At 33.9% G+C, this 140,909-nt stretch overlaps 16 protein-coding genes, 10 non-coding genes and 2 pseudogenes across 29 annotated transcripts in view; 10 read left to right on the top strand and 18 right to left on the bottom strand.

The window, feature by feature from the left end:
- Window positions 1-2,540: 2,540 nt before the first annotated feature.
- On the top strand, window positions 2,541-5,535 carry LOC105960178 (serine/threonine-protein kinase SRK2A). The gene is made up of 9 exons (XM_012984350.2): window positions 2,541-3,243; window positions 3,404-3,478; window positions 3,582-3,683; window positions 3,798-3,851; window positions 3,963-4,055; window positions 4,140-4,232; window positions 4,451-4,555; window positions 4,675-4,773; window positions 4,914-5,535. The coding sequence occupies exons 1-9, from the start codon at window positions 3,124-3,126 to the stop codon at window positions 5,244-5,246; spliced, it is 1,074 nt and encodes a 357-aa protein (XP_012839804.1). The 5' UTR covers window positions 2,541-3,123; the 3' UTR covers window positions 5,247-5,535.
- A 192-nt stretch (window positions 5,536-5,727) lies between these two features.
- LOC105960177 (T-complex protein 11) lies at window positions 5,728-11,963 on the bottom strand. Of its 2 annotated transcripts, XR_016029498.1 has the most exons (12): window positions 11,358-11,833; window positions 10,665-10,789; window positions 9,950-10,394; window positions 9,745-9,860; window positions 8,848-9,622; window positions 8,001-8,438; window positions 7,706-7,894; window positions 7,356-7,583; window positions 6,810-7,158; window positions 6,534-6,723; window positions 5,911-6,436; window positions 5,728-5,822 (listed from the first exon to the last, which is right to left on the bottom strand). XR_016029498.1 is itself a non-coding variant. In XM_012984349.2 (11 exons), exons 1-11 carry the CDS (start codon window positions 11,550-11,552, stop codon window positions 5,962-5,964), a joined length of 3,525 nt encoding a protein of 1,174 aa, XP_012839803.2. In that variant the 5' UTR covers window positions 11,553-11,963; the 3' UTR covers window positions 5,728-5,961. The 2 variants fall into 2 exon arrangements, 1 of the variants encoding a protein (XP_012839803.2); XM_012984349.2 differs by having other exon boundaries at window positions 5,728-6,436; window positions 11,358-11,963.
- A 7,240-nt stretch (window positions 11,964-19,203) lies between these two features.
- On the top strand, window positions 19,204-22,840 carry LOC105960176 (serine hydroxymethyltransferase 4). Its single transcript, XM_012984348.2, has 4 exons — window positions 19,204-20,678; window positions 21,340-21,745; window positions 21,891-21,992; window positions 22,119-22,840. Exons 1-4 carry the CDS (start codon window positions 19,623-19,625, stop codon window positions 22,340-22,342), a joined length of 1,788 nt encoding a protein of 595 aa, XP_012839802.2. The 5' UTR covers window positions 19,204-19,622; the 3' UTR covers window positions 22,343-22,840.
- A 164-nt stretch (window positions 22,841-23,004) lies between these two features.
- Window positions 23,005-23,107, bottom strand: LOC148765029 (U6 spliceosomal RNA). The gene has a single exon (XR_016029987.1). It is a non-coding gene; the product is annotated as a U6 spliceosomal RNA (small nuclear RNA).
- A 612-nt stretch (window positions 23,108-23,719) lies between these two features.
- LOC105960175 (uncharacterized) lies at window positions 23,720-25,181 on the bottom strand. The gene is made up of 2 exons (XM_012984347.2): window positions 24,742-25,181; window positions 23,720-24,427 (listed from the first exon to the last, which is right to left on the bottom strand). The coding sequence occupies exons 1-2, from the start codon at window positions 25,081-25,083 to the stop codon at window positions 23,849-23,851; spliced, it is 921 nt and encodes a 306-aa protein (XP_012839801.2). The 5' UTR covers window positions 25,084-25,181; the 3' UTR covers window positions 23,720-23,848.
- Window positions 25,182-28,165: 2,984 nt separating this feature from the next.
- On the bottom strand, window positions 28,166-30,348 carry LOC105960174 (putative receptor-like protein kinase At1g11050). The gene has a single exon (XM_012984346.2). The coding sequence runs from the start codon at window positions 30,182-30,184 to the stop codon at window positions 28,307-28,309; it is 1,878 nt and encodes a 625-aa protein (XP_012839800.2). The 5' UTR covers window positions 30,185-30,348; the 3' UTR covers window positions 28,166-28,306.
- A 2,295-nt stretch (window positions 30,349-32,643) lies between these two features.
- On the bottom strand, window positions 32,644-35,640 carry LOC105960135 (putative receptor-like protein kinase At1g11050 pseudogene; annotated as a pseudogene).
- A 69-nt stretch (window positions 35,641-35,709) lies between these two features.
- LOC105960134 (uncharacterized) lies at window positions 35,710-37,725 on the top strand. The gene is made up of 3 exons (XM_088814415.1): window positions 35,710-35,910; window positions 36,073-36,575; window positions 37,171-37,725. The coding sequence occupies exons 1-3, from the start codon at window positions 35,722-35,724 to the stop codon at window positions 37,622-37,624; spliced, it is 1,146 nt and encodes a 381-aa protein (XP_088670541.1). The 5' UTR covers window positions 35,710-35,721; the 3' UTR covers window positions 37,625-37,725.
- A 254-nt stretch (window positions 37,726-37,979) lies between these two features.
- Window positions 37,980-38,065, top strand: TRNAM-CAU (transfer RNA methionine (anticodon CAU)). Its single transcript is given in 2 exon segments — window positions 37,980-38,017; window positions 38,030-38,065. It is a non-coding gene; the product is annotated as a tRNA-Met (tRNA).
- A 12,268-nt stretch (window positions 38,066-50,333) lies between these two features.
- On the bottom strand, window positions 50,334-54,733 carry LOC105960173 (ankyrin repeat domain-containing protein 2B). Its single transcript, XM_088814416.1, has 9 exons — window positions 54,525-54,733; window positions 54,245-54,275; window positions 53,161-53,288; window positions 52,860-53,072; window positions 52,581-52,729; window positions 51,849-52,014; window positions 51,547-51,639; window positions 50,870-51,009; window positions 50,334-50,765 (listed from the first exon to the last, which is right to left on the bottom strand). The coding sequence occupies exons 1-9, from the start codon at window positions 54,531-54,533 to the stop codon at window positions 50,666-50,668; spliced, it is 1,029 nt and encodes a 342-aa protein (XP_088670542.1). The 5' UTR covers window positions 54,534-54,733; the 3' UTR covers window positions 50,334-50,665.
- Window positions 54,734-60,373: 5,640 nt separating this feature from the next.
- LOC105960141 (transmembrane emp24 domain-containing protein p24delta3) lies at window positions 60,374-62,255 on the top strand. The gene is made up of 4 exons (XM_012984313.2): window positions 60,374-60,759; window positions 61,395-61,610; window positions 61,717-61,793; window positions 61,875-62,255. The coding sequence occupies exons 1-4, from the start codon at window positions 60,550-60,552 to the stop codon at window positions 62,017-62,019; spliced, it is 648 nt and encodes a 215-aa protein (XP_012839767.2). The 5' UTR covers window positions 60,374-60,549; the 3' UTR covers window positions 62,020-62,255.
- A 760-nt stretch (window positions 62,256-63,015) lies between these two features.
- Window positions 63,016-65,385, bottom strand: LOC105960172 (F-box/RNI-like superfamily protein). 2 transcript variants are annotated; one of them, XM_088814414.1, is made up of 4 exons: window positions 65,110-65,385; window positions 63,914-64,653; window positions 63,512-63,792; window positions 63,016-63,423 (listed from the first exon to the last, which is right to left on the bottom strand). In XM_088814414.1, exons 2-4 carry the CDS (start codon window positions 64,647-64,649, stop codon window positions 63,187-63,189), a joined length of 1,254 nt encoding a protein of 417 aa, XP_088670540.1. In that variant the 5' UTR covers window positions 64,650-64,653; window positions 65,110-65,385; the 3' UTR covers window positions 63,016-63,186. The 2 variants fall into 2 exon arrangements, with proteins under 2 accessions (XP_088670540.1, XP_012839798.2); XM_012984344.2 differs by lacking the exon at window positions 65,110-65,385 and having other exon boundaries at window positions 63,914-64,700.
- A 1,961-nt stretch (window positions 65,386-67,346) lies between these two features.
- LOC105960171 (chromosome-partitioning protein, putative (DUF639)) lies at window positions 67,347-74,077 on the bottom strand. 2 transcript variants are annotated; one of them, XM_012984343.2, is made up of 11 exons: window positions 73,492-74,077; window positions 72,736-72,958; window positions 72,465-72,612; window positions 71,745-71,852; window positions 71,500-71,657; window positions 71,220-71,385; window positions 70,810-70,946; window positions 69,987-70,677; window positions 69,231-69,343; window positions 68,890-69,145; window positions 67,347-67,827 (listed from the first exon to the last, which is right to left on the bottom strand). In XM_012984343.2, the coding sequence occupies exons 1-11, from the start codon at window positions 73,733-73,735 to the stop codon at window positions 67,543-67,545; spliced, it is 2,529 nt and encodes an 842-aa protein (XP_012839797.2). In that variant the 5' UTR covers window positions 73,736-74,077; the 3' UTR covers window positions 67,347-67,542. The 2 variants fall into 2 exon arrangements, with proteins under 2 accessions (XP_012839797.2, XP_088670539.1); XM_088814413.1 differs by having other exon boundaries at window positions 72,465-72,620; window positions 73,492-74,038.
- Window positions 74,078-76,493: 2,416 nt separating this feature from the next.
- LOC105960169 (putative plastid-lipid-associated protein 4, chloroplastic) lies at window positions 76,494-81,633 on the top strand. Its single transcript, XM_012984341.2, has 6 exons — window positions 76,494-76,901; window positions 77,460-77,573; window positions 80,236-80,331; window positions 80,847-80,921; window positions 81,124-81,191; window positions 81,299-81,633. Exons 1-6 carry the CDS (start codon window positions 76,554-76,556, stop codon window positions 81,369-81,371), a joined length of 774 nt encoding a protein of 257 aa, XP_012839795.2. The 5' UTR covers window positions 76,494-76,553; the 3' UTR covers window positions 81,372-81,633.
- On the top strand, window positions 77,913-78,109 carry LOC148765031 (U2 spliceosomal RNA). Its single transcript, XR_016030018.1, has one exon. It is a non-coding gene; the product is annotated as a U2 spliceosomal RNA (small nuclear RNA).
- LOC148765032 (U2 spliceosomal RNA) lies at window positions 79,871-80,067 on the top strand. Its single transcript, XR_016030006.1, has one exon. It is a non-coding gene; the product is annotated as a U2 spliceosomal RNA (small nuclear RNA).
- Window positions 81,634-82,747: 1,114 nt separating the features above from the next.
- LOC148765033 (U2 spliceosomal RNA) lies at window positions 82,748-82,899 on the bottom strand (annotated as a pseudogene).
- Window positions 82,900-82,930: 31 nt separating this feature from the next.
- On the bottom strand, window positions 82,931-83,033 carry LOC148765034 (U6 spliceosomal RNA). Its single transcript, XR_016029990.1, has one exon. It is a non-coding gene; the product is annotated as a U6 spliceosomal RNA (small nuclear RNA).
- Window positions 83,034-104,070: 21,037 nt separating this feature from the next.
- On the bottom strand, window positions 104,071-104,267 carry LOC148765035 (U2 spliceosomal RNA). Its single transcript, XR_016030013.1, has one exon. It is a non-coding gene; the product is annotated as a U2 spliceosomal RNA (small nuclear RNA).
- Window positions 104,268-104,659: 392 nt separating this feature from the next.
- On the bottom strand, window positions 104,660-104,762 carry LOC148765036 (U6 spliceosomal RNA). The gene has a single exon (XR_016029988.1). It is a non-coding gene; the product is annotated as a U6 spliceosomal RNA (small nuclear RNA).
- An 831-nt stretch (window positions 104,763-105,593) lies between these two features.
- On the bottom strand, window positions 105,594-108,505 carry LOC148765037 (Acyl transferase/acyl hydrolase/lysophospholipase superfamily protein). Its single transcript, XM_088813274.1, has 7 exons — window positions 107,691-108,505; window positions 107,282-107,425; window positions 106,778-106,850; window positions 106,566-106,671; window positions 106,384-106,480; window positions 106,179-106,274; window positions 105,594-106,074 (listed from the first exon to the last, which is right to left on the bottom strand). The coding sequence occupies exons 1-7, from the start codon at window positions 108,270-108,272 to the stop codon at window positions 105,934-105,936; spliced, it is 1,239 nt and encodes a 412-aa protein (XP_088669400.1). The 5' UTR covers window positions 108,273-108,505; the 3' UTR covers window positions 105,594-105,933.
- Window positions 108,506-115,403: 6,898 nt separating this feature from the next.
- On the bottom strand, window positions 115,404-115,475 carry TRNAE-UUC (transfer RNA glutamic acid (anticodon UUC)). Its single transcript has one exon. It is a non-coding gene; the product is annotated as a tRNA-Glu (tRNA).
- A 67-nt stretch (window positions 115,476-115,542) lies between these two features.
- TRNAE-UUC (transfer RNA glutamic acid (anticodon UUC)) lies at window positions 115,543-115,614 on the bottom strand. The gene has a single exon. It is a non-coding gene; the product is annotated as a tRNA-Glu (tRNA).
- Window positions 115,615-115,678: 64 nt separating this feature from the next.
- On the bottom strand, window positions 115,679-115,750 carry TRNAE-UUC (transfer RNA glutamic acid (anticodon UUC)). The gene has a single exon. It is a non-coding gene; the product is annotated as a tRNA-Glu (tRNA).
- Window positions 115,751-124,523: 8,773 nt separating this feature from the next.
- Window positions 124,524-127,724, top strand: LOC148765041 (uncharacterized). The gene is made up of 3 exons (XM_088814422.1): window positions 124,524-125,216; window positions 125,789-126,154; window positions 127,122-127,724. The coding sequence occupies exons 1-3, from the start codon at window positions 125,177-125,179 to the stop codon at window positions 127,574-127,576; spliced, it is 861 nt and encodes a 286-aa protein (XP_088670548.1). The 5' UTR covers window positions 124,524-125,176; the 3' UTR covers window positions 127,577-127,724.
- Window positions 127,725-133,214: 5,490 nt separating this feature from the next.
- On the top strand, window positions 133,215-136,576 carry LOC105960168 (Lung seven transmembrane receptor family protein). Its single transcript, XM_012984340.2, has 5 exons — window positions 133,215-133,604; window positions 134,263-135,178; window positions 135,369-135,464; window positions 135,755-135,891; window positions 136,064-136,576. Exons 1-5 carry the CDS (start codon window positions 133,393-133,395, stop codon window positions 136,221-136,223), a joined length of 1,521 nt encoding a protein of 506 aa, XP_012839794.2. The 5' UTR covers window positions 133,215-133,392; the 3' UTR covers window positions 136,224-136,576.
- Window positions 136,577-137,030: 454 nt separating this feature from the next.
- On the bottom strand, window positions 137,031-139,375 carry LOC105960167 (uncharacterized). The gene is made up of 2 exons (XM_012984339.2): window positions 139,107-139,375; window positions 137,031-138,275 (listed from the first exon to the last, which is right to left on the bottom strand). Exon 2 carries the CDS (start codon window positions 138,268-138,270, stop codon window positions 137,332-137,334), a length of 939 nt encoding a protein of 312 aa, XP_012839793.2. The 5' UTR covers window positions 138,271-138,275; window positions 139,107-139,375; the 3' UTR covers window positions 137,031-137,331.
- A 1,369-nt stretch (window positions 139,376-140,744) lies between these two features.
- Window positions 140,745-140,909, bottom strand: part of LOC105960164 (histone-binding protein MSI1) — a 4,453-nt gene continuing 4,288 nt past the window's right edge. The window contains exon 6 of the mRNA XM_012984337.2: window positions 140,745-140,909. This exon is cut by the window's right edge and continues 274 nt beyond it. The gene's annotated coding sequence lies outside the window, so the exon portion shown is untranslated.

Consider the following 140,909-nt stretch of genomic DNA (forward strand, 5'->3'; position numbering starts at 1 on the left):
AGTTCAAACAAACCCTTATATTTATTGGCTTTAGTGCGGGTATTTTCGTCATATTTTGGAAAAAAATGTAATAGTAGAGGGGTTTTTGTATTTATGTGTAGTACAAGGAGGTATGTGATACAAAGTCCATAGTACATGAGTGTTTTTGTATTTAACCCTAAAACTAATTTACATAGTTTAGTTACATTAATGAGCAAAAATTTAGAAAATAACACGTACTTCATATAATTTTACTATGAAGTTAGACAACTTAGAAAACTCATTTGCACAAAGTAGTCACGCAACTTAATTAGTTAAAATAAACTGAAGGGAAAAAAACTTAAATCTCTGGTGCGTACATCACCACCAACATTACCATCTGCCATCAACAAACAATTCTTTATATTTTTTCTTTTTGTTTTCCATAATTATTAAATTACATCGAAGAGGAAGGGGAGCAACCAAAATCGTATGTCTGTGCATGTGTGTGGTTGTGTATGTGTGTGTAGGTGTATTTGTGATGGTGTGCATGTGTATAGAGTTTCGACGATGGCAGCGGTAGAGAGCAGGGATGAAACAGATTTGATGGAGTGAAGCGGGGTTGGACAGATCTAATGAAGTGAAACGGTGTTAAATGGAATTGACGGGATGAAGGCGAGATGAAGAACAAAGGACTTTTAGCAAATTGCCAAAATCCAAATGTCCTGATTTAAAAGAGAATTAGCATAGATAGGTATTTAGCAAATTGCCCATATTTTAAATTATGTAACTTGATTTTCCTTATTTAAATTAAGTGTAGAAATCATGTAAGATTACATTTCCTTACGTTCGATGTCTTTAGGTTCACTCTACGGTTTGCAGAGCTTATCTTGTGCCTATATAAGTCAAACATTGTAATGTTGAAACCTATGCGCTTCTATTGAAAACTTATTAAGTATTCGGATTTTGCTAGGGTATTATATAGAGTAGTATTGTGCCTTCGTTAGACGTTCGAGTTGTGTACAAAAACGGTATATGAATTTAAAGAGAAAGTTTTTAATATATTAATAAGTTTTTATTAATATACACTGTAAATCAGAACTACGAAATCTTATTTGCAGATTCTCGCGGATGTAAATCATTTTTATGTCCGAACTGCATTAACTGCTTATGTTATTTATTCTGGCTTTTAGTAATTATAATCTATTTTTATACAAGAATTATAGTTACAACTGGGTGCTAAAACAAATATTTATCTAAATTTTAATTGTGTATTGTCCTAAATACCCTTATTATATACAAATCTACACGTATATAAATCAACGGCATAAATTGAAAAGTTGACTTGAAAGAGCAAAATAAAGAAGTCAATCGATGCTAATATAATATCTATGGAGACAACGTTCATTAAACAGAACCAACCACGTATCAATTTTCTTCCTAAATCAATTAGACAAGTTGGCAATTCACCAACTAGACAAGTGTACAAAAAATATCAATTTTAATTTCTTTAACGCAGTTCGTACTTATTTAGAAAATTAAATATTATTATTTGTTTTGGGTTTTCTTCCACACTGTCGGTAATCCAGTATGCACAGAATAAAATAATAATAATTTATAATAACATTTATTATATAACATTAAAATTTACACTATGATCTTTAATTACATAATACAAAAAAATATAAATAATATAATTCAATTTTGATATATCGTGGCAGTATCTGTATATAGGTGCAGGTTTGCAAATGTTTTTACAAATAGAATATGAGCTTTTTTTTGCTTATAATATATTTTTGAGGTGGTGTTTGCAAAAGTTTATTTAAAATTAGAAGTTCGTGACTGTGAATTAAGTTAGAATTAAGTGATTATTTTTAAAAGTTGGGGGTGTTTGCAAATTAGGTGGATAATCAACTAAATTGAAACGCAAACAGGTACATGGATGCTTTGAAAATTATAGCTTAAAACGTCTTATTTTAAGAAAAGAAAAAAAAAATGTTTTGCAGACACCTAAAAACATAGTATGTGCAGAAAAAAAAACTCATAATCTATTTCTAAAAGCATTTGCAAACACAACCTAAGCGCCCCATGACTTTACTTTTTCTATATAAGTTAATTTTCCAGCAAATTTGCAAACGCCCATAACTTTTACAAAAAAACACTCAAAATCAACTTAATTCACAATCTATAACTTCTACTTTTAAATAAGTTTTTTTGCAAAAACGACCATAATTAATTATAGATGTACTATTTATTGTATATATAATTTTAGTTTTTTTTGTTGTAATTCGATAATTACCTCATAGAATCGTGCATTTCCGCTCGGTATCCTATTTAAAACTTCGGAGTACCAAAATTTTGATGTAGCCAAATATTCGGTACAGTTCGGTACGATTTTACGGAATTATTAATTTCTTTTATTCCGAAAAAGGAAAGAAATTAAGGAAAGGCTAGAACAACTAAAAGTTGGTTCTATAAATTTCATACTGGACTGGGCTTACCCTCTACACCGCCTCAACTGTGGGGCCCACAAACAAGTCCAAATAAATAAATAAAAATAAAAATAATTTAATTTCTTCATTTATATATATAAAATAAATAAATAAATAAAATAAATAAATAGATGCTCTGAGTTGTTCTTGAGAATATCTCTGATACACTTTGCATAACTCTCACTCGTGACTACAAATTCTTTGCTTTTTCTTCAAATCTCAGCAATAAATATCCACTTTTTTTCCCACTGCAAAATCCAATTTAAATTCTGTTAGCTAAAATCCCCTTTTCCCCCAAATCTGTGAGCTCAGCAAACCCTAATTATCCAGATCAAATTCGTATCTATTTCAGGAAATCTTTTGTTTCCCTTTTCGATTCCAGGCATATTCGTCGTTTTTTTTTTCGCTGGAATTTTGATTTCACCTGAGTAATTATTAGATTCCGTTTGGTTTCTGAGATTAGCGAAATCAAGCTCGAAATTTGGGGGGTTTTTTTAACCGAAATTTTCCTTACTTTCAGCTTGAGCTATTGAATCTTAAGCTTATGAATTTTAGTTTTTAGTTTTTGGAGCTGCGGATTCCGAGGTTGAGCTGTTTTGGCAGAGTTTGGTGATTTAGGGTTTGATTTGTAGAAGATTGTTGCAGCAGTTAGTGGAAATAGAAGAGCGAAAAAATGGAAAAATACGAACTTGTGAAGGATATAGGATCTGGAAATTTCGGTGTGGCGAGGCTTATGAGAAATAAGGAGACCAAAGAGCTTGTGGCTATGAAATACATTGAGAGAGGGCATAAGGTTTGTTTGCACTATGTTCATAATTTGTTTTCGTTTTTGGGATTCGAATTTTTAGCTTGATCGTTGCTGTTCTATCGGTTTCGTTTGTTGGGTATGGAATTGATTTGTGAACTATTTGTTAATGGTTGTAATTGCAAATGAATTTGTGATTTGGCTGTAGATTGACGAGAATGTGGCGCGAGAGATCATAAATCATAAATCACTTCGGCACCCGAACATAATTAGATTCAGGGAGGTGAGGAAAAGGACCCGATTTTTCTTTTCCGTGGTTTCTTTTAGAAGAGTGAGAATTTTTTTCATGCTGACGACTTCGATTTTGGGATTTTGTGATGTTACAGGTGGTATTGACTCCGACTCATCTAGCCATTGTCATGGAGTATGCTGCTGGTGGAGAGCTCTTTGAAAGAATCTGCAACGCTGGTCGATTCAGCGAAGATGAGGTATTATTATTATTATTAAAGCTTCGATTTTTATGCACTAAAGAGACGAGCATTAGTTTCTTCGTCTTGAATTTCATGGTCTATATATGTATATATTTCTTGTGTTTGTTTCAGGCGAGGTACTTTTTTCAGCAGCTCATTTCTGGAGTCCACTACTGCCACTCGATGGTGCGATAAACGTGTTATATAAGTTGCCTTTTTTTTAGGTTATTTCTGAAGCACGACTATCTTTCGGCATGTGGTTATTATGTTTGTTTGGATTACTTTTTTTTTTTGCAGCAAATATGTCATCGTGATTTGAAGCTGGAGAACACCCTTCTAGATGGTAGCCCTGCCCCACGCCTGAAAATCTGCGATTTCGGTTACTCAAAGGTAATAAATAATAAAGTTGCTTGAAGTTCAGGTTTATTGGATGCAGTATGTATTTAATGTATTGTTTTTTAATATGCTATATAGTCGTCTCTGCTTCACTCAAGACCCAAATCAACTGTTGGCACTCCTGCTTATATAGCTCCGGAGGTTCTCTCTAGAAGAGAATATGATGGCAAGGTGAGCACGTTGTTTTGCTGATTGATTCTACTAGTATAATTTGTTTCAGTGTGTTATTAAATTTTGCATATATGTATTTGTTTCTTAGTTACTTTAGTTTGATATTTATTTGTATTATCTATGTTAGTTCCCTAATTTGTGTAAGGTATTCTTCACTCATTCGAATTTCTTGCTTTGACTTCCCATTTTTTTGTTGACTCGGTTTGGCTCCTGTCCAGCTGGCTGATGTATGGTCATGTGGTGTGACACTTTATGTTATGCTCGTTGGAGCATATCCTTTTGAAGATCAAGAAGATCCAAAGAACTTCAGGAAAACAATCCAAGTAAGCCTTTTATAACTCGGGTTTTCTTCTGATGTAACTACTAGACTTTATTTCTTATTATTTTATATATAATCTAAATTGTTCGATTTGTCCCAAAATAAGTTGATATTCTTTTGCAGAGGATAATGGCTGTTCAATACAAGATCCCTGACTACGTCCATATATCTCAAGATTGTAGGCACCTTCTTTCTCGCATATTCGTTGCCAATTCATCTAGAGTAAGTATTCTCTTTTTTCGACACTCGAATTTTCGTCTAAGCTAGTTCGATTTTAACACAATCTGCTTTTATAATGCTTCCAAATTATGATAGCTTCAGATTGTTTGTATATTGAAATATGCTCATGTATCTTGTTGCAGAGGATCTCGATCAAAGACATCAAATCTCACCCATGGTTCTTGAAGAATCTACCAAGAGAGCTAACAGACGCCGCCCAAACCGTGTACTACCGTAGAGAAAACCCTACATTCTCCCTTCAATCTGTGGAGGAGATTATGAAAATCGTTGACGAGGCCAAAACACCTCCACCAGCATCGCGTTCGGTTCGTGCCTTCGGGTGGGCAGGTGTAGAGGATGAGGATAAAGACGAAGATATAGACGAGGACGACATAGAGGAGGAAGAAGATGAAGAAGACGAGTATGAAAAGCAAGTGAAGGCTGTTCATGCTAGTGGTGAAGTTCGTCTCACCTGATGATGATGATGATGTGGGGGCCTACCGAAAAAAATCGAGACGCTTTTGGTTGTTGTAAAAAAAATGGTTCGGCTGCTTTTGGGGAGTTCAAATAAAGTTCCTGTAAATTTGTTAGTGTCGAAATTTGCATTGTGAAGTTTTCGAGTATGTTTTGTTTGTTTGTGTGTGTGTGGATCGAATTGAACTTTGAGATTTTATTGCATGTTTGTGTGTTTTGCCAAATACATATTTATGTATCTTGATTATGGTTTATAAATCTTGTAAGAAATGAATCATTTCTGTTTATTTATTTTAGAAGCCCATTGAGAAATTAGATGCTATACCTGGTTATTTATATCGAATGAATTTAAACCGTAGATCTACACATAATCACACACACATATTTGTCTGTGTGCTTCGTGAATTCTACGGTTCAAATTCACCTCACAACATTAAATTGTCCAAATTACTACACAAGAACTGATAAGTTTACCCCACAGCATTAAATGGCTAGAAACAGAAGCTTCTTATTCATTCATTATATGCAATATTCCAACATTTTTCATTGTTTTCAAGCCAATCAGATAGATACAAAACCTAATATATATACAAACCACCCCACCACACCCCTACCCCTTAATTTATACATCATAGCAGCAAACAACAAATCAGGTAGATACCAGACCTAATATATATATACAAAACAAGACAACCAAACTGACTATAGAACCACTGTTCACTCTTTTGTCAAATTAGCATACCAAGGGCCATGAACAATAACGGACACCTTCGCCGCCACCACCACCGCCGAAGCAGCCTCCACCACCTCATCGACGAGCAGAGCCGCCCCGACTTTCTGCAGTGCCGCCTCAGCCAATTCTCTCCCTCGTTTCCCAGTTCCGCCAAGCACAACTCCTCTTACAGCCAAGTACACGGCTCGAGAAACTCGAGTGAAGACAGCATCTTCTTCTTGCAGGCTTTTGCTCAACATCCTCGACATTATTTCCTTCATCGGATGTAGCTTCGATGATGTCTTGTCTTCTTCCTCTAGAGCGGAGGTGAGTATTTCGATTATGTCTTGTAGACCAGCTTCTGCAACTGAATCGAGACACTCGGAAAGCCGTTTAACGCTGCCCATAAGAATACTGTCCATCTGTGCTTGACTGCTCACTATTTGCTGACTCAAAAGAGTTTGTCTCAGGACTAAAAGGCTGCAGTTGCATGAATTTTATTAGGTTAATATTTTAAAGAGAAATCGGCGATGGAATTGAATAAATATTTCATTGTCATTCCCTCGTAAAACCGTACCTTGTAGCTATCACAATAATCTTCTGAACTCGAGACTGCACACTTCTTAGCCTGGAGAGATTAAGGTTCATAGTTTCTGGAAGTTCACTCTCTCCCAAACCAGTTATCTTGCTTACCAACTTTAACAAGCCTAACCTTACCAACAAATCAATCTCCTCTCCCTTGCATTCCAAATGAGGATCAATTGTTTCTGTAGCCAAAACACAATGTGTTAAAAGAACGATTCGTGACAGTTTGCAGAGAAGGAAAAAGAATAAGAGGGTATATTTTTTATACCAATATAAGTTGTTGGATTTGAAGTTGAAGACATGTCAGCTTGATTTGCTCTCGTTTTAACTAATGAACTTCCTCCAGTACGGAGAGTGGAGGAAGGAAGAAAATTTGATGAATCGTACTGCCTCCTTGTCAACTCCAAGAGTAAGCTCGTGTGTTCACTCCATTGCTCGTCTTTACCTTCTCGTGCAGATGAAAGCCATTTGGCAGTCAAGGGTAATGCCGTCAGAGAATTAGAAGGATGCCCGTAGCGAATGGTGAATGCTTTTCCGAGAAAATATAATGCATCAGGTCCCTTCAGAAATGGTTCCAACATCCTGATACGTGCTTTGCTGATTTCTCGCTTGAGTTCCTAGTATAAAAAACTCCAATGCTTTAATTATCTCGACACAAAATCATAAAGGAAATAATTTAATTTGAGATACCAAATCCAAATTATTTACGCTAATAGTTACTAATCAACGCTCTAAAAATAGTTAAAATTCCGTGTCTGTTGTATGAGAAAAACATGTTATATAGAATGAAATCACACTGAAGCAGAATCGAAACCTGTATTTGCTCTAGGACAAAGCGCAAGCCCTTAATCAAAGCAACAACTTGTGCATTCTCTGAGTTCCCAGTGGCCCAACACGTCTCCGCCAGATCTTTCATAAATTGCTGGTGCTTCTCTTTCAATTCATCCTCATAAGCCGGAGCAGAGAGCTTCCTCAAAGTGGTTAATGCATATTCTAGGATCTTGCCAAGATAGTTGATGTCCAATTTCCCCGAATTCAGCACCTACAATTCGAAACAACCAAGCAAGTATTTTGATCAAATTCACTGAAATGTCATAGGAATTTGTATAGCAGAAGCTGGGAAAGGGAAGACAAACCAACTTTTCGAGCGTAAAAAATAGGTACCTGAGTTAGAATCTCCAGGTCAATAGCTTCAATAATTTCTTGTCTCCAGCTATAAGGTGCCATTCCACAAATCCCATCCCTGACCTCACCCATCAAATCCACAACACGACTGTAATTAGGTTCATCCTGTCTCACAGATTCAATGATGACATCCCAGAAAGCCTTCTCCATTGACTCCTTCAATTTTGCCTGGTCATGATATTAGAAATCAAATAAAAATTATTAAAATGCAGGTTCCAAAGTCATCCTATAAAAAAAATTATACATGGGTAATGCAGATTGAAAAGTTACAAACCATGACGTCAGTTTGATGATCAGCAGCTGGACTGGAGCTATCAGCAAAAGCAAGACGCGCCCCATGAACATATTCATTGACAATCCTCACATTTTCTATGTCCAAACTCTCCCTGGAAATTTGAGAATTGCTATGGCTTAACAATGAGGGACTAATCTCCTTGGTATCAACTTCATCCTTAAATAAAGACCGCACCACCGAGCTTTGCTTTTGAGAGGTCGTTGAGTTACTTGCTTTATCTGACGTAGCAAGAGAAGACGAGGATGTTGAACTTGGGGATAACATAATTGGGGTCAATGGAGTGATTGGGCTCCTTTTTTCTGCTGCTTCAAAAAATTTCTTTCGTGTATCAGAAAGTGCATTTTCCATACGCTGTAGACCAGAAATTCCACCAAGGTGTAGGACTTTTTCTCTCAAAAGTTCTTGATCTTCAGATACCTGCATTGCACGGTAGTGATATCAAAACCAAGCCGCGAGTGAGAAATTTACTCACCAACTGAATGAAGCCACAGGTACATTATTTGCATTTTTGCAAAATGAAACAGTCTAAATGACAGAATATCAGAAAGTTGTGTCCAAATTTGTCAGCATAATAACTTCATTCAAAACATTAAATTGGACACCTTCAAAATGAACATAATATTAAATTGGGTAAGATCAGAAAGACCAAAATATTAAATTGGATAACTTCAGAAAGGAAATTGATCTTTTTTATAGTCTTTTAACATTCATTTTTATCCCGCAAAGCGTTGGCCAATGAACAACTCATTCTTAAGTTCACAACAGAAAATCTTGAAGTTTGAATAAAATTACTCTCGTATTAAATAGGATAAAGCTAGGGAAGAACCTGTTTTCGGATAGCTTTCATATCATATGAGAGAGGAGCAACATTCCCTTGAGGAGTCATCTTACAGGTTTGAATCATAGAAAGCTCAAGGCGACAAGCAGCCCTGACCAAATCCTCCTCCAGCGACCTAGCATCCTTGGCCTTCCACACCACAAAGCTATTCAAAAAGGAGCACCACGCAGAATCAAATGCTGCAAGCTGAGTTCTGAAGGTGCGAAGAGTTGATGTTACTTGGTCAGATTCCTCATCAGAAATTGGCAACGGCCCATTTAGGAGTATCTTTATCAGCAAATCTAACTCCTTCACAAATTTCTCGGCAGATTTGACCAAGGCCTTCTCACGCTCTCCTTGACCACTGATTACAGCATCTGGATGGCTCAGTATCATATAAGCACATAGAACAATTCTCACTTGGTATCTTGACATGTTAATAGAAGTTCTTGAAGCTTGTCTGCTCGATGAAGTCTTCTTCTCAACTCTACCATAGACAGCTCTCTTCGGTGTTTCCTTCTTCCTCGGTGAGGCGACACGCTTGAGAAGATGATCAATGTCATCCCAGCCAGAAGTATTGGGAGTACATTTAGACAATCTGTACCGAGTTTCAAGCCGATCAAGCAATGCTTTAGCTGTGTGAAGAGTGCCACTCGACTGAATAAGAAATGCAAACTGATCAAATGGCATAGACTTCACGGATTTCTCGTTAATATTTAAGTCATTATAAGCTTTAGCAAGGTCTGCAGTTGTTTTGTTCAGCTTTGTGAAATTCCTCCAGGACCTGGAACAAATCAAGATATGATATAATACTTTGTTCATATTTGAGGACATTGTGCAGAAAAGAATTCATTGACGAAACATTGAAACCATAAGGTGAAATGAGAATAAGTATGAACAAACTACCTTGCTAATCTTCGGGCGAGGTTGTCAGCATGCTCATCCACAGTGTCCCAACTATCAAAAGCAATATCATATGGTCTTCCTCTCTGCTTTAAATATTCTGCTCTCTTTCTCCTTGCCTATCAGCAAAACAATCTCAGATTAATTTCTACAAAGAAATGCTACAATGGACAAGAAATCAAGGATTTCAAAATGTTACTAAGTATACCCTCTGCAGTTTATCTTCTATCTTGTTCTTCATTTCACTTCTCTCAATCTCTCGCTGGTGAGAAACAGAGCTAGCTACCTTTAGCACCTGCAAGACCCTTGCATGCGCCCGCTTCTTTTCTGCTTCCAGCAATCCCAGCCGCTTCTTCTCAGCAGCTGCACGCTTTTGGCACATGGCAGCACGAACTAGTTCTTTGTACTTGCTCTCTCGAGCCGTTCGCCGCATCAATGACTGAGATGTCCTCTCCTTCAGAGTTGCCCTCCTTTGCCGATAAGCACGAAGCATACGCTGTCTATTGGCTTCTGCTTGTTGAACCCGCATTTCGACCTTTGTACCTAACTCATCACGCTTCTTTTTTAAGCGCATTTCTGCTTGTGTTTTGGCAGCTTGCCGCAACTCGTCAAGCTTAGCCAATCGAGTCTGAGCATTAGTCAAAATGGTCAACCTACAAATTCAAATAACATAATTAATACAAACAAACAAAGACTAAACAAAAACCAAAGTAAGCCAAAGAAGCTTAGTACTAACATGAAAAACCAAATTCATCAAACCACCGCAGAAGGTGCATGGAACAAATATGTTTGTTATTCATCGCACGTCTTAAAAGGTTTGAAAATAGAAAGAGAGGATATGATTTGATTCAGAAATATGAATGCACTAGTTTGCTAACTAAAATAGTTTTGACGATTGACAGAGTCAGAGAACAAAAGTTAACCTTTTCTCTTCAGCAGCTTGGAGCTTAGCCTCGAGGCGTTGTCCCGGATCATCTTCATTAGAGGAAGATCGTGAAGGACTTCTCGGTTTCGGCCTAGCCTTGTTTGATAAATTCTCGTAGAATTTCTGCAGTTTATTTCGTGTAAATATCATATCAAAGATTCTCGGATAATAAAAATTATGTAATCAGAGGACCACATTCAAGCAAAAAGACACCAGAAGACAAAGAAAAAATAAATTGATATTATGATAGAGATGCGGCCAAACTATAATAATAATAACAGCAAGAAAATGACATGAGAGTTCACCAAAAAATCTGCTTATGCTAGAGGGGAGGTCGAGGACCAGAAGAATAAAAGGGGGTGGGGGTGTGGGGGGGTGAACCCGAACACAACTGTTACCCAACTTTTACCTAACACGAGGGGGGAAATAAATTTTTAGTAGAAAGGGATCCAATTTATTCTAGTTGAACTTTAAGGAACAAATGAATTACCTAATATATCATATTTCTTTCATCGTTATCATAAACTAAACTTAAACAATAAATCCTGATTTCCTGTATATTTGATAATCACAAAGTAACCGTGGAAAAAAAACAAAAGGCACAGAGTATTTTGATCAAAATTGAACCTAAAAAACAAAATTCCTGGAGCGATGGATACAGACAAAATAGAAATAAAGAGAAAATAAATACCTGACGGCGAAGATCGGCGTCACGAAGTTTGGCCTCAATTTCTTCAACAGTCGAAGGAGTCGGCGTCTTCGGCTCCGAGAGCCTCCGTCGCAGCCACGGCGGCATGGTCGGAGGTGAGCAGGATAAAACCCCATCGCTAGCCGGAAATTCCATGGCAATTCCGGCCACCGGACTCCCCCTCTCCGGCGACTCCATTTCCCCAACAATCAGAGGATCAAAAATCAGTATCCACCACCACTGCTATCAAAACAAAAACCACTGACACTACGGAATCAATCCCCCCCAAAACAGAAATTGACGACGGCACAATCAGACAATTACACACAAAATTACAAACAAAACCTCGCGCGTGCGTGTATTTATTTATATATAATATATATATATCTACAAATATTTATAGAGAGAGAAAGCGATGTCAGAGATGAGAGAGAGAGAGAGAGCAGAGAAGGGAGGGTTCAAGAGAGGTAACGACGATTGAAATGAAATGAGATGTTCTTTACTTCTTTTGTTGTTGAGTTAGAGAGAGAAAGAGGAGAGAGAGAGAGAGAGAGATGTTTTGCCTTTTGAATTGAAATCGTGTTAGGCCATAAAAATTAAAAACAGAGATTGCGTGAAGTAACGCGTGCCTTACTTTGGGAGCGGTGCCACGTCATCTTTGGAGTTGTTTGAACCTTGGACTTTCAATTTAAAGTGGCACGTTTCTATTTTGAGTATTTTTCACAGTTTTTTTTTATTTTTTTTAATTAATTATACATAGGTGATATGACGATTTTGCCCATCCCTAATTACCTTGGAGAAAAAATAAGATCCTTATATTACTTGTATATTGTTATGCAACGTTATTATTTTACTAGGGTTAAATACACTTTGCACTCCTCAAACATAGCATTAACATTTACACCCCTCAATATCAATTATTTTATATTTTAAAATTTAAAACATAAGAAACATTAACAATATAATAATTATTGAATAATATAAAAATAAAAAAATAACTAAAATTTAAGCGATGGAAATAAATTAAAAAGTAATTTATTTTGTATAATAATGAATGAAAGTATATTTTAAGAAATTAATGAACGATACTTAAGATTACTAGTAGTTACGTATTGATTTCTTCAAATTTATCGATAACAATATATTCGATTACCTGGTTCAACAACAACTAAATGTTATTTATTAAATATATACGCAACGAAAGATAATATTTTTTAATTTTATTTACTGCATTTTTTCAACAAATAATTTTAGTTGCATAATTAAATATTCTTTTAGTTATTCCTTTCAATTAAAGAGAAAATTATAAGGTATTAGAATTTAACATACAAATTAAATTTCTTTTTTCTATTGGAATGAAAAATTTCATAAATTCATTTTTCTTCTTTTACTATATCCTGACTTGAAACTTACTTACGCGCAAACATAAATACACAATTTTGACATTTAATTTCATTAATAATTTGCAATTGGACATGCATGCTAAGATATTATAGGTCATTAATGGATTACGATTGCCGTTAATTTATTTATTTTTAAGATATAAAGAAGAAATCAACATTATTTATTAGTTTATTCTCAAATTAAAAAAAAAATTACTAACTATATATATTGTATGTGTCCACATCCATATAAATCGTACGTAACAATTAAAAATAATATGAACATGTACTTGACTTATGATTAATCATTTAATTGCATGAATTAGTATAACTTATTTATAAATATGTAATACATGACCAAAACCAATTCTTCATTTATTTCGTTAGCTAATAACTTGATTCCAAATTTATTTCAGGCCAAAAATTAAATCAAACTACTTAAAAATATTTTAGTCCTCCACATATTTTTGTTTACTAAACTGTGAAATTAGATTTAGAAAATAATAGAATATATAAAGATCAATGCTCGAGTTCGATTCCCATCGATGCAATCAAAACTCGTTCGAACTAAACTTCATTGCTTGTCAAATCAAGCTCAAACACAATTTTGAAGACTCCTGAAAACTTGAACAACCGTGCATTCGTTCATCAACTCGATTTCCTTAAGTCCATGGTAATTGTTATCTTAATTAATTTGTAAATATTACTTTAATTCTTTTATCAAATGCAATCTAACAACTAATCAAAAATTGTTAAAAAGAAGAAAAAAAAAATATCATTACTTATTACATTAAAACAAAAATAGAGGGGCATAAGAGTAAATTCAACACCTCCAATTTGCTAAGCTACTCTATACCTCTATGAAGCGACGCGCCAGATGTGACGCGTGGGCCGTCGGCTTGACGGCTACAAGACGGAATTGACACGTAATCCATTCACACCACCACTCTCGCGCGTATGAAATGCCTCTCTACTCGCCCCGATAGATGATTACGTATCCGCTTATGTTTCCTTGGAGCGCCGACTCACCATATATACAGTAGTTCTCTCCACAGGTGAAGATACCTGTGGGGGCTTAATTCTAGTTTGCACCCTCAAATATAACATATTAGCACTTTGCATCATAAAAAATTACGTATAGTACTTTGCACCCTAAAAATATATTTAATTATTCAAAGTGCGTCATAGTTTATTTTTGTTGTTTATTTATTTTCTAATCGTCAACATGGTCATTTTTGTATATTCGATTGAATTTTTCTGCAAGGTGTGAACTGCTAATGTATTTTTGAGTAAAAATGACTCTGTTGACTGTCGGAAATTAGATTAACGACGGGAATTATAGCCGAAAAATAAACTAGGATGCAATTTAAAGGATTAAACATGTTAAAAGGATGAAAAGTGCCGTAAATTATGTTTTGGGGTGCAAAGTGGCAAATTGGTACATTCAGAGGGTGCAAAGTAAAATTAAGCCCCTCATGGGTCGTGAAAGTTAGCGGCTGCCACGACGTGTCTAGAATTCGGCCACGTGTTCAAAGTGACGGGAGGTGGAATCTTAACCATTGTAAGGAAAAGTTTGTCTACGGTGGGGCCTATGATTGAAAATAAAGCGAACGACTTTGTTTTATTTTTTTATTTTGATTTATTATTTAATTTGGAGCTTTGTGGATAAAATGATGATGACTAGTTAGTGGCAGAAAAAAAGGATTCCACCAAAATGTTTTATTTAAGAAAAAAAAGATTCCAATGGATAAATACATGTTTAGTTGTATTATTAATATTAATGTGACATTTTTGAAGCGTAGTGGAATTCACTAGCGCTCGTTCGGTTATCGATATTATGATTTATTCACTAAATATTAGAGGTTAGTAACATATTTGGTTGACACGATTTGTACTTGCTCAAAGTCATTACAAAATTAAAAGTCAACGGCTTTAGTATACAATACGTTTTAGTTACAAATAATAAAACTTAACACTCGATTATCTTCTTGTTTAAAAACATTTTTCTGTAAATTTTGGATGACATTGTTTTGTCAAAATGCCACATCATTAATCAACAACAAATCAATTTATCGGATTTGAAGCATAATAAGGTCGATAGCGTTAATCTTTTCCTATGGCTCAAATCTATTTTTTTCTCTCTCTGTTTTTGTATCTGAATTAGATACAAGATGCAATATAATAAGTGGCGGAATCAGTATAGGTTCACTTCATTCTCCTCACGATCCCATCCCATATTTATTTAGTGTATTTCGGCCTCCTCTCAAACTTAAAATTCTGACTTCGTTGATGCACATAATTGCGTATGTGACAACGTAGGAATTTTAAAGACACATCCTCATCTCCAATAATACATACATCTAATAAGGATATAGATTTACATATACGTAATTCGACAGCAAAAATGACACAAAAAAATATAATTAGCTTTATTTTGTGAAAGAAAGGTAGAGTAACATGTATGATGCATCGACTATATCGTGACAAAAGTAATGGGTATACCGAACTTCAGTATAACATATTTCTTAGTACAATAATAGTGAAAAAAATTTCGATACCGTATATTGCTGTTAGAACATAGTAATAATCCTAAATTTTAGTATTTGTGCCAAAGCCAGCCATACAATTACCAAGTTAAGCAATTGTGGTTCTGCAAGACCCGCAATGGATGATCTAGTGGTTGGAGCAAGCGGTCATGTAATAATTGACTCAGGCTCGAACTACATTATTAAAAGTCGTTAGGTAAAATTTATCACACATAATCAACATAGTGTGATTTACATTTCTCGTATTATTTACTCAATGCACCTATATAATTGGCTGTAGGTTTCTTTATTACCCGAAAGAAAAAGTAAAGCAATAGGGAACAACTACAAAGTTCAAATTGTTGATAAGGAAGAAGGGAAGAAAGAAGCGATAAGAACGATGAAGTATGTAATAGCGATTGCTTGTTCACATATTTGTTCTTGGCTTGTAATAATTAATATAAGTGGTCCTTTTAGAGGAATCCAGAATTTGTGCCAAAATTTATGGGTCTTTGTCTTGCTTCAAGCCCTTTTGAACGTAGCCCACTCCTTTTGTCTTAAAAATATTTTGAGTGAATTGCAAATTGACCACTGTATTATCTAATAATTACTAATTAAGCCATAAGTTATATATATATATATATATATATATATATATATATATATATATATATATATATATATATATATATATATATATATATTAAGGCTAAATTCCACTTTCCCACCTTGTACTTTGGCTCGATATCATTTTACCCCATTCTACTCTCGATTGCATCGATTTGCCCCCTTGTACTTGAAAAAGTGTTTCACTGTGGCCCTCGTCGTTAGTTTTCAGACCTTTGACCCTTACACCGTTTGATCTAATTCTGAAAATTATAAAAAAGTCACCCCTCCCAGTTTAAATTGTTATTAAAAAAATGAAAAAAAATAAAAAATAAATTGTTTTTGGCGTCGTGGACTATGTTTCATCATCTTCAATTTTTTATTATTTTATTTTTTGTTTATTTATTTATTTTTTTAATAATTATTTAAACTGGGAGAGGTGGTGTTTTTGTAATTTCAGAGCTTAGATCAAACGGTGTTAATGTCAAATGTCTGAAAACTAACAGCGATAGCTACATTGAGCGATTTTTCAAGTGCATAGGGCAAATCAATGTAATCAAGAGTAGAATGAGATAAAGTGATATCGAACCAAATTACAAGGGGAAAGTAGAATTTAGCCTATTTTTAATAGATGAACTTGAATTTAGATACAAGTCAAAAAATGAGCACATACAAATTCAGTTTGGATTGGGCTTGGGCCCGTGTTAGATTGAAATATGCTTATGAGATGTGAGAATATGTAAGCTTTTGCTAAAAATTAAAAAATCTATGAAGGCCTGAATAATATAAATAATTTTCTTTTGGTTTAATATCATTTTGCACCCTTGATATATAATATTTTGATACTTTGCATCCTTGAAAATAATTAATAACACTTTGCACCCTGAAAACACAATAAAATTATTCACATTGCACCCTGAATTGAATATTTAAAATTTATCGAGGGCACAATTTTTAATAACAAGTTCAATTATTATTTTCTTCTATCCTTCAACCTAATTTTGAGCGTACATGGAGTGAAAAAAAATCATACTGAATTACTGAAAAATTATATTTTCTCACAAAGAAAGAGGACATAAACGTTTATGACAAAATTATTCGTTTGGTGGATAGTTTATTGTAATTGGTGGAATTATTTGAAAGAAACCATAATTTTTACATAACTTGATAATAAAATAGCTGAAGATTTAATTTTTTTTTTGGTAATTTTTTTTTTGTGATAAAAAAATTTCGTTTTTTAGATATGTTGATGAAACGTATTTGTATTTTGCACTTTGTACTTTTTTCTAGGGATTGATTAAAATAAAGTAAATGATTTGACATTTCACATTCTAAAAAATAAATAAAATAACCTTCATTAGATTTAAAAATTCATACGGGATGCATTATGCACGATTTACTATTTTTTGAGATCGAGTACAAAATGCTATTAATTTTTTTTCGAGCGTGGAAAATACCAGAAAACGATATTTCAAGGATGTAACATGGGAGTAAATCATTTTTCTTTTCTTTTCTTTTCTAAAAGCGCCTAAATATAAAATTTCAATTAGGCATACACCGACTTCAAAAAAGAGATATTTGAACATTTGAAAAATGGTAAATTACAAAAAAAATTCTAAACTTAGACTAAGTTACTAAAATACTCTCACTTATCCGTAGTTACCAAAATCTTCCGACTTTTGTTTCCGTCCTACACCAACTCCCTAAAAATGTAATTTTCACATAATCTTTTTTAGTCGATGGAAAATTTTCACTTAATTTTAGTTTTGTAATGTAGTCCAAGTTTAGGGGCAAGTTGTTGACGTATACATAACTTTCACACTTTATATATACATATTTTGAAATTTGAATTAAAAGGCCGGTTTCTTGCACACTTGCCCAAGTACATACTCGAATAATCAATTATCAAAAATTCAATATTTATTCTTGGTGGATTCTTAATTTGATCCCATTTATCGTCCAAATTCATCAATGTAACAAGTCATACTTGCAATGGCATTTCCCCCTTAATGAATTTGGGTCCATTTATTGTCCAAGTTCATCCATGAAATACTTGGGACTTGTTATTTATTTTAGCACATGTGTAACCGATGAGTATTGAAAAGGTTTTTGAATAATTAAGAAAGTCAAAAAATGGACTATAAAAAGTGATTTAATTTAAATAATGTCATTATTATATGATATAAAATATTAGAGCAAATTAGAAATCACACCCTGGAAATCATGTCCAGTGTCAAGTAAATTATTGAATAGTCAGTGAATTAGATCCTCACAGAATATTGGACTTCTGATTTGACCCTAAATAGTTGACTGTAAAGTAAAATTAGATAAGTAGCTCGTGGAAATCTCGAGCTGGAAAGTTGACCTTAAATGCAACGGATCGTTTACGTGACGATTATGGATCACACGTCAAAAAAATAAAATAAAAATGCAACTAAAGATTATAAGAGTTTAAAAACATTTAACTCACATAATACTTACGGTCGAAAATTATGGATCAAATTGCTCTCCTCTGTGTTCGGGTAAACCTACACTCTCGTATGACACTTTACAAACTATGCGAGAGACGTAAACCAGCAAATCATATGAGAGACGTAAATCACACTATGCTAACCATGTGTCACAAGCTCGACCTAGTGACCGTTGGCACAAACGAAAATTCAAACTTGAATCAATTAACACAAGTTCACTTGCTTCAACCGTTAAATTAATTACCATAGTATTTTCTGAAAGAGGTAAAACTGAAAAATAACCTCCACTCAAGATAAGTTAGACCAGTTCTTCAATGTTGGGCTCTTTGGCAGCTCAATTTTCATCAAGTCCTATTTTTTTATTATATTGGGCCAGATCCAAATATCTATCTCTCAAAAAATATCTTTATATTAAATATTTCTCTTTTTTCTTGATCACGTCATTCATAGTTTCCAATCCCAAGTTAAATTATGAAAAATTCATCCTTGTTCGGATTATTACAAACATTCATCAACTATGAATCTTTTTATGGATACACTATTATAGTATTAAATTTTGTGGAATCTTCTTCAGTTTGTACCTATTTTACCTCTTTTCAACACTACATTTTGAAACAAGATGATCATAAAATGTATCGCTTAACTTGTAAATACCAGATTGTTGTGCATCAGAAACTGTATTTTTGCACAAAACGAGTACAAAACTGGAGAACATTCCATGAAATCTATAAAATTATGTTGAATTTGACACCATAAAAATGGACGTGTAAGAAGACTCATAGTCGGGGTGATTGTAATTACCAAAACAAGAAGAAAGTTTTCGTAATTTAACATTAAGTCGAAGGTATTAAGTAAGAATTTCGGAGCACACGGGTTCACAGTAGAACCCGCCGCAGGGAATTCCCCCTCATAAGGCATGTCCCATCTCAAACAACCATCACTGACAGACACTAAAATCACAGCACGGTGACCGGAATTTCCTCGTCACCCAAAACCGTCCAGATTCATCCCCCCTTCTTCTTTCTCGTCAAACCCACGCTTCTCCTCATATAAATCTTCTTCTTCTTTTTTCCCCAACCCCAATTCATAACCATATTTTACTTTGTCCATATCCCTATTTGCTCAAAAATTTATCAATTTTCTCGTGGCTGTGTTGCATTTTCATGGGAGTTTCGCCACTCTTCGCCGCCGTCACCATCACCGTCGCCGCCGCCCATTGTCGAATCTGTTGATTCTAATTTCATTTCCACTTTCATTATTTTATTTTTTTCTCGGTTGTTGATTATGGATTTGACTCAGTCTCCGGCGAGCAACGGCCTCTCGCTAGGGTTTCTATCACACGTCAACGCGGCGGCGCCGCCGCTGTCTCTGAAGAACAGCCGGTGCTTGAAGACCTCGAACGAAACCATGTCCTTTCAGATCGAGTCGCCGATTCGGGACCCCTCGCACCCGCCGCCGTCAATTCCACTCCAATTGATGGACAATCAGAAGGAGAATCGCAATCGCGCGCCGGACGACGAGGAGAAAGTGGAGGAGTTTCGCATATTGGGCCACTCCATGACTCTGACGAAGCGGAAACGAGACTCCGATTCAGAATCATCATCGACGACGACGTCGTCTTCAAAGGGAGCTAGGGTTTCGAGCAACGAGATGGAATCGCGCAGGAACACCGTCAAAGCGTGGGGGAATCAGAGTCTGCAGAACGCCGACCCTGATATCTTCGAGATAATGGAGAAGGAGAAGAAGAGGCAGTTCAAAGGAATTGAATTGATCGCATCGGAGAATTTCGTCTGCAAAGCTGTACTGGAGGCTTTGGGAAGCCACCTAACGAATAAATACTCCGAAGGAAAACCGGGTGCACGTTACTACGGTGGGAATCATTACATAGATGAGATCGAAACGCTCTGTTGTCAGCGAGCTTTGGCTGCCTTCGGGCTCGATTCAGAAAGTTGGGGTGTCAATGTGCAGCCGTACTCGTGTACGTCTGCTAATTTTGCAGTGTACACTGGTCTTTTGTTACCTGGTGATCGGATAATGGGATTGGACACTCCTTCTGGAGGGAATACCAGCCATGGATGCTATTTGCCGAATGGGAGGAAAGTATCTGGAGCGTCGATTTTTTTCGAGAGTTTGCCTTATAAGGTGAACCCACAGACAGGGTATGTAGATTATGATAAGCTTGAGGAGAGGGCACTGGATTTTCGCCCCAAGATACTGATTTGTGGTGGGAGTTCGTACCCTCGGGACTGGGATTACGCAAGGTTTAGGCAGATAGCTGATAAGTGCGGTGCGTTTTTGTTGTGTGATATGGCTCAGATTAGCGGTCTTATAGCTGCTAAGGTGAAAATCTCGGTTCCTCTTGCTAGTTGGACTTAATATTCTTGTGCTTTGTTTTTGTGTGTTTCTCAAACTTTGTAAATATACGTGCATTTAGTTTTAAGAACTTAACTTTTTTCTGCTCAATTGTGTGAAGTATTTGAATCTGCAGGATAGCGTGTGGATACAAAATAAAACGGATTTAAGCACATAGCATGTTTGACTCTGTTTCAAGATTACGGAACTTGATTTTTTTTTTACTTACGAGTTTCACTCACTTATTGTACAGTGTTTTCTAATCAGTACCCCGAGTTTCTGAGATTATTCTTTTCCGTATAATTTGGAGTTATTTATGTGTGCAACAACATAACATGGTATCATACTTTTCCCTTGCATGATAAGGTGTACGATAGTATGACGTGGTTTGCAATGTTAGCATATGTGGATTCTTAAGGGAGTTCGGATATAGCGACTTAAGTGGTTTGCCGTAGTCAGCTCATTTAGTTAACTCATTTTAAAATATTTTTTTTTCTGCATTTCGTGTTTGTTTATTTTTCTCGGTCAACGAAGCAACGTGCTGTCTTTCTAATATTCTTAAGAGTTATCTATTCTTATTATACTATTTTCTCCTCTTTGGAAAAATCGAATAACTTTATGACACTTTCAACCATTTGTGAATATGCAGGAATGCGCAAGCCCTTTTGAATACTGCGATATTGTTACCTCCACGACCCATAAAAGTCTTCGAGGTCCAAGGGGAGGAATAATCTTCTTTAGGAAGGGCCCAAAGCCGAGAAAGCGAGGCATGCTTTTGAATCAAGGTGATGGCAGCGATAAATACGATTTCGAGGAAAAGATAAACTTTGCAGTCTTCCCAGCTCTGCAAGGTGGACCGCACAACAATCATATTGCCGCCCTTGCTATAGCATTGAAACAAGTGGCTACCCCGGAGTACAAGATGTACATGCAACAAGTGAAGAAAAACGCTCAGGCTTTGGCATCGGCTCTATTGAGAAGGAACTGTCGACTTATAACTGGGGGCACTGATAACCATATGCTGCTTTGGGATCTAAGGAATTTTGGGCTGACAGGTACGGATTTGTTACATATTATACTGTACAAGGCTTAGTGCTTGTAAGAGATTGAATTTTGTCACGTGCTAGATTCTGCTATAACTCATGAGCATGTATTAATCTTTTCTTTTTTTTTTTGCCCCTGTATTTTGGTGGTGTGTAGGTAAAAATCTTGAGAAGGTCTGCGAGTTATGCTCAATCACTGTCAACAAAGTTACAATCTTTGATGACAATGGTAACATCACCCCAGGAGGCGTACGGATTGGTACGTCACATCACATCGAATTGCGTTTTATTTTTTCCGATATTTTTTTAGGTTTCAGAATGGTGTACGACTGTACGTAGTGTTTTTTTTTTTTTAAACAACTATTTACATGCATATTTATTGCAGGTACACCCGCAATGACATCGAGAGGGTGTCTCGAGTCTGATTTCGAGGTTATGGCTGAATATGTCCTTCGAGCTGCACAAATTGCAACTTCGGTGCAAAGAGAACACGGGAAACTGCCGAAATCTTTTCTAAAAGGGCTCGAGAATAACAAAGACATTATTGAGCTGCGAACACGAGTAGAAAGCTTTGCACATCAGTTTGCAATGCCAGGATTGGATGGATAACTTTTGTCTCTGTACATGGGGTAACAACATCATATATTATTACAGACACTCTCGATTCTTGTCTGATCACCTGATGCAGATTTATATGATTATTTGTCGATATTTTTTTTTCTTTGTTCTTTTTGCGCTTACGAAACATTGACCGAAACCTCTGAGCTTCAATTCAATCTCACACAACTTGGTGTTCCTGTCTTGGTGCAAAAAGGAATTGCTACTATTTTTTGGTGTTTATATGTGGAAACTTTGATATCCCCACGAATGATCTTGCCTTCTGTCCTCCGGCTATTGTTCGTCGACTGAGGGTGACTTGTGTCGATCACTTTGTTTAGGTCTCACTTAGTTTACTCCTTGTGCTATATGATAAGCATACTTTCTTTTTTTCTTTTATTATTTTTTATTTTATTTTAATTTTTACATAGTCATTGTATTTGTTGCTGAATTCTGGGGGTTTTACTTCTGATGTCAAAAGTTATATAGAGGAACACAGCTTTTTTACCATTTTGATTTGAAATATCAAATTCAGCACAAACAATTCAAAAATTAGTTGATTTTGAATTCATCAAAATCTGGCTTATGTAAACCACAACCTCAATTGCTCATTCAGTCAATCACTCACTCAAAGTATAAAGTTTTGCAGAAGAAATTATGTTTTCAATGGCAAAAAAAATTTGGACCATTTCTCGATTTATGCGTGTCATCCTTGCGCAGGGGCCATGCTAATCTTCTCTGTATCGTTCCAATTTTATCGGATGTCCCCGAAGGGACACTCTATACTTGTAGTGCTCATGTATTTCAAATATAAAAAACAACAGTGTTTCTCCGATGTGGGATAAATGAAAACAAAATTCTAGGATGGGCTCTTTAGAAAGCCCATTTGATAAAGTAATTGAAACTGGACGCCTGAAATAATTACCAGCTTTCATGTGTGTTTAATACTTTATTTTATTTACCACCCAAAAAATAAGAAATAATAATTGCTAAACATATCATTGGAAGAATCTTACTTTCTGTTCAAGATATCATTGTCTTGACATATTCTTATTTAAGTTTTGGTTCTTCCCTTAATTTAGTAATTCTACTTTTTCTATTTTAAAGCAACACACATTCTTTTCTTTTGAATATTTTCCTTCCTTCCTTCCTTATCGCGTACATGATACACTTGATGAAATATATCGGTTATTTTTTTGCTTTTGATTTACACATATACATGTGAAAACGATATAGATAAGATGAATCTATATACGTGTACATTATAATATAACTCTGATAGAGTATACTGAGTGGAGCACAGAATAAACCGTGTAATTATTTATAAGATTACTTCTCCTTGAAGCTTTTGAAAAAGAGATCAAGAAAAGGGACATCAAACAGAATAACTAACATCAAATATATCATCATAATTGGGATTTTCAAACTAATCCATCATCATATCTTTCTTTTTTTCTTTCCTTCTCTCTCTCTCTCTCTCTCCTCTTCAATTCTCTTTCTCTCTCTCTCTCTCTCTCTCTATCTATTAGAGCACATGTCAAAAACCATCTTTCTACCATCAACTATTTCATCAAAGAAATCATCAAGTTGCCCAATTATACCCTCAACCCCACACTTCAAATCATCAAAGCAATTCTTCAACTTCCCAACTTTTTCATCAATATCACTATAATTCTCCATCTCTACCTCCATTTTCACCTCATCAACTGCAAACCTCGCCTTTTGAAGCTCGAAAAGAAGAATACCGGGCCCCGATCCATTAAACCTAATCATCCCCTCCACCATTCTCCGGTGCAAGTTAGCACCAATTTGATATCCGCCGGTGCAAGTTAGCCCCTCTTGGCTAAAGCTCATTTTTTCGGGCAAAAAGTACACGAGCCCGCTAATTAAAATCTCGAGAAGCAATGTGCTTACACTCCTCATTGCACATAGGACTCCTCGAAAACCGTTATATTTGTTGAACTTTGATTCGTTTTCCTTATTGACCCCAAACCTAAGTGATGATAAAGTTTGGATGAGTTTTGTCTCCACTATGCTCTTGTTCTCCTCTTGCAGTGCTGTCATTTCCCTTTGACAACGGTCGATCGATCGAATAACCTATGTCACAAAAAAAAAAAGAACGATCGATCGTGTCTTTATGCAATATACACTTTTTTTTTGAGAAATTTAATAAAGATGGGTTTTATTGAATTCAGCACCCTGTGTTTACTCTAATTGTTATTAAAAAGTCATCGTATTATTAATATAAGCAAAAAAACCCTATAACGCAACTTTTTTTTAGCAAACTACCCCCTAAAACCTCACCGCATAGGGGGGCCGTGTGCTAAAAAGATGCATTATAGCGAGATTTTTGTTAATATTAATAACACAGGGGTACTGAATGCAATAAACTCTACTATAATTTAACGAACCTGGCTAGAAAGTTGTCGGTTTACGAGCAAAGAGGCTATATTAGCACCGGACGAAATATAGTTCTCCATGGAAGAAACTCCGGATTTCAACACGTGGCAAGATTCCCAAAGCATCGAGGTTTCGTCCATGTATTCGTCGAGCCATTTTTCTCCGATGGGTAGGTTTAGTTTTTGGACCAAAATCGTTAGCTCCGAATGGAAGTTCCGAAGAGACGAGAGGACTTGTTGGAGGAATTTTGCAGACAAGAAGTTGTTGTGAGAAAGAAAGAGGTTATCAAGATTGTCTACTTCTTTTGTGAGGAAGTTAAGGAAACTTGTCACTGATGAAGAATTATTCATCATCAAGATCAAGAATGAAGATTGCCCTTTACTTTTTTTCTTTTTTTTTTAATTCTCTTTGTTGTTATGGTGAAGAATAATTTTGAGCAAGTGAATATATGATCAAGAATCACTTATATATATATATATATATATATATATATGTATATATATATATATACATATATATATTTGTAAAGGCTAAGAAAAAGAATATGTTTGTTGGGAGCAATTATGTGTGCTTCCTTTTTAGAGTAGAGTGGAGGGCATGATGAGAGAGAGAGAGAGAGAGAGAGAGAGAGAGAGAGAGAGAGAGAGAGAGAGATTTTTGTGTGTTTGGGCTGCAAAAGTATGACTACTTTAACTGAGATTCTTCTTCTTCTTCTTCTTCTTATTATTATTGTTCCGTGTTGATTTTTTTTTCTACTATGTTAAATCTCCTTTATTATTTGATTATATCAGTTTGATTATTTTATGATCAAGATTTTTTTGGTTTATTTAAATAGTGAACGAAAGGAGCGAAAAAAGGGAAAACGAATAATTAATCTTTGGTTTATTTTCATACAAATTACAATCCATCTCCATTTTGGGAAGATATAAGATTTACAAATACGAATGATCTAATTCGAATGAGGATTCTCCACTAATGAATAGCAATTACTAGGGGTGGAAATCGAACGAATCGGAAAAAAAATGTTTTTTTTTTTTTTTTTTCTGAAGTGAAAATTAATTCCATTTTGGTTCCAGAAAAATCGAAAAAACCAGAAATCAAACTTATAATTAGAAAATTGTTCCAAAATCGGAATTTACATATCAAAGTTGGAAGAATTTGGAAAAATTCCAATTTACGTACAAAGTACATAATTTTATTTAGGGCAAATACGGCCACCCCTGAAGTATGTTGGAATTACGAAAAAACCTTTCATGTTTGCGTAATTACAACTACTCCTCAACTATGTATTGTCTTACATTTCTATTCTTACGATGTCAAATTTACCTATGAAAGATGGGTTTTTCATAAGACAATGCATAGTTGAGGGAGGTGGTTGTAATTATCCAAACACGATGGAGTTTTTTTTCGTAATCTAGAGTTAACTCACGGGTTACCGTAATTTGCCCTAATACTGTATTTGTAACATAAGGGTAATTTCTAGAGAAAAAACCCCGGAATTTTCGGATATTAAAAGTGGATCGAAAATCGGAATCATACATATATTCGTTAAAAAAGCAGAAAAATTGGAAATTGGAAATGAAATGAAAAATATTATTCTAAAGTCGAATACTTATTTGATCGCAATCGGCAGAAATCAGATATTTGAGCATTATTTGAGCATTGATGAGATTTTGACCGGTAACAATTATAAGGTACACTCGCGTGCACCAATTTGTGCATAGCCATGTTTTCATCACAACAATCATTGTCTAGCACTTAGGTACATCACAAACATGTTAGAAGAATCCTCCTCATTTTTCTTTTTTTGCTTTCTGAGTGTGTAATCAACTACAAAAAAACAAGAATAACATGAGCTTTCATAATTTATATACAACTTTTCAATTTAAAAAAAAAGAAAAAAAAAAAGAAAAAAAAAAATAGTGAGCGCCAATCACACGAGACTTGAAAAATGGCTGAATTTGCGTTTTTTTTGTCCACGTTTTCACGCTCTCGAATCTCAAAGTTAGATTATTTCAGTTCGTTAAATAGAAGCCTATTCAGTTGATCAAATCCGAAATCGGTAAAGTTAATCTTGAATTCAATTTTTTTTGGGTGATATCAATAACCACCTCTCTGAGGTAAAGTGCAATTACGAAACCTCCCCTCCTTATTTTTGAGAAATTACACCCAGCCCCCCTGAAGTTTGTAAATTTCTAACATCCACCACCTACAAAAGGGTGTTAATGTAAGAAATCTACAAATTGCAAGGGGTAGATGTAGTTATGAAAAAATGAAGGATTTTTTTCGTAAATAGATCTTACGTCAGGGGAGTGATTGTAATTTACCCTAAGTGGTGATTGCAAAAGCTTATTTAATAGCAAAAGTTGTGGATTGTGAGTTAAATTGGTGTTAAGTGCTTATTTCTAAAAGTTGAGGATGTTTGCAAATTTACCGAAAGATAAACATAAATAGAATAGCAGGGTCATGCGTACTTAACAAATTGTAGCTTACAGTTGTTTATTATAAGAGAAATAAAAGCAAAAATTCATTTGCAAACACTTAAAAATAGATTATGAGAAAAAAAAAAAAAAAAACAGCTCATAATTATTTTTGTAAAAGCTTTTGCAAATACCTTAAGTTATATTGAAGAATGTTTTAGTGCAATGCTAAAAAAAAAGTGATGTCTTTTCTCACTTCAAATTTCATCAAAATGGACTTACCAGGAATTCCAAGATCAACAGCCATGCCAACTAAAATAACTACCACCATTAAAGTCAACTTCCATGATGTCTTTCGGGCCACGTTTCATCGGTTTGATTATCGATCTCGATTAATTTACTAATCGATGCCAATTTTTTAAGTTGATAACTCGGTAGATTCGCGTCTTTCGTTACTGGCCAACAATATAATCAAACAATTTCCTTAATACGAGTTCTCGAAATGGTATGTATATGTGGATATCCATCATTTTTTATAACCTTCTGTTTTACAACATTGGTTATTGTTAAAAATTACTAGTAGTATATTTTAAATTTTTAATTATTTTCCAGCCCCCAAAATATTTAAAATTTCAATATTCGCCCCAAAATAGTGTTTTCCGGTACTTGCTAACGGATATGTAACAGTGGGGACCAAATGTATTTAAAATTGAACATTGAAGGTGAACTTTGTTCACTTTAGAACAACGGGGACCAAAAGTATAATTCTCCCGAAAAATAATAATCAGAACTTGTATGCATGTTATCAAACAAGCATAAGATAACAAATCACTCTTTAAGTACGGCAAAACTTGACTCAATAGTCTGTTATTTCTATGCTACACCCGGTGAAAACTATACCATTTGTAATTTTTTACCGTTGATCTACACACACCAAATGTGGGTGTGCATATGAATGGTAAAGATTTATCCACTGTATTTCACCCGGTGTAGTATTATAGACCCTCAATAGTTATTTCTCTCATACAAAATCATCTATTTCTTTTACATAAAACAATTTCACATACTCAAACATCAGCAAAGAGAGATAGATACACAAGAATCTATACATACATACACATACATACAAACATATATAGCTTCTTTTCTTGGTTCTTTACCTAAGCATGTCTCCCGAATTCAAGTGCAGCCCACTCAAAGCCGGCGAAATACTAAAATTATTATTATTACCTCCCCTCGAAAACGAAGGATGCCCGAGCGGCGTAGGCCTATCGGGAATCGGAGGAACCTCAATATCCCCTTCCAACATTTTCAACGCCTCGATAATAGTCGGCCTAAGCGCCACCATTACATGCGCACACAAAATGCCGACGAGCACAAATCTCTCCATCACCTCCTTTGGATTCTCGTCGTCTCTCAAAAGGGAAGCATCTAGAACCTTCTCCATCTTCCCTTCCTTGACCAAAGACCAAGCCCAATCCGTAATCAAGAACCCACGCGGCGACCCTCCGGAAAGTTCTAGAGCCTTCCTCCCGCACATAACCTCCAGAACAACAACCCCAAAGCTATACACATCGCTCTTCTCGGTCAACTGCCCGTAAAGCGCGTACTCGGGTGCTAGATACCCGTGGGTCCCGGCAACCCTAGTTGTCAAATGTGATTGCCCTTCTCGATTTTGCTTAGCCAATCCGAAATCCGCCACTCTAGCTTTCATATCGTCGTCCAATAGTATATTCGTCGCTTTGATATCTCGATGAAAAATTGCGGGCTTCACTCCGTAGTGGAGATATGCCAACCCTTTTGCCACGTCGACGACCACGCTCTTCCTTTGCCGCCACGTCAGCGGCGGCAAATCTCCGCCGTTGAACAAGCGGTCTTCGAGGTTGCCTTTGGGCATGTAGTCGTACACGAGGAATCTTTCGTTTTCGGACACACAACATCCTCTAAGTGGGACTAGGTTTCGGTGCTTCAATGTGCTGATGATCTCGACTTCGTTGCAAAAATCGTCATTTTGTTGAATGTCGGATTCGATCACTTTCTTGACGGCCACAATTGTACCGTCGGATAATGTGCCTTTGTAGACCATACCGAACCCTCCTCTACCGATAAAGTTTTTGGTTGAGAAGTTCTCGGTTGCTTGCTCGAGTTCTTCGATTTTGTACCATATAGACACGGTGGTCGGCCTTCTTCTCGGTCGAGTGGACCCCACTTCATCTTTCCTCTCTACATGATTTTTCCTATTCCACCACAAGTACAAAACACTAGATACGAAAATGGCGGCTAAAATTGAACCGATTAATCCGAAAAGGAGTGCAGAATGGCGTTTATTCGAAGAACCTTTTTTAGGGTTGATAACTGAGAGGCCGAAGATGCAAGTAACGGCGCCGATGCTCTGTGGGCCGTACTGGTTCACAATTCCGGCGGCGTAAAGAACGGTGAAGTAAAAGCAGTCAACGGAGTGGGATTTATTACCGTCGATGGCGATCAGATCTGCCTGAACGCGAAAGCCGGCGGCGACGCAGGCGTCGCAGGAGCTGAGATCGGTGAGGTCGGGTTTGCAAGAAGCGTCCACGGCGGTGGAGTTGCCGAGTTTCGCCGACCAGTCGGCGGTGGTTTGGATTGCGGCGCAGATGTTCGACGAAATGACGAACTGAAGAGGGTCGAAACAGAGGGATGTGAGGGCGGAGGGGAGAGAGAGGGAGGTGAGCTTCTGCTGGAAATTGTCGAGGCACGAAATCGAGGAGGGCAAATCGGGAAGTTGGAAAAGGGATGTGTTCTTGAGGTGGTGCGAGAGCGATACGCCGTAGAGGGAGAGTAGTGTTTGGCAGCAGCTGCTTCTGGCGCCGGCGGCGCCGCCACTGGAGCTGTTTGTTGGGTTCTGATTGTACCCTGTGCAATCGGAGGTGTTCCATGGGATTGTCAGAACGTAATCGAGATCCAGAGGGCAGATTGTGGTTGTGTTTGCTGAAGAAATTGGAGGGAAAAAGACGAAAAGGGTAAGAAGAAGAATGTAAATCAAGAAAATTGGCTTCATTTTGAAAAAACAATATCTGATTTTAGCAATTAATAATCAAGAAACTACCTTTCAACTCTCTCTCTCTCTTCTTTCTCTCTCTAGATTTATATGACTAGGAAAGAAGAAGGAAGAAGGGCCTGCTTGATTGATGATGCATGAACAAAATGGGTCAAAGCTTGCATTTTTACAAATGTCAAAATGGGTTTGCCGACTGCCGTCTTGAAAATACCTCCGACTGCAAAGTGTACAATCGGGACTTTTTTGTCAATTGGCTAATGTTTCCTTTTTGGGTAAATTACAACTACCCCTGAGCTATGATAAAATTACGAAAACTTCCCTCTTGTTTGAGTAATTACAACAACCCCTTAACTATAAATTTTCTTATACGCTCACCCTTGCGGTTTCGAAGTTAGTGGAATCTTCTTGATTATATGGAATATTATCATTTTTCACGCTTTTATCCCATTGGAGCTCCACATTTTGAAGCAAAATGATCATAAGATGTATTTTTTGGCTTGTATATATCAGATTGTGGTTCATCAGAAAATGTATTTTTACACAAAACGAGTACAAACTATAGCACATTCCACGGTATCTAGATGATTATGTTGAATTTGACACCATAAGGGTGGAGATGTAAGAAGATTCATAGTTGAGGGGTAAGATGCAATTATCCAAACAAGAGGGAGTTTTTCGTAATTTAACCATACCTCATGGGTGGTTGTAATTTATCCTTCCTTTTTTTAATTGAAATGGATTCAACAATTAAATTAAACAATATAAAGAATTTTAAAGAATGAATTAAATAAAAGGTGTTCAAAGATTAAATTTAAATAGAAGTTCAAGACGAAGGAAAGTTCGATTGAGAAAGAGTCCAAATGCTCTAGAAGATATGCAAAAAGGAGTGTCAAAGAAATTTTTTCCCGCATTAGCACTCCAACGGTCAAGTCAGTCGAGTAGAGCTGAGAACTATACATCTCTTAGATAAACAAAAAATGGTGTATTGAATATAATATAGGGAGAGAAGGAATATGTTGTTCTTTGTGTTATAGGGTTGTATTTATATCTGCCATAATAATGGGTCTCGTGGGACCCTGTTTTATCAAGCCACTATACATGTGCATGGTGACGTGACTTGTTGTGAGCTCCTTTTATCTACTAAAGGTGATCAGCAGTCTCTCTATACAACTTGGGTGACTCTGTCGTTGTTCCATGTGCGTTAACCGAGCTCGTTGTTGGTTGATAGGCAAACCTCTTTTCAGTTCACGTCATGGTCTAGGCTTTCTGCCATTGTTCTTGACATTTGGGTGAATATACTGTCACATCCGTCAGTTACACATGCCCTATATGGGGCTATTTGATACTTTAACAATTGTAGTGGGTGAGCCGACCTTGGGCCTGTACCGCCCTTGGACTTTGTGTATGAATTTTAATTTAATATTGGGTCTTTGAGCAATCAGACCCGCATCAATATAACTGGTTGTATTCGACTAGGATTAATTAAATTCGTGAACATAAAATGCGTGATAATACCTCCTGCAGCGAGCTTCACAAAATATGAAGTTAAATGATGTCATGTGTTGGTGTAAAATAACAATCTGCGTCATAGCTTATTTGCTTAAAAAGAGAAAATGGAAATACGGAATTTGTGAAAGGCAGAGAATTGACTGAGGCTTGTCGAAGCAATTTTCTTAATACAATACTTTCGGGCTGCCGATGGTGCAACAGTTTTCTCCCGAGATGTCGTTTGTAGCAGAAAGTTGTGTATGTTCTTTTTTCAAAACCTAGGAAACCTTAATTGGTCATGGGCCGATTAATTATTTATTTGGTTTGTGCCAAATATTTTATTATTTGAGTTTTGGGTAAAATAAATTGACTAAGTACTAAATACCCTAAAAAGTACCATTTATGGACACCTAAATCCAAATTAGTCCTATCACCCGATCGCATCGACCGTGCATCTTTTTCACTTTAACCGTTCAATCAAGACAATTTTCATTCAATGTACTTCCCGACTATAATCAAGTAAACAAAAATTCCATAAAAAGTAAATAAATGAAATAAATATTCACAAAATTTAATTAATATTAACTATTGAAAATGATGAAAATTTCCAACATCATGCTCATACATACTTATCTAATAAGATTTTTTTCTTATTCCAAATAATATACGCAACTCTTATTATTTTGTATTTATTAGAGCCATCAAAGAACCGGTCTCATAGATGCTATACTCGGTTCCCGAGGTAATTTTAGACTATAAATCTACACATAATAACACATATACCTATGTGTATATGTACTTAGTGGGTTGTTAAAGCTGATTTTTAACTTCCTATTGAATCATAAGAAAGGGTTTTAAGGCAAAACTTCTCTGATACAAAATCATATATATTTCTTTCACATACAAATGATGAAGCATGAGTACTATGTACTACATAAGAATCTATATGTATTTATCTTCTTTTTTTCCGGTTCTTTTCCGAAGCATATCTCGAGAATTCAATGGTCGGGAATCGAAGGAACCAAAATATCCCCATCCAACATTTTCAACGCCTCGACAATCGTCGGCCTCGAATCCGCCGCCATAACACGAGCACACAAAATACCAACACGCACAAATCTCTCCATCACCTTTCTCGAAGAATCTCCTTCGTTCAAAAGAGAATCATCTAGAACCTTCTCCACCTCCCCCTCCTTCACCAACGACCAAGCCCAATCCGCGATCGAACATCCCGAAAGTTCCGGAACCTTCCTCCCGCACATGACCTCCAACACAACAACCCCAAAGCTATACACGTCGCTCTTCTCGAAATTCGACTCCCCCTCTCGACTTTTCTTAGCCAGTCCAAAATCCATGATTCTTGCCTTCATATCATTATCCAATAATACATTCGTCGCTTTAAGATCTCCATGAAAAACCGCGGGCTTCACTCCGTAGTGGAGATACCCCAACCCTTTCGCCACGTCAGCAATTATGCTCTTCCTTTGTCGCCACATCAGCGGAGAATCTCCGGAGCTGAACAAACGGTCTTTTAGGTTTCCTTTCGGCATGTAGTCGTACACGAGGTATTTCTCGTTTTTTTCGGAGATGCAGCATCCTCTGATCGGGACTAGATTTCGGTGCTTTAGAGTGCCGATTACTTCGACTTCGTTTTCTTGAATATCGGATTCGGTTACTTTCTTGACGGCTACGATTGTACCGTCGGACAATGTGCCTTTATAGACTGTACTGAAGCCGACTCTATCGATGAGGTTTCTAGAGTCGAAATTATCGGTGGCTCGCTCGAGTTCTTCGATTTTGTACGATACGGAAATGGTGGTCGGCCTTCGTCTTGGCCTAGTGGACCCCACTTGATCTTCCCCCTCTGCGTGATTTTTCCTACGCCGCCGTACGTACAATGCCAAGAAACTGAATATCGAAAGGCCGGCGAAAATAGCGGCGGCAATTAATCCGAAAAGGATAGCAGAATAGCTTTATTGGAAGAACCCTTTTTAGGGCTGATAATTGAGAGGCCGAAGATGCAAGAAACGGCGCCGGTGCTGATTCACAATTCCGGCGGCGTAAAGAACGGTGAAGTAAAAGCAGTTGACGAAGTGGGATGTATCACCGTCGATGGCGATCAAATCGGCATGAACCCTGAAGCCGGCGGCGACGCAGGCGTCGCAGGAGGTGGGATCCGTGAGGTCGGGTTAGCAGGAGGCGTCCACGGCGGTGGAGTTGCCGTGTTTCGCCGACCAGTCGGCGGTGGACTGGATTGCGGCGCAGGTGTTCGATGAAATGACGAACTGAAGAGGGTCGAAACAGAGTGATGTGAGGGCGGAGGGGAGAGAGAGGGAGGTGAGCTTTTGCTGGAAATTATCGAGGCATGAAACCGAGGAGGGCAAATCGGGAAGTTGGAAAAGGGATGTGTTCTTGAGGCGCTGCGAGAGCGATACGCCGTAGAGGGAGAGGAGTGTTTGGCAGCAGCTGCTTGTGGCGGCGGCGGCGGCGGCGGCGTTGGGGCCGCCGGAACTGTTTGTTGGGTTGTGATTGTACCCTATGCAATCGGAGGTGTTCCATGGGATTGTTAGAACGTAATCGAGATCCAAAGGGCACTTTGCGATTGCGTTTGCCGAGGAAATTGGAGGGAAAAAGACGAAAAGGGTAAGAAGGGCAAGAATGCAAATCAAGAAAAAAATAGTATACAGTATTTTTGGCTTCAAGACGATCTTATCAAAATAATTTGTATTGTTAATAATGTCAAATTACGGAGAAAAAAAACCCTCTTATATTTGTCTACTTACCACCGATCCTGTCAACTATGAAATTTTTCTTACACATTTTTTCCTCGCGGTGCCAAATTTAATGGAATCCACTTAAATCATGTGGAATATTCTCCAATTTGTACCCATTTTATCTTATTTCAGCTCCACATTTTGAAACAAGATGATCATAAGATGTGTCTACTTTGTAATGCCAAATTGTGGTGCATCATAAACGGTATTTGTGCACAAAACGAGTATAAACTAGAAAATGTACATTCCTTAAAATCTAAAAGATTCTTCTAAATTTGACACCATACGGGTGGACGTGTAAGAAGATTCATAGTTGATGAGTGTGATTGTAATTACACAAACACGAGAGATTTTTTTTCATAATTTGACATTATCTCAAGGGAATAGCAACAATTTACCCTACTTTATTTTAATTTAGAATGTCATAATATATTAGTCACAACTAGGGGTGCAAGTTGGAACTAAAATTCCAATTGTTGTCATATCCGATCCGAAAAGTTTCGATTTTGGAACGAGTTTTTTAATTCCGACTTTTGAAATTCTGATTTTCGAATTTTTCCGATTTTTTTGTACTGGATGAATTATATAAAAAAATTGGAATTTTGAATTCCTAATCCAATTTAATTTCCCAAATTAATAAAAAAAAACCGATTATTTTCCCGAAAAATACACCTCTACATAATATATTATATAGAATACTTATGAATAGTGTTTTTTTTCTTTCTAAAACAATAATTTGATTTGAGTTTTGTTTTGGATTTTTGACATATTGATTGTTGTTAGAAGTTTTATTGGATATTATTATGTCGTTTGATTTTATTTATTTTTTAACTGAAATTTATTAGTTATTAGTTTTATTTTTATCGACGTGGATGTTCTTATTTTTGGAAAATTATAAAATTTTCAGAAAATTTCTACTAATTTTGAAATTTTAAAACTTATTATGTGAGTTCCGAAATTCCGACATTTCCCAACCTTTTGAAATTGAAATGAATTTTTAAATTCCGAAAATTATAGAATTAGAATTGAAATTGATTTTATACTTATATAAAAATTTTAGGCTAGTTCTATTCTAATCCATTCGACTTTCACCCTTGCTCACAACACAATACTATCCAACAATTAGTACATAATAAAATTTAAAAATAGATAATATCTAACCATAGAGGGCAAAAACTGATTTTTAACTTCCATTCAACTAACTTTCTTGTTGCATACCCTCTTTCTCTCTCATTACAAATTTCAACCTTCTCTCTCTCTCCTCCTCTCTCTCTCATGGGAGATCTTTCAGACACAGAAACAGCAAATACCCAAAGAAATCTTTGCATCAAAAAAACAGCATCCTTAAAAGATTTGTGCAAATTACACAAATCTCATATCATGAAATGGAATCACCATCATCATCATCAACCAAAGCCCCTAGACATCAAAAAGCCCACCAGTTTCATCAAAAAGACATTCCGGGTAATATATATATATATATATATATATATATATATATATATATATATATATATATATATATATATTTGTCACCATCTAACTTTTAATTATGAAACTTTGTAATTTAATTAGTTATATTGAATGAACAATGATTCAATACATCACATTACAATTTTCTTACAGGGTCTCAGCATCAAGAAGAGAGACGAATCGTACAACACGTGCGTAACTAACAATGGAGACGATATCGATAACCACCAAAACGAGCCGAAAACGCCGAAAAATAAAAAGAAATCATCGTCGAAACACGACGAAGATCATGAAGAAGAGCTGCACATTTCGAGCCCGAAGCTTCTCTCTCGTACCACGAGCTGGATCAGCCCGATCCCGTCGCCGAATTTATCCACGATTAACCCGTTGCCGCCGCCGGTGATAATATCCGATTTTCAAGAAAATCTGTCGGGAGGGAGCGCCCCCTCGAGCCCACAAACACCGAGGAAGCAACAAACGTTTCTTTCGAAAACGGCGAGCGGACGAAACATGACGACCCCGATTTTCTTTTCCCAATCAGCCGCTCGGAGGAAGCCTCCGCCCGTGGAGAGAAAGCTCGAATGCACCCTCGAGGATTTGTGCTTCGGATGCGTCAAGAAGATCGATATCACAAGGGATGCCATCTCATGCAGCGGGTACGAAATATATATATATAAGTCGAAACATAAAATATACTGAAATGTTAAATGTTGTTTCAATTTTACATTACGCACTTCGTTTTCAATCCAACCACCAATTTAGTTGACTCGAGTTGGGTTAGAAAGACGATTGAAAGAGCTACAATATAGCTTTTTATTCCTTCATGCATAACTTTCTCAGGCAATATCTAATTTAGCCGATTCATGCTAGATTAAAAAGTTAACTCTAAGGACTGCAAATTAGTTGCTTTGAGTTTTGCCAAATTCGAACTGAAGAGTCAAAATCACATTTGAAGTCAGAATACCAATAAAACTGAAATCATGACATTTAGCACTTCCACATTTATAATATAAAAAAATTAAATGATTCACGTGACTAACACCTTATTACTTTAAGATAACGTAAGGTGGTCATTCAGCATGATAAATAAACAACTTAACATTTCAGATGACGTGGTAATTCATTTCAACAAATGTACCGTAATGTTCATTCCGATCGAAACGACGTTCAGAACTGATTCACCTCACTAACAACTTAAACTTTTAGATGAGGCGCCGTAACATTTCCTTTTGTTTTGATCGACACGCGCAGGTTAATAGTGCAAGAAGAAGACACACTAATGATCAAAGTCAAGCCCGGGTGGAAAAACGGAACAAAGATCGTGTTCGAAGGGAAAGGAGACGAACGGCCGGGATCACTTCCTGCCGACATAATATTCGCCGTGGACGAGAAAATCCATCCGTTGTTCGAACGAAAAGAAGACGATTTGGAGGTGGGAGTCGAGGTACCACTGGTGCAAGCTCTCACGGGGTGCACGATTTCTGTGCCTTTATTAGGTGGAGAAGAGCTAGAAATTTGTATAGATGAAATAATATATCCTGGTTATGAAAAGATTATTCTAGGACAAGGAATGCCTAAGAATAAAGAAGAAGGATTGATGGTGAGAGGTGATCTTAGGCTTAAGTTCATGGTCGAGTTTCCGGAAGAATTGACCGATTGCCAACGGGACGAGGTTGTTAGCATTTTACGAGATCAATGTTCTTGAAATATTCATCGTTGGTTTTTTTTTTCTTTTCAAATTGTTGATTTTCTCAATTAATTTTTTTATATATATTTTAAGATTGGTTTATTACTTATTAGTAGATTTATCATTTATGTAATGAGAAATGCATCCCTGCAGATATATATGAGGCTTGGTGAGTTCAAAAGTATGAGCATTAATTAGTGGAGATGACAAATATATCTCACAGCAGAATAAACAAACACGCTTCTTCCCAAATTGAAGAATCGTTGATAAAATCTTGTAAATTTTAGCATTAACTCACAAAGGTAACAGTGAATCACTGCAGGATAAATTAATTTGAAAAGGTATATTATTGGAATAAATGTATTCACATCTAGGGGTGGTGGCGCAGTTGGCTAGCGCGTAGGTCTCATAGCTTGTTGAGTGATCCTGAGGTCGAGAGTTCGAGCCTCTCTCACCCCATTTTTTTTTAATAGAAGATTTTTTAATAGAAGAATGAAAAAGAATCGCAGAAATTTATAAAAAAAAAAAAATTTAATTAATTAATTGAATCAATTTTTTTTCTTCAAAAACAAGTGTTTGGTAATAAATCGAAATTGGCATTTTTTTTCAAACACAACTATTAATTACCTGAGGTTTAAAGTTGAGAAATTTCATTTCATCATTAGTTAATTAAATAATTTTGCTTGTTTTAAATATTATTTCATATATATATATATATATATATATATATATATATATATATATATATATATATTATTATTTTTTTTAAATAGAGTTTCAAAATAATAATATTATATAAAACAAAATTAAATATAGCAGCCAAAATGCTTGGGGAAAAACTGCTATGATATCTAATTTCAAAAAATTCAAAATTTGAATGTTGGTTTTTTTTTTTTTTTTTAAATAGGATATATATAAAAAAAAAAAAAAAAAGAAGTTAAAAAGGTGTACTACTTTCTCATGAGATGCACAAAAACATTGAATTTAGGGCACTACTCATTTAATACTCATTCACTGTCATACCTAACACACTGTTTGGCTTCTGCATCTCTGCATGTGCATGCCCTTTTATCAATATGTGTGTGTATCTATCTGTCTGTGCACACATACATATGTATGTCTACATATATATACAAATACATACAGAGTTAAAATCTGTATAAGCATCAGTCAAATACTGATGTGGCACACTTGATCAATTAAAGTTCCCAAGAAAAGAAAAACAATTAATTTGTATTTGTATGTATTAGTGCTGGGCATGAGTCGGTTTTATCACACAACTCACCCAATTTTTTCGACAGATAATTAATCGACTCATATATAAATGGATATGTCGGTAGTTTTCAGCCTACTCAAAAATCAGTTGGTTACTAGTTATCGACCAACCGACATTTGTAATAATAATAAAAAAAAATTGTAAATATTTAATTGTAAATTTTTATTTTCTTAATGTTCAATTATATATAAAGTAAGTCAGAATTCAAAAATTCAAAACACAAATCTATAAGCCTCTACGTACTATTTATATTTTATAATTCTTATTTCATATTAATCTATTCTTCGTTAATTATATATTTACTTATTTTAGAAGTTTAATAATTAAAAAAACGACTCTTAATTTTAAAGCTAAATTTTTTTTTTCACATTAGTTTTTCTAAAATGTTGAAAATTTTCTGAAAAAACATATAAAAACACTCTATTGTTGCAAAAAAAAAATCAGTAAATAGATGGCCGATAATTCCAATCAACCAACCAACCAACTCATTGTTTACTCGACAAAGTCGGTTGCCAACCATTATCTGACCTATAATGGTCAAATCGTCATGGTTTTCAATATTCGGCAAAATTAGTTGGTCGAATTGAATAAGTAATTGGTCCAAAATTGTCCGACCCGAACTATGTCCGGACCATAATGTGTGTGTGTGTGTTGAGATACAATTAAGGCAAAATTGGTTAATTGATGATTGCAGCAAAAAGTGGGGGTAAATCATATTCTATTTCCAATCAAGAGACAATGATTAAATTTCCTAGTTACAATACCGTTAACTTACTGCACATGTCACTTCATATATACCAAATTAAAAGTTCATGAAAAGTTTTTCAAATGTTTCTTTTTTCTTTTTCTTTTTTTTCTTTTTTGACTAATTTTCAAATGTATTAACTATATAATTAATAAATGCTCTTATATTTAATTTAACAAAGATGAGTATACGGTTAGTGTTTTTTTTCTTCTTTAGAAATATAATTCAACTCAATAAAATTAAGGGTTCTTGGTGTACACAATATTTTCTTGATATGAAATACTAATTAACCAATTTGTTAACATAAAATTTTGCCAAAGTCTTACATAGAAAAAAATTGGTTTGTTGTATTTATCCCTTTTTTCATAGTTATTGAACTAGAATTCAATAGGGGTGTTCATTCGGTAATACCATAATGGGATTAATTCAGTTTTTTCGTTTCGGTACCGATAAAATTGAAAATATATTTTAATATTTTAAAAAATGTAAATAAATATATATTAAAACTAATTAATTCTTGAATTTGACATTCAAATTTCAATTATGTTCCCTAAAATCAAAAGGTGATTACGGATAGACGCGGATTTGTAAATAATGAAAATAAATTATCAATCTAAAAGTATTTTTATAATATATTATAATCTTAAAGAATTTCAAATAAAAGAAAAAATATTAAATATTTTAGTATTTGGTTCGGTGTACCGCCGTCAATGCAGCATACAGTACCGGAAATTCCAAAAAATATTTACTGAATACCGAATCGAAATATTTACCACATTCAACATTTGTGATCTTCGTTCCCCAAAAATTTCAAACTCATTAGCTAATGTTTCTTTTTTATTACACTATTACAAACACCGTTCAAAACTTTGTATTTAGAAAAATGCAAATAGCTAAATTTTTTTTATTTTTTTTCTGTATATTCGGTTAAAAAAAATAATAAATAAATAGATAGTAAGTTAGATCCAGGCATAATTTTCCACTGGAAATTTGTGTTGTCTCGTTTACTTTATGTACACAGATTCAAATACAATTAATCTTTGAAACCAAACAAAACATAAATAAAATCCCAGATACAATTAATCTTTATCGTTGACTGACTGCGCACGTACGGTACACCAATGTTTTCTGTGTGCGTGTGTCTGTATGAGAGAGAGAGAGAGAGAGAGAGAGAGAGAGAGAGAGAGAGAGAGAGAGAGAGAGAGAGAGAGAGAGAGAGAGAGAGAGAGAGAGAGAGAGAGAGAGAGAGAGAGAGAGAGAGAATAAGGGGATGTTTGCTTATCTAACCCTACCCTATAAAGGATAGGCTGGGGAAGAAAAAAACACACAGCTATTCTTCAAAGTTCAAACACAGAAATTCATGTTCACAACTGAAACCCTAAATTGTTTTTCAATTACCAGATCAACTTCTCTGCAAATGGGATTAAACTTTTTAATTAGGGTTCACCCAAAAAAAAAAAAGAATCCTGCAAAGATTGTATGAAATCAAATCAACCCATGATAAAAAAAAAAAATCAAGAAATCAAGAAACAGCCATTACATATATACAATATAGATAATATATATAGTATAGAGATTGAGGTTCGGAATGAAAGTGGTTTTGAGAGGAATGAAGCCTGGTCCGATGCACCGAACATTTCACATATATTGTAAGAACAGCGAAAAAGTTCGATCGCATCGAGCCAGCCAACATCCCCCACAAACCTTTCATCTTCTTCCCCACACAGAGAGAAAAGAGAAACCCTAAGATCTTATTAGGGTAGTTTGAGGGGTGGGGGTGGGGGTGGGGGTGGGGGGCGGAAGATGGGGGGGCTTCAACCCCATATATAACTCATAGTGGTAAAACCTAAGCCAAAACTTGTTGATTTATAGGAGGAAGAATGAGTGATTTAGGTGAGGGTGGGGTTATTGTGACGAATATACCATAACAATTCATTTTCTATTTATTTATTATTATTATTATTTTATATATATATAGGGTTCATTGGCTCATGTAAAGACACTCTATTTTCCTAATCCAACCTTTTTTTTTTCTTTAAATAAGGAACTCGCTGCCAACCATATAGGTGCACTGGATAAACCTTCATTCTCGTATAATAGCTTGCAAATCATATTAGAGACGTAAAACTACACTAAACTAACCATGTGTGGCACATTCGACTTAACAATTGTTGGCAAGGAAATTCGAACTTTGGTCATTTGGCACAAGCTCACTCATTGATCTACGGATTTGCTTTTAAGGGCTGGGTTTGGGAACATATTTGTTGTAATCGAAATTAATGGAAAGTAAGCATTTGAAATCATTTCATCCAAACAAGTTTAATAATAATTCATTATTCTATTCACTTTTGAATCTTTTGTCTCCACTCTTTGGATCCATTGTCAAGTTGCTATAATTTATATCAATAATTTTATAAGATTTATTGAGTTTTGAAAACTTATTTAACTAATAATGTACTATTACGAAAACTATGAAGTTAGTGTAGATGATTATATGATTAGTAACACGGTTAAAGTTATCGAAGTTCCTTACGTATTAAAAAAAAATCCGAACGATGTAATAACACATCACATTATCTTGATAAATATTTCTGATATCTTCCTAAATAAAAAAGAAAAAAAAATCGACCATGCAATTTACAAAACTTCGAACTTGCAATAACATGGTAAAAAAAATGATTAAAACCATGATACACCTGGTGCAACACACCAGGTGGTTTTGAATTGTAGATCTATATACATAACTATCCACTAAGCACACATATACACATACTTGTGGTGTTTTTATATATAGATTAATGGTTCAAGATCACCCAGTGCAGCATCTACAAAACCCTATTTTTTTGTTGTTACCATCTAATTTAAAGTAATATATTAATCAATATAAGAACAATAATGCAAAAATAATAAAATAAATAGAGTGTTAATTTTTTTAAATTTTTTAAATTAAAAGAAGTATCTACATAAAAAAGCCCCACCCGATACATAACCCGGAAATGTCAGCGCCACCGGAGGATCCGGGATACAAGAACCCATTTACCCGAATAACGATAACATTTAACAAGCACAGATTCTCCGCCCTTACCAAACACGCTCTTTTCCGCGCGTGAAATCCAATTACCGAACTTGACAGTTCAGAAGAGCGGGGAAGTGCACACCACGCGCCTGTTATGAGAGTGAGATTGAATCCCACACCACAAACACCCAATAGTTACTGCCTGTCAGCGACAAAAGTAGTCAAAGCCAACTCAGATTGGTCCCTCAGCATCAGATGGTGACTGAATCGACGGCTCAGGATCAATCAGGGAAATCCAACGGTGGAGATTGAGTGGAGTAAATGCGAGTGTTGTGTACACACCAACAAACTCACCTGCTTACGTGGGACCCGTTTTCTTGAGGGAGATCCAGACAAGACAACCTCGATAACCACGGAGTGGGCCCCACTTTAATGTAATCATGTGTTAATGATGGAGGGGGGGTGTGTCAGATGTGTAGTTATGGTTATTATCTGTATACCGTTTGTATGTATAGGTTTGTGGTGTGTGTGTATGTATGAATATCGAATTCTGTCGATTTTGATTTGAAAATATCTTAATTTGGAACTTTTTTGAAATTACGATTTTTAAATTTTTCGATTTTTTTTTGAACGGAATCGAAATTGTGTACGAACTTAAGGAAAACTCTGATTTTTTATTCGATTTTAATTCGAAATATTGGATTGTTTTCAGAAATATATATATATATATATATATATATATATATATATATATATATATATATATATATATATAATGCAATTTTATTATATACTTGTAATTGTGTAATATAATCTATGACATCTTTTATATGAAAAAATATAAATAACCAAGAGCAAAGTAAACTAAAACCGAGATCGAATGAAATCAAACCGATAAAAAACCGACATGATTTTTTGTATGGAAACCTATAGTATTGGTACGTGTTCGATTGTAGCCGAAAATTGAACCATATTGCACGGTACACAACCTAGATTTTAAATCGATGATATACATATATATATGCATCTAGATATCTATAAACTGATATATTGTAGACTATTACAATCTTATTGGTTTAGCTAAATATTAAATAGTTATTATTAAAAATGTAAAAGTAAGATAAAAGCTGCAAATCTTATATAATAAACATTCAATTATCATAACAAATAAATATTGAATTTTTTTTCGAAGATGATAATATTAAATATATCTATAGGTTTTTGGGTTTCGGTTTCGGTTTCGGTTTCGGTTTGTATTAGGTTTCGGTCTCGGTTTTGGTTTTGGGCGGTATCGGTTCGCGTTTCGGTTTCGATTTTGTTTCAGTTCAGTTTCGGTTTGGTTTCGTAGTGTAACTATAATATTTTTCGTACCTCTTCTCCCATTGAGCATTTTTGCACCTCGAAGATCAAAATAAATGCCAATTTTAATGCCTCCATTATATTATAGTTTCACTACGAGCTTTATTCTTGCGACAAAAGTTCTTAAAACATCAATAAATCGATTTTTTTTTTTTTTTTTTTTTTGTGTTGTGTGAAAACAACACCAAAGAGTCATTACAATTTATGTTAGATAAATCAACGGTGGGATTATAAGTGCCTATCAATTTTGTATGAAGTCTTCATAAATTGGTTATAAATGTACTATGTGTTATGAAATTATTAAGGCTGCGGCTGTATGCAATACTCATTCCACTTGTGCAAGACCAAATTAAAAAAAGATTCTATTTTATTAAGATGGAATGACAAGTATGCCCATAAATTAAATTGGCTTTTTTTTCTTATGTAAGACCAAATACAAATAATGAGAGAAAAACAAAAATCGACACCAAGGTGTCGAAAAACTATGCTACAAATCGACACTTAAGCGTCGAATTTCATAGGTAAAAATCGACATTGACATGTCGAATTTATAGCACAAATTCAAATGTCGAATTTTATACCTCAAAATCGACATCTACATGTCGAATTTTATACCTCAAAATCAACATCTAAATGTCGATTTTTACATGTAAAATTCGACATGTACATGTCGAATTCGTTTGCGCGAGATTTTTTTGGAAAATCAATATTCTAGCTAAAAAACCCATAAATGCATACATTCTTGGGTTCTTCCATCGTAGAATCTTCTATTGTGATGTCTTATGACTCCATACTTGCCATCTTTGTAAGATTTGTTGAGTTTTGATGATTTTGAATTTCTAGGTTTTGTGGGTTAATGGAGGAGGAAGGAGAAAGGTCTTGTGGATTTTGGAAGATGGAGAAGATGAGAGTTGGTCTTGTGGTTTTGCGGTTTTGTGATAGGGTTTTTTGTGTTTTTGAATTTTTGGTCTTGCATATTTGGAATTTTTTATTTATTTAATAAATAAGGGTATTATAGTATTTATACATTGAAAATTTTAATTTGGTCTTGCGCAAGTGGTTTTAGTCTTGCATATAGCCGCGGCCAATTATTAATTTCCAAAAATGTATTATCTCATTAATTTAGCGATTTATTAATTTTTTATATTGTCTCCAAGCTAAGGTGGACTAAACACAAATATTATTTACGGAATAACTTTAATTGATCGAATATTAAATTAGTGAGCTTTTCACTATATATATATATATATATATATATATATATATATGAATGCGTGTAAAATAAAAATTCATCAATACACTAAAAATAAAATTTACAGATGTAGCATTGTTTTGTTAGTTTGTTTTTTTTTTTTTTTTTAATTTATCTGCTCAAAAAATAGAAAGAATTGACTCTCAATTTCAAACGATGAGTAAAACTTGTCTTTCTTGTTTGTGCATTTTGACTAAAGCACATTTTTTGCCAAGAAAAGGCAAAAAGTAAATTAAAAAAAAATAAATAAATAACTAAACAAATTGTTGGGCATAGTGTTTGGCTTATTGGCTGCATGTGTTTTCTGAACTGCAGCAGCATCAATGTCATAATATATATTGCTATAAATTCAAATTTTGGGAATTGTCAATTTGTTGTTTCTTTCTCTTCTCTTTTTTTCTTTTGTCTTCTTGGATTTTATATATATTTATTCAAAATTCAAAATATCTACATACCCGAAGAATCAACTAGACTATTTTTATTCGGGTAAATTAAGGTCACCTTTTAAGGTAAAGTCAAATTATGAAAATGTCTCTCATGTTTGGATAATTACAATAACCTTCTACAACTATGGAACTTCTTCTACGCCCATCCTAATAGTATCAAATTCCACAGAATCTCTACATTCTATTGAATATACTCTAATTGTACTCGGTTTATGCAATAGTGCAGTTTTTTCTGATACACTGCAATCTAATATTGTTGAGGTTGTGGCCCAATGTGTTTTGGGCCGCTAGCCCAAATACTCTTTTATTTCCTACACACACCACTATTGAGAAAGGCCCATCAGTTGATAGCTCATTTGTTGGAATGTGCTGGGAAGACTTAATCCTAGCCCTAGGATTAAGTCTTGTAATCTTGGCCTTTGATCTTGTTTGATTCTCCCTCTTCCTTGTACCCTTTTTTTTTCCTGTTTTGTGCCCTAAACGGTCTCTGTTCTCCCTATTTGTCCCATTCTGCTCTTTACTCCTTTTGCTCCAGCAGCCATGGGTCAAATGTCGCCGTCCTTGGTTGTGCTTGCCCAGTGGTGGTCCCTTCAACGGTTACCTTTGACTAGAGCTCCTATTTAATGCGGAGAGTGGAGTGGCATAAGGTAAGACCTAGAGAAAAATCCTAGTTTGTCATGCCTTGTCCCTCTCTTCTGTGAGTTGGGTCTGTGGTGAGTGGGTGGGTTGTTGAGTGTCTCGTTTTCTTGGTCTTACCTCTGATCTTGGTGGGCTAGAGTGGAGAGTGAGAGATATGTTCTCTGTTGGTGCAATCTCAGTGGTGTGTAAACAAATGAGACCTTAGTGGATCTCTGGTGTAAATAGGTTTGGAAGACTCAGCTGTGATTTTTCACTATTATTTTTTATCTCTCATTTTCTATTTACATCTGTTTATTTTTAGTTTGTAATTTGTGTACTAACATTTCTATGTGTGTTTATAAGATCATCTGTTTCTGTAAGATTTTTCGAGTGAAACACAACAGATACTTACAAGCCAAGACACATCTATGTTCGTTGCAGTTATTCGCTTCGGCTCAAATAGATCACAAATCTTATATATAAAAAGAAGATATTTTGAACTAAAACCTAAGACCTAAACCTAGGGACAATTTTGTCAATTAATAAATCTTTAATTTAAAATTTGGAATTCTTCTAATGCTCTATTATCCTTTTATATTTTTCTAATGCTCTAATTGTTCGGTACAAATTAATATTTTCCTATTTTTTTGGGTAGTGGTATTATTTCACCTCCAACTAATTCCTATATTCATGCAATTTTTAAATCTTCTATCATTTTTTCATTTTTTTTTTCTCATTTTTTTTCGATTTTTCTTTTTAACTCTAACTCCCCACTAACTAGAAGTTAGAACCCCATGATCCCAACCCACTACGAATTGTACTCTATTTAAACTGATGGAGAACTCCAGCGAAAAACAATTTTTTTTTTGTTCGTCTTCTTCTTGCTATTTTTTTTGTTCGTCATCTTCTTCCTCACCAAGAACCTAAGCAAAACTTAAGCAATTGTTTTCTACAGGTAAACAATATAATTATTTATTTAGATTTATTTTACATTTAAATTTCATAGCTCATAAGAGTTGCTAACAGTGTTGATTTTTTTGAACTCATGCATAATTTTCGTTCACAATGACTCCCCACGTGTCAACCATATATGTCTTCATTTCCTGTCATTATCAGAAGGTGATTTTAATTGCGATGATGATTGCTCTTCTGAACGAACCCGTAGAGATCGCAGCCGAATTCTGAATTTGAATTGATAAGACTGATTTAGTTTTCAAAGATAATTTCAGGGTTATGCAGTTTATGATCACACTGTCTTCTTCCCACCAACCCAAGTAAGATCATTTTTTTTCTTTTTTCTCATGTTTATTTGTTTGTTTTTACTAATGGGTTGCGTTAAATCTTTCAGTTTCTGCATCGAATGGCTGTATAATTTGCAAATTAGTGGATATGTTCAGTATTTCTTTATAATTGAACTACACTGTCATTATGGGAACCAGTTTTCCTAACGCTATAACATGATAGATATTTGTTGGTATGAAAAAAAAAACTTTTCTTTCTTTTCCGAAAAATATTTTTTTGCGAGTATGTAATAATACGAACTTCTTTTCTTTGTTGTTTTGCTTAGGTTTCTGTGTTTTTTAAAATGCAGAATGTTTTTCCAAAAAACTCCTTGGCGAATGTTATAGTACGGAAAAATAATCAGAGAAAATCTTGAAGCTCTGTGAAATGTATTCTGTTATTTCGCGTTAAACAAATTGCAGCTTTAATTTTTTTAAATTTTGGATTTTTCAGAGACGTTTGTTTTTACAAGATTTTTTTTTTCACCATAATACTTATACTGATTTTCGGTTAGTTAGCGTAAGCAATGTTGTTCGTGTTTTAACTGAGTGTTCACATGTCTGTCAAGTTCGTTGTTTTTTACTTCATTACTTAAGTAAAAATATAGATGTTTTGGCGAACAACTACTTTTCTCTTTTCCGAAAAATCTTTGGCATAGACATGGTTTTATCGTATTCTTTTACAATAAAAATATCTCTGCACCTCAAATTTTTTTTTCAGTTGTTTGCGTTATTTTGCTCTTTTCCGGAAAACTTGTAGCTGATTTTTGGAATTATGCAAAAATTTTGTTCGTTGTCTGTGTTAACAAAATTGCAGCTTTAATTCATAAATCTGTCTTTTTCACTTCACTCGAGACAATATTGGTAGCGAACAAGAATTTTACGTTTTCCTTCATACGAGGCAAAACAAAAATGGGGAGAACTTTGTTTCTAATTTTTTTAAAACAACCGTGACATGTAGTAGCATTACTTTCCACGATTTGTGTTGCATGTTTTTACGAAGTTTTTATTAAATTTTCAACTATCTTTGAAATTATGTCGCCTACCTTTTAATTTCTTTTCACACATGTTTTTTACTGGACCATCAGTATAAAGAGTTTTTTCAAATTTTCCAGTACCTTAACCAATCACGAGACTGTTGTTAACATTCAGTGTGCTCAATTGCAAATACTAGATCAGTTACGAGAACTTTTCAAAGGCAATCATTGACATTTTATTGAGAGGTCAACATTATTAGAATAAGTTATTAATTTTTTAACACTGTTTTAATATAAATTATAACCAATGACAATAGCGTTCTCTTTCTCTCTCGATCTCTTTATGTTGTGATCTTATTGATAGCTTTCATTTAAACTTTATGTTTGTAATTAGCAAGTGATTTTACATATTGTGCATACAGTGAGAGTGACCATAATAAAATGAAGGCCAAGTATATATTGAAGCTATTGTTGGGTTGAATTCAAGTACAATCCTATTGTATCCAGAAATTAAAAAAAAAATGTACCATCTCTTAGATTATCAGATTAACTTCAACTTAATGCAGAGTTTCTTAGAATTAGTTTTAGATTGATCTGTGTTGTATTATTGTTTTGTCTACAAAAAATTACTTGTCAAATTTAATTCATTCTACTATGATTTGAAATTAGAATTACAAATATTATATATTGTCATTATTTTACAATTTTTACAATTTGTTATAAATCTTTTAAGTTGTTTGCAGTATAAATTTTTCGATCGAAATTTGTGGTGTTTTTTTTCTTTATCATACAATGATGAAATAAAATTTGTGCTAGGGTGAGTTTATTTTCTTCTTAAACATTGTTTTTTTTTTTTTTTACATTTGCCGGATTTTGCATATGAAATAAAATTTGTGCTAGGGTGTTTTTTTTTTCTTTTGAACATATGAATCTTATATTACATACTCTTTTAAGTAAAATAATTATTTTCTTCTCTTTTGTAGTGGTTCCCGTGCAACGCACGGGCATGGTTACTAGTCATATATAATTTATTCTTAGGACTACTTCTTTCACCAACTTTACACCAAGACTTTTAGCGGTCGCTCTCGCCCAATCTATCAACTCATCTCTCGAGTTAAATAAGTTTCTTACTACAAAATATTCACTATGATCAACTACAAATGTATACGAATTTTGTTGTAAAATGAAACAAAGTTAATTAAAATTTTCTTCAAAAAAATAAATAAAATAAACTAAGTTTGTCCGCGCCCGATTTTGGTGTCCATAACCATGATCCACGTTCAAATTGGGCACCAAAGCATAGTGCACTCCCACATTGGCCGTAGATCTCACTTTGGGGCGACAAGTTTGGGCGTGAAAGTAGATTGTAGTTGCCCGTTTTGGTTGAGCCATATTTTTGAAATTCTACAACGAAAATAAATATTTTTTTACCTCATCGTGATATGTATCTTTATCCTCATCCAATGCACTCACTCATTTTTGTTTGTAAATTACTTTAATAAGACGAATTTTGGGACGATTGAAGATATAATAACATAAGATTTTTTTCTATAGAGAGATAAAGGAATAGTACAAAGTGAATTTCTACGAACAACTATGAATCCCATTTGGTCAATTATGACTTTCCCCCAAAATTCAATATTATTGAATAGCTTTCTTTTTGGTCAAACAGAAATTAGGTAAAACTCCAACAAGAAATTATAGCACATCAATAAAAAACTATATTCTTCTATTTTAAATGTTATAAATATAAAGTAATGAAGCAAAAAATATTTGAAATAAAAAAAAATGGTTGAGAAAGTAATTTTAAACTGCAAACAATGCTGCTGCCAAACAACCCCTTAACTAGAAAAAAAATCATAGCACACCACAAACGCAGCTTCTACAAATCTCACCACCTAAAAACCTAAGGAGCGTTTATTTAAGGTCAGATCTCGACGAAAACCACGTTCTTTTTTTTTACAAATATAAATAAAAACCATCTTGGAAGCCACACTTGTCCATTAATCAAATAAACGAATCCATAAATATCAATTTTCGGGGTATGCCGCAAATTTTCTCGTAGAAGAATTTCAAACGCATTACGATTTTTACAGAAATGCATCCTTCTCGAGCAAGGATAGCACCTCGTCTTGGTTGTTTAGCTTCGCAACCTCAATTGGTGTCTTTCCGTCCAAGTTCTGAAGCGTGCTGCATGCATGATATACGAAAAAAAAGACTCGGGATTAAAATTAATAATAATATTTATTACTTAACAAAAGAAAAAAGAAAAAAAAAATGGGAGGAGGGCTTACACAGCAGCACCGTTCTTCAATAGAAGCTCGACACAGTCCTTCCTGCCGTAGCCAGCAGCGTAGTGAAGGGGAGTGTTCTTGTTCTTATCCAAGGTGTCTACTTTGGCACCAGCTTCTAGAAGAATTTGGGCACACTTAATCTGTAATGAAATAACGTGTGATGTAAATAGCAATTAATAAGATAGGATTACGGTTGGATTACAGTTGTCCAATATACAAATTTTCAATTAAATAAAGCTATGGTTCTTTCCAACCAAACAAGGCCTAAGGAAACAAAACGGAAGAAGAGATGAAACATCAGAAAGCTGTCTCTCATTAGTCATTCCATATGGGGGTAATTTTTTGAAACTTTGAGAAAAGCCGATATAGTTGCTGAGAGGTCGAGTCACATTTAAGTAAAAATGTCATGAAAGCTCATTCTTTTTTTTGGCAAATTACAACCACATCCCTGAGGTAAAGTGTACTTACAAAAAAAACCCTTATTTTTTTAGAAATTACATATCCATCCCCTACAATTTGTAAATTTCTTATATCCAACCCCTATAAAAGGGTGTTAATGTGAGAAATCTACAAATTGCAGTGGGGTGAATGTAATTATGGAAAAATGAAGGGGGTTTCGTAAATAGACCTTAACTCAGGGGGCAGTTGTAATGTACTCTCTTTTAAATATACAATACCTCGCCATATCCACATGCAAAATGCAATGCGGTTCTTCCCTCAGAATCTTCCTCGTCTTTATCAGCACCATCAGCTAAAGCACTCTTCAAGCCCTAAATATTTTATTAAAAAAAAAAAAGGCAATTATTAATACGGCAATTATTAATACACGAGAATCTGAGTTGTTCGATAGCTGAAAAACTTTTACTACACTAATTTCAGCAAATTGCAAAATTTGGTAAGTGAAATAAAAGATATAATTTCACGAATACATTTACGAATTACTGAATTCCGGTTGCGTAATTTCCTATTTGAGACGTACCTCCACATCACCAACACTAGCGGAGTGGTGAACAATAGATTCCTCGTCGTTTACTTCCTCTGTTTCGTCTTCATCGGCACCGTCGCCAGCTGATGCGGCACTTTCTCCCACAGAAAATCCCATTGCTTCACCCAATTTCTGGAGAACCTCTTTATCATTCCAGTACCTGATCGTAAATAAAATTTGTCACTTACGGCAAAATCACTAACAAGAAATATGTACGAAATGCTGGTCAAGGACCCTTATTAAGTTTTAACCTAAATCCGGAAATTACAGAGCAACAGTCTACAATTTTATTTGTTTTAGGGGTAAATTACAGCCACCCCCCGAGGTAAGGTCAAATTACGAAAAAAAAAAAAAACCCCTCATGTTTGGGTAATTACAACTACCCCTCAACTATGAATCTTCTTACACGTCCACACTTGCAGCATACATTTGCAGTTGAGGAGGAATGGCGATGTATTTAATGAGTTTCCTAGCGTTCGCACAAGAACTCTATTAAATGAGTCGAGAAAGTCAAACAAGTATGCATAATCGTTTTTGAATTTGATCGTTATTCTATGTCATTAAGAAGAATATAGCATCTTAACGGTAACCAAAGATTCATGATTCCACGCGCGACTACGTGACAGCTACTATGACACGCATCTCACTATCTCATAAACTAAGAAAAGTCACCATTCTTGTAATTATTTCAAATTAACAGAGAAAACGAGGGGGGAAAAAAGAGACCTCATCATAGCAGCAGGACCACCATTCTCAATCTCATCCAAAATAGGCTTCAAAGACGGATCTTCTTTGACACGTGTCATTCGTTCTTCAAGTTGGTCTTTATTAGCTGGGTTCGTCAAATTTTCAAGCATGCCAGACATGGCTGGATCCTGTGGGACAATGAGTTCAGTGCAAATTTATGTATATATATATATATATATATATATATATATATATATATATATATATATATATATACATAATTTACGAGAAATGCAGGAATGCGAAACCAAGAAATACCTGCATCAATGCGTTACCCAATCTCTCGGCCATCGTCATGAACTGAGGATTTTGCATAACTTGTTGCATTGTCGAATAATATTGTTGTGTGTCAAAGTTGGGGATACTATCTTCAACTGGACCACCTTGAAAGGTTTTCTGGAGCTGTTCTGCCATCTGATTAAACGAAGGATCTTTTGCTATCTGTTCGGCTAATTCCTTAATGCTCGGGTCCTGCACAAACGAAACATTATAATTGTAAAGGAAAAAAATAAATTTAAGTACTCAGTATCAGTTCAGAAAACTGCAAACGTGTATGTACATTAAGCAGTCCAGTCATAGCTGAGAAATCGAACGGATTCGGCATTCCACCAACTGGAGGAGGTGTTGCTGCTCTTCTCTGTGCAGATGGTGTCTCCGCCGAAGCTGACGCACCAGAATCTGCCTTCTCTGAACAGCAAAAACGAGATTTCATTAGTTAAATAGTTACAACAAAAAACTCTACCACCACTTACGAGCACGTATATACAATTGATTACGTAAAATAAAGAGAAGAGCCGTATTTAAAAGAAAATAATCTTTATAATTTGGGTTTCCATCAGAAATGCATTACAAAAGACGAACGAAAAATGTTCGGGTAAAATATGAAGCATGTCTTTAACCTCAAAATTTGCTAATTGCTATGCTATATAATAAATACCACCATTCAGATTTCCGGAAATCCGCCACCAACCGAGAGGCTAATACTTTTTTAATTAAATAAGAATATGTTATTTAACGGAAACCCTCGAAGCAACGTAACAATATGAAGCATGTCTTTAACCTAAAAACTTGCTAATTGCTATACTTAATAGTAAATACCACCATTCGGATTTCCGGAAATCCGCCACCAACCGAGAGGCTAAATGCTCGATAATTAATAAGAATAAGTTATTTAGCTGAACCTCATAGCAACGTAACAATATGAAGCATGTTTTTAACCTCAAAACTTGATAATTGCTACACTTAATAGTAAATACCACCGTTCGGATTACCGGAAATCCACCACCAACCGAGAGGCTAATACTCGATAAATTAATAAGAATATGTTCTTTAACTGAAACGCTCAAAAGCAACGTAACAATATGAAGCATGCTTTAACTTCAAAACTTGCTAATTGCTATACTTAATAGTGAATAGTAAATAATAAATACCACAGTTCGGATTACCGGAAATCCGCCACCAACCGAGAGGCTAATATACTCGATAAATTAATAAGAATATTTTCTTTAACTGAAACCCTCAAAAGCAACCTAACACAATCCCAATCCTTAATCCCCAAAAAATTTAAAAAAAAAAAAAGAAAAAAAAATCATAAAATTAACATTACTTGACATAATTTTAAACTCAGAGAGAGATAATCTCACCATCTGTAGTAACCAGTGGAGTTTTTGCAGCCTGGACAACCACCAAAAAAAAACATTAAAACAAATCAGTATAACAACAGCTGCAAACATATGAATAATCGAAGTATACTCGAATTAATGGAACTGCACATAAATAAATTAAAATTAAAATTACAAAATTCGAAATACAGGCAATAACTGGTCAAAATCAAAGTCAACAAAGTCGAAGCAAACGATCTCTTATCCGTTAAGAACTCGAAAAATTGAACCATAGTAGAGACGAGGATTTCGCAATAGTTACCTCAGACATAGTTGCTGGCTGCAGATCCTTTGCTTGAAGAGAGAGAAACGTAGAGAGAGAAAGAGAGGATTTGGGGAGGAGAGAGGAAAGTAGTTTTAATACTGTGGGAGATGATGATGATAAAGTATAGTAGAGAGTATATTCTGAGATTAATAACCGGAGCGAGTGGGGTGGGCCAACTCAATCCTAATCGCTAACTCGAATGAATGGCTGATTATCGGCCTGTTTGGATTCTTTATTTTAGACTCGATTTTTGGGTTCTTTCGTAATTTGTCCGCCCGGAATTGAACGGGTTGTGTTATTAACGTGGTGTTTGCAAATGCTTTTGAAAGTGATTATGCGGTTTTTTTTTTGCTCATAATCTATTTTAAGGTGTTTGCAAAATCAACTTTTGCTTTTGCTTCTCTTAAAATAATCTGGTTTAAGCTATTTTTTTAAAAGCACCATTAACCCTGCTTTTTCAATTTTAATCCATTTTCCGAAATATTTGCAAACACCCCCAACTTTTAGAAATAAGCACTTAAAACTAACTTAAATCACAATCACTAACTTGTGCTTTTAAATAATCATTTGCAAACACCACCTAAATGGGTTACCAAAAGTCAAAACTCTTAACCTCCATTTGACTCGTCAATTTTAAAAATTCTTTCCTCCAAAGGGGTTATTAAAATAGAGTTATATTTTGATAACTCATACTTCGAGAAGTAAAAATACATCCCAAATAAATAGTTATCAAATATTCTCCTAAAAAATAGGAGCTCGTGAAAAAAAAAACCTCAACATAATTGAGTTTTCTTTTTTTCACGTAAAAATCTCAACAAAATAAAATTAAATTTTTCACGTCTTCAACAAATTTCCAATGGAAAAAAAATCTCAACAGAATAAAATTAAATTCTCTACGTCTATTTATATATAAATTTTTTTTCTATTGAAAAGGTAAAAACTTGATTAATATTGATTTTGAAGATATTTTGCCAGAAAAATTGGTTTGTGTGGTTATTTAAAATGAATTAAAAAATAAATAATATATAAATAATTATAAATTTGTTTGATAATTGCTTTTTGATACTTGTGGTTGGAGTTCACTAGTTGTATAGAGATATCAAAGTATAATTCTGGTTATCAAATGAGTATTTGATAACCCATTTGATAACAATGGGTTGGAGTTGAGCAACTCCAATGAAGTTATCAAACATGGTATTCAAACCATTAACCACTATTTATATACAAAAAAATAGAAATTGTTAACTCCATTCTCCAATGGGTTATCAAAATTAAGGTTCTATTTTGATGATTCAACTTTTGTGATGTAAAAATACTTGCTCGAAATTGAGTTATCAAAAGTGTACATATCTAAATTCCAATCAAAAGTGGACATGTGGCAATTACAAATAAAATCACCTATAAACTTCTAACTGGTAATTAATTTGATAACCATGGTTGGAGTAGATGAATTTTAATCAATATTAAAATATTATCTCAAATATCAAATAAATATTTGATAATTCAATTTTGGTATGTAGCATGACTACGTAATTAGGTCTTGTTTGGTTATTGAGATAAGATAAAATAATTTAATGAAAATTCAATTATTTTTTCTAAGTTCAGGACTTGGGATGTCCAATAAAAAATCTTCTTAACATGCAAGTTAACCCGTGATAATATAATATTTGTAGGTCGACCCGACAAGTTATTGCGGGTACTAAATATAAAAAAAATCCATTTATTTAGTTAATCATAGATTAGTTTGATTAACTAAATACTTGGACTTTGTTTGATGTTATCCGCAATAACTTGTCGGATCAATCCGCAAATATTATTTTATCATGAATTATCTTGCATTTTAGGCATGTTTTTTTATTGGATCGCCGGATGTCCAATAATATATTCAAGTTTTATTAGATTATTTAATTTTATCTTGACAACCAAACAAGACATGGTATTATTGGAATTAATAAAGTGAGATAGTAAGTAACAAAAAAAAATGTCAAAAGTAATAGATATTGCGAAATGAAGGTAGTAAATTTTTTTTGGTAGTTATGTTAATAACATACATATGATGTGAAAGTGTGGTATATACGTGGAAATTGGAACAAAGTTTTTCGAAGGGTAAACTTCATTTTACCTACATGAACTATACCCAATGTATAGAATACCCCCCTGAACTTTAAAATGAACCAAAACGGTCCCTCCCAATTATTGGTCAACGTTAAAAAGCGTTAAAAACTTAACGGACGTTAATTCTAAAGTGCAATTACATTTATAGCCTCTAGTGATACAGCTTTGGTCTTTCTTCATTTTTATTTTTTATTATTTTTAGAACTGTCAATCTTCTTCATTCTTCTATCTTCTTCCTTTCTTTTTCAATAATTTCTCTGAGATTCTTCAACCAAAACCCAGAAATTTTATCTTCACAAAGAATTTTGATTTTGCCAATGTTACTCAATAATCAATCTTTTCGTCCTCCCTCCTAATCGGTGCCAAGACCCACTCAGACCTCATTTGACCCCGACGGGAGGTCAAGCTTCTCACAACTTGGAGCACAAATTACGGGCTCCAACGGACACGGTGAACTTTTGATGAATCGCAACGGGATTCGATTTTGGAAACCCAAATACGGTTGTTCGGGTTTCTGCCGGTTCGACGGCCGGAAATTTGAAACCAATAAGAAAGCCGCCTTTTCTCCGCCACACACAACCAAGATCCTGGCGGAATCCGCCACTATCATTCCCAAAAACAGAATTATGTAATCTGCTATTCTCAATTTTCTGGGATGATTTTGGTTTTTTTGGGCTGTTGTTTTTATTGTTCCTTAAGATATAATTTTATTTACTTTTCCATTTTTTGTTAAATTGAGCGAGCTTTGTGTTATTCTACATCAATAAAGAAGTCTTTCTTCACAAAATTGGGTATTTTTTTTGCTGAACTTTCACATGTTCTGTTGTTGAATATGGATTTAGAAAATAAGGTTTAGTTATATATAAAATTGACCGAAAGTGATGGTGGTGTGGAGAAGGAGACGAAAGCGGAAATAGTAATAATGATAAGGGGTAAAATCGTCCAAAAGCTACTCCAGCTGTCATAGATATGAAAGTCAAAGTGCCACGTCAGCCAAGGTAGACGGAATTTAAACCGAGGGGCTACTTTGATTCATTTTGAAGTTTAGGGGGGTATTTTATACGTTGGGTATAGTTCAGGTGGTTAAAATGAAGTTTACCCTTTTTCGAATTCGGATATTTTAATTTTTGGAACAATATTTTCTAATATGAATTTCGAAAGTTTTGATTTCTGATTTTTTCTTCAATGGAGTTGAAATATAGATAATATTCGGACTTTCGATTCAATTTTAATTTCTAACATTTTCATTTATATTTTTGGAAAGGATACTTACGATATCAACATTATTATTTAATTTATATTATACATTATTAAAGATGTAAATTATAAATTCTGTCAATTCCAATCTGAAAATTTTCAATTGCGAAACAAGTTTTTTTCATTTCAATTTCAAAAATTCTGGTTTTTCTGATTTTAATTGTATGTAAAAGTACTTTCTGAAAATTAAGTTATCAAATAATATAACCACCTAAATTTTCAATTACAAAATGACATGTGACAAATAAAAATAAAATCACAAGAAAACTTCTGATTATCACCATGGGTAGAATAAATGAATTTTAAATAAATATTAAAATATTATCTCAAATATCAAATGACTATTTGATAACTCAATTTTTAAATTTACCATCGGAGTTGTTCTACCTGCAATTATTCCAAGTACATTGTTCTCTAGAATACTATAGTACTTTTGTCACACATACAAGACTCGACACCAGCATGTGAACTACCTACCTCCGAGCTTATGTTACTATGAATTTTTTTTCTTTAGTAACGAAAAAACTCGCAGTCAATCATATAGATGTATTGGATAAATTTACACTGTTATATAATAGCTTACAAATCATATGGGATAGTTATGCTATCAACTGACTAATGATTATATAGTATATAAATATTGTTGCCCATATTTGGCTCAACAAATTTATTTTGATTGGTAAATTTTAATTTATTTCAAGTTAAGTTGTTGGATCAAATATTATTTATTGATATCAAAAGTTACAAATAAGAGGTGATAGAAGAGACCAGGCAAATAAGTGTGAGACAACAATCAATACTATAAAGAAACCATAAAATCATCCACTTTTAATAAACCTAAAAAAAAAATTAAAAAGGATACATGAGTTCAAAAGAATACTTACAATATTTATAGATAAACTATAGGAAAAATTACAATTTGCATCCATCAAATTTGCAACGATTTCATATTGGTCTACCATGTTTACAAAAAACATATTTGGTACCTCGTGTGTCAATAATTTTACATTTTTGGTTATGATGATGCTAAAAATAGATCACCTTAAGTAGTTGAGATCGAGGGAGCTGGGAGAGCAAAGTGGATCACTGCTCACGTGCTAGATGGCTCTGAGATACCTGTGAATAAAGAACACGTGAACTAGGCCGGGGTTGATCCGGCGGAAACCCCTCCGACGCTCAAGTCAGACGTGCGGATTGTGGAAATAGTTGAGAGAATACAAATTATAGTATTACTCAAATAATAGGGCGTACTTTTAATAAACGAATTATGTCGTTATTTATACCTTGTCGATTGGGCTGTGGTAAATTTATTGGGCCAAACCTTATTTGAAGATAATTAGGCTTTCGTAATAGTATGCTTCTCGATTGGGCTCGTGGCCCAGTACGTAGAGAAATAATAGGCTAATTGGGCTGGCCCAATTAGGCATATCAGGTTATTTTCGTCAATTTATCATTAGTCCGTCCGTTAAGGCAGCGATGGAGAGATGCTTGATTCTGTTAAAAGACTAAAGGTGTTGATTTTTTTAATCATGAGGGACCAAATGTGTTTTTGTGAACATGAGAACCAAATATGAAATCGGTGCAAACTTAAAGGACAAAAATTGTATTTTTCCTAAATGTATCTATAAGCTAATTTAAATAAATCACCAAAAAACGTAAGTTTTTAAAGTTTCGTGTGGAAATGGATGTATCAAGTCGAAATTAGTACTTTTGAATTTATTTATTTTTATTTTTTTTCAAAGTGAAAAACAAGTTTCGATTCCATTAAAAAAATTGAAAAAACCAAAAATTGAATGATATTATAAATTTAATTTTGGCAACAAAAAAAAAATAGAATGTTTGGATTAAATTTTTTTAAATTTAAAATCGGATTGGAAATTTGAATCCCGGTTCCAATTTCGATAATAAATAGGGTAAATTGCAACCACCCCTGAGGTATGGTCAATTTACGCAAAAACTCCTCTTGTTTGGATAATTACATCTACCCTCCTCAACTACATTTTTTTTCTTGCACCTCCACCCTTATGGTGTCAAATTCAACATAATCATCTCGATTTCGTGAAATGTGCTCTAGTTTGTACTCATTTTGTGTAAAAATACAGTTTATAAGGCACCACAATCTGATATATACAAGCCAACAAACACATACTATGATCATCTTGCTTCAAAATGTGGAATTCGAATGGGATAAAACGGGTACAAAAGCGATAATATTCCAAATAATCTCGAAAATTCCACTAAATTTGAAACCGCAAGAGTGGATGTGTAAGAAGATTTATAGTTGAGGGGTGGCTGTAATTACCCAAACAAGAGGAGATTTTCGTAATTTAACCATACTTCAGTGGTGGTTGTAATTTACCCTAATAATAATTTAAAAAAAAATATTAGAAAAAACAAAATCGAAATTGAGAAGTAGACTAAGCCCATTGAACAACTCAATATTTGAATATTGTAGGCCCATACATTTGTAAATGTATACATGAAAACCTGAAACCACCATTTTCCAATTTCCGAACCCTCGTTCTCGGATCCGATTACCCGTTTACGAGCGATTTCTTGCTTCGTGATCGATTAATTTGATTTACAGATACATACAATAAAAAAAAAAGGAGATTCGAATTGATTTTTGCAGATTAATTTATTAATAACGATGGTGGTGGTCGGTGCTCACGTGCTGGCGGAGCTGGTGTTAGTTTTGCTGTGTGTTTCGCGGCGGAGCGAGGCAATATGGTTGAATTTGCCGGCGACTGGAACCAAATGCATCTCCGAGGAAATCCACAACAACGTCGTCGTTTTGGCAGACTACGTCGTCATTTCCGACGATCATCAAGCCCACTCCACCTCCCCCATTACCACCAAGGTTAGCGATTCTTCCGATTTTTTGACGGCTAAGGCCTCGTTTGGTTGCGGAGATTATCCATGATTAACTAAATAATAGAACTGTGTTTGATGTTTTGTTTGGTATCCACGATAACTTACCCGCAAATATTATGTTATCGTGACTATGCATGTTTTTTATTGGATGATCGAAGGTACAATGATATAATTGGATTTTATCTTAGCTGATCTTATCTTGGCAACCAAACGAGGCCTAAGGCTTTCTATTTTTCTCTGAGAAAATAGATATTTCTCGATATTTTGATTTGAATGATACGGAAAAAAAATGCATGTTCTTTTAATATTCTAACATCAATGTTGCAATTCGCTTCTAATCTATTAGGCCTTGTTTGGGAATTAGGATAGAACTTGATACAATATAATCAAGGTTTGCCAAATGTTTAGTGTTTCGGTTTCAAGGCCAAATTTTAATCAATCATATGAAGGATATTGAGTTCGAACTCACCGATACAAAGATTGTACAATCATAAATTTCAAACATACGAAAATCAATTTTTTTCTTGCATGATGATTGATAATGTAATCCTAATCAATCTTATCAATCCTACGTGATATGGCCCGACCTCTGTTTATCTGAGCATATTGTGTCTGCTGTAGGTGACTTCGCCATACGGAAATACGCTGTATCACAAGGAAAATGTCACGCACGGTCAAATAGCATTTACAACTAACGAGGGCGGAAGCTATCGTGCTTGTTTCACAGCCGATGGATATCAATCGGGAGGCGGTGGTGGTTTAAGTATTAACGTGGAGTGGAAAACGGGTATTGCAGCAAGAGATTGGGATTCCGTTGCAAGAAAAGAGAAAATTGAGGTTACTTACATGCATTTTATGTCATTATAATGTGAAAACTAAAACTGGAAAAAAAGTAGGAAATCGGATGATATTTTTATGATTTTTCTTTTTTAATATCTAGTAGGGTGTTGAGCTTGAGCTGAGAAAACTCGAAGGTGCAGTTGAGGCCATTCATGAAAATCTTTTGTATCTGAGGAGCAGGTATACCGTATACGTATAATGTTCGAATTCAGTGTTCATCCTTAAAAGTTTGTAATACTTCTTATGTTTTGTCGCCTGCAGAGAAGCGGAGATGAGAACTTTGAGCGAAGTAACAAATACTCGGGTTGCTTCGTACAGCATTATGTCGTTGAGTGTCTGCATTTTGGTTTCGGTAGCCCAGATATTGCATTTAAAGAGATATTTCCAAAAGAAAAAGCTGATTTAGATAGGAAAAAAAAAATAGATTATCGACATCTGTTTAATCTAGTTTCTCTTGTTTTCATTATTTTAGAAGAAAATTCTTTGATACGAAAGTAATAGCCATTTTTTTCTTTATTGTTCGAGATGCGAATTGTGTAGTCTTGTTTCTTTGAATTACTACGTGTGTCGTAAATTATTCATGGTTGTTGATAAACTATGAAGCTGAAAATGAAGAGAAAAAATTGTATTAAAGTTAAGCTACTCTAATTCGATTTGTGTCGCCTCGATCGAAACTCGTTCAAACTCAATACAATTGACCCGATTCATTTACACTCGTATTGTGTCCTAATTATTGGTTTCACCCGGTCATTGCTAATGTTTGTTCGCTTCACTCCATAAAAGGCTGATCTATGTTTATGAAAATCTCTTGCTCTAATTACTCAATTCATTTAGAATATGGTAGGTTACGGTCACCTCCCTGAGATAAAGTCAAATTACGAAAAAACCCTCTCACGTTTGAATGATTACAACCACCCATCAGCTATGAATCTTCTTACACGTTCATCCTTGCGGTGTAAAATTTAGTGGAATTTTCTAGATTATATAGAATATTATCCAGATTGTACTCGTTTAACCCCATTCGAGCTCCACATTTTGAAATAAGATGATCATAAGATATGTCTCTTGGCTTGTAAATATCAGATTGTAGTGCATTACAAACTAAATTTTGAAAAACGAGTACAAACTAGAGAGCATTCCACGGAATCTAGAAGATTCTGTTGAATTTAACACCATAAAGGTAGACATGTAAGAAGATTCATAATTGAGAGCAATAATTGTAATTATCCAAACAGGAGGGAGTTTTCGTAACTTGACATTATCTCAAGGAGTGACTATAATTTACCCTTTAGAATATATATGTTCAGTTTCACTATGGCTTGAAAAATGAAGTTGTGTAAAAGCATAAGCCATGAATAAAGCTGGTTAAAAAAAAAAAATCTTTCACTACAAAACACAAATCTTGATAAGGTTTGTCATTGTTCAACTATGAAGAAAAATTGATGTAAGAAACATCAAGAAATAATAATTAGTTCCCTCTAAAGGATGAGCCCTAGCAATCAATAAATTATTCCAAATGGGAGAAAGAAGTGAAAGGGAAAAGCAAAAAAAAAAAAAAAAAAATTAAAAATCTCTATTCTATAGAAACAATCTTGTAGTTCCTGTGTCTAAACTTGCAAATGTCTTCGAAGAAATCATCCGCGCTGCTATGGTTACTCTTCATCTGAAGAATCCTTATCGACATCTTCTTTAAACTCTTTGCGTACTTTATCAACGATTTCAATGTAGTCATTTTCTGTTCAGCATTTAACGGTGATCTTACTGTCACAACGACGTTTTCAAGACACGGAATCGAAAATTTCGAATCCACCTACCCAAAAAAAAAACCCTTCATTAAAAACAAGAGCATAAACTAAATAGAATATTTTTTTATATATTTTTTCAATTTATGGACTCACGTTTTTTAGGCTGTTCTTTTGACAAAGAGCAGCAAAAATGGCACCGTGCATCTCAAAGGTTTGCAGCTTCGGGTGGCTGTTAAAGAAGTCGACGAAATCAACTTCGGGAAAGGGTAAAAGAGTATCCCAATCACCGGTGAATTCCACCTTCATTACGAGTTGCTTCACTTCACTCGCCATTCGAAGCATCTTGCTTATTGCATCCCAACACCACTGCACTCCTCTGATATCCAATTTCTCCAACGCCACAAGTTTCCCGAAATCCACCATTTGAACTCGTCCTATTATCGATCATTTAAAAAAAAAAAAGAAGCTAAGTAACTCAAAAGGAACATTGTATAGCGGAAAGAAAGAAAAAAAAAAAAACTAAATTGGACTGATTCATCAGAAAACAAGGTAAACCTGCAGTATTGGCAATGGATAGATTTTTCAAGAACTGAGTTTCAAGAACCCTGATCAACCTACAACCCTGTATTTCAAGAGATTCAAGACGCGTCGAATTTATCGTAAGCAGGCAGTCACCGTAAAAATCGAGCTTACAATCCTCAAGAAGAGGATTCTCAATCGTAATGGACCTAAGCCCATCACAACCGCGAAGCAAAAGGTGGGTCAAATTAGGACAAGCACGAAGTGCGTCGTGAAGGGCACGGTCCTCCAATCTAGCACCAACTATTTCAAGATTCTTGAGTCTATGAAAACCATTCCATTTCGGAGAATAGATCATTAAAACACCCCACAATCTAAGTGACTCCAAATTCCAAGCAGCACGAATACAATCCAACTTTGAGGGTATTTCGGTAAATGTGTTGTCATCGGTTATGTTATCCAATCGAAGCTCGAGGTTTTTCAACGTGGGCCCTGCTATGGATAGCCACGAGGCAAGACCGGCGCTCGAAAACGGGCAGTAAACAACAAGCTCCTCTAGCTTGACAATTGACAGAAGGATCCGGGTGATGATTGCATCGGGTGTGTCTCCATTTGTTAGGTTGTCGAAAAGATTTCGAGAAAAGAATAGGCTCCGCAAATACGGTAATGAATCCTTCCATCTCTTGGAAACACATTTGCAAGATGCTACATCTTTAGCATTGCTCAGTAGGGATAAAATGGATTGGACTAGAGCATCTGGCAGTGATTCCATTTCTCTGAGGAAAATAATCAAACACTTAGCGTTCATTCTACAGAATTAGAACAAGATACAAAAGAGGGGAAAAGGTGAGATTCTTTACATAAAAAAACAAATTGTTACACTTAATTTGCTTGTTTTAATCTGTAAAAAATTCTGAAGGCGTTAAATTAAGCAGATTTAGCTGAATCTAGCTACTAGCATTAGGGGAAAATCTGGGTAACATGCAATTGACCTAATTTGAATCGGGATCCAATTGAAATTTCCTGGCTACTAATTACAGAACTGGAATCTGAAAATTGAATTATCTTGAATTCAGTGAAGAAGAACACAGATTTAAATTGAAAAGAAAAAAATTGAATTCACATACAAAAAAAAAAAATACTAGCTGAAGAAAAAATGCATTAATCAAAACATGATTCTGATTTTCGGAACATGCCCAAGAACAAGGATATACATAAACAAGCTGACTTACAAGAAAGATCGGATTTTTAAAGCTTCAATTTCAGAATCCTCTCATACAATTTGTGCGTCAGAAGATATGTAGAGAGAGAAAGAGGGGGGAGAGAGAGAGAGAGAGAGAGAGAGAGAGAATATATATACAGAAAATCCGTGAATGAAAATGTAAGGCGCGGGTGTAGAAATAGAGTCTGGGGGGAGCTTTTCAAATTTTGAAAAAGGGGGTAGAGAGAGAGAGAATTTTTTATTATTATTTTATTATTTTTTCCAATTTGATATTACGGAAGGTGTCAGTAAATCCAGTAAGCCCGCCCTATTTTTTAACAATTGTTTTTAAAAATTTCAGACCGTTTAACAGTCAAATTTTTAAATTTCAAACTCACAAACATGCTTTTCTCCTTTCAATTTTTTGAATAATACTCTTTTTTTTTTTTTCTTTTTTTTACTTAGGATGAAACGTTTTATAAAGTAGATAAACAATTGATTTTATATGATAATTAATGGTATTATTATTTTATTTTTTTTGAACATTTTTAATATTTGACTAGTGTTTTAACATTAATTAGGAAATTACTTGAAGATTGTCTAAATAAAGATTAATAAAATTTTGTAATTACCAATTATTGTTATATAATTGTTGCTAAGTAGCATTTCTTTTTGGGTTAATATACTAGAGGCGTGTAGACGTGCAATACAACTTTAATATTATTTTTTTAACTAATTTTTTTTATTATAAATATGACTCACATTCTCAAAAAAAAAAAAATCATAATTTGCTCTTAACCTAAATTTATATTATTTTCTTTATTCTCTTTTTCTTGCTCTATGAATCGCTCTCTCTCACGTGCGCTCTATCTCTCTACCATTCCACTCCATTGCTAAGGGGGGAGTGGATATGGCGCAATTATGGTGGTGGAAGCGCTGGCAATATGGTAGATGGCAACGAGGTTGTGACTATGGTGGTGTGAGCTTATATCTATGGTGGGAGGCGACAACTGTTGTTTAATTTGGTGGGCGTTTAGGTTTTGGTAGATAGGGTTTGGGGGTGGCAAGGAAGTTGTTGGTTGCTAGAGTTTGGTGGTGGCTGAAATTTGTCGGTTGTTATTGTTTGAAGGTAAGGTTTGGCAGTTGTTGTGAGTTGTTTGATGATAGGATTCAATACACCATAATTTTTTTATAATTTGCTGTAATATTTAACAAAAATGAAAAAATATGTTTTTTTTTCCTGTAGTTTTTCAATATAATGTAAAGAATAAGGAAAAAATAAGTTGTTTATAACAAGGTAAAAAATGTTAGAACCAAAAAAGAAAAAAATGAAGATATTAAATGCATAATAAAAAATGATAAATGCAGTTTTGAATTTTGCTTGATGCAGATTTCGGAGTAGGACATTTTTTGATTGAATTTAATAAAAAAACGTGAAATAAAGGTTTAGTCGAGCTTGTGATACGGACAGTCAAATTTGATTATAATTGCAAAATAACTATTAAATTCAGAGAATGATTATTAATGAGCATTGGTGGAAATACCGAAAGAATTTATGGAAATATTAAGGGTTTTCTACGAACCGATCAAATTGTATCTGAGTACGAAACGAACTCTCTCTCAAGTGAAACGGCGCAAGGAACAAAACTCACGAGCAAAAGTCATGAATCACGTCAAATTTTAGCGATCCTACGTCGTTTAGACTCCTACAAGTTATTTTTGCTATTTTAGGCAAGTTTTAGAAAATTAATATCAAATTATAGAAAAATTGGATTAAGATTCCGTTAATTGGGTTGTTCCCAAAATGACGACATCTACTAGAATCAGGCTCAAACCAGTTTTTGTTGTTTTTGGTAATTTTTAGTATTTTTCTAGTTTAATTAGGATTTTCAGTTTTATTAGTATAAATAGGTGCCTTAGAACTTTATTTTCAGAAGAATTTCGAATTTTAAAAATATATTTAGACATTTCTCTATTCGCTGGTGGATTTCATAGTTTTCAGTGGATTTCGAATATTATTTTGTTCCATAGGATTAATTCGTTGCAATTAATTCTTTACCGTGCTTCTATTTTGCGTCAGCTTGTAGTCGTAATAAGTTTTATCACTACGGACATATATCCAAAGGTCCCTTTCTTTTTTGGGTAAATTTCGCATTTTTTCTTGCAATATTTGTGGTTACAGAAAATTTATGGTACATTCAATAGCATTTGATTTTGGTTTAATTTCACTTTGCACCCTGAAAATATAGCTTTTGACGGTTTACATTCTTGAAACAAAAATTATACCACTTTGCACCCGCGAAACACAATGAATTGTTTTCTACAACATATACAAACATACAAACCTCGAAAAATATAATGGCCACAGTTCGGACAACTGATGAAATCTTTAGGACTTCATCATATGATATATGTAAAGATCCAATCCGATTAATTATACAAGCCAACCAACCATGGTTAATTATTAACTAGTGTTCTGAGTCGTTCTTTCAGGTTTTACCTTATCGACTCGTTTCTTCTGCAAAGTCTTCGATTCCTCCTCCACCAATGGCAGCACGACAACTGGTGCCGCAGGCACAGCGTCCCATCGCTCCTTGAGAAAAGTCGTGAATGCTTCAACCATTTGCCTTCGGAACTCGAGCTCTCTCGTGAAGAGATCGAATATTAAAAAGGCAAGAATGTATTTGAACGGAACAAGTAGAAGTGTAGTTGATCCCAATAGTAGCACTAGAGCAACCTCTGTAGTTACCTGCAAAAAAAAAAATAATAAAAAAATAGGCAAGCAAAAATATAAAAATTAATACAGGTCGGGACTAGCAAAATTCTATTAATTTAGTGAAATGTTAAACTGTCGAACTAATAATTTAGTAGAATTTTACCGAACCAGGACCGGAAGATATTATTATTTAAACGAGGTTATTAATTTGTCGAGTATTAGTTTATCGGGGTTCTACACATCGAAAAAGTTTACACCGGGGTATGCACTTAATGTATAAATCTATGGTATAAAGTTACCCCATGTATTTCACCCAATTGTAGCATATAGAATAGAATAAAACGGGGAATTAAATGTAATTTACCCAATATATATATATAAATACATTTTTCCTAATCTCCAAACTTGTACCGTAAACATTAAAATCATTACCTCTACCGCTCTACGTATAGGGCTCGTTATCATCATCATTGCATTTAGCGGTGGAAATTGGAACAAAATTTTCGAATTTAGCCGATTTAGATCCGGGTATTTTATGATTTTGGAACAATATTTTTCATTCTCAATTCTGAAAGTTCCAATTTCTTGATTTTTCCCAAAAAAAAAAAAAAATTGGAACGGTGACTAAAGAATTGAAAATTCTAATTTCCGCCATATTCGGGAATACATATTAGATTCTAATTTTTTGGTGGATTTTAATTTCAGAAAATTCCAATTTATTTTCGAAAATTACAGTTATAATATATCATAGGTGACTAAAGAATTGAAAATTCTAATTTCCGCCGATTCCGATTCGAAAATCTCCAATTTCGGAACAAGTTTTTTCACCCATCTCCGTAATTTCAATTTCCCGTTTCTTGTTAACAAAATTGGAATTAATTTTTCACTTCCGAAAAAAAAAACGATTTTTTTTCTTCCCAAAACTGCTAATTCTGATCCGATCTATCCAATTTCATAACCACATTGTAAACATGGCTTTCCTAGAAAGAGAAATTGCAAGTATTAAACGACCGAACCACAAGAAATCAAAATGACAAAAATACCCCTCCAATGAAAATCCATAACTAAGCATAACTACAGACAAAAAGTACATACCTGAGGGTGGCCCGCAAGAATGATCGAACGTATCTTAAGCAGCACAACATTCATATTCTGCAACATTTTCTCCACTTCGCGTATCGCTTCTTTCACAGCCATAATTTTCTGTATAGTATTCGACGGAGGCTGATCGTATATCGTAATTTTGCCGAAGAATCTTCCGAGCCTGCCTTGCTCCTTAAGCCCCTTCAGTAGTAACATGCCGGCAGACAAGATCATCAAAGTCACCGGAAATGCATACCACAGCAAATTCCTGGATAAAAACTCAATTTTTGTTACATTTATTTTTTAATGTCTGAAAAAAAAATTTTAAAAAAAATTAAAAATAAAAATATTACCTGAAAATGAGTGTGTATACAAATGCAAGAAAAGATCCCGTCACAAGTGGGTCGTCCCATTGCCTAAGTTTATCGAAATTTTTAGCGGTGAGAGTTAACGGTAGTACGAGTTCCTGTAAATATAAAAAGAATGACAAATTAAGAATTTAAAAAAAAAAAAAAACATGGACTACCTTCGTTCCATATTATTTGTCACTATAGAGTTCTAATAATGTTTATCTTTTTTTTCCTGTTTTACCCTTATTAACAACTGTATTAAGCATTCACTATCTTATCGCCTCATTAAATGGTAAAAGGCTATTTTAGTCTTTTTTACATGTCTTTCCTAATTTTCTTAATATGTGTGGAAAAGTCTTTAAATGATTAGATATTACGGAACGGAGGGAGTACTAAATTTCAGCACATAAAGCATAATTGTCTAGAGTTTATTGCATTCAGCACCTCTATATTTAATCTAATTGCTCAAAAACCCCCGGTGTTGTAACTATTAGTGAAAAAACCCCGCAATGCAATTTTTTTTAGCAAATTACTACCTACAAACACACCATTTTGAGAGGCTCCGTGCTAAAAATATGCATCGTAGGGGTTTTTTTTTACTATATTTATAACATGGGTACTAGATGCAATAAACTCCAATTGTCTACAATTATGAATTGGCACGAGTTACACGAGGAGAAACAAATAAATTAAACATTAACGAAAAAAAAAACCCCCGCAAAAGAATCCCAAGACAAGAAAGATAGACGAATTTCTAACCTTAAAAAGATCAATGTTACTAGGAATCCCTTCAATCATCGCATCATCGATCGTGGCTTGCGTTTTCTCGGCCACCCTATACTTCTCTCTACATATATTCGCGGCCCTTTCCACTAAATTCACTCCCGCCACGACGAGGTTTTTGCTAAGCACAACGCCATTTTTCACCGAAGCGTTATTCTTCCAAAAAACCAACGAGGCATTCGAACCCCACGAGCTCGACTTCATCCATTTCCTCAAGTACGCACTCCCATCCACATCATAAACATGGTTGCTATATTCAAGACCCTCTCCCACGGGCCCCACGCGCGGGCCCATTTCATAGTCAACTTCGGTCCATTTCTTGGTAATGGGCCCACCCCAAAAGTTGACCGCGAGCGTTTGAAGCACAACGTCGCCGAACGGAGCATTCGTTAAGTACGAAAACGGAACGAGTTTCGTAGGCTCGTCTAAAGTCCTCCTCATGAATTGGAGGGCTTGAAGCCGCGCAATAGCGTTTACTGCGTGAGTCGCCGCTCGATCGCTCCCCTTTTGAGCTCCGTATATTTCGTAAATTGATTTATCCCCTTCTTTCGGTCCATATTCGTTCCTGAATTTGTATAGAGATATAACTTCGTTAATGAATGCATACCATACATCTCGTCTCATTTCGCCTCCCAAGTCGATGAATTCAAGCACCAACGACTTAGACCTGCATAAAAATCGATTTACACGGATAATTAATCATTTAATACATGGAAAAAAAATATTTGATGACGTTAGGTAAATTAATTGTGACGTATTTTTATTGATATGCGAAGATAGGTCGGAGAAGCTTACTCACTCCGAACCAGATGTGACGGATATAGCAGAGTCGAAAAGATTCGACCCGAGGGGTCCCACTCTCGTTTTCTCTATTTTTGTGTCTTTATGAGTAAGATCGAGCCTTATCGACTCTCGATCTCCCCTTAGGCCAACTGTCTGAAAATTACGCATTACAAAAAAAAAAAAAAAGAATCTTATTTGGTGAAAATACTATGAAACCAAATATTAAACAATAACAACATGAAAATCGTTCAACTAGTATTCTAGCGAAAAAAAATAGTCAACTCGTTATTAGTTGAATTTTTTGTTCTTGTTAATTGCGAACACTATTATTCGACTAGTTCAAAAACCATTTATAAGGGCATTAAATAAAAATAAATATACTATTATTAATAAATAAATAAATAAATAAAAGAAGGGAAACACGACCTCGAAATATAGTGCCTTGTCGGTCAACGTAAGCTTCCCTGGCCATGCAATGTTTTTTTCCCATTTTATTACAGGCTGCTTTCTGCTCGAACCGAGACAGAGGATTTTCTCCTTTGAAATTTCGGAAAATTCTTGAGATTGATACGACTTTCGACCTTCATGCACCCTACGTATCGTAGCAGTATTACGAATATATAAGATTCATAATAATAACAATAATCATAAAATAACAAAATTCGTCGGTACCATAATCAAAAAGTCGCAAAAAAAAAATGCTCACTTGATAAGTTCGTTAATATAAGTTGACCATATGCTAAACGAGATTCCCTTATCATCACCCGCAAGAGCTTTGAAAAGATTATGAGCAGTGGCGCAATCCGCCACACCAGAAACGGCAGGGGCGATACGGACAAATGCCTTTTCTCCCACATGCTTCCTCTTCAAGCAAACAAAAAAAAACATATTTTAGATACGGTTTTTATCGAATCGTAGGAAAAAAAAAAATCATTTTCAGACAGGAAGTACCTGGATAGTATTTCTCTCGGGCAGCTTAGAGCGGTTCCCGTTTCCTTCTCTGCATGGATTCTCCCATGCAAGCATAGTTATGAAAATCAGTCTCTGAAATGCTGGTTCCTAATATCATACGTAAAAATAAAAAAAATAAAAAATAAAAAGTAAGTATAGTTTCGAATATATTCAAAACCCGAATAGAAAGATTCATCATACCATAAATTAAATCACACATAAAAATGGTAATTTTGTACGGCTAGACCTTCGTTTCGGAAATTACTCAAACCTCCATTGATATTTGCTTTAGGTTGAAAAAAGATGAAAGGCAGATTCGATAAATGACGTGTTTACCCTCAATGGCATACTTACCTCTAAGTTAGGTCTAATTACACTGGACCCCCTGAAGTTTGGAAAACTACTCAAACCTCCCCGAAAGATTTAATGTAATCCATATTCGGTCAAGGCTAAAAATGGAATTTCAACAAGCCAATGGTCAGATGAAGTTGGATGTTGGTCGGAATCAAATCTCGAGGGAGGTTTCTGCGAGTTTTCAAATCTTAGAGGGTCTAGCTGTAGTTACGTATAATCTCAAGGGAGGTACGTGTAATTTACAAAAACGAAGAAAAAAAACAGTGTGGAGTGTGTTTATCCAAAGCAATGTAAAACTAATGAAAAAATAAACTCGTATACAAAAGATAGCCGAAAGCAAAATTAATGCACCAACTCTACACACACCTTGAGGCCAGGATGAACTTCAACGCTATTCCTCGATAAAAAACGGAAGCAGCAATACTCCACCAAATTACGCGGATCGTTATAAACGGACTCGGAAACGAGCGCTTTGAATATTTTCTGCATTTTCAGTCCCGTCAACCCGTTCATCCTGCATATCTTACATGTCCAAAATGTTAAAAATTAATACCTCCACATATATACATATATGTATATATTAGAAAATCGAGCCCATAATTTAAAAAAAAAAAGGTAGGAAAAAAGTGATCTTTACCGGCTAAATTGCTCAATGGAAATAACGGAAGCATCGGAAAGGTCTCCTTGAGGAGTTCGAATATTGACTGTTTGTTCGGTAATCAACATATCCTCCATATCTTCACTGTCGTTTTGAACATTCGGTCTTCTTTCATTAACGGATTTCACGAGCGGAGAAGTCAGTTCGGTGAAGAAGCTTTGCGTCTTCGACAGCAACTTGTTTACCGATTCTTGCATTGCGTCTGCCGATAATGGAAGTTCAATATATATATACTGAGCAATATAGATTCATTACTTTCTAACGATTATAATATAAGCCCGATACGAAGAAAGTAAACCGTTTTAGTCGACATAAACGGTTATTTCTATGCTACACCCGGTGAAGACTACACCGGGTGACTTTTTTTACCGTTGATCTACACACACCAATGTGGGTGTGTGTGTGTGTGTGTGTGTGTGTGGTAACGATCTACCCGGTGTAGCATAGAATAGACCGACAAAAGCATATGAACTACACCTTTCTTTCAATTTTGTAATTCAACAGGTACATAATCATTATTCATAGTACACGAAACCCGATCGGTGCACTACGGCGTGTTCGGCAGTCGAATGTTGTAGAACCTCGCACTTTTCTTACGGACAACCGATCGTAACGAAGTTACACAACACCCCACAAGCAGTAATATCAATAACAACGATTAATAATTAATAATTAAAAAAAAAAAACGTGAATACCAAAAGGGTAAATATTAGATACAGAATTTTGACTACTCACTTGTATCAAGATCGTTGAATTTCCAATTCTTGTCTCCAAGAGACTGCACGACAACCTTAAAATCAAACTTGTTGCTGCTCGGAGGAGAATCCGAGGAAGAAGAAGAAAGATTCTTTTCGCAGCAAACAACCTTAAAAAAGAGTTGCTTCTGCTGAAAACGGTGTCGTATTGCAGAAAATCTAGGTGGCGGTGGCGGCGGCGGCGGCTTTATTTGGGGCATTCTAACTGGAAACTTGGACAGCATTTTTTTCCAAGAAAAAATCCTCACTTTTTCAAGATTTCTTCTTCATAACAAAGATCAAGAATTACAGAATATATAACAGTAGTACCCCAAGAAAATCAAGAATTGAGTTTCTTGATTGAGGAATTCAATTCAACAGATGAACGAGCAGACGCAGTAGTAAAGATGAGGGGTTCGAGTTGGGAAAGGAGACAAACGGCATTTCTAGAAAGTGGCCGGTGGCCGGGGCTTGGATTAGTACAATTAGGCCAACATACACGCCACCATTTTTTCTGCGGCTCATATTTTTTCTAAGGTAAAAAAAATTATATTTAAGTGTTTCTTCCCTTAGATTTTTGCTGCAATGATGGATTTTTCATGTTTTAGTCAACCGTTTGATGTTTTACATTAACTGTCTCAAATGTGTTTACCACAAGTGATTTAGGGGTTAAAAGTCGGGGTTTTAGCTCGTAAATCTCTTTTTGCCTAGTCTATACACTAGTCGGTCGGTCCTTAGCATGAACTATCCTTTTCTTTTTTAATTTAATTTGTCCTTGGTCTTTTGGTGTTTTTTTCGTTGTCGGTTTCTCTTGTGGGAATTTAGAACGTTGTGACGTATAGTAATTTTGAATATAAAGTTGTTGCTTAACATGTGTTTTGTAAAACGTGTTTTGGTGAAATAAACAATATTGCAAAATGTTTTAAGGGAAATAAATAAATGTTATTGAGAACGTGTTCGGCCAGAATACGACTTTATGAGCAACAACGTCTTTTTAGACATTCTAGACATTTTGCATTAGTTAAGGAGCTAACTGTAAGTGCAACTTAAAAGGGGAGGGAAGTTAAATGTCCAAAGTATAGTACCGGTGACTATTTAGTATTTAGTAATAAAACTAGCCAAAATAAATACCCCTTAAAAGTGAGGTTTTTACTTGATAAATATAAAATATGTAGATCTGCAAAAGAACTTTAATATTTTAATTCGGGTAAATAGAACTTACCCTCCTTTGTTTACATGATACTCTTGTACTTTCAATATAACACATGACCCCCTTGTATTTTATATAAACACATAATGCCCTTGTACTTTGAGAAATTTCCTTTTCGCCTAATGAGCATGATTATTTACCAAGTCAAATACCATAGAGAGGTTATGTGCTTAGATTAAAAGTACAAAGGAGTCATGTGCACAAAGTTCAAACTACATGGAGGTCATGTGCTTATATTAAAAGTACGAGAAGGTCATGTGCACAGAACTCAAACCACAAGCGGTTAAGTGTAATTTACCCTTTTAATTCAATTAGTAAATACTCCAATTAATTTCATCTTACTCCCCTGAAAAATGGTGTTTTTGTCTTGAAACCCAAAAATATTTTAAAAACATTCTACGCCCGTAAAATATAATAAATTATTCACATGGCACCCCCATATGTGTAAATTTACGCTGCACCCGGTGAACTTCACGAGCAGGGTTCTTTTCTATCTTCGATTTAGACATAATCATTCTATGTTCGATTTAGACACAATCATATACATATTCTGATATACATTTTGGATGCATGTTAAAATATGTACGGACATGTGTGTATAGTATTCTATACAATATGAAAGAAACAAAATATCTCATCAAACGACAAGAAAGTAATATATTCTAAAACAAAATAAAGTTTTACCAAATTCCTATCACCATATTATGAGAGAGGTTGGTATTTTACAACAGTTGGTAAAATGAAATCATGTAGCAATAATTTGTAGTATTAGATTTAATACCTTAATAATTAATTAATTATTTAGCCACTATAAAATAAAATTATTAATACAATCAAAACCGACCGAAGTTAATCAAACCGGATCTAAGGTGGTGTTTGCAAACGCTTTTCCAAATAGCTTATGAGTTTTTTAATGTTTAAAAAACTGATTTTAAAACAAAAAAATTTCATAATCACTTTGGAAAAGCGTTTTCAAACACCACCTAAGTATCATATTGCAACAACTTTAATAATGTATTGGGCAAATTGCATTTTTCACCCCCTACAAATTTAAAAAACTCGCACTTTCCCCTGTAAAATTAAAATTCATAAAAGAGACGACCCCTTACAAAATATGTTTATATTGCACTTTGTACCAAAGTCAAACTTCCGGTTTATTTTTAATTGGAATTGACAAAACTCGGTCCACTCAAAGGGTATTACCGTCATTTGATCTTCCCACCGAATCCAAACCTTAACATCATTCTCTTTTTCACAACAATCGTCAAACACTCCACTCTCATGTCACCAAACAATTTAAGAACACAAAATTAGGGATTATAATTTACTTCGAAAATTGCGAGAATCTTTCATCGTTTGTTCAATTAGAAAGCTATCCTGATGTTCCCGTCACAAGGGTTCAAATATTCAAATATCATGAGAGAAGGAACACAAAATAGGACACAAGTAATGTATAGTTTCAATTCGAACAATTTGTAATTTGGGAGAGAAGTACCCTAATTTTCAATCCTATCGTGTAATTCGTGGATTATATGAATGGAGATTTTGGTTGGGCATGACAAAATTGCACATATACCCTAAAATGACCACAATCTCCTTTGAGTGGACGGAGTTTTGTCAATTCCAGTAATAAATACGCCGAAAGTTTCACTTTGGACTAAAATGCAATATAAATATATTTTGCAAGTGGATGTCTTTTTTTTTTTTTTTTTTTAATTTCTAAGGGGGAAAGAGCAAATTTTTGAAATTTTTAGAGGCGAAATGCAATTTGTCAAACTTCCAACGGCGGTACCAAAATTGAATAAAATCTATCTTCTCATAAGAATTTAGAACCACCACAAACCACCACTCCCATGGCCTTATCCACACTCTCTCCGCCATCACTACCGTCTTTCACCTCTCAATCCGCCGCCGCCTCCTCCTCCTTACTCCCCAAGCTCCACAACCCCACCGCCGCCGCCGCCCCTTCACGGGCGGACTCCCGTAACAACTGTACTCTATCAATTACCAACACCAATTATCACGCGCCTGCAATTAATAATTTGCAGAAATGGCGAACACGCGTCTCCTTCTTCACTGGTTTTCTGAACAAAAACAAGAGCAAGAGCGCAGACGCCATTAAAGAAGAGCTCCTCGAAGCCATTGCCCCACTTGATCGCGGCGCCGAGGCCACCCCTCAAGACCAGCTAACAATTGATCAGGTTAACAATTATTAATATCTATTTATATGAGTTTTTCCCCCAATTAATTTGAATGTGTTTTTTTTCAATTATCTTTTGCCATTAATCAGATTTTTTTTCTTTTTCTAGAGGTGTTTTTGGGCCGGGCCGGGCCGTATCTAGCTACGTTGTGCCTTAAGCGAATAATAATTTGAGATCATATCTATTAATTTTCATAAATATATATGACATGAAATTAAGTTGTATTTAAATAAATAAAAAAAAATATTGCAGAATTGGACTTTCTTTATTTAATATGCATTTGGAGTCATAAATATCAAATTATTTATGTCACTAATAGAGGTTAAGCTGTTAGATGAAGTGATCATTCAACACGGTATCAAAGTCGAAATGAAATGATGTTATGTGTTCGATTTTCGAAATCATTCAACAATATGTGGCAAGAAGTGGCTACAAGAACTAAATTGCAAATATACTATATATATATATTATCTGTAAATAGTGATTTCATAGTGAGCTTTATAATCAAGTAAATCAATTTCTCTCCTTTTTTAATTTTTATAAATTTATAATCCTTAGATAGCTCGAAAGCTAGAAGCGATTAATCCGACGAAAGAGCCGTTGAAGTCTAGTTTGCTAAATGGGAAGTGGGAGCTCATCTACACAACTTCACAATCCATTTTGCAGATCAAGGTACCACTTCTTGACAAGTCTTTGTACAACAGAACTTCGATAAATTAATAACCTCACTTAAATAATAGTTTTTTTTCTGGTCCCGACTCGGTATAAACCCATTAAATTATTAGTTTAATAATTTAATATTTTGCTAAAGTAATACAATTTTGTCAGTCCCGATTGTATTAGTTTATAGATATTTAACTGTATATCTAGTTTTTTTTAGTATGAAATAGGAATTGAAGCTTGAATCAACTAAAAAAAAAACTGATTTTCTTATCCCACATCGGTTATACAAGAAACAATCTCCAAAGAAGATGTGCTATAAAAAGACAAGGCTGAACTTTGTGAAAGTTCATACCTTTCTCGGCCTTTTGGCTAAGATCAAGTGTAGTATCTGTTCTTATCAGTTTAATATCTGATATGTGGGCCATGGGCCCACACGATATTAAATTCATTTTTTAAGGGGGAGGGCCCACAAATGCAGCTTGCTGCTTCGGGCTTTCAAGCGTCGCCTGTGTGTTGCACTACTGCACGGGCCTGGCGAACCCCACCAATTCTAGTGATGAATTTTTGATTTTTGATGTTATGATTTTGTTTGAGTCTTGTTAATAAGGATAGTTTGCTTCTAGCTCTAGTAAAGTTTGGAATGAAATTTCTGATTTCCGCCTATTTCGATATGAAATTTTCTGAATAGATATGACTAAAATTTTGGAAATTTTCGAATTCTAATTTTCCGAAATTCCAGTATCTCTGATTTGTTTAATGGAACTGAAATTAGTATTTCAGTTCTGGAAAAAAAAATTGGAATTTTTTCAAAAGTGCTAATTCTGATCTGATCTGTCCGATTTCCATCCCCAACCAAAAGAACGTAGTTCCTAACACTTCGACTTAGACATTTGCTCACCCATATGTATATGTATAAGTGCTAGGCCTTCAAATACGTCGTCCACCGAAGTGATAATAGAGTGTCTTCCGCTAATAGTACCTTACACCCAAGTAACAGATTGAAAGAGTAGCTACCTTCAAATACGTTTGGATTGAAAGATTTAAAATGAATCCAAATAGGGCGGATTTGAAATGACTCCAACTGAGAAGGAATTTAGAATCCACCCAAAAAAAAAAAAAAAATCAACTTTATAAATAGGCATAAATTCAACTCTACCCCTCATACTCTACCTCGGTCTTCCTTTAGTTGCAAATATGAATAGTCAAAAATGTCATTACCATTTCTGTTGATGCATATACATTATGTAATGCTTGTATCTCTAGATTTACATTTATATTGATGGCTCAAAAATTTTCAATACAAATCACAAGTCGGTACAGAGGTAATGATTTTGTTTTGAAGATTTTGTTTGTGTCCACCAAATTAATTGCATCAAATTAGTTGTAAGAAACGAGCACAAAATATACTAAAATAATGCTCGTTTAAAAGATTGAATCAGCCGAAAATTGCAAAAACAAAACGAAGATTCGACTCTTTCTTTTGTGGGGTTTTTTTTTTTACCTTTTCACTGGAATTGGAAAATAATCCATAAACCTTTTTCTTTCGATTTTTTGGCTGGTCATTTATATCGAGTGCAATGCTAAATTGAGTATTGTGGGTCGGTTTCGGGAAGAAAATGAGGTTTCGTTTTTCTCCGCTTTTTCTAGAAGTCTTGAAATCAGGTAAATAGTTGCTTGATTGCTTGAATGGGTGGATGGTGTAGAGTTTTAATTGAAAAATAGGTTTTACGTAAAATTATTTCGGAAAAAAAACATATGATATATGAAATAGAAGGTGATAAATTGAGATTCCTTCTGCAAATTCTGATATACATTGTATTTGCATCAATATAAATCGTAAGGTAATTGCGACTATTCATATTTGCAAGTAACAGACTGATTTTTTTTATAATGGAATAAAAATTAACTGACGTCATCAATTGAAGAATAAATACAAGAGGGTATAGTGACCGAGGTAGAGTACTAGGGGGTGAAGAAATTTACCCCAAAAATAATTTTAAAATTCACGAATTCCTAATGGGAATTAGGTGTCACACCTCATTATTTACACTGGGTGGATTTGAATCATAAATCTTCATATAATCGCACACACTCATGTGTATGTGTGCTTAGTGGGTAGTTATTTAATCAAATCTACAGTTCAAATCCACCCGGTGTAAATAACCGGGTGGTAATCTTTATTCGAATATCGAACTTCCCGTATTGTCAGTCTATCATCCTGGTGTTTTATCCCACATCGGTTATACAAGAAAAATATCCAAAGAAGATGTGTTATAAAATGAGAAGGCTGTTCATTGTGAAAGTTCATACCTTTCTCGGCCTTTTGGCTAAGATCAAGTGTAGTATCTGTTCTTATCAGTTTAATATCTGATATGTGGGCCATTGGCCCACACGATATTAAATTCATTTTTTCAGGGGGAGGGCCCACTTAGGCAGCTTGCTGCTTCGGGCCTTCAAGCGTCGCCCATGCGTTGCACTACTGCACGGGCCTGGCGCACCCCACCAATTCTATTGATAAATTTTCTTGTTGAATTAAAATAAAAATTAAATAATTTAGAGTCTCTTAGATATTTGAAATAAATTGATTTTAATATAATGCAGTTAATTTTCTTGGTATTTTTGATGTTATATATTTAATGAATATTTACGATTAAGTTAATATTGTGAACAGAGGCCCAAGTTCTTAAGATCAAGAACAAACTATCAAGCAATTAATGCTGATACCCTTCGAGCTCAAAATATGGAATCGGGTCCGTTCTTCAATCAGGTTAGTTCAAAACTAATTTCACTAGTTCCGGTTTTTCTCTTTTGTTTATGGTGTGAGTGTATATATATATATTTAGATCAACGGGTGATATTTTGAAAACACGTCAACATTTGTTCATAAAGCATTGAGAAATTGGTTTAAATTTGAAAACCCGAGTTACGTGGACGTATATATAGATTAAGGCATTGTTTAGTTTCAAGATAAAGATTATGCAAGTCTTGTGAGAATCCAATTGTGTAATTAGGCCTCGCACGAAAAGTTATTGCACTAATCAAACACGAAATAAGACCTAATTATTTAATTAATCCCCGACTTATATTACCAGATGAGAGCTTTATGTACACTTCTTTAGATGGTTTAACGATCTTTTTTTTTTAGTTTTTTTTTTTTTAAATCTCGTGTTTCCCCACAAGCTTTCAAGAAAAAACTATGTGCATTGTCGAGGAAATAATTTATAATCATTTATTTTAATCCCTCTTGTCTGAAAATGGTAAACCTCGTTCGTATTTTTGCAGGTCACTGCAGATTTGACGCCTCTAAACACGAAAAAGGTGGCCGTAAAATTCGACTATTTCAAGCTTGGTGGTGTGGTAAGTCATAACCATCCCTTTGTCTGTGCCACATATATATTATATGTCTGAAAAGGAACACACATGAATATGTGTAATAACATGTTTTTGCGTAAAATATTAATTGCTAAACTAGAGACAATTCGTGTAAAAGTTTACGAAAAGGGCGATCACTAGTTGCTATGTCGATTTATATTTATCGTATAATTTATTGTGTGAGCAGATACCTGTAAAAGCTCCCGACACAGCTCGAGGTGAACTGGAAATTACCTACCTGGATGAAGAGTTAAGGTAAATCATCTCTAAGTCTTTTGTGTTCGTTCGATCCAATTAAAAGTAACATTTTTTTTTTTTTTATTTTGTTAATATAACTAAAAAACGTGTTTTTTTGGTGGCAGAGTATCGAGAGGCGATAAAGGCAATCTCTTCATCTTGAAAATGATCGATCCCTCCTATCGAATCCCTGCTTGATGTTCGTATACATACAAAGGAAAAACAAAGATAATTTTTTTTTCACATAATATTTGTTTTATAAGTTTCTAAGTACACAAGAACCAATTGATATATCTTATAGGGGAAATTTGAGAGCAAGTCTCTGAAATTCGGTATTATTTGACGTAGAAACAACATATTTTCTGGTTTCGATTTCTACGCGCTTTTTTTTTTTTGTAATACAAATATTTGTACCTCGTAATTTTGTTAATTAAAAGTTCATCAACTTCTCAGACATAAATTTTGGTTCAAGCGCTTCCATCTCACTTCGACTCAATTGTAAATCACTTGAAGTAACTGATTTAAATTAGTTGACTCGTATTAGAAAGGACTTTTGAAATTAATACAGCTTTATCAATTTTTTTTACGAAAAGTTACAGTTTTCATCCCTCAAGTTTGCATCTATTTGACATTTGACCCCTCATGTTCCAAAAAAATATATTTGGTCCCTCATGTTTTGATAATTTAACATTTTTGGTTTTCTCCGTTAATTTACCGTTAGTACGTCAGTTAAGATAGTGGGGGCACATGCTTGATTTCGTTAGTTTTTAACAGAAATTTGATGGAAAAGACTAAAAATGTTGAATTTTTCAAGGACCGAAGGTATTTTTCGTGAATGTTGGAGAGTGGGGACCAAATGTGGAATTAGTGCAAACTTGAGGGATGAAGACTGTATTTTCCACCCTTTTATCTGTTACTGAAACTTCTATATACAAGACCCAAAAGTACTTTTTACAACACCATACTGCTAATTACTAAGTTACCCTTAAAATAGATTAGAAACCGGGAAAAATACATTTTTCGTTCCCTCAAGTTTGAACCATTTTCATATTTGGCCTCCCGTATTTACGAAAAACACATTTGATCCCTTATGTTTCAAAAATTCAACACGTTTCGTCATTTTCGTCAATTTTCCATTCGTACTAACGGAATCAAGCATATGTCCGTCACTTTCTTAACTGAAGAACTAATGCTAAATGGGAAGATTATATTTTTGATCCCTCAAGTTTACACTGATTTCATATTTGGTCCCCCATGTTTACAAAAAACACATTTGGTCCCTCATGTTTCAATAATCTAACAGTTTTGATAATTTTTGTCAATTTACCATTACTCTCTCAGTTAATGCAGTGATGGGCATACGCTTGAATCCGTTAGTACTAATGAAAATGACTAAAAATGTTGAATTTTTGAAACATGAGGGATTAAATGTATTTTTTGTGAACATAGGGGACACAATATGAAATTGGTTCAAACTTGAAGGAACAATAACTGTATTTTTACCATTTTTTTTTACTATTTACTATGATCTTCAATGATATTTTACAATTAATTCAAACTTCATACTAGAATTGGTGGGGTGCGCCAAGCCCATACAGTAGTGCAACGCACGGGCGACGCTTGAAGGCCCAAAGCAGCAAGCTGCCCATGTGGGCCCTCCCCCTACAAAAATGAATTTAATATCGTGTGAGCCGAAAAAAATTTGGACCATTTCTCGAAAAGTTATTTGTTGAAGAAATTATGTTTTATATGGCAAAAAAAATTTGGACCATTACTCGATTTATGCGTGTCATCCTTGCGCAGGGGCCATGCTAATCTTCTCTGTATCGTTCCAATTTTATCGGATGTCCCCGAAGGGACACTCTATACTGAGGATGCTGTAGTATATGAACTGTAAGAAAAGATATTATTTTTTCGATGTGGGATAGAAAATGGTGAAGTTCAACTGGGCCATAGTATAGTGGATTTAGCCTGTATGAACTTTATTTTATTATTTACCATTTTTTTTTTTTTTTTTTTTTGTTTATTGTCGACATGATTGAATTTATATGGGTGGTGGATTTAGAGTTCTAATTGAATTGCATGTTTTGTGATTAGTGATTATTAATTTAAGAAAGGGTAATATTGGAATATAAGGTGGTAAATTAAGATATTTTTATTTAAAATTAATTGTAAATCGAGTAGGTAATGCAATGAGAGAAAAATGAGAGGAAATATTTACGAGTCTAACAACAAATTAATCAATTCTAACATTATTTTCATTTTCATAATTTAGACTTTATTTTTTCAAATATGAACAAATTCACATTAGGCTCGTGCTCAACCACCTCAAAGTGCAATGTGGTTCGCTAGCGTAGGCTATAGGCCTTACTGATGACCAGTTCCTAAGTAAGAACGCAATTCCAATGCTAAATATTAAAATTGAATTATCAAATATTTATTTGATATTTAAGATAATATTTTCATATTGATTAAAATTCATCTACTCTAATCATAGTTATCAAATTAATTATCAATTGGAAGTTTATGAGTAATTTTATTTGTAATTACCGCATGTCAACTTGTGATTGGATGTTTAGATAGTTACATTTTTTATAACTCAATTTTCGTCAAGTATATTTACATCCCAAGAGGTGAACTATCAAAATAGCACCCTCATTTGATAACCCCGTTGGAGTTAAAAAGTTTGAATACCATGTTTGATAACTTCATTAGAGTTGCATTAAGTACGTTCTTAATTAGATTTATTAACTTTATCTACCTGCTTTAGCCCACCATTTAATGTTTTATATATCGGTTGGATAATCTTAGGGTGGTGATAAATGCAGGACGTGGTTTAGTAAATATGAGATATTTTATTTTAAAAAATTAAAAGCTAATATTATATCCCATCGTACTTTGTCAAATTCCTTTCTTTTAGAAGTTTTTAACGACATTATTTTGGCAGAAAATCACATGAAAAACTTCAGTAAAAAACGTAGACACTTTATTTAAAAATTCAAAACCTAATATATCTCATCTTATTCTTTCAAACTTTTTTTTATAAGAATCCATCGACATTGGTTTGGAAGAATATCACACAATTAATTTATCAATAATTTCCAAGAACATGAATTTATTGGTTTTGGAGGATGCTACGGCTGAAAGTGAGGTAAAAAATTCATTTCAGTGCGAAAAAAGTTTCATGTTTTATGTGCTAAAGTTCCCCCTTTTTTTATTTGCCAGATTTTATAATATATATTAATTTTGTTACTAATTTGGACCAGGATCATCTCGAGACGTTTAAAGAAGTTGATTATAGTGAATATTTTCCATCAGACAAAATATTTTGCAGTTTAAACAAATTTAAATAGTTTCTTCAGATGTGTTAGAGATTGGAAATTGTAGAGAATAAAATGTAGTTATGTAAACAATTAATGATAAATATTGGACGAGAATTTATTTTTATATTAAAATGTCTATAGCTACTAAATTATGTTCTAAAATACAGATAAAAATTCAAAAAAAAAAATGTCCTACATGTACTAAAAGTCGTCATGTATTCACCATTTTCGATAGTCTTATCATACATTGCTTGGCATACTAGGTTTATAGTATTGTTTTTGTAGAAACTTGTGCGATTTTTTAGAGATTCCTACAAACATTTTCATTCTACTTAGTTTCCAAAGTATACTCGAACTGTTGGCGGAGTAGTCTAGAGAGTCGCTCCACAATGTAGGATAAACTAAGGCAGTGTTTGATAGAATTGAGAGTTGAATAAATATCTAAATGAATAACAACATTCACTGAATGAATATCGAACAATTAAATATGTTTGATAACTATATATCTGAATGATGAGATGTTATCATATTAACCCGACTAATAAAAATTGTAAATAAAATTAAAGAGGTGGAACCATATATTTATTCACTTTAAATTTTTTTAGGGGAAAGTACAATTTGCACCTTGAACATAGAATTTGTTTCAAACACCCCCTTAAACTACAAAACGTACTAGAATAGCCCCTGTTATTTATGGTCAACATTTGAAAAAACTAACTCTGTCAGGGATCTTGTGCATTTACCTATTTATCTTTAAAATTATATAAAAATATGGGAAAATGTGGGATAACCCCCTACTTTTGAAAATATATATGAGGAGGCCCAATGTTTTTTTTCTTTCTAAGGCAAAAACCCAAATTCTGAACTTAATTAGGTAGACCCCCTGAGGACAGAGGATATGACTATTTTACCCTTATATTTTGTTTTATTGGGCAAGGAAATTTCCTAACGGTATAGAAGGAAGCATCTTCTTTCTCTCCCTCTCTCTCGGCCCTCTTTCTCACGGCGCTTTCTCTCTCTCGCTTTCTCCATCTCAATCGCTTCCTTATACGATTGGGTAGGGTTTCCGATTTTGGTGTTTTAGCGTGATTTGCGTCGATCGAGGTTCAACTTTCTCCATCTCAATTGCTTACTTAAGGTTCGTTTTTTTATTTTTTTACGGAGATTTCATGGCTCATTTTTGTTTATGATCATGATGCGCGGCTGGGTGTTTGTTGATTTTACAATTGTGATTTTACATTTTCGTGTGTTTTTGTACAGTTTGGGGTTTTTATTGGTCAATTGTGTTTGTGTTGATGCATTTTATATCGTTTTTTTTTTTTTTTTTTTAATTTTTTCAGAGATTTGTAGTTATATATACGAGAGTAGTCATGTTTAGCATCATAGACCTGTTGCATATACAGAATTGTGTCGTTTTGATTTTTTCAGAGATTTGTATTTGATATATACCAGAGTAGTCATGTTTAGCATCATAGACCTATTATATATCAGAGTAGTTAAATATATGTAACAGTAGTCATATACAGAATTGCCTTTTTGAATTTTTTGTGTATATTTTTTGATTTGTATTGATATACACCAGGGTAGTCATGTTTAGCATCATAGATCTGTTGCATATCAGGGTAGTTAAATATATGTTACAATAGTCATATACAGTACTTATTTATTCTGTTTCACCTTTTTGTTTACAGATCCAGAATGTCTACAAATATTGTACTAATAATGAGGGTTGGAGAATTATTTGGTGTGAGAAAATGTGTTAATTCCTTTGGATTTGACGAGTTGGTTGGATTCGTAAGGGCCAAATGGGGCTCATTGCACCGGAACACCATGTCTATAACGTATACGGTTGTTGATCATGGGGAGGGTGTGTTGTGTGATGATGACGATGTATTTTACATGCTTTCGTTAGCGCGCCACATGTCTCTTGATCGTGTTGAAGTGAATGCTAAACAAAGAGAGGGAGTTGTTCCTGATGTGGTATCAAGTGTAGCATTTTTGTCTAATCGGGCACAGCTGCATGATGAGGTGCGTTCGAAATTGGTCAAGGTAGTGGAAACAATTACTTGCAAAATGCTGGAATGTGTGCTCAAACTCAGTTGATGAGTGCTAACTGGGCTGATCTGATCAAGGATGTTGGTCAAGTTTTTCGTGGAGGTGTTGTGGGGTTTAGGAAAGCTTTATGCATGTATTCGGTGGAAACTGGATTTGAGTTTACACACGTTAAGAATGAGCGTGTACGTGTCACAGCTGAATGCATACACAAGACAATAAAAAACTGTATGTGGAGGATACAAGCATCAATTGAGAAGGCCAATGGGTATTTTTATATAAGAAATTTGAGAAGCATCACACTTGTGGATCTTCTTTTGGGTCATCAAGGCAGAATAAAATGACGTCTGACATTATTGCTGGTATGATAGTTAATTTGGTACGAGCGAAGTCGGACATGGTTGCTAATGATGTTATTGTGGAAATGAAGCTGAATTATGGAGTCGACATTAGCTATTATGTGGCTTGGAGGTCTGTCACGGCAGGGAAGCAACATGTTTTTGGTGATGATACTAGTTCATACTCACACCAATCCGGATAGCGTTTATAATCTTGACATCGATGCCGATACGATGAAGTTTCGACGTTGTTTTTTTGCTTTTGGTGTATGCTTGTCGGGTTTTAAGTCATGTCGATCGACACTCTCCCTGGATGGAATATTTCTGCACAACAAACACAAGGGCATTTTGTTAACTGCAATTGGGCAAGATGGTCATAACAGTAAGTTTATGTACCTTTATTGTGATTTAAGACTATATATGGCTATATGTTACTAAGGCTGTTGTTGTTACTTTGTCCACAGAATTGTTCCCGGTTGCATTTGCTGTAGTTACTTTCTTACTCATTTGAGGGTTTCCATTGACACGGATCGTGTGGTGACGTTTTTCTCGGATCGCAATCACGGTATTTTGGATGGGGTGAAAAATATATTCCCTGATTGTCTTCATATATATTGCTTGTATCACTTGCATTTAAATTTGTCAAGTAAATGTAGAGGTTGTCCATCTGGTTTTCGAAAGAACATGGCTCATTTGTTAGACGCTTGTGCCTATGCTTCTACGAAATCTGAATTTGATGTGCATATAAAGGAGTTTATAGAAACTGGCGGTACAAGGATTAAAAATTTTCTAGCAGACCTTCCGTATAACAACTGGACTTGTGCACATTTTGAGGGGAAGGGATACGGGCAGATGGCATCTAGTGTTGCAAAATCGTGGAATATGAAGATTGGCGGCATTCGTGGCCGGCCTTTAACAAATGTGGTTGATGGTTGAAAGAATTTATGGTCCCGAATTCGTTTAATACAGAGGTGTTGTCTTAAGTGTTATGACACTTGAATACACAAGCAGCGGAAATAAAAAGAACAATACTCAGAATTGAAAAATGTTCACAAGTAAATACTTGTGAACTTGCCCTTTACATGACGGAAAAAGAATATATTAAAATCAGTATTCTAAGAATACAAATGGAAGAGGTGCGAAAACTTCTTCCTTACAAATGAATCATTCTCATGATCATTCTTACAACCAAATCTAGATACTAAAAGAAAAATATTAAAAATTCTAGATTTCAAAGAATGTACTCATAAGGAGTACGTACAACAGATCCTAGAAACACACTAAAATTCTCGAGATTAAACTTCAGCACACTTTTTGTTTCTTCGAAATCTGTACATTATTGAGTCTTGAGTTTGGTATTTATAGACTTGCCAAGCTTCCACTCCTCAGCCCATGATCTGCAAGAAAATCAACCACAAGAGCACTCAAGAAAATGGGTTAGTGGGTTAGTTTGGAAGTTAAGAAAAATTCCATAATTAAATCCACTAAGCACTACTTAACCCACTAACTAAAATTTAGTTTAGAGAGTAAGAAAGTTAAAAACACAATGTGGAATTAATCCACGTGCTTCAAACTCCCCCTTTTTAACTTTCTGATCAAAACTATATCTTAGTCAAAGACTCCCCCTGAGATATTGCTTGAACTCCCCCTGAATTTGATAACAGTAGAAAAATATAGAAAAATAAATTCAAACCAAATTCAGCAAGATAGTCCAACAAAAGAAATAACCAAAGTGCAGACCTAAACAAAAGTTCAGAGGGAAAATAAACAAAAAAAAAACAAAAACATAGTATTGTTCATGAAAACAATCTAAAGTAAAATATCTAAAGTCTCCTCAGTATCAGCTGTTGCTCCTCCATCACTAGATCCACTGCTTTCTTCTGCTCCTTGAGCTTCACCCTCATTCTTTGCTTCCTCTTCATTAACTCCTTGCTCTCTGCCTCTAGCATCCAAAGGGTGAGATGTTCCTGCTTCAGCTTCATGACCTTTTTCTCCCCCTTTTTGATCAGAAAGAGCCTTCTGAATCATCTCCACCATGGACTGGTGGTAGGTAAGCTGAGCTAGAGAGTGAGTAAGCTGTTGCAACAGAAGATCTCTAGGAACAGACACAAGAATGTTAGAAGTGTTGTCAACATGAGGAGCAACACCTTCAGTACCAAGATTATTTTGACCTGATTCAGTTGAGAGAAAATTATCTCCATTCCAGGGAAGATCTTGGACATGAGGAGCTCTTAGAAAATTTTGAGAAACAGTGATCATGCCTTGTGGAGTGTGAAGATATTCTGAGTCATCTTGGCCCAAGTTTTGAGAGAGTAAGATGGAATAGATGAGAGAAGGATAGGGGAGATGAGTAGAGGGTGAAATTTTCTGGGCAAGATGACCAATAGTATCAAAGAACAGTTTGCCAAAATCCACTGGTAATCCCATCCCCAATTTGTACATGAGTACAGCATGAGGTTTAGTGACTACAGAGACATTTTTGGATGGAATCCAATTCATCACTGTGAGTCTAAACAAGACAGAGTAAAAGGCAGTGAGTTGAGAAACTCTGAATTTTCTTGGGTGTGCAGGCCAACTTCTTAAACGGTTTCCAGAAATAACTTTGCAAATCTCAGTAAAATCACCATAATTATCCTCATCAATCACAGTAGGAGTTTGTAACTGAGAGTTGATAATTTTGGGAGAAAAGGAAAAAATGGAATTTCGCACAAAAACTTTGCCAAAGTTTGGAGAGTTTTTCTTTGAAAAAAAAGTTTGCAAATTGGCATAAAATTCCTTCACAACCATGGGATCATAAGAGCAGGCAATCTCAACTAGGGTAAGGATTTTTCTTTGGTGAAGAAAAACAGTTATCCTATGCCTATCAAATTCTTCCTTAGAAATTTTCTTTTCCTCAATGAATTGACAATTCATGACTTGAGGACTCAAAATCGAATCAGATTCAAAATAAAAATTAGGACTGAAGGCATTGTTTACCTCAAAAGGGGTTGACAAATTCTTCCCATCCAAGTCTGGTTCTTCTTCTTCTGAGGAGTCCTCATCTTCTGAATCTTCAAGCTCATCAGGGACGTATGCTGGTTCAGGTGATGCAACAGGTGGGGCAACATCTTCTTCCTGCTGAGAAGAGTCTTCAGAGGATTCACTGTCTGAATCTGAGGAGGGCAGATTTTTGCGAAAAGTAGCTAGAGGAACCTCCCAGCTGTCATCACTTTGCTCCGGTTTTTCAGCCTGAGGAGGAGATGCATCTGCTTGAACTGCTGCTTCTGCAAGAGTTTCCAGAGGGTCTGCATGAGGTGCTGATGGTGTTTCTTCAGTAGTGGTGAAATCCTGAGCATCAACAGTGGGAATGTCAACATGCTCTGCAGATGACATCCCAGAAAAATCAGGCATTTCTTCATCCTGATAAGGAGCAGCATCCTCAGCAGCATGTTGAGGAACATTTGCTGAGACAGTGGGTGCAGCAGCATCTTCTGGAGCATGTGCAGCAACACCTTCAGAAACAGGATGTTGAGAGGCTGCTGCTGCCATGCTAGGCTGAGATGTCTCCCCCTGAGTTGATGCTGGGGGAGGTGAGTCCTTTGATGATGACTCAGAGGAGTTGGAGGATAGAGCTTGAGCCTCCGGTGCTGCAAAGGTAGGGTCTCCCTCTTCATCATCAGTTTCTTCGTCCACCAAATGAAGACCTCTTGGTGGATTTGGCCTAACTGGAGTACGGCCACCTCTGCCTCCTCTTCTTCCACCTCTGCTTCCTCTTCGGGGAGAGTTTTCTCCTCTCCGGCGTTGTGGCACCGCAGTATTCAGATCTGGGAAAGGGTTCATGCGCTTGGACCGGCGCGTTGGAAACCTTCCGGCGGTGGAAGAGGGACCCACAAAATCAAAATTGTCTGGGTCAATCGGGTTCAGCTCATCTCCGGGCTCAATGTAGCTGATTGGTACAGCTTCAAAGTTGATTGGATGAACGATGATGGCCAGATTTGGGTCTGCTGGTTCAGGTGCTGCAGCATCGTTGTGGACATCACCATCGGCGGCTGGAGGGGGATTTCTAGGTGGGGATGCCATGATACAGTAGATAAAGGAAAATAGCTTCTTTGTGCTTTTGATTTTTGAGTGTGAATTTTTGAGAGAAGAAGCACGAAATTTATAAGCCCTAATTTTGCTGAAGAAAGAAAGAAAAAATTGAAGTGGAGAAGGTGAAGAAGTGGTGTGCGTTTTTCTTGGGGAGAGTGTGATTAAGGAGAATAAAAGTTTTCCTTGGCAGTTTAAAGAAAAACGTGACACATGGCACATTAAGGAGTGGACTTAGTGGAAAATAAAGAATTAACCCATGTACCCATGACCCATATAAATAGGGATAATTCAATAAAAATAAAAACCGTAGCACTCATGAAATATTCACATAAATGAAAACAATATATTTATTAATGATTAATAGTGAGAAAAAAAATTTGCTGACAGGCATAATATTATATATATATATATATATATATATATATATATATATATATATATATATATATATATATATATATATATATATATATATATATATATAATTTTTTTTTTTTTGTTTTGTTTTGTTTTTTTTTTAATAATATATATAAACTCTTATTTTCAAGTCAAACAATTCACATGGAACATGATCAAGTGTTCAGTTTGAAGGTTCCTCAGTTACTAAGATATGACTATCAAAATAGAGGAGTTTGACTTGTGTGAGTGTAATTATTGTCTAAATGTTTACATGAAGCATGATCACGTTTCAAGGTGAAAGACTTCCAGTTACTGATTTAGAAAATAATACATTACAGTGAAGTCATTATTTAATGAAGCTAATGCTTCAATAAATTATGTTGCAGCTTAAGATATTTGATGAGGTGCTGCAACACATTTCAGGACATGTTTATTGAGTACACATCCCGAGAGATTTTCTGAGTTTAGAAAACCTCTCATAATCTAATGCCTTTGTAAAGATGTCAGCCAACTGATCTTCTGTAGGAATGTACGTTAAGCACACTATATTTTTCTCAACTATATCACGAATAAAATGATGTTTAATATCTATGTGTTTAGTTCGTGAGTGTTGAACAGGATTTTTTGAAATGTCAATAGCACTTGAATTATCACAATATATGGTCAGGGTATCACTGGTTAACCCATAATCCCCCAACATTTGTTTCATCCAAATTAGTTGACCACAACACCCTCCAGCAGCAACATATTCTGATTCAGCTGTTGAAAGAGATACACAATTTTGCTTTCTACTAAACCAAGAAACTAGATTATTCCCCAAAAAGAAACATGCACCTGATGTGCTTTTTCTGTCACTAATATCCCCAGCCCAATCAGAATCACTAAAACCTATCAAATTTGTATTAGTGTCTTTGAAAAACTGAATCCCTAAGTCTACTGTACCTGCAACATACCTAATAATCCTATTCACGGCTTTAAGATGAGTGACTTTGGGATTAGCTTGATACCTGGCACACACACAAACACTACATAATGTCAGGTCTGCTTGCTGTTAGATACAGAAGGCTTCCAATCATGCTTCTGTAGAGAGTGCTGTCGACATCTTCTGCAACATCATCCTTAGACAGTTTTTGGCTGGAACCCATTGGAGTTTTCATGTGCTTGGCTGATTCCAACTCAAACCTTTTGACCAGATTAAGAGCATACTTCTTTTGATTCACAAAGATTCCTTCACCTGTCTGTTTGATTTGGAGTCCTAAGAAGTAATTCAACTCCCCTACCATGCTCATTTCAAAAGTGTGAGACATAGAATCTACAAAAGACTGCAAAAGGTTAGCACAAGTAGAGCCAAAAACAATGTCATCAACATATATCTGAACAATAATGATATGATTATTGGTTCTTCTAACAAACAAGGTTATGTCTGCCTCCCCTCTATTGAACTGTATTTCAAGTAAGAAGTCAGTGAGTCTTTGATACCAAGCTCTAGGAGCTTGTTTAAGACCATACAGTGCCTTCTTAAGCTTGAAAACATGATTAGGTTTGGCAGAATCTTCAAAACCCTTTGGCTGTTCTACATATGCTTCTTCATTTAAAACCCCATTCAGAAATGCACTTTTGATATCCATCTGATACAGTTTGATTTTAAGAAAGCAGGCTATAGCAAGAAGTAATCTAATAGATTCAATTCTAGCTACTGGAGCAAAAGTCTCATCAAAGTCTATACCCTTAATTTGAGTGTATCCTTGTGCTACTAACCTAGCCTTATTTCTAACAACTGTACCTTTTTCATCAGTTTTGTTTTTGAAGATCCACTTAGTTCCTATCACATTTACATGGCTTGGTCTGGGAACTAAGTACCAAACATCATTTCTGATGAATTGATTCAATTCTTCATGCATTGCATTTACCCAGAATTCATCCTTCAGAGCTTCTGCAATATTCCTGGGTTCCACTGAAGACACAAAACAAGTGGTTCCAGTTAGTGCACATTCAGAAGATAGATTTGCAAATCTTACCATATATCTGTAGTTCACTCTCTCTTTTCTTCTGGTTCTTATTCCATCAAAGACATCTCCCACTACTTGAGTAGATGGGTGATTTTTCTGGATTCTACTTGATGGTTCCTTTCTGCAGACATCAAAAGTTGGCTGCAATTCAGTCTCTGAATTCTCTGTAGGATGTACTGAGTCAGATGTGGTGACACTTGGCTCAGCACCTTCTTCTCTTGAATCTGGACTGTTTATATCTGGGCCTTCTGTGGCAGAAGTGTTTTCCTCTGTTGTTTCTCTTTCAGCAATTAAGTCATCCACTTCATCTTCAGCTGTTTTACTGCGGAGATCAGCAAAGTCATCAAATACCACATTTACAGATTCAATAATGGTTCGAGTTCTTAGATTATATACTCTATAAGCATGACTGTTATTAGAGTATCCCATAAATAAACTCAAATCACTTTTTGAATCAAATTTAGCTAGATGATCTCTATCATTTAGAACATAGCAGACACATCCAAACACATGCATGTATTCTAGATTAGGTTTCTTACCATAAAGAATTTCATACGAAGTCATCATAGACCCTAATCTTAGATACACACGGTTTGAGATGTGACAGGCTGTGTTGACAACCTCAGCCCAAAACCTTTTAGACAGATTTTTTGCACTCATCATCACCCTAGCCATTTCCTGGATGGTTCTGTTTTTTCTTTCAGCAATGCCATTTTGCTGAGGAGTTTTTGGAGCAGAAAATTCATGCTTTATACCCTTTTTATTACAAAATGCAAGAAATAAAGCATTCTCAAATTCTTTTCCATGATCAGATCTTATCCTACGAACAGAAACTTGAAATTGGGTTCTAACAAACCTGTACAAATTTTTGAATACTTCAAAAGTGTCTGATTTTTCTCTTAAAAAATACACCCAAGTATATCTAGAAAAATCATCAACACATACAAAGACATATTTTTTACCACCTAGACTTTCTACCTCTATAGGACCCATAAGATCCATATGTACAAGTTCAAAACAAATAGTGGTACCAACGTGTTGCAACACTTTGTGTGGTACTCTGGTTTGCTTTCCCTTCTGGCACATTCCACATATAGAAATATCCTTGATCTTGAGATCTGGTACTCCTCTTATGGCATTGTACTTGTTGAGCAGCTTCAGATTCTTGAAGTTTGTGTGTCCTAGTTTTTGGTGCCACAGCTCTACTTCACTTACTCTTGAGCTCTTGCATGAGATGGTGTCACCTGTTTGATAACAATTATCCATTGATCTGGAACCTGTCAATACACAATGGTTTTGATTATCAAACACAGAACAACAGTATTTATCAAATTCTACACGTAGATCATCATCACACAATTGACTGATACTGATGAGATTTGATCCCAATCCTTCAACATGTAGGACATTTGACAGTTTTGGAAGTCCCTCAATACTGAGTATTCCACGTCCAACCACTTTGCCTTTAGCTCCTCCTCCATAGGTTACACGTCCTGCTGAACCTTTCTGGAAGAGTTCTTAATACCTTATTCACCAGTGTCTCATTGCTCAAGGGACCACCTAAGGATTGAAATTCATTAGCTAAATCAATCAATTTCTCATTGTACTGAGAAATTGTTTCAGTTTCCTCCATTCTCAGTCTCTCAAATTTGGAAGAGAGTAATCTGAGCTTAGTTCTTCTGACACTGTCTGATCCCTCACAATGTAGCTGAAGAACCTCCCAAGCATCCTTCGCAGAAGTGCACACTGAGATCAATTTAAACATTGTTAAATCTACTGAATTAAAAATCGCATTTAACGCCTTTGAGTTTTGGTTAGCATTTGATAGATCGTCTGGTGTCCACCGTAATTCTGGTGTTGGAAACACATCCCCATCCGCATCTGTGATAGTTGGTGGCTTCCATCCAGTGAGAATGGATCTCCAGGCTCTCTCATCAATGGCTTTGATGTACGCCCTCATCTTGACTTTCCAGTAGGTGTAGTTTGTGCCGTCGAGTACAGGAGGTCGCATAGAAGCAGTCATCTGAGTATCCATCACGAATTCGTTTCTGAAAAAAATAGGAACAAACACTTAGTATATGTCAAGTGTTGGCTCTGATACCAATTGAAAGAATTTATGGTCCCGAATTCGTTTAATACAGAGGTGTTGTCTTAAGTGTTATGACACTTGAATAAACAAGCAGCGGAAATAAAAAGAACAATACTCAGAATTGAAAAATGTTCACAAGTAAATACTTGTGAACTTGCCCTTTACAGGACGGAAAAAGAATATATTAAAATGAGTATTCTAAGAATACAAATGGAAGAGGTGCGAAAACTTCTTCCTTACAAATGAATCATTCTCATGATCATTCTTACAACCAAATCTAGATACTAAAAGAAAAATATTAAAAATTCTAGATTTCAAAGAATGTACTCATAAGGAGTACGTACAACAGATCCTAGAAACACACTAAAATTCTCGAGATTAAACTTCAGCACACTTTTTGTTTCTTCGAAATCTGTACATTCTTGAGTCTTGAGTTTGGTATTTATAGACTTGCCAAGCTTCCACTCCTCAACCCATGATCTGCAAGAAAACCAACCACAAGAGCACTCAAGAAAATGGGTTAGTGGGTTAGTTTGGAAGTTAAGAAAAATTCCATAATTAAATCCACTAAGCACTACTTAACCCACTAACTAAAATTTAGTTTAGAGAGTAAGAAAGTTAAAAACACAATGTGGAATTAATCCACGTGCTTCAATGGTCTTAGGAGTATTATGATGGTGCAAATGTGTATAAGGGCAGAGGAGGCGGTGGTTATGTCAACTGTACTTTGCACTCCCATTCAGGGCGTTGTTGATTAACTAGTACATGACAGTAGAGTTTTGATAGCGAAGAGGGCATCGCAGTACATTTACGAGGTGCTTAGTACTCCAACAGCTGTTGTTGACATTCGCAACAGGTCGTGCACGTGTAGAGTGTGGCAAGTCAATGGTCTGCCGTGTATACATGTTGCGTGTGTTCTGTTCCATAACAATAATGATGGTTATGCATATGTTGACTATCATTACACTGTTGAGTGTTATAAAACCACGTATTCGCACAGTATTTATCCATTTTTCAAGCCAGATTTTGATGGTGATTTGCCTTTGGTTGGACCTCCAGATTATCATATTCGGCGTGGCAGGCCGAAGGTGGAGAGAATTCCTTCGAGATGTGAGAAGATTAAGATGAAGATAAAATGCAGTTCATGCAACCGTATGGGTAATCACAACAAGAAAACGTGCAAGAGGTCTGTATGAGATTTGAGTGGAACAAAAATGTATTTCAGTTTTTTTTTCCTACTCCCTTGAATTTGTGTGGAACATAGTTTTGTGAATTTTTTTTCTTGAATTTCCAAGTACATGATTTGCTTTTTTAAGTATTGAATTTTGCTATTACAGATACATGTAAGTACAGTTTTCAGTGTTTATAACAACTGCAGTCACTTGGTCATATGAGTATTTACAACTACGGAGTATTAAATAATCATATGACTTTGTGACTATAGGTGACTATGTAGTCACGGGTAGTCATATTTTCATCTGACCAAAAAATGTATATCATAAATAAGTAGTCATTGATAGTCATATGGATTTGTGACTATAGCTGAGTACGTAGTCACGGATAGTCATATTGTAATCTGACCAAAATATGTAGATCATAGATAAGTAGTCATCGATAGTCATATGACTACGTGACTAAATGTGACTATGTAGTCACGGGTAGTCACATTGTCATCTGAATATATATGACTTTATGTAGTATTCATAGCTGTATGTAGTAGTGTCATACAAAAGTACTACAAAATAACATTGAAGAATGGTAATGCATATAATAGCCATAAGAAAAAAAAATTTAAGTACTGCAAAAATAGTCATACAAAAGTACTACAAAATAGTCATATAAAAGTACAACTACATAAGATTCTGTTTTGATGCAAATAGATTACTGAAATAAAAGCTTCACTTAATAGGAATAATAATTGTCTAATATCAAGTAATCTTGTAGTGGAGCAGTGATTCAACAATGGACCTCCTCATACAATCAACATCGGTCTCTGCGTCGTTGGTAACCAGTGGAATTTGGTGGAATGTGTTCCTTATAAGAAACAGGTCAAAAATACCACAATCGCTTGAATCATCTGTTTGTTGGGGTGAGTCATTTACCTCATGCAGCGGTGCGTTTATGGGAATGGCGGAGATGTTAAACTTCCTTGTTGTGTTTTCGACATACGTTTTCCGTGTACATGAATGAATTAGATATTTGTTTATTAAATAGGTAGGTGCTGGAAATAAATAGTCAGTAGTTTTGTACCATGTCGGTGGCGTCAATCAGGTATGGGTCCTTAAGACCTTTGCAAGGATGTAATGAGTTGTAGAAACGCCACTCATTTGAATTTATGTCCAATATTAACAGTGCCCAGTGGTTAGCCCTGGTTTGAGGATTACCGTTGGAGTGTAATGGGAAGATGAGGTATCTATGTTTGCTTACTTCTGCCGGTATGCTGAATGTTTTATTTTTGGCTGGCCTCAACGATGTCTGTTAGAACTAATGATTAGTTACCACGGGAAAACATATACTTCTTTTCAAAAAAATAATTGCAAATATATTATCGACTTTAAGCGACTCATTAGCGCTACCTTCAAACAACCCTGCAGCTTGCTGATGTCCCAATATCTCGCAGTAAGCATCTATAACCTGTCATTGTACAGTGTTATTAAATTTGTGTACAGAATGTGGGTAGGATAGTTTGTATCATAATTTTACCTCGCCCGAAACATCTTCCTTTCTGAGGATGATAAAGATGTCAGCCATCCGAACATGAATATTGCCATCTGAATTCTTCCACACTGTTCTACGGCATTTATAAATATTTTTGAAGTATGAATAAGACATGTGATTATGCAGTCATGGGTAGTTATGGGTAGTCATATGACTACTCTTGACTACATATATGAATAGTCATAAAAAACTAGTCAGAGGTAGTCATGTAGTCATATGACTATATACGACTGTATGAAGTAGTATAATATTCATATAGATGACTGGATATTGGACTATAGATAGAGTTTACTTACTTCCCATGCACTATTTCATCTGCCATTGTGTTTATTATTGCCTTGTCTCTCGCACTCATGCCGATGAATGGGTTGTATTTTTTGTATCTGAGATCTCTACGTGCTTTTTTGGTGCTACGTGGTGTTACTTCATGTTTTTTTGACCTAGTACGTTTTTCCACTGCAGATTTTGGGTCGTTTAGCTTGGCCTCGATATCTTCCTCACATATCTCAAAGTCGCTGTTCGAATGATGAACTGGTGCGCGCTCATCAAGTGCCTTTGCATATTCTTCACAATTAGCTTCCAACTCGGCTATATTTTCTTCCCTTTTCTCTAATTTTCTCAAGATGAGTCTTCTCAGCTGATTTTAGGAGGGTGATTTCAACTTCCAAGAAGATCTGTTTTGTTGTGTGCTCAGACATGTTTGTCAGTGAGATATCGTCTGCTTCAAACTCTTGTGTCAACGACAGAGGTTTTTCGGTGTGCACAGTTGTTGTAGCATTTGTCACCTCTTCAAGACGTTTGATGAGGGATTCGTTCGTTGCTTTCAGTTCTGCATTCTCTTTGATTTTTTCTTCAAGCTCACTCTGGTTGGTCTGTGTTTGGCTCAAGATATCGAAAGACGGCCCATCAGCTTTGCTAAGCGTGACCTCGTCCTGTAGTTTTGAAAGTTGAAGAGCGACATGTGCCTTTTCGTCAACAAGTATCTGCTAGTCGTTTTTTAGCATGACTATCTCCATCTGAAGTTCTTCTACGGCAGCTTGCAGTTGCAACACTTGGGCTCATGTTCTGTCCTTTGTTTTGTTTCTACCTCCAATAGCCTCTTTGTTTCATTCGTCTCGGTAGTGATCTTGAGTTCATCTGACTACTACCGCTTTTTGTACCAGTTTTTGATTGGGACATCCTCGTCAGAATCTGAAGCACTGTCAGAATGAACACTAGCATTGTTGTTGTTGTTGTTGTTATCGTTGTTATGTTCATTGGTTGCATCATCGCTGATATCGTCCAGGATCAAAATTCCATCAAAGATTTGTTGTTCTTGCTCTGTTGGGATCAATGGATTCTCGTTGACGAGTTGTGGATCGATATCGTTCATGTCCTTACTGCTCAGCTTAGATGCAAGCTCGGATATATCCCACCGCCGAAATCTTGGAAAAACGAAATCAGCCAGTGGAGGCACGATTGCTACACGCTCACACATCCAATACTGCGTAAATAAGCATAAACAATCAGTCATATTTTGTGAATGTATATGACTCCAAGTGACTATAAGTGAATGTACATGACACCAAGTGACTATAAGTGAATATTCGTACTTACCAGCACAAGTGGTATGCAACCATGGACTTTGTCGTATTTTTTTGTTGTGTGGATTTGTTTAACCAAAAAATCAGTTATCCCCCTGGCCCAGTTGAAGTCATTTGTTTGATCTATATCATCGTAGTACTTGAACATCCACCAAGCTACGATTTCAGATGAAGTATTGAAAAGGACAGTTGACATAAGGTGTAGACTTATCAATCTGACCACATCTTCAATGTCTTCATTGTTATCGCTATCTAGGCACTGAAGTAGCTGGTATTTCAAAGTTTTTTGGTGGAGCGATGGGTGTGCGGCAAATCTTCGTGCTGCGAGTCCTTGTTGCGGCTTTCTTGACTAGTCAAAAGTCATTCGTGTGTTGCCAGATTGGATGCCAAAGATTAATTTGCACCCTTGTGGTGTGATTGTAATATTTTTGCCTCATATATGGAATGCCCTGTCTGTTTTGTTGTATGACGTCATTATTTTGAAAGTTCCATTATGTGTGCCTGCGACGTCATCTCTGCTTTGTGTTTTGCGAATGGTTGAACGAGATGGTAGAATGGAGTACGGCGAAGACATGCATAGTGGGGTGGTCGCATGTTTATATCTTCGAAGAAGGTCACGATTGATGGTATGTTGGCTCGGTATTGTGTCAATTTTCCCTTCTTACGTGTGTCTGTTTGTTCATTTGTTTCAGTATCTGCATAAAGATGTACATATATATATTAGGGTATGAACATGACTACTAATAAGTACTCTTGAAAACAACACTCACACACAAAACACACATGAGGTAGTAAGCAGGATGTAGTAAGAATGAATGTGACTACGTATGCAAATATGACTATGTAGTACTACCCATGACAACAACACCTAGACATATGTTGTAGCAAGTATTAATGTGACTAAATATGCAAATATGACTATGAAGAACTAGCCATGACAACAACACCCACACACACAAAAAACACACAAAAGCTGAAGCAAGTATATATGTGACTACATATATGAATATGAATATCCAGAACTACCCATGACAACAACACCCACATCAACAAAAAATAGCACAAATGCTGCAGCAAAGGATGGATGTCACTACAAATGACAATATAACTATGCAGCAGTACAATGACAGCAACACCCACACACAGAAACAATACAAATGCTGAAGCAGAGGATGGATGAGACTATATATGAAAACATGACTATGCATTACTACCAGTGACAACAACACCTACACACAAAAACAGCACAAACAAAACAACATGCATGAATGTGACCACATATGACAATATGACTACGAAGTACTACCCACGAAAACAACACCCATACACAAAAAAACACAAAATCCGCGGCATGCATGAATGTAACAACATATGCAAATATAACTACGAATTACTACTAATGGCAACAACAGTCAGACACCAAAATTGGATACATGACTACGGGTTTTTCACAAATTTGAGTATTTGAAGTAGTGAAATGGTTGAATTAGGGTAGTACATGTTTCTAGGTTTGCGTTCTATACCATTTTTTCCTTTCGATTACGGCCTGGAAATGAATGTTTGAAGGGAGTTTTAGGTGCCAACGGAGGGGGGAAACAAAGTATATTGTAATGTAGCCATAAACTTACGTTTTGCCTGTGTCTTCTTCGCCATTGGTGGAATGTGACTACTGTTGATGGCATATGAAATTGATGAGCGGAAGTTGACTACACTGTGGTTGTTTGGGTTGCCGTTGACGAAGATGCCTAGCCCTTCCTCGTTTGGGTTGCCGTTTCCGGTGAATCTCCGTAGCGAGAAGATGGATGCGATTTTTGCGGAGAGAAGTTTGATTTTTCGAGTGGTTTTTTGGTAGGTTTTGATAGTGGAGGGACTGTTTATTTGGGAATTGATTTTGAATTTTGTATAAATCCGTATATGGGCTGGGTTTGGGGTGCAGGGGTAATTTCGGATTTTTTTGGGCCAGGGATGTAATTCAAAAATAGATTTTTAAGGGTGAACTTATGCCTATATATTTTCCATTCTAGGGGTGTATATCAAATGAACCCTTAAAAATATATACCATTTGAATTTTAAGTTTATTTTTTGTAAGAAATCACACGGACACACCCATGGATTCCCAAGTCCCAACGTTATCATTGATCTAATTTCATTAAGTGAAAATACTATTTTGTTGAAACTTTGCTTTCGGTTCCTTCAAATTCTTCTCTCATTTATCGATTTTTTTTATAAGAAATTTTAAAAGAATCATGAACTCGAGCTATGGAAAATCATACAACAAACCAGGATTGACAATTTTCGTATTCTATTATAATTTAATGCATAAAAATATGTATATGAATTCTTGCAATAATTAAAGGTGAGGAGGAAATGTGAAAACAAAGTTGCCAAAGAAAGATTGAGCACACAAATATATATATATATATATATATATATATATATATATATATATATATATATATATATATATATATATATACATATATATATATATATATATATATATATATATATATATATATATATATATATATATATATATATATATATATATATTTCATTTCAAAGGTAAAACAGTCTAGAAAAATGCTATGGTAAAAAAATTGAATGTAAACCATAACGTCAACATGTCATGTCATCTTTCACTAACAAATTGAAAATGAAGGGGCCATTTTGTTACGTTTTGTAATTTAGGGTTGTGTGTGACAAATCCACTACAACATTTTAACCTTTACACGACACACGTTTTACCCGACGGTTTGAAAACCATCGTATAAAAGACCGTTCTTGACGCTTTTTGAATCGATTTTGACACATAAAAACCATCGTATAAAATAATATTATTGAGTTTTTAAAACCAATTTCGACACATAAAAACCGTCAAGAAAAAAACTAATTTGATTTAAAAATAATCTTAAAAATGAACCTGATTTATAAATAATTAAATAAGCAAAAAGTTTCCTGAATCAACTTTATTACTTTTTCTCTTCCCGTCGATACATCTGATTTATTATAATAATTTTTGGCATGCGGTTACATTTTTTAATAGGTTTCAGTATTAATTTCAAGAAAATATTGAAAAATATATACCAGTATTTATGACGGTTTTCAACTGTCGAGAAATGTATTCTTGACGGTTTTCAAAATATGTATGAGTATTTACGACGGTTCTCAAAGCATTGAGAAACATTATTCCCGACGGTTTTTTTACACGTTGAAGTATATACGACGGCCTTTTTCTTGACGGTTTCGCGACGGTTGAAAACCGTCAAGAATAATGCTCCCGACGGTTTTTCTACTTTTCCCGACGGTTTTTTACCATCGCATAAAGCCATAAATGTTCTAGTGGATATCCTATAGTTCGGGGCTGCAAATTATACTTTCCCCTAATCTTTATATAAAATCAAGATTTTACAAAATTCAAAATGGCGATTTGGTAGCCATAAAAACGTTCAATAATATACTCTTCTCTTCTCGCACATCACAAAATGTAAAATGTGTATCTTATAAAAAAACAATTCACTCATTATTTCTCCTCCTCGCATTCCGGTGTGTATTATTATAAATAGTTTTTTGCTGAATCGATAAGCGATAGATGGTAGAATTCTGAGGTCCGTACGGACCGTACCAAGCAAACAAACGGAGATTGAATGATGTTTCGTAAGCTTTAGTTGTCTCGCAAAAAATCGAATGGTGTCATTTGTGGAAACTTTTAGCAGTTTTTTGTTATTGAAATTCAGTAGTGCCACATAAATTTCTTACATCCAACAGTTAATGTCTCAATTGGTAAAACCAGAAAGGGGGAAGAATCATGTGGATATGCAATTTTTTTAAAATTAATATTTTAGTTCTATACTATTCATAATCATAAATCATAATATCGGAAAAATAGTTAATGACTGGCATTTTCATATTTTAGCTCAGCTCATTTGATTTTTCTTTACTGGTATTAAATTCGAAAAATGTATAAGCGTTTCACTTTTGAGGTAAAATAATAAAAATATGATCCATCCAACCTTAATAAGAATAACGAGTTAAAAATATTTAGTAGACTTGTAATAAATATATCTTAACACTTCTAATTCAAGCACGAATAAGGAGTTTCTTTCACAACTTACAACTATTTTTCATAATTGTTATTACCTATTGTGTGATTAAATATGCAAACATATTAATATTTCTAGTATTTTTCGGGAAAAAATAAAATAAAACAACTCCTATGATTTATCAATTCAAAAGTGAAATAATTTTAAAATTTAATTCAATAAGAATATGTAAATTGTAAAGCAAGAAAAAACAAAAAAGATTAATGTTAGAATTGGTGGGGTGCGCCAGACCCATGCAGTAGTGCAACACACAGGCAACGCTTGAAGGCCCGAAGCAGCAAGCTGCCTAAGTGGGCCCTCTCCCTAAAAAAATGAATTTAATATCGTGTGAGCCGATGGCCCACATATCAGATATTAAACTGATAAGAACAGATACTACACTTGATCTTAGCCAAAAGGCCGAGAAAGGTATGAACTTTTGAAATGTCGAGCCTCTCTCTTTTGTATCACATCTTAAATGAGGGCTTCTAAATCTCCAACCGATGTGGGATATCAAAACACTAATTTCAACTTTCAACTACTATTTGATCCATTTGTATTGTATATAGTAGATTAATGGAATATACTCTCATTCATTGTATACATTGTTTTCTCCATAGAAGTATGCTAATATAGGCAAAATCATAATGGCAGAAAATCATACCTTTGGTTTTTTTTTTTGCAACATATTTGAATGTAAAATAATGTTTATAAATGCAAATACTTGGGTAGTCGAATCAAGCTATAACTCGATACTTAACGGCAAAATATTTGGTCAAAAGAGTTTCGGAAATTTATTCTCAAAAAGAAAAAATTGGGTCGAAAAAAAATTTGGACCATTTCTCGATTTATGCGTGTCATCCTTGCGCAGGGGCCATGCTAATCTTCTCTGTATCGTTCCAATTTTATCGGATGTCCCCGAAGGGACAATCCATATTTGCAATAATGCCGTATTTAAATTATCAAAAACAACAGTATGTTTCCGATGTGGGAAGGTGGATTGGCCTCAAGATTAGATTTCAGTATGGGCTTTTTAGAAGCCCATTTGTTAATTAAAACGAACCTGTTTTTCGTTGTGTTAAAGTTGGGCTTAATTACACTTTGCACCAATGAAATGTAGTATTTTTGCACTTTATACTCTTGATAAAAATTATTAGCACTTTGCACTCTCGAAACACAATAAATCATTCAAAATATATCATGAATTGAATATTTAAAAGATAATGATGGTACTTTCATTTTTTATTGGTCAACGCAGTCCACACCCTCTATTTAGAAATTGAAATTAGGATAAATAGCACTTTGCCCTGAACTTTGGTTCATTTTGCGCTTGCCAACTTAACAAAAAAAAAAGGTTGCACGATCACACATGAACTCGTTTTTGTGAACGACATTGCCACATGTACTCTATTTCAGGTCATTTTGGCCGGAATTCGAATTCGCAACACGTGCACATGAACTTTCTAGGGGTTTAAAGTTTAAACGTCGTTTCAAATTAAAATACCGCAAGAGGCAACATGGTCCTACTTTCAGACCATATCCACCGCTACATATTCTGGTGGTGGCAACTTATCCAAACCGTCTATGCCCACCCATCGCCGCCTTCGTTGTCTTTGTTCGCCACAAATTGATTGAAAATTAAAAAAAAAAAATCGAATTTATAATCGCAAAATTCATCACTAGAATTGGTGGGGTGCGCCAAGCCCGTGCAGTAGTGCAACGCAGGAGCAACACATGAAAGCCCAGGTAGATCCACACATTTTACTATATAACCATTTCTCCTATGGAATAACTTGTAAGAATTTGAAAACTCTCACCAACAAATTGGAGAAGAGTATTATATGTTTTTCTCCACAAAAATATGCATTTTATAAAAAAAAAATTAAAAAAAAAATTAACAAAAACTAGTAAATTGCCATTGGACCTGCTCCTGAATTTCGACATTTCTTGATTCCTCCTAATCGTAACAACGTTTATTCACAACTTTTGCCCCCTTCGTCTTTTGTCCATATTGCACAAGAAATCGCAATATATTTCCCACCAACCAAAATCAACTTTTCAAGAATCACTACAATTCTTTTTCTTGTTTTCTATAATTGCTATTTTATCTGGCCATTTTCTTCTCGAACTATTTCTTGAACGGGATTCTCGTCAGCCCAAACAGCTGCGTCTCGATACCCATACTCGAAAAGCCTGTCCAGAATATCATCCGCTGCTGGCTCAAGTGCCCATTTGAATAGCTGCATTTTATATAACAACAAGTATTAAAATAAAATAATAAATAAATAAATAAGTCATTTTTTTTATATCACGAAATAAATCGCAGTGATGCTGCAAAATATACCTCTCGTGGAGTAGCCCTATTTTCCGGGTTGCAATCCGGGCTAATTCCAATCCCTTGTAATCCCAAACGACTCGCAGGAAAAGCGCACACGCGTATCTGAAACGCAGCAAACATCATATTATCATTTAATTAAAAATTCAATTTTTTTAATTAATCATGACATATCTGCACAACCAAACGAGGCCTAAATTACTCAAGATTGTACCGTTTGTGCAGCGGAAGTTGGGGGCATAAACAATGTGAGACCACCATCAATACATAATCGATTACGAAACATTGTAGCTGGCCTTGGAGCAAGATATCTGCATTACATTTTAATTTTTTTAATTGGAAAAATATAATAAAAAATCGAACTTATTAGCCGGTTTTTTTAAGGGAAATATTTACCCCGGAATGAAAGAGGAAGTAATCACTGCATTAATAAGGTCTTCTTTAGAATCAAATTTGTCAACAAGTAAACCCCTCGGCCTCCAAAGAATCTCCGTTACAGCAACTGAAATTAAATGAAATCATAAACCCAAATCTTGAAATGAAAAAAAAAAAAAAAATATATATATATTTATATATATATATATATATATATATGAGAAATTACCCACCACGAACTCTTCCATTGGACCGAATATGGGCATCGTCGGGCAAAAACTGGACAAGAATATCTCTAAGAACAGCCTAGCCCAAAAGAAAACCTCGATTATTTAAGTGCCAAAAAAATTCCATGTAAGGAAAAAAAGTAGGACCGAGAGTTATTTGATGCTCGATTATTTCAGATTCGAGTAAGCATATACCCGATACACATAATAAGCAAAAAAAACTCGAAATCGAAGCAAAAAAAAAAAAAAATCAAGCATACAACAAATAGTCTAGATAATTGCACCGGAATTTTTCGGTTTTTTCTCGTTACTTCCCAAAAAGTTGAAAGAGAAGTATGCAATTCAACAACTTATTTCATTTTCAACTAAAAAAACTCATCTCATATTTCCTATTAAAGCTTTATGTTTTGCTATCATATTCAAGAATCACTACATGTCTCGAATGAATTTCATTAAATTAACTCAAACGAATTTAATTTTGTTTAATCGAGATTCTTTATGTAATAATACCCCAAGGCGAAAAGCAGTTCCTCGAAGCCTACAATCCTCAGCCAATATCTTTGTAGCTTCGAGCGCTTCTTTCATGCTCGCTCCCGATGCTATCACCGCACACACTATCGCACCCGCCGATGAACCAGCCAATGGTGTCGTTTCCTATCCCGGAAAAATAAATTAAAATTAAAATATATAAAATTGTGATCGGAACTCGTTGGTGGATGTAAAAAGATTGAATCTTTTATCTTACTTTTTACAATCTACGAACTTAACGAAACTGTTACAAGCTCAAACGATTAACTCGATTCTATTACTAATTTACTTGGGAAATGATGAGTTAAATTTTATAATGATTAATTATCCAGAAAATAAGAACTTAATTGCAAATTCAAGAAATTCATATCAAATTTAGGATTTGATTTACCTTGATATAGCCCTTTTCAATTAGGAGCTGAGCCACCCCAAGATGATAAGGAAACAAAAGGCCGGCGGCGGAGAAGCTAAACCCTGGGCTGGTGACGGCCGTGCGCCGCCGCTCGGCCTCCACATCTTCCACCCTTTGCTCCCACACAACATCCGGCTGAACCGGGTCCTCCACCACGGCGGCAATCCTCTCCTTCCCTTCCCCACGCCGTCGCCGGCGCCTCCACCACCAATCCCGGCCCTCCTTCTCCTCCTCCGCCACGAACATTTCCACCGCCGGCGGCATCTCGCCCTCCTCTCCCCCGTTCGAAATTCCCCCACTCTTCTTCAAAATCCGCGCCGCGATGCCGAGGAAGAGCTCCCCGGTGGCCCCCGCGAAGGACTTCCTCTCCTGCGGCGGCGGAGGCGGTGGGGGCGTGACGCTCTGTTGCGGCGGAGGGGTGGCTCTGGTGGAGAAAGCGAGGCTGCGGAGTGGAATTTTGTTTGTGGTGGTGGGGTGGAGGAAAAGGGAGGGCACGGTGGCGGTGGCAGAAGAGGGGATCGTCAAAAACATCATCGTAATCGACGTTCTTTTCATTTGCATAACTCTGTAGAATTTGAGATTAAGGGATCTTTTACATTCATGTTTTCTTCCCTTTTTTCTCTCTCTCTTCTTTCTCTCTCTTGAATTTCTAGTTTATAAATTGGACTTGATTGTGTGTTGCAGGGGTTTCTGATTTATAATTTCTTTTTTTTCTTTTTTTTTTTTGAGCGCTTCTCAGTATCTGAATTGGGGAAGATCTTTATGAGTTAGATTTTAATGATCCCAACCAACTACGGGCGTTGAATGAGTTGGGCCGGTTCGCGAGTTCAGTGAATCGAGTTTGAGTTTGTTGATGAAACTAGACATGACCACGGTTGCGGTTCTAATCGCAACCAAATCCGAACCGGACCGTGGTTAATGGTTAAAAACTGGAACCGGAACCAGTTTGAACAAAATCGTAATCGAAAAAACCGGTTCAGATACGGTTCCCCAATTTTAGAACCAAGAACCGGCGGTTCTAACCGCCGAACTGCTTATTTAATAATAATAATAATAATAATAATAATAATAATAATAATAATAATAATAATAATGATAATAATAATAAATTACTAATACTAAAATATTTCTTTTTAACTTTTCTAGTTTTTAAAAGTACAAAAATATTCTTTTTTAAGTATTTTTAAAATTTCACTTCAAGAATAAGCATTTTTTGTCGAGTGTACAATATTTTTTTTCAATAATTTTTGCAAGTATTTAAAAGTTACCAAGTATTTACAAAAAAAAAAAAAAAAAAAAAAAAAAAAAAATCGGAACTGGTCGAACTGCTGGTTAGAATCGGAACGGGTCAGAACCGACGGTTTTGGAACCGTTTAAAACCGGCTACATACGGTTTGGTTATGATTCCTCCAAAATCGGAACTGGAACCGAACCGGACTGTAGCCATGTCTAGATGAATCCAACTCGAGTTTATTTTTAGTTGTTCATGAGCTCACGAATCTTTTTTTTTTCTTTTTTCTTTTTTATTTTTTATATATTCTTTTTTATTTTAAATAATATAAAATATTATAATAACAGTCAGACTCGGCTCATTTACGCCCCTAATCTCGAGCAGTCTTAGCATAATTCCAGGTTTGACAAATAAGACATTTAATATTTCAGAAATAAAGTTAAAAAGATATAACATTGGCTAGAAATGATATTCATGAAAAGGAAAGAGTGAAATTATAGTATATATACACACACACACACATATTAATTGTTATCATGGTTATCGTATCGTTTTCTTCCGTGTATCGTATCGTATCGTACGATATTTAACCAACTATTAAAAATAATAAAATATATTATCTACATAAAAAAAATACTATAAAAATGTAAAATTTAATATTTTAAAGTCAAACCACTCATTCATAATTTCTTAAAAAAAATAATCTATCATAAAATATAGAGTAAAAAGCAGTTTGCCCCCTAAACTAAAACCCATTTTGCGCTTTGCCCCCCAAACAATTTTTTTTTGCACGTTATTACCTAAACTCGTATTTTTGTTGCACGTTGCCTCAAAAGTGGTATTTTCCGGCAAAATTCACCGGAATGTTAAGCACGTGCTATTCACGTGAGTTTGGCAGGGGTGAATTTGTCTTTTCATTAGCAATAAAACACGTGGCGTCCACCTGTCTTCTTTTCTCCCTTCCCTCTTTGAATTCTTTCGTTAGAACCCACCTCCTTTCACTCCACTAGTGCTCTGTTTCTCAAATTCTTACCCAGAAGAAAATTACTAACTACAAATGAAGAATAAATGATATTCTCTTTTAAGTATGATCACTCTTCCAAAAACGTAAATGAAAATAAAGAAATTTCGATCACTCTCACTGCAAAGGCTTCATCAATGGCCGCAGATGGTGACTCGCTGACCGCAAAACCATTCTCGGTGCTATTCGTTTGTTTCGGCAGTATCTATAGAAGCCCAGTCGCAGAGGGTGTCTTCAAACATCTCGTCAGTCAAAATAATCAAAACTCTAAATTTTACTCATTCCTTCTTCGATTCCGCCGCCGCCGTTTTGACGGGCTCCTTCTCCGGCCACAAGTTCCATGGCTTCGCATCCCCATTAGCCTCGTCTGCCGGTGCCGAAATGGAGTCGTTTGGCGACAGGATAGTGGGAGGTTGTGGGATGGGGTTTGGGCGATGGGTCTCATTGTCGGAGTTGGGTCCTGGGTTGCTGTGGTAGAGTTTGATTAGGGGAATTCCGACGGCGGAAGGGGTGGGAATTGGAGGCGGCACAGAGGAGGAATTCGGACTAAGCAAATCGGAAACAAGAATAAGAAAAAATCAGGAGAAATACAGAATTTGATACTCTGTAGTTGAGAATTAGAGAGAGAGAGATATTTTTTTTTTTTTTTTGATAATTGAGAGAGAGAGAGAGATTTGGCAGATAATAGAAAATGAAAAATGAAAAGCAGAGATGAAAAAGAAAATGGGAAAATTAAACCTTGGTCAAGATGTGAGTGAATAGACAATTTTGACCCTATCAATTTCACATGCGGCGCGCGTGCACAGATTTTCAGTCAATTTTGCCGGAATATACCACTTTTTGGGCACCGTGCAACAAAAACTCGAGTTCAGGTAAAAACGTGCAAAAAAAATTTGTTTGGGGGGCAAAGCGCAAAATGGGTCTTAGTTTAGGGGGCAAACTGCTTTTTACTGTAAAATATACCATAAAATAGGACAAAAGTCATAACTGTTCAAAAAAATAACATCAACAAAGTTCAAATTTTGATCTCTAATTTGTAAAAAACTAATCTATCACTCATAATCTTCAAGATCAATGTAACTTCAATTTTTTTCATCCACAAATTTCAAATGAATGTCTTTATCCTCATGTTCATCAATCTCTTCAACTTCATCAACTCCAACTTTGGCATTTTCCTATTTTCTCTTATCAATATAAAACTTGGCGTGTAAATTTCTTGGATCTAATATATGTGAAAAAAAAACATTAAATAATATTGAAATTCGTTTTCAGACCTTGATGATGTGAATATTTCGTTTTCTTCTTTTTTTTCTTTTTTCTTTTAATTTTTTTAATTTTTAATTTTTTTTTTAATATTTTGACTAATATCGTAAATATCGTATCGTATCGTGATATGGCGATACTATACGATATCTCGCGATATTTAACGGTATTTATGCATAGCCGATACATACTATGAGTTGTATCGTTTTGATTGGGACCGTTCCGTCTCGCGATATATATCGTGGTATCTCGCGAGTTTAACTACTATCATTGTTACATATAATAGGTCGGTTCCAGGACTTAAACACACCGAACTCATATGGGGTTGTCTAGGGTCCGAGAGGGTTGTACTTCTCGGACCATAATATATGTAATCTTGTACGTAGAAATAATTAAATTTTAATCTCAGCCATTGATTTTTTTGTACGACCCAGTACGATACTAGAGATTTGTAAATTAAAGTACGAATCTAGTAAAAACACATCGTACACCATCGTACACACATCGTACTGTACGTAAATTACTTAATTAACCTTATAAACTCAAATCATTAAATTAAAATATCTATCAAGAGATATTATAATAATCATAACTAATCAACAAAATTACACGAATGATGAAATCAAAACCTTTCTTCTTCCCCAAAAATAAAATCTCTGCCGATCGAGATTAAGAAGAATCCCTAGTTTCTCCGTTGCTAGTAATTTTGTTCTTTTGATCTCTTCTAGTTTTTTCTTGCTCTCATTTTGTTTCAAATTTTCTGCTTCTTATTGCAAGAATTGAGAATTTTTATTATCGATATTAGATACAAATTTGCTGGCGGTGTTGCTGAAATTGGTGCACTCGCCGTTTTGTAATGTTCTTACTTTGACATCTAAATTTCTAATTGGGATTCTATGTGCTGTAGTATTTGATGGTTGTATTTGTTTAATATGCAAGTTATCTTGCTGCAAAAAGTAAGGTTGATCATGAGACGAGGGATATGCTTGGTTCCTCTGAGTGGGATACTAGTTCTTTAGGGCCACGGCTATGCTTAAACTAAACTGTCATTCCAAATTTTTTTATTTAATTCTTAGATACTTTTAAGTTTTAATTCACCTTATTTTTTATTTGAAAAGTTAAAAGATGCTTAGGTGCAGAAATGTAATTATAGGATTCAGCTTCATGAGGATGCAAACAGTGGTGTATACTCCAGGGAAGAATTCAAAAGCATGTCTCGATTTGTTGATAAATTGAGCCTTAACTCTACGCTCATTTTTTTGCTATATCATTTCCATTAGCTTTATTGCCAACAATGTTTCGTTGGGTCATGTTTGTATCAATCGAATTTATTTAGTTAAACTACAAAATATTTATCTGCGGTTTCACTTTTTGAGATTAAAGGTAAACTTCCCATTTTGAGAGCCAATTTCTTAAGTCGAACTTGTAAATTGACATCTAAACCTGTGCAGATTTGAACTGAGATTGGAGAAGTAGATCCAAAAAGGCCACAAATATTGTTTAGAGAGTGTGTGGACTGGTGCCCCTTCTCCCTTGTGCATCTTCTGTCAATTTTTGTGCCTTTGCATTCTGTAAACCGCTCTCGTCGGAGCTATTGCATATGGTGTGCTGCCTTTGGCATGGCCAAGTTTGTACAAGAATGATTTTTTTTTTTCTTTTATTTCTTTCACTACGATTGTAGTGCATGGCCACACTATTTTCAGATTTTCGTTTATTCTTCCATGTTTTCCTATTTAACAGTTTATTATTTATATATAAAACTTGGGCTGCTTAGTTTTTTTTTTTGGTCTTTGTTGCATATATCTAATTTTAATCATTTCAAAAAATAGAAATAACTTATGAGCAACTACATAAAAGATGCACAAACAACAATTCTCGATTTTAGCCATTCTGAACAACAAACTACATGTGAATCTAAAATTAGAACATCTGATACAAAAAATAGGTGTCCAGAGTTGGTTGCTAAAATGATTCTTAAATCTCCAGTCCACCAATGGTTTATTTTTCTGCACTAACTTCGCAAACTTATGATATTAAGTATAACAAAATTCATTTGCAATGACATGTTCTTCTACACTAACAAAATGTTCAGAAGTAATTCAAACAATAGAACAGCCAAAACAACTCTTATTTATTTCTTTCAATATTATAATAAATAAATAAATAAAAGGTTGTCATACAACATATAGTTATTTAACCAAAAACAAAACAACAACATAAATTTACAACACTTGAGAAAACAACGGATATACGACAATGGCTACAAAATGTCGTCAAACCACAAACTGATGTAGAATTTATCAAGTGTCTTTGCTCGAATACAATAAACAAGTTAATAGGAAAGATCCGGTGCACTTTCCAAGCTAGATCGAGCGACTGGAAGATGTTGTGGCTGCTATAGGCCCCTTAGCGCAACGAATATCCTTTCAAAATTTTTTTGTGGAACTCGAGATATAGCTGTACAATTAGTAATCCCAATGGCATAGTTCGCATATAGGGTATATAGCTAGGCATGCATTAAAATCGAGTACGTATATCAGCCAAACAGATTTAAGGAATTCAAAAATAATATGCAATTGCTAAAACCAATTTTGTACACCGATATTAGATCATCCACCCGATTAGACACATTGGAGTAATGCCTATGAGTCATCCCGTCACCAATTTTATGAAACACATGAATGATCATCTGCTATTTCCGTTCAAATATTGTAAAGCATGCAACAATTTCCATAGACTGTGCCTTGAATTCAAAACAGCATTCATAATTTATTGCATTATTTTGTTCAGTTATGATATTGATCACCTGGCATGCATTTTTTGTTCAAAATATACATAAATCTCATATGTTCATAACAATTTATGTAAAAACGAATTAAACAACGAGCATGAAATATAGGAAATGCACCAGATGAGAAATTGCTCCGTAATTCAACAACATAAGGTCTAGAACATATAAATTGCCCTAATGTGGGGGTTTCACGTTTTCTTTTTCAGTATTTAATAGAGAAACTTTTAGTCATATAGAAATTTCATCAAACACCTTGACTGTGATACCCACAATTGGATTTTTCTTTTTTGATATGCATATACAAGAACAGATTCACATACTTTATCTACAAGGAACCCAGAACATCGAATGCCGAAAAGAATCACACGACGATTTCTTGCCCCAGAGAAGTTTGCTAGAAAGGGATTTAACAATCGATGATGAATTTTCTTAAACAAAATTGATGATGATTTTTTCTTTTCTGGAAAAAGAACGATCGATGATAAATAAATGAGAACAATGGAATTAGGTTTAAAGTTTCACAAGAAGCCTAATTATATTTGACGTAATAATGTTTTTCTTCATTTAATATGATTTCAAATTTGTTGATTTGTTTATTAATGTTTAGATTATTAATTTTCCATTTACTTTTTTTAATTAACACGGGGCTTTTTCGTAATTTTACTTATATACCAGGGTTTGTACTTTTTTTGATGGGTACATACTTATATGATGTGGCAGTTTTTTATTGGCTAATTATGGTCCGAGAAGTACAACCCTCTCGGACCCTAGACAACCCCAACTCATATTAATTGATCCCTAACTTTGTGCCAAATATTTAGATTTATTGCATTCACTACCCATTACTCTAGTTTATTACAAAAAAAAAAATTGTTGTATTATTTTAATTACAAAAATTTCCATATAATTCAAATTTTTATTAAATTACCTCTTAAAAACTGACAATTTTTATTTAAGAAAAAAATTGTTTTACAATTTCACAATCTATAAATCAAGCATTTAACTGCAAAGTATTTGGTATGATATAAAGAGCAAGAATTTCATGAATGTGTTAGGTAAGTCATGGAGATATAGTTAAACATCTATAAATTAATCCAAGCGGAACCAACTAAATTATATTAATTTAGAGAAATATTAATTTAATTTTATTACAAACCTCATGTTTTAATAATTGATTTTGAATTTGTATACAAAAGAGGTTCCTTCACTTTGTTAACTAAAATTCTATTAATTTTGCACACGTTTACGAAAAAGTCAGTCCTCCTTAAACTCAAGTTAGAGGGGGGGTTTTCGTAATTACGCAAATATGAAGGGATTTTCGTAATTAGACTTTACCTTAAGGGGCTTCTTGTAATTTTCCATAATTGAAAAGACAGAAAAAAAATATTCCGATGCCGGGAATCGAACCCGGGTCCCCTGGGTGAAAGCCAGATATCCTAACCGCTGGACGACATCGGATTTTTCATAAATTATCAATATAATTTTATTTAATTATAGTAAAAAGGGAGAGTAGGTGTAAAAATATTTCCGATGCCGGGAATCGAACCCGGGTCCCCTGGGTGAAAGCCAGATATCCTAACCGCTGGACGACATCGGATTTTTGTGATACTATAAATATAAAATTTATTTAGTAAAATTTAATATGGAGAACAATAAAAAAATTCCGATGCCGGGAATCGAACCCGGGTCCCCTGGGTGAAAGCCAGATATCCTAACCGCTGGACGACATCGGATTTTGATATACGAGACTTAAGTTTTTCTGATATAATAGTGATATTTAATAATAACCAAATAACAGTTTGCTGTTAATAACCTTTCTATTAAAGTCAACAAGCAGTCTTTCTATTAAAGAAAAATGCTCTCTTTATTACTTTCAAGTAAAAAAATTAAAAAAATAAATAACACTTAACCCCTATGTGGTTTTACCATTTTGCACATAACTCCCTCGTGGTTCTATAATGAACACATAAGCCCCTTGTGGTTGTGGGTGGGTAGCTTCCGTCCAAAATTCCGTCAATTCTAACAGTGCGTGCGTTTCACTCCGGTTATCAAGTGGTGACCTGTTTTCAGAATATGAAAATTCAAAAATACCATAAACACCTTTATTAAATAAATAATAACCTCCCCTCCCATTTCCCCCAAATTATGACCTAGTTTTTTTTGCCTCTGCCCATTATCGTTCTACATCACTTCTCTCTAACTCTTTCCAATCTTCTTCAAGTACCAGCAGTGATGAATGTGGGTACGATCAGAAGGTGGATATGACGACGATACATTCAATAATTTAGTTTTTTTAGGCTAAACAAGATTGATGAAATTGATGGTGATTGGAGGTTTTATTGTTTTTTTTTTTGTTTTCACTCTACTTTTGTTAACTATGTACAAAAGCTTAGAGCTTTAAACCTTTTATTAATGTAATCTTTTATTTTTGAAGAATTTTTGTACAATATCTGTGATTTTTATAAAGTGCAACTTTAAAAAGCTTTTGGTAATTCGCACGACAATTATTCAAAAATATATTTACAAAAGTGAATAGAAATTTCAAATGCACCCATACCATCGTTCTATTTTCACTGCTCCAATATTATGCATAAACTAGAAGGGTAAAATAGATATTTCTGATTTTATGTTACTGATTTGGACGGAAGCTACCCACTCATAACCACAACGGGGTTATATGCTCATGATAGAACTACAAGGGGGTCATGTGCAAAATAGCGAAACCACAGGGGAGTTAAGTTCTATTTACCCAAAAAAAAACACAATTTGATCTTACCAAATACATTGGCTCAAATAGTAAGCAGTTATTTGCAAATTAAAAGCCTGGTATTATGATTTGTTCTTTTTAAGAGATATAGTATAGTAAAACGATTTTAACCCAACGAAAGCAACGCCAAAGCATATAGTTAATTGCAAAAACCATCCATGGGTAATCTCGAATCGTAAAAAAAGCCATTGCATGTGTTAAAGCATTAGCATGAACTCTTCGATATTTTATTTTACAAAGTACACTGACCCTTATATCGAAATAGGTTGTTGAGACTACCCTACCCCTAATTACAAATAAAAGAAAGACCTCAATCCAAGTCGTGAAAAAGTTCACAAATCCTACAAAAAAGAACCCCAAAAACATCTGCCAATAAAATGAAAAAATATATATTAAATACAAAATTCATCTCTAAAAGATTAAACAAAATCATAAAAAAAAAATTATATATATATATATATATATATATAAACCAACCATGAAACCGATATTCTTCCCGCCCAACCCCCAAACCCAATTCATCATCTAGCCTCCATCGCCGCACTACCACCAAATCACCCGCATCCTCAAAAGCTTTCTTTACCAAAGGCTTCTGAAAGGGGATCTTCGGGGAATACTTTATCTAGAAACGAAATGTTCTAGTTTTCCCGAGCACGCAACTAAAAAACCCACACTTAAACTAATTAGGGCCTCATTGACATTGACTAATTTTTACAAGGGTATCTTGTTAATTATTTTAACACGAGGATTTGTTCGCCAATTCAAAATTACACATAAGTGGCAGTCTTTGCACAAAATTAAAACCCCCAAAATATAGTTGACATTGAAATTTGAAACCTAGTAAGTGGGGGACAAGGGCAATCCATTTTGCACTCTCTTTTTGCAGCAAGTCAAAAAAGCACATAAAAACACCAACCAGCATCTATTGTCAAACAAAGTCACATACATATATATATTTTCAATTTGTTTAGATCGTAATTGGAATATATATATATACGAGATTTCAATTTACCGTCAGATTTTAATTTCTATAAATGATTGGGAAAAATTTTGATTTTATATTTATAATATCATTATTATTATGTACTTTATATAAATAGAAGAATGATTAAAATGAAATTTCCATATTATGTTGCATATTTATTCATTCTAATTTATTATTTTCACAAAATTATTTTAAGAAAAGAAAGATTAAAATTAGTTTTTCACCTCCGGAAAAATAGTATTTTTCGAAAAGGATTAATTTTGATTTGATTCATACCTATATGTACAACATACCAATATTAATAAAATGAGACCATGAACATGTGTCATTAATTCTTCCAAATGGTATAATCATGTAAAGCAGGGAATTTTCTCTTTATCTCACTATATTAATTTTTAGCTTCCACAAAAGTTGTTTGTGTGAGCAAAAGTTGGTAATGCATATAAATTTTGTTTTGCCTAGCTAAGTCGGTAAACACCGAAAAATGTAGGGTTGGGCATAGATCGGTTTAATCGGCCAACTTATCCACTTTTGATCCAATTTTCATCGTTCATACTTGATAGCGATAATTAACCGACCCATGTAGTCGGGCAGATAACACATTTATATATGGGTCAGCCGGTGATTTTCAATTTACTCAAAAGTCGATTGGCAGATATTTATAATAAAAATTTATTATAAATATGTAATTGAGATTCTTATTTTTAAAAGCTAAGAAAATATATATAAAAGAAGTTAACACTCAAAAACTCAAAATATAAATTTATAGACCTCCACGTATCATTTTGATTTTATAATTCTTGTTTCCTATTCTTCTATATATATATATTTACATATTGTAGAAATCTAGTAAACAGACTCTTAATTTTAAGGTTATAATTTTGCAACATAAGCTTTCCCAAAATTTTAAAAACCATTTAAAAAAATTGAAAGAAAAACACTTTAAAAAAGAAAAAAGAATCAATAAATAGATGACTGATAATTACCAACCAACCGGCCAATTTTTCACCCGATAAAGTTGGTTGCCAGCATTATGCCATTATCCAACACACAATTGCCGGGCCGATAATAATTTTCAATATTCAGAAAAATCGAATGATCATGTCGAGTAGAATAAGTAATTGGACGATAATTATCTGACCCGAAGAAATTAAAATGATAAAAACAAGGAAAAGGAAAACCGACACGGCGCACTATATATATAAATGCCCCCACTGGTCGTACAAACACCATGCACGCTCATGCACACCTCTTTCTAGTAAAGAAGCTAAGCTACCCCACTTTTTTTCTATTTCAAAAAGTCACCGTATATATACATACATATATACATATATCTATATATATGTTTATTAATTTTAAAAAAAATATTGCAATTAACTTAGAGAAAATTATATCTTTACTTCTGAGTGCATGTGCTTGTATGTATTTCTTTCATACTCTATATAAGGTTGTAATGACTCTACACCTCTTCTTTTCCCCCCCCATTTCTTGTGAAATTCTCTCTCTAGATCTCTCTCTCTCTAGAAAATGTAGGTCTCTAGGGTTTGTCAGGAGCAATATTGCAGAGTTATTTTGGCATTCTGTCCACCTCCGACCAGATCGATCAACGTACAGCTGGAGGCGGCCAGCTTGTCAAACTATCGCTGTAAATTTCTCTTTGAGAACTCCTCAAGATCGATCTATATCTACATCTATATCTATATATATATATATCTATGATGTGTTTGTGTGTGTGTGTTTTCAAGCAGTGGGATGAGATTGTTTTTTGGTTAGTGATAATTATATAATGCTTTTTGTCTTTCACTTTTCTTTAATTTTTGAATTTATCAAACTAATAAATTACTAAGGTATATATATATATATATATATATATATATATATATATATATATATATATATATATATATATATATATATATATATAACGATTTTATACTCAATTTGAGAATGATGGTTAAAAATTTGTTTAAGCTCGATTCATCAGCATACCAAACTAAATTTGAGCACACACACATGACACATACATATATTTTTGTATTATGTATATAAGAAGAGATTAAATTTTGAGCGGATCAGCAGATATTTAATATAAATTGGATTCCACTAATTTTTTGACATGTGACATTCTTAAGTTTAACTCTTAATAAATCATGCATATTATAACTAGGGTTAGAGGGGTTACGGTTTATGCTGGGGTTTTCGTTTTCCTTTTTCTTTTTCTTTTTCTTTTTTTTTCCAATTATTAGAATCCTAACTATATTTTTATTTAAACTATTCACATGTCAATCATCATATGGCATTCGATTTTCTTATTAAAACAGACAATTCGATCTAAATTTGCACCCATATAAGAAATAGTACTTGACTAGAGCTCGATTGGAAAAAAGAAAAAGAAAAAGAAAAAATAAACAAATCATTTTACTCAAAATTGACTCAAATATATATTACAAAAGTCAACATTGTACTCCCTCCGTTCCTTTATAATTGTCGTTTTTAGCTTGTGCACAAGGATTAAGGATCTCAATAAATGTTGCTTAATTTTAGAAAAATATATGTTCTTATACTAAAATGCCCTTGCCAATAATTAATGTGAGAGAGTTTTGGAGATAGTTAATAAGGGTAAAATTGATAATTATGCAATTAATGCAGTATTGGAAATGTAAAGTGACAGATAATATGGAACAAAAATAATTTTAAAAAGAGACAGTTATTGTGGAACAGAGGGAGTAATTAATATACCAACTTTCATAAATTATGTTTAGGGTCGTAGGTTGTTTTGACCTCTCAAAAGTCAACATTGTATTTAATTGTGTAGAGACCGCTAAATTAAATAAAATATACCGGAGTTTGTATGCCATTTTCAACGTATGTTTTCTACGTATATTTTTTGCGTGATTAATTTGCAAGCTCTTATACCAGAGTAAAAATTTACTCGGTGGATCTATCTGGGTACGTTGTCTGAAGTTCGTTCATTACTACAGAGTTATCAAAATTTTGGAAAAAAATCGATTCAACACGATTCGGTTGATATAATTAATTGATGAATTAATATAGGATCAATAATGAATTGCTATGTATTATTAATAAACTTATTTGGTTCTTTACATCTTATATATAAAAGAAAGAAACGCTAGGGCAACCCTAAGAAACCCTAATGTCATATTTGTAATTTTTTTTCAAATTTTATCAAATTTTTATCTCCTTAATATTATTTTAAATATTATTTTCGAATTTTATCATATTTGTATCCCCTAAATATTATTTTTTATTTTTATCAGATTTTTGTCTCCTAAATATTATTTTTTATTTTTATCAAATTTTTATCTCCTAAATATTATTATAAATAATATTTTTTTAATTTTATCAATTTTATATCTCCTAACTATAATTTTAAATATAACTAGCGTTTCTTTCTTTCTTTTATATATAAGATTTTCAACTTTTAGCAGATTTTTATCTCCTAAATATTATTTTCGAATTTTATCAAAGTTATATCTCCTAAATAATATTTTAAATATTTTTTTCGAGTTTTATCATGTTTTTTTTTTTATCTCCTAAATATTAATTTTGTTTTTTATCAGATTATTGTCTCCTAAATATTATTTTTGATTTTTTATCAAATTTTTATCTCCTAAATATTATTTTAAATAATAATTTTGATTTTAATCATATTTTATCTCCTAAACATTATTCTAATTATTATTTTCGTATTTTATCAACTTTTATCTCATTAACATTATTTGAAATATTATTTTCGATTTTTATCAAATTTTTATCTCCTAACTATTATTAAATTTTATTTTCGATTTTTATCAGATTTTTATCTCCTAAATATTATTTTTTGATTTTTTTATCAAATTTTTATCTCCTAAATATTATTTTAAATATTATTATCGATTTTCATCATTTTTCTATCTCCTAGATATCTTATATATAAAAGAAAGAAACGCTAGGGCAACCCTAAGAAACCCTAATGTCATATTTGTAAATTTTTTTCAATTTTTATCAAATTTTTATCTCCTTAATATTATTTTAAATATTATTTTCGAATTTTATCATATTTGTATCCCCTAAATATTATATTTTTATTTTTATCAGATTTTGTCTCCTAAATATTATTTTTTATTTTTATCAAATTTTTATCTCCTAAATATTATTATAAATAATATCTTATATATAAAAGAAAGAAACGCTAGGGCAACCCTAAGAAACCCTAATGTCATATTTGTAATTTTTTTTCAATTTTTATCAAATTTTTATCTCCTTAATATTATTTTAAATATTATTTTCGAATTTTATCATATTTGTATCCCCTAAATATTATATTTTTATTTTTATCAGATTTTGTCTCCTAAATATTATTTTTTATTTTTATCAAATTTTTATCTCCTAAATATTATTATAAATAATATTTTTTTAATTTTATCAATTTTATATCTCCTAACTATAATTTCAAATATAATTTTCAACTTTTGGCAGATTTTTATCTCCTAAATATTATTTTCGAATTTTATCAAAGTTATATCTCCTAAATAATATTTTAAATATTTTTTTCGAGTTTTATCATGTTTTTATTAGTTTTTTTATCTCCTAAATATTAATTTTGTTTTTTTTATCAGATTATTGTCTCCTAAACATTATTTTCGATTTTTATCAAATTTAATCTCCTAAATATTATTTTAAATAATAATTTTGATTTTAATCATATTTTATCTCCTAAATATTATTCTAATTATTATTTTTGTATTTTATCAACTTTTATCTCATTAACATTATTTGAAATATTATTTTCGATTTTTGTCAAATTTTTATCTTCTAACTATTATTTTAAATTTTATTTTCGATTTTTATCAGATTTTTATCTTCTAAATATTATTTTTTGATTTTTTTATCAAATTTTTATCTCCTAAATATTATTTTAAATATTATTATCGATTTTCATCAAATTCTCCTATATATTATTTATAATAATCTGATTTTCGATTTTTACAGAAAAGGGTAAATAAATATGATTTTCATCCCTAGCGAATTTTGTGACATCGTTTTACATAATGTCTGCAACATTTGAATTTTATTTCTTCCCTACCTAAGGCTTCTTCTTTTGGTAACCCGACTTTAGATTTTGTTTTTTATCTTCTTCATCATATTGACTGTGTGGCAATTAGTTTACATCTTTTTCCATCATGGCTTATCGGTAATTTCATTTTGTTAAATTATGTGTTTCATTAATTTATACCAAAGTTTTCAAATTTTATGTATAACAATTATTTCATTTTATATGTTATTGGACATGTTATTGAAATGGATGATTTGAGAGAATTAACCAAAAATGGGCGGAGCCACAAGCTATTGGAAGTCGACCTTCAAGACTTATTGTTTGTATGCGATATTTAATTTATTGTTTATATTTATTTTTGTTTCTTAATTTTCCAATTGTTAATTCCAGTGGCAAAACAGCCTGAAAATGAGGCAGTGGAGAAGGGCTTAGTTCCGATGCAAGATGTATAGATGGCCTTTTATGTTGTCGATAGTTTAGTTTTGATTATATTAACTAAGTTATTAAATCTAATTACTTTTAAGCTCAACATGAAAGATATAGTTGATGATTTTTTTCCTGGTTCAAATTTTCAATCTACTGGTATTAGCTGATTCAATTCATTTGGAAAATTATTCAATAGTAAAGTAATTTCCTTTTTTTTTTTGTGTGTAGTATACTTAATGATGTTCCAGTATAATAGAATTTTGATCATACGATACATCAAACGTTTGTTTATATTCTTACAACATCAAAACAATGCAATTTGTTGTCCCGTGCATCGCACGGGTACAATTACTAGTATTTATAAGTTAAAAGTTAAAACTAAACTATATACATAAACATATATTTTTTTTTATTAATAATAATATTTTATTATACCTTAGAAAGTCAAGGCAGTCTTGGTGGGCCGGATTATGGCCCAAATTTGATTTTTGTTGGGTCGAGTCTTCAGTCTCATAGTAATTTGTTAAACATATAATGTCTTTTAATATATAATATAAAATAATTACATATTTTTTACACCAAAAAAATATTTAATAATAATAATAATAATAATCCTAATAATTATGTGGCACTTAGTATAATAAATTAAAATAATTTCTAATAATAAAATACACATATTTGGCATACTTCAAAAATAATCTATTTTGTCTATTATTCTAGAGAGAGAAAAAAAAAAGAAAAAACAATCTCAAATTCCTAGTTTGAATTTTTTTAATTTTGTCCCTGATTGTAATTAAAGAGGCAGGTGTGCAAAACCAACACTTTCTCAAGTGATCGGTCGGTTTGTTTGATGCTACACACGGTGAAATACATTGAGTGATTATTAATCGTTGATCTGCACATAATTACACATACACCCATGTGTATGTGCACTTATTGAGAAATTATTTCACTACATCAGTAGTTAAAAATCATCCGATGTATTTCATCCGGTGTAACATCTCAATGACCACGAGCGGTGGTTGCATCTTTTGTTTTTATTTTGCATTAACTTCAAGAATATCACCAAATTAACTTCTTTTGTTTTTCTTTATTTATTACAATTTTTAATTTTATTTATTTTATTTTGATGCATATATATATTTTGTGCTGATCTGCTTTCTTCCTTATTTTCAGAGAGTCCATACCTCAGTGTTTTCTCTTTATTTATCTTATTTGTCCACATTTACCTTTTTCATTAATGTTCATATTTTGGTCAACATTTTTTGTAAAACATTTACATTCATTTTTCTCTTCCATAATATATTTAATATTTAATATTTTTATTTTCCTTTCGTTCAAATCGGTTTTTATTTTATTTTTTTAATTCACCATTTCATTATCATTTTGTAGGATTTAAATCAAAATATGAATAAAATAAAAAAAATTGGACATCATTATATATCTTACACTAAAATTGTTGCATAAAGAGAATTAATTACCACATTATAATTAATTAATCATGATAATTATCTTTAAGTATAAAATTAAATGTCCCTCCTTGTACAAATAGCCATGGAGATTTTGCATCCACATAAAAGGAATGCAAGCTCACACAACTCATCTCATAATACAAAGAAGTAAATGCGCTTTAATGAATCCTACTTTTTTTATTCTCCGTCGTTTTTCGACTAAATATTTTCAAAAAAAAAAAAAATATTACATTCATTAATTCACTCGGATTGGGATGCTGAGGTATGAACTTCCGTTTTTCCACATTACACCATTTGCTCTCTTGAATCGTATACGATATATGTCTGCAAATATATCTATCCCGTGATTTTGGATTTTTGGCGATTTGATTTTTCGTCGATCTTTTGAGTTTGCATTCAAGAATCAAATCTCGAGTTGGATTTGGGATCTTCACTTCAATTGAATCACAAGTCATGAGAAAACAATGGCCTTGTTCTAAGTGTGGATTTGCATGTAAGTCATTCCCATCAACTTCATTTTCATATATATATATATATATATATATATATATATATATATATATATATATATATATATGTATTAGCAAGTTAATATGCAAGATCTGCCTTAGAATCACCACCTTCTACAATTATTTTATTTTGTTCTACAATAAAATTGAAATGGTATTATATTCTATTGTTTTCACTTAAGAATATTCTTTTATGATTCTCAATTTTAGTACTAAAATGTTTGTTTTTTTAAATGAATAATTTATGGTTTAATTTATATACAACTTTGTGTATGAATTTTAATTACTTGAAGGTGTTGGAAAAATCGACATCATATACGAGGAAAAATTAAAATAATTTTGCGAAAGGGGGAAAATAATTAGTAGATGAACGAAATTTTCCTTAAAAATCAAGATTTTTTTAAAGATTTCGTATATTTACTTCGAACTAATACAAATTCTTGAAATTTGTTACTAAATAATACAAGAAAAAAAAACTATGCATTAATTTTGAATTCTCGATTGTTATACCGATAATTTTGAATAATTATTTTAACCGTTTGATTATACGAAACAGGTTCGTCAACTTGGAGAAGCTTGAATCCGTCGAATCCAGTAATATGCAACCCATGCAAATCGAAGGGGGGAAAGAAAAAAGTTGTTATACTTCCTCCCAAACAAGTCACTAACAATATTTCTTCATCGTTTGATCAGGTAAGTTCGTCAAGCTCGGTTATGAATGAAAATCAGGCTTTTACAGTCAGTCAAATCGGGATGATTTTCGGGGATTTACCATTTGAGCCGAGTTTGACTACAATCCCGGTAATTGTTCATAATCAATTACAAGATCGACCAAAGGTGAAATCGGAAATTATCGGTGATGATGATATCCATTGTGCTATTCAATTTCAAGGCCCCGTCGTTAAAATAAAGCAAGAATACGGTAATTAAAATTATTTTTTTCGATTGTTACGATATGAATGCATGATGTTCTATTTTTTGTTATAGTAGATGTATTTAACAACCACTCTCTTAACTATGAATCTTCTTACATGTTCATCCTTGCGGGTGTCAAATTTAGTGGAATCGTCTAGATTGTGTGGAATATTCTCCAGTCTGTACATGTTTTACCCCTTTCGAGATCGATATTTTGAAATAAGATGATCATAAGATGCGTTTCTTGGCTTATAAATGTCAGAGCATCATAAACTGCATTTTTGCACAAAACAAGTACATACTAGAGAACATTTCACGGAATGTAGAAGATTATGTTGAATTTAACACCATAAGAATGGACGTGTAATAAGAAGATTCTTAGTTGATGGGCGATTATAAATACCCAAACATGAATCGTTTTTCTTTTTTTTCTTTTCTCTCTGTAATTTGACTTTATCTATGGTCGTAATTTACCATATATACATGTACACATTTTTAATTACTTTTTATTCTCTTTCATTTGACTTTACATGTGTACTTGTTCAATCTTTTTGAGTTATTTACATTGTTCATCCGTTCTATCATCTATGTTATATATGATGAAGTGTACTTATATTGGGTAAATGTTACACTCATAAACACGAATGTATATTTTTGTGTAGCATAAACGAAAAACTTAAGAGTGTATTATATTATTTGATGTTATAGAACTCTTATAATATTAGGATTCTAGTATGATTCAGTTACCTAAATTAGTTATAATTTAGTTACTTAATTAAACTCTATTACCTTGAAATATTTCTTTACATATATTCAACCCATAAGTTAATGGGAGTTTCTATTACATATTATTTCTCTCCTTCTCCAACTTTATTCTTCCAGGTTCTATTTGTCATGCAACAATTTTATTTTTTTAATTAATAAATTGGACAAATAATTTCCTAACCATGAAAAAACATATATATGTATTGCAGATTGCGAAGAATTAGAAGAAGAAAAATCGTCGATTTGGGACACGAAAAAAGTGCGAAAGAAGAAGAGATCGAAGCTGCCTCAGTACACACTATCACCACTAGCAAGATTCATAAACCAACTCCACAGCATCCAGCACTACAAGGCTATGAACAAGACGACTAAAAATAATATTCATCGGAAGAAAACAAACGAGCCCCCGAAATACGACGACTTCTTAATCTACGAGAGATGCATCTACGTGGCAGAAAACGAAATCGGACTTGGAGCCGTGCTGCTAGCTGCTGCTGCTACTCCGGTAACCGCGCCACCACTAACAAAGATCGGAGAAATAGTTAATTTGAAGACTAATTGCGAGGTTACGAAAACGGAGTCTTGTTCGTCTGCGAGTGAGAGTGATGCTAATTACTCTAATTGTCTGGTTGATGTTCCAATCAAAGGTAGCTCGTGTGAGTGAGTTTTATGTTAATTTAGTTTGATTTAATGGTAATTAATTAGTTGAAACTGAGTTTGGATGATTAATTAGTTAGTATTGGATGATAATACTAATATGTAATAATTTTTGGAGTTATTTTATTTGGTTTTGATGAATGATATTTTTTTTGCTTGGATATTTTATAATAAGCATGTTTTGTTTTAGGGTTTGTATCTATGCTTTCTCATATATATATATATATAGGGGCTATATGCCAAACACCCTTCATTGGAATTTTAATTCTTGATAAATCATTTATTTATAAATGATATTTGAGATAAATCCAATGGGCCTGGAAAACCATTTATGCCCCAACTAATTATTAATTAGTATAATTATTTAATTTTAATAAAATTATACCCATAATCTATACCCAAATCTTCTCCAAAAATTATTCCCCCATCACGCCAATTCAGTTTTTTTTTTCCTTTTCTTCTTTATTTCTTTAAATAGTTTTCTTTATTTCAGTTTAAAAGAAAATTTTGTAATTATTTTATCTTCTTTTATTTTATTTTTTTTCGGTTTTTTATTTTAAATTGTTTTTTTTCTTATTTATATTTTTCAAGTTTTTTATTTTAATTTAAAAAAATAGTTTTATTTTTATTTTCAGTTTTTCATGGTTTTTATTTTTTCTTAATTTCAATTTTTTTAATGGTTTTTTTTTCTTTCCAGTTTTTTTTAAATAAAAACCACTTTATATAAACATGAAAACCACTATGTATAAACAACTATATAAACATGAAAACCACTCTGTACAACAACAATGTAAACTTGAAAACCACTCTGTATAACAAGTATGTCAACATAAACACCACTCTGTATATACAGTTATATACAAATCTGTGCAAAAGTTATCGAAAATCATTATAAAATTTTGAAAACAATTATAAATTTATCAAAGACAAAGCCTGACATTATGAAAACCACTCCGTATACACCGCTATATAAACATGAAAACCTCTATGTATAAAGCAACTATATAAACATGAAAATCACATTATATACACAACTATATAAACATCGAAAATCACTATGAATTCTAACAAGAAAACATAAAAAATTCTGCGAAAAAAGAAGCTATAAAACCACTATAAAGGACATCATCTTCTCTCCAATGAACCTCCATGGTGATGGTGGCGGTGGTGGTGCTACCATTTGTGCCGATAGTGCTGGTATCTGAGAAAACGCAACCCCTTGGGCCGGACATTCTGCTTCTCTGATGTCTTTCCTCTTCACTCTCTTTTCTTCCCGTGATTTTTATTTTTTATTTTTGAGTAGGAGGGGGTGATTATCGTAGGCAATAAAATTAGGGTTGAATAAAAAATTAAAGGGTATAATAGTGAAACTTAACTTTTTTTAATTAATAAAATATATTTTGGACTTATCTTAAAATTGAATTTTTTTTTTGGATCTAATGTAACTGGACTTGTCTAATGGGGACTTTTGTGAAATAATCCCATATATATATATATATATATATGTCTGTATATCTATCTATCTCTCTCTCTCTCTCTCTCTCTCTCTCTCTCTCTCTCTCTCTCTCTCTCTCTCTCTCTCTCTCTCTCTATATATATATATATATATATATATATATATATATATATATATATATATATATATATATATATATATATATATATATATATATCAGTGTTCTAAAAATCGGCCGAGGCGGCCGATTAATCGGTCTCCGAGGCGGAGGCGGTCCAAAACCTTTACAGTTTTAGTGTAAATGTTTGAAAACATGGTTTTTTGCCTGTGAGGCGGTTTTAGGCGGTCTGAGGCGGTCCGAGGCGGTTTGAGTCGGTCAAACCTTTAAGGCGGGTCAAACACGGTGGCAAAAATCGGCAAAAAATCGGTCAAAAATCGGTTTTTTTTTTTTTTTTTTTTTTTTTATTATTCAAAATAAAAGTTGGGATTTTAATAAAAGAAAATATGAGTTTATGCCTTATTTTCTTTAAGTCAATTGTTATTGTTAAATAACTAACGATGTATGCTAGGAATGGTCAAGAACAAATGTAAATTCAAAAAATTCGCATTTTTATTTATATTTTATAAGGATATTATGTATTATGATCTTATAATTATTAAACTTTTATTATGTTATTAGGATAATACATGATGGGGATATAACTATGTTTAAATATTTTTTTATATATGTTTGGATTATTTATAAATAATATCTAGAAATATATTATATTAAATTCTATAAACCGATTTATTTCCGATTTATCACCGCCGCACCGATTAATCGTGAGTCGGTGCCTGAACGACTCGGAGCCGATTACCGCTTTTTACAACCTTGATATATATATATATATATATATATATATATATATATATATATATATATATATAAAGTATATATATTTTTTTACTTAAATATATATAGATAAAGTATATATATATATACTTTTATATATATATATATATATATATATATATATATATATATTTAAGTATTAAGAAAAAAATATTCGGATCCTTGCGGTTCGGTTCCTAACCGGTTCCGGTTCCGGTTCGGTTCCCGGTTAGAACCATATATATATATATATATATATATATATATATATATATATATATATATATATATATATATATATATATATATATATATATATATATATATTACTTAAATATACATAGATAAAGTATATATATTATACTCTAAGAACCGAACGGTTCTAACCGGGAACCGAACCGGAACCGAAAACAAACCGAACTGTGGTCAGGTCTAGCGGACGCGGATTTGGTGCCCATAAGGAACCAACTCTCATTGAAGTTGAAATTCCCCCGCTTGACATGGTGTCCATAAGGAACCAACTCTCATTGAAGTTGAAATTCCCACACTGAGGCTGTCAGGATTCGATCCTACGACTTCGCACCAACTTACCATCATGTAACCAGTTAAGCTATACTCATGCGGATTGTAATTAGATAAACTGATCAATGGAAAAGTGGGTGTGAGAGAAAGGGTATAGTTGGAATTAAAAAAATATTGAACTTTTGTCGAATCATGAAAATTAATTTGGGTCCTTTACTATTAATGTGAATTTTAGGGTTTCACTAAAAAACCCAACCCCTTTAAATTAAGTATCGTTTAGAAGACATTAATTTATTTTATATGCTCTGTCACTTTAGAGTTATTACAATGCATTATTTCTAATTTTTCAATTTCACCATTATCACAAATATAAAATATAACTAATGGAAAGATTCAACTAGGAAAAGAAAATATAATTTAGTCATATTATATATGTATTTTTTAAATCTACATATTCAATATTTATAGTCCGTGGGTCATTTATATTATTATTATTATTATTATTATTATTATTATTATTATTATTATTATTATTATTATTATTATTATTATTATTATTATTATTATTATTATTATTATTATTATTATTATTATTATTATTATTATTATTATTATTATTATTATTATTATTATTATTATTATTATTATTATTATTATTATTATTATTATTATTATTATTATTATTATTATTATTATTATTATTATTATTATTATTTTATTATTATTATTATTATTATTATTATTATTATTATTATTATTATTATTATTATTATTATTATTATTATTATTATTATTATTATTATTATTATTATTATTATTATTATTATTATTATTATTATTATTATTATTATTATTATTATTATTATTATTATTATTATTATTATTATTATTATTATTATTATTATTATTATTATTATTATTATTATTATTATTATTATTATTATTATTATTATTATTATTATTATTATTATTATTATTATTATTATTATTATTATTATTATTATTATTATTATTATTATTATTATTATTATTATTATTATTATTATTATTATTATTATTATTATTATTATTATTATTATTATTATTATTATTATTATTATTATTATTATTATTATTATTATTATTATTATTATTATTATTATTATTATTATTATTATTATTATTATTATTATTATTATTATTATTATTATTATTATTATTATTATTATTATTATTATTATTATTATTATTATTATTATTATTATTATTATTATTATTATTATTATTATTATTATTATTATTATTATTATTATTATTATTATTATTATTATTATTATTATTATTATTATTATTATTATTATTATTATTATTATTATTATTATTATTATTATTATTATTATTATTATTATTATTATTATTATTATTATTATTATGGCGAATGGCAAAAATGCCCATCACATGGGACATAAATGCATTTTGGTCCACAAAAAAAACAGTCTCTCAATTAAACTCATCCCCATGACTTTAGTCTAAAATACCCTCCATAATATAATTCTTATCAAATTTACCTATTATGCTCTAACTTCCTTAATATTACACGTTGACCCCGGATTTAAACAAATATATCACATTAACCCCCAAAATATTTTGTTTTCAGAAAATAATTTTTTTCTGAAATGTTTTTTTTTTCCGGTCAGATTCCGGCGTTGACTTTTTTTTTCCTGAAATTTTTTTCCGGCCGGTCAACCACCGTTGACCGCCTGTCTCCGGCGTTGACTTTTGTTTTTTTTTTTTTGAATTTTTTTTTCTTAGAAAATAAATATTTTAATTAATATTACTGTCTTGGCTACTAAATTACTGTCTCAGACAGTTATATTACTGTTTCGGACAGTAATATTATGAATATTATTTTCCCGAACATTAATATTGTTTATATTATTGTCTAAGACAGTTAAATTACTGTTGGAGACAGTAATTTAGCACCCAAGGCAGTAATATTAATTAAAATAATTTTTTTAAGAAAAAAAAAGTCAATTAACAGTTAAATTACTGTCTCCGACAGTTAAATAACTGCTGGAGACAGTAATTTAGCAACGAATACAATAATATTAATTAAAAATATTTTTTTTAAGAATAAAAAAGTCAATTAACAGTTAAATTACTGTCTCCGGCAGTTAAATAACAGTTGGAGACAGTAATTTAGCAACGAAAACAGTAATATTAATTAAAAAAAATTTGAAGAAAAAAAAAGTCAATTAACACTTAAATTACTGTCTCCGACAGTTAAATAACTGCCGGAGACAGTAATTTAGCAGCCAAGACAGTATATATTAATTGAAATATTTTTTTTAAGGAAAAACATAACTATAAAAAAAAAAAAAAAAGGTCAACGCCGGAGACCCGGCGGTCAACGGCAGTTGATCAGCCGGGAAAAAAATTTTGAGAAAAAAAAATTCAAAAAAAAAAAAAAAAAAAAAAGTCAACGCCGGTCAACGGCGGCGGCCGGGGTCTCCGGTGGTGGCGGGTCAAAATTGGGGTCAAATTGAAATTATGATTAAAATTGGTTAATTGATGAAATTAAATTGGGGATTTTGGTATATATAAAGGGATTTTCCTTGTTTGCAAATAAGTTTGAATGGGCTGGATTTATTTGAAAAACAAAAAAGTTGAATGTCCCTCTTTTAATTAAGTGTCCTTGTCATGGGTCTATTTGTCATTTGCCTTATTTATTATTATTATTATTTTATTTTTATTTTCAGCAAACTATCTCATTCTCAACAATTTTGATTCCCCAAACAGTACCTCGCACGCGCTCTAGAGGCGCGTCGCATCAACTTCCTACTGACTGATTTTCTCGCCTCATTGCTTCACAGTTAAGTCGCTGCTCTGTCCACAGTCCATAAACTCGCCACCAAATTCTCCTCCGATCTCTCTCTCTCTCTCTCCTCTCTTTCTCTCTCTAGAAACTCGGCGAGATTCCCCGCCCTCCGCCCCCATGGGCTTCGGCAGCAGCCCTATGGATCAATGCTGCGCCATTCTCAAATCCTCCATATTCCTCATACTATTAACAGCCGTTGGATTATCTCGAGCATCAATTCACATCTACGACCAAAATCCATTCCGAGAAGTAGGCAATGCTTATCTCCTCTCCGGCGGCAGCGAAGGCATCGCCGCCTCCGACCACCCCCACGATCGCTCTATTATTCGGTAATTTTAATTTTCCCTTTTTTTTTGTTTTTTCTGTATGTGAAAATGTAATCAGATCTGCTCCTACATTTATCTGCATTGGTATTGCTGCTGGCTGATTTCGTTGTTGAGGAAATAAAATACATTGGATTTTGTTTCATTTCTTATTTTGATGTATATAAGATTCTGAGTTCAGAATTTTGAGCTAAAATCGGATGGTGAGTTGCTTTGACTGGAATTTTGGTGCGGAAAAGTGTAAAAATTTTGGATCTGGATTAGATTTTTATTGCGATTAAAAGCAGAGTTCACAAATCACATGATTCAAGGAGAATATGTTTTCGTTTTAGCACGAAATAAACCCTCCAACTGTCGATTTGGTTTATCTGTTTGCCACTCTATACCTCAGTTGTTTGTGCATTCTCAAATATGGTTACGTCATTCGTAATTGATTTGCTTATCTATGTATCCATGTTTGTCGTTCTATTCATGTGCACTCGAGTAATGAGTGATTCGTCTATGATTACCTAAATTAATCTTTTCCTTCTGTTTCAAATTTCGGTCCATTTTAAGTCGGAGAAATTGCTAATGCTATAACAACTTCATCTAATTTCGACCCACCGTGTATGGCAATATTCTTGTAATATCACTTGTACTAATCATGTGTTTTAATAAAATTTAGATTTGACAACGTAACTTTCTGGAGGAGTAACAATGCTGCTAATGTCGGTTTGGTTCAAGTCATCATTTTTGAGGCAGCCGATCGTGACAATATCGGTGGGTCCGCTTATGGTGGGCAGAGATCAATTTGCTGCACCGCCGATCTAGCCAAATTGGAAGGCTGCAAACAGGGAGAAGTAATAAGCACACCGTCAGCATCTGATAAGAATTGGCCCGTCGTTTTGAATATTTACTTTAAAGAAAACATGTTATCCACGCATATAAAGAATAACAAAGAAGTCAACGTAAAGAAAACCGGAATGTACAATTTATTCTTCATCACATGCGATCCGAAACTCAAGGCAATGAAGGTCAGCGGAAGAACAGTGTGGAGAAACCCTAGTGGATACTTACCCGGTAGAATTGCCCCTCTGATGAAGTTCTATGTATTTATGTCGATTCTGTACGCGATCCTTTGTGCAGTTTGGGTTTTCCAGTACGTTAGGTATTGGAACGATGTTTTGCTTCTGCAGCATTGCATTACTTCCGTTATAGCTCTTGGGTTGTTGGAGATGACTTTTTGGTACTTGGATTATGCCTACTTCAACAGTACCGGTACGAGGCCTATTGGAATCACAACATGGGTTGTGACAATTGGGGCTGTAAGAAGAACTTTATCGAGGATTCTTATTCTCTCTGTTTCTATGGGCTATGGTGTTCTTCGACCGACTCTTGGCGGATTAACAACAAAGGTGCTTCTTGTTGGAGGCACTTACTTCTTGGCTTCGGAAATGCTTAACATTGCAGAGTATGTGGGAAGCATAAATGACGTGGCGGGGCGGGCGAGAGTGTTTTTTGTTCTTCCGGTTGCGTTTTTGGACGCTTTCTTGATTTTGTGGATTTTCACTTCTCTTTCGAAAACACTGGAGCAACTACAGGTATAATGCACATACCACATTATAATTTGTGTGTCTATATATATATATATATATATATATATATATATATATATATATATATATATATATATATATATATATATATATATATATATAATATATATATATATATATATATATATATGTCATATTATTACTCTTTGCTTAACATTGTTTGTTCTTTTTTCAGGCTAAAAGGAGTTCTACTAGATTGGACATCTATAGGAAATTCTCGAACGCACTAGCTGTTACTGTTATAGCTTCGGTTGTGTGGATAGGATACGAGGTATAATGCGAAGATTCAATTGTTTTTTGCGTCTTTAGGACCTTTTCTTTCTTTTTTTTCTTCACATATTTCGTTATTGTTATGTAACCAAAAGTTCCAGAGAGATCGTCCGAAGTTCGCAACAATCAAGAATTATATAAATACAAACATTCTTTTCCCTTAAATTCTGAACATTTAGCAATTAGCATTTTGTACAAGTACGGCAAGTGGTAACTAAACATCGACTTGTTATTAAAACTGTGCTTATGTTCTTTGTTTGCTCATGATGAAATAATCGATTTTTCCTGCAGGTTTATTTTAAGGCAACAGATCCCTTCAATGAAAGGTGGCAGAGTGCTTGGATTATCACAGCTTTCTGGGATATTCTTGCCTTTGCTTTGCTCTGTGTTATCTGTTACTTGTGGGCCCCATCCCAAAGCTCTCAACGGTAAGCTCACGATTATACCTCAAATTATCACCATTCTCTTTGTAAAGATGAATTTATAAAATGGTCAAATTAGTTAATCTGTATTAAATATTACATTTTATATGATGTGGATAAACAGAGGAAATATTTATTGTTTCTAAAATCGAGAAATAATCCGAGTTAATCATAACAGGTATGCATACATGGACAATAAGGGAGAAGAGACAGATGATGAAGAAGCTGAATCGTTGTGTAGAGAAACACCTAAAGGCAGTATCGGTTTAGTCGAGCAAGATAGAAAAGATGGCGAAGCTTCTGATCAAGAAGAAGCAGAGGAAGGTAAGAGGGAGTAATGTGCAATTTTATATAGATCATTTATTGAAGTGGAAGTCGACGAGGCCAATGCACTAGTATCGAAGAAAGAAAAACGGGATACGGAGGGGTTTGCTGGACTTGTACTGATGCACACAGTAATGGTGTTCATGTGTTCTTTATTTTTTATTTTTTTTTTCGGGGAAGTGTATAGGGCAAGAAAACGAAGCATATGAAACATTGATTCTTTAAAAAAAAAAATTCTGGGAGATGTATAAGTTTGGATTGTAAAAAGATTGTGTCGTGAAATCCTCGATTTTATATGTAACTCTTCGATTAGGAATTCTTGATATGCTGAGAAAATTAATTGCTAGTCAGGTCAGGTTTTTCGGAAGTTCGATTTTTGCAAGTTTACACACACAACACACTCTGAGACATACATAATGATAACTAACTGACATCGAGCCAAGAGGAAAAACATTTATTCGAGTTATTATACGACGACTATAGTTAGCAAAAGTGTTTTCAAGATACATCACTCTTGACTACGGTGGAAATCAAACGGATCAGATCGTGCTAAGAACTCTCACAAAGGTTCCAATTTTTTCTTACCATTGAAAGTTGAAACTACAGTGTGTAAATAGGAATCGGGTGGAGGTTCGATCGAAGCTCTTGTCATGTGTAAATCTTGGATCTTGAAATAGTGAATTGTCGCATCTTAACTGGATTCATTTGAACCAGAAACCACCTAAAAGAGGGTGATTTCTTCGATCTTATACACACAAAAACAGGTTCTAACATCATTTTCACAACAAGAAGTACATGAATTAATTTTCACAAAAGATAAATTAAACTAACAACCAATGAGAATTAGATAACTAAAAATCAAACAGAATAAGAATTACGACGATGGCCAATTTTAACGCAGTTACAGGCGAATAACTTACAATTCCCATCAATGAGTACACACAAGATTGCACATCACACAACAATTTAACAGAAACTACAAACTAAAAATATACGGAACATCAAATGTACATGCAAACATTTAAAAAAAAGAAAACAAATTGGAGCACATTTCTTACCCGTGGTGGTCCACAAACTTCTCTCCCTACGAAATTCAAGATTCTATTTGAACACCACCATAAATTACATCTCTCTACGCCTTCTCCTCCTTCCCGAACGTCCCAATACAGATGTACCTTGCCTACGCAAACGAGCCCCAAACGATACACCATCATTATCACCATCACCACCATCATTATCACCCCTCCTAATCCCTCTATTTACATTACTGCCATCAGAACCAAACGCCTGAAGAAAGAGAAACATAGACATCAAATTACGATCCTCGTTCCGCCTCCTTACAGTCTCCGCATCATCAAGAACACCATCTTCATCGTCATCATCATCCGAATAATTAACACCACCACCACCAACACCAAAACGATTCCCTCCTTCAATAACGTAATCCCCGAAGAAAACCGCTCCGGGCATAGACGACCTTATAGTACCTATCACCTCTTCATTCTCTCGCTCTCTCTCCATCCTCCTCCACCTCTGCTCCAAAGCGGGGTCCACTTCACGAGGCGGCTTCGAAGAAGGGTGCTCTGTCTTCACGTGCTTACGCAGCTCTTTATAAGTTCCTACGAACGAGCAATTTTCATGCAAGCAGGTTCTCGTTTTTGCGTTGAGATGCTCTCTAGCGGGCTGCACAACTGTCCACCCCTTCACCTGCCCCCTGCAAAGGGGGCAAGAAAGCTCCGTAACCTCGGAATTGTTCAAGGAGCAAGTCACTTTTGTGTAGGCTTTCTTGTACTGATCGAGGCAGTTGGAGTGGCGGAAGCTGGTCCCACACATGTACGGGTGGCAGCCTTTGTCGTGCGAGGAGCACAAGAGGAGAACTGCGTCGTGTGGGAATTCCATGCATACGGAACATGTCGCGTCTTCCCAGTCTTCTTTCTTGTCGGATATTTTGGGGCAATTCTTGATTGACTCCGTTTTGGTGTAGGAAGTCAAAGGGTATGGTGTTGACCTACACCTTCGTGAGGCAATACTGCGTCTTCTTCCCCTAGCGCCCTTTGCCATTTTTCCTAAAGTAATTCATAAGCAATGTGAAAATCTTGATTAAGGGCAACAAACCGTAATAATACATTCAACACTAAAAGAATAGCTAAAACATTGTAATTATGTTCATCTTCCTATTCGGATCGCTCAAATTTTGGTTTAATGTGAGGAAAGACGGGATATTCGAAACTACATTCACTATGAACACTCGAAATCGGTATTTACATAAAGAGATATCTTTAATTAACGCAACATATTTAGATCTCCAAAAGATAAAAGCTAAATAATTTCAGCAGCAGATCTACAAATTGTATGTGCTCTCTTGAAAATCAACTTCAGCATACGAGTACGCGGCATCAAAGAATAAAACGCAACGGGCAGTCATCTAAAAACGAATAAGCTCATCGAGAACCAGTACGCGCAGATCACACACCTTTTAAAGAAATGAAATTTTTCGAACCGATAAATCAAAAATCAATGTAATAACTCAAAGCAATTACCAAATAATCTTCAACATTTCAAATTTCAATTCAAGAGAGTAAACATAAGATTCCCATCCAGAAGAGCAAAACCTAAATTTCAAATCCAGCAAAAGCAAACAACCAATATATTATGGAGATTCAGATTCACAAAATAGACACCACAATCGAAGAATCACGGCGGCGATAGGTGGTGGAAATGAACGAAACAACAACCAATCATCCAAAAAAAAAGAGAAAAAACCTCAGCTTTATGAAATTAATTAACCATCAATCGGAAACATACAATCAATCATACATTGCCCTAAACTATTACTGATTTATACTACGAAAATCGAGAAAAGAGAGATAAAATAGCGAGAAATGTAATAGCGTTACCGGAGAATATGCTCGGCGAAAATTCGAAAAATTGGGGGTAGAGTAGAGAGAGAAAATATCGGGAGAGAGAAAGTAGATAAAAGCAAAAATGGGTAGTGTCTGCGGAGAGATCTAGCGGAAATGAGACGCACTTCTTCTGAGTGGGACATGGCGGTTCCACGCGCGTAGTAAGAGATTGCAAACACGCGCCGGAGAACGTGTGCTTGGAGTTTCTGGAGGTTGTTCTACACGTGTTATATGGGAGAGTGAGGTGAGGGCTGTAATCTTCCCCCCCCGAACTTTTCAGGTAAATTTCTAGTACTACGTTATTACAATGGATTTATTACGCCAAATTTATTTAATAGTCCCTAAAATACTAATTTTGTCTCATTTTAGCCCCCTTATCTTTACAATGCAACATTTCCATCCTTAATCTTTGTTAAAAAACGGTTATAAAAATATCTAACTTACATTTAATCAGCATTTTGAAATTGTTTATATCAAATGCTAGATGTAATTTCTCCGGTAGTCCACTAATTTAACAATGCTACCATCCTATTTTTGAAGTATTTTCGGGTTTAAAATTATATTTCTTTGAATTTTATTTTTTGTCACTATCTATAGAAACCACAAGTAACTTCATTTAATATACGGTAAATTATGAAAACATCCCTAAACTTAGATTAAATTACAAAAAACTCCCTCATTGATCAATAATTACTAAAATCCCCCTAAAGCTTATTTATGTCTTACACCGACCTTCTTAGTGTGTGCTTTTTCACAAAATCTTTTTTATTTCATAGAATATTTTCCAAAAAATGTCAATTATGCTCTTACAGACATGGCATTTCTTTATGCTACTTTTTTTAAGTTGAAAATTGGCTTAGAAAGGTAATGGTGATACTCTAAATTTGTAAATATGGTATTCTAGAAAAATAAAGATTTTGACCAACCCTCATTAGGAGAGCTCACTACAACACAAATCCTCATCCATAGCATTTGAAAAACGCTATTGTAGAATTTCATTACGTTGGTACCTTACGGTTCGAGTCCTTTCTCCCCTACTTTCCCTTGTAATGACTTGAATTTACTAAAAAAAAAAAAAAACAAAGATTTTGTATAAAGGCCCCATTCGAGTAATTTTTGTCTTTTAAAAAGTTGAATAAATTAATGTTGTGTCTCCAGAAATCAACATGTTTTAGGGATATTCCCTCAAATCATATTTCGGGAAAATATCACATCTTAAGGAGATCGGTGTAAGACATAACCAAACGTCGTAGAAAATTTTAATAATTATACAAATAAGTGGATTTTTTTTCCGTAATTTACTCTTTCATATATATAATGTAAATCTAAAATATTACGATCACATGCACATCAAAACAATGCATAAATACAACAAAATCACCATGCTGAGGAGTGAGAAAGAGGGGAAACTAGTCCCGCAAGGGATAGCAGTTAAAGCAAGTAAGCTTATTTCAACTAGCCCAAATTCGAATCCCTTTGCTAACGGTCGCTAGGTAGAGCTAATCTAGTGTGGCTTTACATCTCTGGTATAGTTTGCAAGTTATTATACGAGAGTGTCGGTTTACCCAGCGCACCTATATAATTGGCTGCAGATTCCTTCATTTATATATAACAAAAAATAAAAAAAGAGAAGAGGGGAACTAAAACACATACCTAAAAAGTCAGTCTTACCAATACATCACATACAAAAAGAAAGGGGGGAAAAAAAATGGTTCTCCAAGTACAAATATAACCTACATTATTCAGTCATCTACCTAAATCTCAAACAGAAAACAAACTATTACTTTACCTCCTTCA

This window comes from Erythranthe guttata, chromosome 14 (assembly GCF_056151865.1).
Source record: "Erythranthe guttata isolate IM_541 chromosome 14, IM_541, whole genome shotgun sequence".
In the NCBI taxonomy this organism is placed as follows: Eukaryota; Viridiplantae; Streptophyta; class Magnoliopsida; order Lamiales; family Phrymaceae; genus Erythranthe; species Erythranthe guttata.

Excerpts from the sequence above, each read along its gene's own strand:
- LOC105960178 (XM_012984350.2), top strand. The coding sequence starts at position 3,124 with ATGGAAAAATACGAACTTGTGAAGGATATAGGATCTGGAAATTTCGGT. Across the intron at positions 4,056-4,139 it reads GCGATTTCGGTTACTCAAAG|TCGTCTCTGCTTCACTCAAG; the intron begins GTAATAAATAAT and ends TATGCTATATAG. Across the intron at positions 4,233-4,450 it reads GAAGAGAATATGATGGCAAG|CTGGCTGATGTATGGTCATG; the intron begins GTGAGCACGTTG and ends GCTCCTGTCCAG.
- LOC105960177 (XM_012984349.2), bottom strand. The coding sequence starts at position 11,552 with ATGGAGTCGCCGGAGAGGGGGAGTCCGGTGGCCGGAATTGCCATGGAA. Across the intron at positions 10,395-10,664 it reads CAAGCTGCTGAAGAGAAAAG|GTTGACCATTTTGACTAATG; the intron begins GTTAACTTTTGT and ends TTGAATTTGTAG. Across the intron at positions 9,861-9,949 it reads TAGAAGATAAACTGCAGAGG|GCAAGGAGAAAGAGAGCAGA; the intron begins GTATACTTAGTA and ends TTTTGCTGATAG.
- LOC105960176 (XM_012984348.2), top strand. The coding sequence starts at position 19,623 with ATGGATTTGACTCAGTCTCCGGCGAGCAACGGCCTCTCGCTAGGGTTT. Across the intron at positions 20,679-21,339 it reads GCGGTCTTATAGCTGCTAAG|GAATGCGCAAGCCCTTTTGA; the intron begins GTGAAAATCTCG and ends GTGAATATGCAG. Across the intron at positions 21,746-21,890 it reads AAGGAATTTTGGGCTGACAG|GTAAAAATCTTGAGAAGGTC; the intron begins GTACGGATTTGT and ends GGTGGTGTGTAG.
- LOC105960175 (XM_012984347.2), bottom strand. The coding sequence starts at position 25,083 with ATGATGAATAATTCTTCATCAGTGACAAGTTTCCTTAACTTCCTCACA. Across the intron at positions 24,428-24,741 it reads ACCGACAACTTTCTAGCCAG|GTTATTCGATCGATCGACCG; the intron begins GTTCGTTAAATT and ends TTTGTGACATAG.
- LOC105960174 (XM_012984346.2), bottom strand. The coding sequence starts at position 30,184 with ATGAAGCCAATTTTCTTGATTTACATTCTTCTTCTTACCCTTTTCGTC.
- LOC105960134 (XM_088814415.1), top strand. The coding sequence starts at position 35,722 with ATGGGAGATCTTTCAGACACAGAAACAGCAAATACCCAAAGAAATCTT. Across the intron at positions 35,911-36,072 it reads TCATCAAAAAGACATTCCGG|GGTCTCAGCATCAAGAAGAG; the intron begins GTAATATATATA and ends ATTTTCTTACAG. Across the intron at positions 36,576-37,170 it reads GATGCCATCTCATGCAGCGG|GTTAATAGTGCAAGAAGAAG; the intron begins GTACGAAATATA and ends CGACACGCGCAG.
- LOC105960173 (XM_088814416.1), bottom strand. Across the intron at positions 53,289-54,244 it reads TCCACTGGTTACTACAGATG|AGAAGGCAGATTCTGGTGCG; the intron begins GTGAGATTATCT and ends TTTGCTGTTCAG. Across the intron at positions 52,730-52,859 it reads TGGGTAACGCATTGATGCAG|GATCCAGCCATGTCTGGCAT; the intron begins GTATTTCTTGGT and ends ATTGTCCCACAG.
- LOC105960141 (XM_012984313.2), top strand. The coding sequence starts at position 60,550 with ATGGTGGTGGTCGGTGCTCACGTGCTGGCGGAGCTGGTGTTAGTTTTG. Across the intron at positions 60,760-61,394 it reads CCTCCCCCATTACCACCAAG|GTGACTTCGCCATACGGAAA; the intron begins GTTAGCGATTCT and ends TGTCTGCTGTAG. Across the intron at positions 61,611-61,716 it reads CAAGAAAAGAGAAAATTGAG|GGTGTTGAGCTTGAGCTGAG; the intron begins GTTACTTACATG and ends AATATCTAGTAG.
- LOC105960172 (XM_012984344.2), bottom strand. The coding sequence starts at position 64,685 with ATGAACGCTAAGTGTTTGATTATTTTCCTCAGAGAAATGGAATCACTG. Across the intron at positions 63,793-63,913 it reads ATCCATTGCCAATACTGCAG|GACGAGTTCAAATGGTGGAT; the intron begins GTTTACCTTGTT and ends GATCGATAATAG. Across the intron at positions 63,424-63,511 it reads AAAAGAACAGCCTAAAAAAC|GTGGATTCGAAATTTTCGAT; the intron begins GTGAGTCCATAA and ends TTTTTTGGGTAG.
- LOC105960171 (XM_012984343.2), bottom strand. The coding sequence starts at position 73,735 with ATGCTGTCCAAGTTTCCAGTTAGAATGCCCCAAATAAAGCCGCCGCCG. Across the intron at positions 71,658-71,744 it reads CCGAGAGAAATACTATCCAG|AGGAAGCATGTGGGAGAAAA; the intron begins GTACTTCCTGTC and ends GTTTGCTTGAAG. Across the intron at positions 69,344-69,986 it reads GTAACATTGATCTTTTTAAG|GAACTCGTACTACCGTTAAC; the intron begins GTTAGAAATTCG and ends TTATATTTACAG.
- LOC105960169 (XM_012984341.2), top strand. The coding sequence starts at position 76,554 with ATGGCCTTATCCACACTCTCTCCGCCATCACTACCGTCTTTCACCTCT. Across the intron at positions 80,332-80,846 it reads CGGGTCCGTTCTTCAATCAG|GTCACTGCAGATTTGACGCC; the intron begins GTTAGTTCAAAA and ends GTATTTTTGCAG. Across the intron at positions 80,922-81,123 it reads ATTTCAAGCTTGGTGGTGTG|ATACCTGTAAAAGCTCCCGA; the intron begins GTAAGTCATAAC and ends TTGTGTGAGCAG.
- LOC148765037 (XM_088813274.1), bottom strand. The coding sequence starts at position 108,272 with ATGCAAATGAAAAGAACGTCGATTACGATGATGTTTTTGACGATCCCC. Across the intron at positions 106,672-106,777 it reads GTCCAATGGAAGAGTTCGTG|TTGCTGTAACGGAGATTCTT; the intron begins GTGGGTAATTTC and ends ATTTAATTTCAG. Across the intron at positions 106,275-106,383 it reads CAACTTCCGCTGCACAAACG|ATACGCGTGTGCGCTTTTCC; the intron begins GTACAATCTTGA and ends GCTGCGTTTCAG.
- LOC148765041 (XM_088814422.1), top strand. The coding sequence starts at position 125,177 with ATGAGAAAACAATGGCCTTGTTCTAAGTGTGGATTTGCAT. Across the intron at positions 125,217-125,788 it reads TTCTAAGTGTGGATTTGCAT|GTTCGTCAACTTGGAGAAGC; the intron begins GTAAGTCATTCC and ends TATACGAAACAG. Across the intron at positions 126,155-127,121 it reads TAAAATAAAGCAAGAATACG|ATTGCGAAGAATTAGAAGAA; the intron begins GTAATTAAAATT and ends TATGTATTGCAG.
- LOC105960168 (XM_012984340.2), top strand. The coding sequence starts at position 133,393 with ATGGGCTTCGGCAGCAGCCCTATGGATCAATGCTGCGCCATTCTCAAA. Across the intron at positions 133,605-134,262 it reads CACGATCGCTCTATTATTCG|ATTTGACAACGTAACTTTCT; the intron begins GTAATTTTAATT and ends AATAAAATTTAG. Across the intron at positions 135,179-135,368 it reads AAACACTGGAGCAACTACAG|GCTAAAAGGAGTTCTACTAG; the intron begins GTATAATGCACA and ends TTCTTTTTTCAG.
- LOC105960167 (XM_012984339.2), bottom strand. The coding sequence starts at position 138,270 with ATGGCAAAGGGCGCTAGGGGAAGAAGACGCAGTATTGCCTCACGAAGG.